Raw genomic sequence first — 144,179 nt, forward strand, 5'->3', positions numbered from 1 at the left:
CGCACATAGCAATGATTTAGCTTTCGGATGACCTCCTCTAATGATATGGGCTCATCCAAATCAATGATGTCTTTGAATGCAATCGAAAATACACTAATGAATCTATGAATTTTGGCCTTCTCCTACTTGAGGTAAAGAACATTCCTCAGTAGCTCGAAGAAGTTGCTAGTGTACTTATCTATCATCGATCCCATATTTAGCTCATAGAATTCTTTTGCTCTGTCATCAAAGTATCTCTCTGATAGATACTTCTTTCAGAATAGCCTCTCGAACTCACTCCAAGTCAAGTCCTCGTCATGAATACATCTAACATTATTCACATCTTCCCACCAAATATATGCTTTACCTTTGATATTGAATGTATCTATTTTGGATTTCATGTTCTCTGAATAATCATGCAACTTGAAAAACTTCCTCATACCAAGCAACCATTCTTCTGCATCCTATGATTTATTCATCTCTCCATCAAATGTAGGTGGCTTTTATTTCTTAAACTTGTCCAAAAAATATCACTTATCACTTCTCCTATAAGGATGATAATGATGTTGATCATCATGTATGTCAGAACCAGAACTAGAATAGTACCTGCATCCATCACCTCTCATATCCAGAGTCTCCATTTACCTTCCATCTATAATATTGTCATATCTATCCCACATGTACTCACCATGGGACCTACTGCTATATGCCCCATTAGTTCTATCCTCTTGCTCATGCTTGATCAGAAGTGGTCCATAGTGTTGTAATTCTGATAATCTCTGAAGTATTACTGGATTTACCTATGCTTGTTTCTCTTGTTCCTATATGATGTTGTCATTGTTTGCCTTACAAATCCTTATTTGTGCCTTTAAGCTTCTCAATGTGTCTGCCAAATCAGAAGAGTTCCCAACACCATGCTTCTCTTTTGATCCATAGGGAGAGTCTTGGAAACTGTAGTCTACCATCTTGCTAGTCATCTTTGATATTCTTCCTGCAAGGTATATCATGTTAGCTAAACCAAATCACAATAAACAACGTACCTTAGCATAAATCGGGCATGATATCTCGTTTGCAAGGTCAACAAATCAATGTAATACATGTATAACATAATCATGACAACATATAGAAAGATAAAACATACGAATATAAGCATATAAACATCATTTTAGATATTGTCCAGTCATCAATGCATGACCATATCAACTACACATACCATGACCTCATGCATGACAACAACCACCACAACACTGTACACTTTACCACATGTGAATACTAACATGCATAAGCAATGCATAATCAACCATACACTCATGATGACACACTCCACAACAACATCATCAAATTCCCATGGTGACCTCATTGCAACCATAACCCATACCATACAATTGCAACAAGCACATGGTATTACAACAAAAGAAACACATATGCAATCGAAATGAATGCATGACCCACACACAACCCATCTAGTCTGAGGGGTGAACCATGCTCTGATTCTGTAACACCCTACTCTGACATCGACCCAAGTAACTAGCCAAATGGGGTAAACATGTGATGAGAAGTTACTATGATATGATTTGAATCCCTATGTATCGGTTAAGGAAGTGAAACCGATGGAAACACACCATACAAACCTTCCAAATCAGCAAGATAATCCCCAGGAGCCATCCCAACCACTTAGGTAACCAACCCCTAAGTCCAACTGAGTTTTTTGACCATTAAGCCCTTGAATGTTCCTTTGATGTGGGAAAGCATGCATCAAGGAGGATCTAGATGCTCCCATAGCATGGGTATGCATGTGTCTAGGGACTTTTCTACCCAGTGCTATGCCTGGGTCTATTGTATTTGAGCCACTTTTTAGGCCCAGAGCCCAGGTCACTACCCATAACTAAATTACACTTTCAAAACTGAAAGATAATAACAAAACAATGATATAAATGCAATTTCTTGAACAAGGACTTGATTGGACCCCTATTAGCCATAACAAGAATTTCATAAAACATGTCACAATTATGTAATCTACGGTTTTAAAAAACAAATATGAGCATAGGGGTCTCATACTCATCTGAGAATCACTAAGAAGAATTGATGCCTCAACACATTAGCTGAAATTTCATCCATTATGCCTTTAATAAATTGTTCATTCATTTACAAGTAAAAACATGATGAGAGCCATACATAGCCACTGTCATAATACATGTGCATAAATAACATAATAACAACAAAAATACCAAGGAAACCAAAGAGATATAATCCACATATATACCATTATAATACTCATGAAATAACAAGGAGAAATAACCTCATATTAATGATGCAAAGGCCAACCAGTTGTGGGACTTCCATGAACCACTCAACCATAGATATGGCTGAGCCAAATCTCTCTTCAGCGAGTCATCCCCATGCCATATTCCAAGCACGAATGTGGGATCTGATAATGCACATCAATCAAAATTATCCAGAACTTCCAGAGCCCAAAGGACCTCAACCCATCAAATAGTGATTCCACCTCATGATCGAACATCACAAAAACATAATCAAATTGGTCTCTACCCAAGCCTTCTAGGGCTCCAGAGTGTTTGTTCCAACGAAGGCTTCTAGGACTAGTAACTTAACCCACAACTGTTGTCGAGCTTCCAAAGTGTTTGTCTAAACAAGGAATCCAGGACTAGTAACTCAACCCACCAAGGGCTTCCACATCGTTTCACCAACCAAGGATTCTGTGATCACTCCTTCGGATCTCCAAGGCTGAGGAAGAGTCTAACTGAGGTAACCACATACCAATATTTTGACTTGGTAGCTAGCCCTACTAGGCCATAGAGGGCTCTCTTCAAAGAATCACAACCAAAAGGGCTAGATGGATTAGGGTTTTAGGCTAGGTATAAATTGCAGAGGTTGTTTTGATTTGATTTGGTGGGGTTATTGTTGGATGAGGGTATTAGGTCAAAGAGGCTAGGTTAGGGAAAATCAGATATGATTGTGGAAATTCAAAGGGGAAAGGTAGGTAGAAGGCTTAGCACTTAAAAGGTGATTTAATGAGATGGTTTAAGACTAAAGAAGAGTTAGGAATAACATAGGAGATGTATTCTTCCTAAACTGAAGAAAAATGGACAAATTATGATAAATTTCCCAAAACAGAGCATGAACAAACATGTATTCTACCTATCAACTTGAAAATTACCATATAATAGACATAAAATTGTTTATGAGCATACAAAACATTCATACAAATGATCACAAAGAGAAAACACTGCTAAACATCCATACCACATGTATCCCAAAGAAATAGTTGCAACTCATCTATTAATACTGGCCAAAATATGATACAATAGCGTCTGTGATCACTCGTACAAAATCCAACTGAGTCCAACCTTTGAAAAGACTGAATAATAAAAGATATAGACCTCAAAAAAACTCCCCATAGCCTCAGGGGTCAAATCCATGAGAGGAGGAGCAGTTCCACCAAAAACTGAACTGATAGCCAGAGTGTAGGGTGGTCAAAGTGACTCGTCCCTAATTACAATGAACTGATTCATTACACCTCATAGAGTCTATTTACCTAATGTGTTTACCCTAGGTAATAGTAAAAAAAATCGTAATTACATTTACATGATCAATTACATCAGTAAAAAGTTGATTTCCCAAGAGGAAAATCAAATATGGAGAAAAACAGTGAAAGATTAGGCAACTGGTCAAACGCGCAGCACCATCTTCAAACCCACTTTTAAATGACTTATTGGTGTCCAACTTTAGCCCATGATAGCTCGTTGGAAAGCATACCCTATCTAGTTTCTAGATCTACAATTAGTTTTCAAAATGGACGTGCTTTGATCCCAAAAAAGTTGATTCTCCCAAGACGGGTCAAACGCGTAGCACCAAGGCGAGAAAGGAGGCAGAACATTGATTTTTTAGGTGTTTTTTCACCTTTTCACCCGCCATTTGGGCAAACCAAGGCTTGCAAAGTTGTTTTCCTGCATGTCTTCCCTACTTTGAATCGAATGGTGGTATTATTTTGGCCAAAAAGTGCCCCAACCAAAATCATAGCGCCAAGGGTGATGTGCCCTTGGCATTCTAACTGTCAAAAAAATGTGTATGATTACTTGAAAAGCATAAAAACTTAAAAAATACCCTAAAACTTCTAAAAAATGGTGAAATTATTGCTGATCAGTGGTTTGTGCATGGAGTGAGTCTTCAGCAAGGATCTCAAGTCTTCCCTCCTCTTCTTGCTTGTTTAGGGCTTAAATTTTTGCATTGGCCTTTCTTATGTTTTGACCTTGCAATCTTGTTTCTCTTGGCATAATGTTTTGCCATCCTCCTTTGTATGTAATTCTCTACAGCCTATCTTTTTCCTCCAATCTATCTTCCTCCTCACTAAAATTTATGTTCTCTTCTTCTGCCATGGTGTCTTAGTGTCTAAAACCATAGGGAGATGAAATAGTAGTGGAATATAGGTATAGGGAGTTAGGAATGTTTAGAGGAAATTCAAAGAGATGAGGGATGGGGTTTATGGTTTAAGGGAAGTGACAAGGAGTGGGAACATGATGGGATTTAAGATAGGGAATTTTATTACAGGTTAGGGTTTGTTACAGATCCATTTGGGCACATCACTCGCATCATCCAGATCAGTGTTTTAGGGCTCATAAAACCATAATTTCAGTTGCTACATGCCCTAAACAAGTCAACCTTTTGAATTCCTCCTTCCCAGACAGTTTCATGGCCTAAAGACATCCTGAAATGACTTCTAGAGGGACCAGCATAAGTAGGCCCATGCAAGGGTGCGCTGCAGAGCAGTTAAGTCCATTCCAGGGTTCTTTGTAGAGCACTTAGGCCCTATTTGACTTGTGCTGGGCGAGATTGAGTGAAATTCACATAGGTTTTGGGGAATATTCTTATATTCAGGAGCCTTTTAGAATATTCCCACACTTATCATCTCCTATGAGCTCAAAAATGGATGAGGAATGAGTTAAGATACCTCCTATCCTCTCATCCCTTCCTCCATGGAACTAATTCTAAGTATGGAAGGCCATTCAATACCCTCATTGATGACAAAATCTCCTCCATCTTCCTATAAATTGAGCGCTCATCTAAGTGATCAAGGGATTGAATTTGATGAATTGTAAGGAGATAATATTAGTTTGAGAATTGATACTAATGTAAGTGTTGTTACATTGTCGGATTGTAATGCTTATGATGTGATGTGTATGGAACCAAAGCTGGAGGAGTGACTTCGAATCAGGCTTCATGGTTGTAATTCTTCCTTCTATTCAATAAAGTATTTGCACCTTTTTCCATATGCTTATCTTGATATGTGATTCTTATATGTGTGAATGTATTTGATTCCATTTACTTGTAATAAATAGATATTTTGCTTTGATTGGTTCTTTGTCTTATGTTGATGTTTACAGGTACTTCTCAAGTGTGTTAAGTACGGGAAGGAGCGACAGGGCTGATACAAAGGAGGCAAGACGAAAGTGAAAGTACAACTAGGTCCTCTCATTTTCTTTGTCTTATCTATTGTTTATAGAAAAAGGTTAAAGTGCTTTAAACTATTGTTCTAGATATGACTACTTATCTAGGGAATTAGTATTTATCTGTAGATACCAAATTCTTCATAACAAATTGACGACTCCACTGGCGAATGATCATCATTCCAAGTAGCTTATCTACATCCTAGGACACTCTAGCAGACCTTACTTCCTTTCGTTGATTGTATTTTGGCCTTGTTGAAGTGAATTTTGGTCAAAAACCTGTGTTTAGTTTCCTCTTGATATGGCTTACTATCACCAGCACAAGCTTGTGAGGGACACAGTGCACTGTAGTGCACCCTTGGCTTAGGGACAGTGCTCTGAAGCACATTGTCTCCCATTCAAGGTTGCGTTGATCCTCTTTGGGTCAGTTTTCCACCTTTGGATTGGGTGTTTTCACCAAATTTCCTTCTGTTTTTGCTTGTTGAATGATCAATGAATGTTATGTCTCTAAAATCAACATTGTATTTCATTTCCTAGCCCTAATTTGGCATTGATTGTTTAGTGTTTCTTAAATGATTTCTTTATTACTATCAATTCATTGTCAAAGTTAGTTTATAATCGATTAATCTTTGTTCAAAAGAAAGTGTTGTAAAAGTCTTCATTTCTTTCGAAACGAAACTGTCGTAAAGTCTTCGTTCTTGCAAAAAGATTGATTAGTTGTATGTGCATTAGTTTCCTTTTGTTCATTTCAACATTAAGCGAATTGAAAAGAAAAACTTGCATTGTGCATGTTGTAGTTTGTGAATTCTTGATAGGAATAGTTAGGGAAATTGCATTAGATCTTTCCTCTTTGTCAAAGATCTGATTACTCTATCCCTTTCTAGCTAAGGTTTTCATTGTTAACTTGAATGAAAAGAATTCTTATCATATTAGTTGCATTTTTAGGAATTTCAGAATATATAACGTGATGAACTTGAAAGGAAAATTCCTAAAGAAGATCAACTTAAAATTCATATGAATTAACCTAATGGAGCATTGTCACCTAACGCAAAACATTTAGAGGTTCTAGGCTAGAGATGTGTTCCAGCATCGTAAAACATAACAATTGTCACTAACTTGTCTGTGATACATTCTGAGTGTGATACCTCATTCCACGTACATGAGTATATCATAGCTTGTCCACATACCTTTGAGTATATAGGGTGGTGTTACAGTACGTAAAGTATATGGGAATACTCTCACTATGCGGTTTCACATTAGAAAACACTAATACAGATTGGGCCTCCACGTACTTTCGGGTATATATGGGAGGACAACACTAGGTTGCTATCCATCCTTAGGTAACCGAGTCGGCTGCCTTGTACACTGTGATACACCAAACACAACATTCAGGGAGATTGCTTGCCTGTACTTCTCGGTTCGTCGAGAGGTATTCTGCAGTTCACAGTTGCTTGGTAATCCTTTTTCCTAGATCATCCCTCTTTTGTTTTGTTATGTTATTTTTATTAAAATAAAATTAATTGACCGCAGATAACATCCTCCACGCTTGCTCCTTAGTTGATCTTAGGTTGAGACATATGGCGACAAATCCAGAGTCCACCGATCAAGGAATTCCTTTTGATGGGAATCCTAGTCCTTTTCCTCCTTTTGGAGATATTGGTGCTCCTTATATGGCTACATTGTCCCTTTCAGGATTTACCATTGGCTTTCCAGTATGGTTGTTTTCAACCTCCTTAGTTCAAAATGTCCTGATTTTTGTGCAATCGAGTACTCCTCCAACTGGACAAAATCAACCTCCAGTTATTCCTATAGTTGACCCTTTGCCTTCTTCTTCAATTTTTTCTTCATCCCCTTCTTCCTCTTCGCTTGGTGAAAGTATTGACACGAGTAACTAGGTGGCTAAGAAGAAGAAGAAAGGGAAGAAGAAGAAGAAAATTCAGCAGGGGGGCAACCAAGCAACCATTGTTTTGAATGCAACTTTTGATGAGAAACCATCCGATAAGCCTCACAAAGTTCGATATCCATGAAAACTTTGTATGGGAGACCATATTCTTTGAAATTGTCCTGGTATTCCTCAAATATTAGAAGAATGGTCTTCTCGTTCACATCATCCCGTGCCATCAACTTCTGGAGATCATGCTGGTGACACACCATCAACTAGTGGTAGTAAAGTTCATGGAAAGAAGGGTAAAGTTAAGTTTCCTTGTAGGTTATGTGAAGGGAGTCACCCCATTCACCTTTGTCCCTATCTGGATGAAGCCAAAAAAGTGTTGGATAACCGCCTTGCTTCACTGCAGCGACTTCCATCTGGTTACAAGAGACTCTCCCTTAATCCTTCACTAGTTGATAAAGAGACTGACCTAAATCAATTGTCGGTCGAACCCACTCTCTCTGAATGTGAATCCCAGGAGTCTATACATGACCCATCACAGGTCGAGGAATCAGTTGACTCGATTTCACCTTCAGTTAATCACCTTTCCCGTAGAGAGTGAGTATGATACCACTCAAGTTATTTTGCTTCTTCATATTCCAATGAACTTGGGTGAAATCCTCCTGTTCCATCAAGACAGGAGGAAAATCCTCTCCTTCTCGTAACTCAAAGGGGTAATTCTCCCATTTCTATGATACCCACTCCAAGTAGCCTAGTCACTTCCTTTGATTAGAATCGACTAGCAGGATGTCGTCTTCCTTCTTATGTGCCTTTCCAGATCATAGTACAGGTTTGTAATATGATTGTACCTAGCACTATTATAGATGAAGGTGCATCTGTGAGTATCCTTTCCTCCACTGCTTGGCAAGCGCTTGGTTCACTGCCACTTGTGCTTGTTACCCAGAATCTGTTGGCTTTTAACAGAGGAACCAATCAACCATTAGGGATCCTTCCTCAGTTGCCTATTACTTTGGGAGGAAAAATTGTTTATCTCAATGTGATGGTAGTCCTAGGCCCTTTAGATTACAATTTACTTCTTATCCATGACCATGTTTATGACATGGGAGCTATTGTTTCAACACTCTTTTGAGTGATGTGTTTCCCGCATGAAGGCATAATTGTCACCATTGACCAGCTTTCATTTCCCAATCAAAATATGGCTTCTAGTCAACCATATTCCCTAAATGGTCCTTTTGTCCCAATGGTATCTTCCCCGCCATGGGTCAATTATGTTACAAACCGTTCCATGCCTACATCAACGGATGATCAATTTTGTGATGTTTTACATTATGTATTGGTGACATTGGAACCAGATCTCTCCTTCCAGAGCATTATTCTCCCATCTGATGAGAACCTCTTGGAAGTCATGACCTTTTATGGGTCATGATCATGGATATGAGGATAGTTCCTAGTCTTGTGTCAACCTCGTTAAAAAATGAAACAATTATGAGGACAATGCCTTGTCTTGTGTCAACCTTGTTAAAAAATGAAACAAGGAATATGATGGCAGTTCCTTGTCTTGTATTAACCTCATTAAAAAGTGAAACCAAGGATATGAGGATAGTTCCTAGTCTTCTATCAACCTTGTTAAAAAATGAAACAAAGGGTATGAGGAGAGTTCCTTGTCTTGTGTCAACCTCGTTAAAAAAATGAAACAAGAAATATGAGGATAGTCCTTTTACTGTGTCAATCTCATTAAAAAATGAAACAAGTCCTAGAGCATAGTTCCTTTTCTTGTGTCAAGCTCATTAAAAAATGAAACAAGGAATATGAGGATAGTTCCTTATCTTGTGTCAAACTCGTTAAAAAATGAAACCAAGGATATGAGGATAGTTCCTTGTCTTATGTCAAGCTCGTTAAAAAATGAATAAGGAAGATGAGGATAGTTCCTTATCTTGTGTCAACCTCATTAAAAATGAAACCAAGGAAATGAGGATAGTTCCTCGTCTTGTGTCAACCTCATTAAAAAATGAAACAAAGGGTATGAGGAGAGTTCCTTGTCTTGTGTCAACCTCGTTAAAAAAATGAAACAAGGAATATGAGGATAGTTCTTTTACTGTGTCAACCTCATTAAAAGATGAAACAAGTACCAGAGCATAGTCCCTTGTCTTGTGTCAAGTTCATTAAAAAATGAAACAAGGAATATGAGGATAGTTCTTTTACTATGTCAACCTCATTAAAAAATGAAACAAGTCATAGAGCATAGTTCCTTGTCTTATGTCAAGCTCGTTAAAAAATGAAACAAGGAATTTGAGAAGAGTTCCTTGTATTGTGCCAAGCTCATTAAAAAATGAAACGAGGTCCCATGGAGAAAAGTTCTAAGTGGAATCTTTGATTAGATCTCATAAAATCCCAGTCGAGTCTTTCACTTGATCTCGTAAATGAACCTTCATTCCATCCACTTGATAGCCATGAGTAGTCTACTTAGGTGAATGCAATGAAGCTTGGGGGGCATGCACCTAGAATTGAGTCATCATGCTGGGGGCATGTAAACTGAATTCAAAGATAGTTTTTCGGTTCAAGCTTGTATAAAAATGAAACTGAATCCAAGCAGAGTTTTTTCATTTCAAGCTTGTGTAAACATGAAATTGAATTCAAGCATAGTTTTTCGTTTCAAGCTTGTGTAAACATGAAATTGAAACCAAGCATAGTTCCCTATGGTTCAAGCTTGTGTAAAAATGAACCCATATCCATTTTAACCCTTGTGATTGCCATTTTATCAGCCTTTTGCATCAGATAAGCCTCGGTTTGTCTCCTTCCATCATCACTATATGCTTGGCCGATCATACACTTTCACTTGGTTGTTTTACCTTTTTGAGGAACAGTTGCAATGAGTGGTCTTATTAGCCAGCCTCTTCACAGAAATCAACATGTTTTGAGAAGTTCCAACATCATTGAAACTAGTTTCTATCCTAGACACCACTTGTTCCTCAAATTGGATTCCTCTTTAAGCTCTTTTCAGACTCTCGAAATATGAAAAGATTGCTGAGTGCTTGTCCTTTTCAGCTCATTAACGGATTGGAAATGACATCTACTCAGTATAATTTTAACCATTTTTTGGGCTTCGATAGATTATTTACGAAAAAGAATACATTGATCGAACATGGTCAATAGGTTCTCACTCGTATTGTTTTATGCTTTTTCGAGCTTGAGAGAAAAATCTATGAAAAAGAGGTTGTGGAGTTTTTTTTTTGTTCCTTTTCAAACTCTCTAAACATGAAAAGGACCAAGTTATCTTTGTCGTTAAACTCATTAAAACATCAAACAGTGACAAACTTGTCAATCATGACAAGATCGAGCTTCTCCTTCACTAGACTTGTTAAAACATTACATAACGATGGATTCACCCGAAGGGTGGAATTATACAACAAGCATATGTTATCCTCCTCAAGATTGATAAAAATAAGGAGGTACTGGTCAGTAATGACTGGCGAAAATGGAAAAAGGGGTAAACTACTTTTGGTAGAAGGTTGCTCTTGAACATGACACTTTCACTTCATCACTGTGACAATTTGGGTTGGGTTATCAGCTTGATGGTTATCATACCATTAGTCTATCATACCATACATCACTTTGTTTTGAGTCAATGCTACCAATTCATTTCAGTGTCGCTGACATGTTTAAGAGAAGTTATTTAGTCAAAATTCATCCTTTGCAATACTCATAAACCTTCATTTTCATGACCGCCATTCACGAACCTTGTGTCATCAGTCAAATTCCATCTCCAAAATCATTACACTTGTTTTGTGTCGTTGATGTGGGATACATCAAGGTCCTCTTGCAATGAGTTGCTTCTTGTCGACATGAACTCATTATCCGAGAAGTTGACTTAGAAATACCCTTCCAGTACTTTGAGGCTTGCATACATCAATGGCAAGTTTCTCGCTTCCAATGATAGGTTGACATCACTAGCCTTTGATCGAAAGACTTTGTATGGTGTTCGAGATCAAAACATCCATTCACACCATGCAAAATGTATTGTAGTACCTTGAGGATCATTATCATTATCGGTGATTTATCTCGTGTCTATTAGCGGCTTACATCATTGATTGGTAATCAGACGGTGTCGTCCCATGTTCAAATTTAGATCACATATTCACATGGTTATACTCGTACTTGAGCGAATAATTGAATGATATAGAAAACCCCAGATCTAGTTTCATCCATCTGGGCTACAATTTCAGGAAATGTACCAAATCATCTGTACAATGGCTTTACATTGATGGTCATTCTGATCATGGGTCTATATCTGTAGACGACTGTCTATGTACTTGTAATGAAAGTTTATATGTTGAGCATGGGTATGCCTTCCCTCAACAATTCATGAGAAAAAATCAAAATATCATGATATTATGTATTGTAATCGATGCAGGTCACCAACCACTTCGGAACCTCCTCATCACATTATAAAGCATATCACTCAACATTATTATTTTTGACTTCATGCTTTAGGGGGCAGCTGTTACAGGTCCATTTGGGAACATCACTCCCATCATCCAAATCAGTGTTTTAGGGCTCATCAAATCCTAATTTTAGTTCCTACATGCCCTAAACAAGTTAACCTTTTGAATGCCTCCTTCCCAGACAGTTTCATGGCTTGAAGACATCCTGAAATGACCTCTAGAGGGACCAACATAGGTAGGCCCATGCAAGGGTGAGCTACAGAGCAGTTAAGTCCATGCCAGGGTGCTCTGCATAGCACTTAGGCCCTCTTTGACCTGCGCTGGACAAGATTGAGTGAAATTCACATAGGGTTTGGGGAATAGCCTTATCTTCTGGAGCCTTCTAGAATATTCCCACACTTATCATCTCCCATGAGCTCAAAAATGGACGAGGAATGAGTTAAGATACCTCCTATCCTCTCATCCCTTTCTCCATGGAACTAATTTTAAGTATTGAAGGCCATTCACTACCCTCATTGATGACAAAACCTCCTCCATCTTCCTATAAATTGGGCACTCATCTAAGTGATTAAGGGTTGGAATTTGATGAGTTATAAGGAGATAATGTTAGTTTGAGAATTGAGACTATTGTAAGTGTCATTATGCTGCTAGATTTTCATGGTTATGATGTGATGTGGATGGAACCAAAGCTGGAGGAGTGACTTCGAATCAGGCTTCATGGTTGTAATTCTTCTTGCTATTCAATAAAGTATTTACACCTTTTTCCATATTCTTATCTTGATATGTGATGCTTATATGTGTGAATGTATCTGATTCCATTTACTTGTAATCAATAAATCTTTTTCTTTGATTGGTTCTTTGTCTTCTGTTGATGTTTACAGGTACTTCTCAAGCGTGTTAAGTATGGGAAGGAGTGACAGGACTGATACAAAGGAGGCAAGAGGAAAGCGAAAGTACAAGTAGGTCCTCTCATTCTCTTTGTCTTATCTATTGTTTATAGAAAAAGGTTAAAGTTGTTAAAATGTTGTTCTAGATATGGCTACTTATCTAGGGAATTAGTATTCATCCGTAGATACCAAATTCTTCATAACAGGGGTTTTGGGAGTGTTAGGTCCCTATAATACTAGTGATTCCCCCATTACTATTGTCGTTGTATCCCTTATTAATATTGTTGTGTTCCTATTGTCCCCATATTATTATTATTGTGCCCCATAGAATCCCTCTATTGTTATTTTTGTGCCCTTATATTATTATTGTTAGGCCGGCTTGGTTATATTGTGACCCCTTAGACTCCTATATAGAAAGGAGGTTTTTTCATTTGAATCATCCATGAATTGTTCATTTGTGTAATGTGAAGGAGGTTTCCCCCTTGAAGAGGCTGAATTCTAAGGCGTTGACCTATTTTTTCTATCTTTTTGTGAGCTGGTTTCATAACATTTGGTATCAGAGCTTTGGATTGTAGGGTTTCACTGCTCCAAACAAGTCATCATGCAATTTGCGCTATAACGTTTTTTCTGCAACATTTTAGACACTAAAAAAAAACCTATTTGATTTAAATTTTTCTAAACCTAGGGTCCGAATTTCAGAGCTTTTAGCGCTATATTTGCAGAGATATGATCTGAGGAAGTTTGCCTTTTTGCAGACTCTCGAATTACATTCCAAACATGGGACTCGGGGAAAATCGTCATAACTTTTGTTTTGAGCATCAGATTGAAATTTCGTAAGAAAGCACAGAAAGAGAATAGACTGTAGTTTCATGTGTATATTTTTCAGGTCCTAAGGTCAAAACAGTGACACGTGGGACTTCATACAAGTTCGCTCTTCGAAAAATGTATATAATCAAGTCAGCTTGGGAGATTGTGCATAACTTTTTCTTGGAGAATCTAAATTAGATCAGATTGGTGGCATTGGAAAGAGGACATAGAGGGCTACTGTAGGTCACAATTTTAGAATTGGAAGATCTGAAATTACAGAGATACATCAGATGCAATATCGAGCTCCTACAAAGTGAAAAAAGGTGTGTAGATTTTTTAAATTTTTTTTGCATAAGCTTGGTTTGAAAAATTAGTTTGAAGGAATTCAAAGGGCATAGTGAAGAATTATTATCGGTAATTGATTCCCTGAAGAAAGAAAATGGAAACACCTAGTAAGCAACTTGAAAGCTCTAGCATGACTCATGAAGAAGAGGAAGAAATGCAACATGATATGTCAAAATTACGAGAGCAAGTGCAACAAATGTCACTCGCACAAAAAGTAACAAAATCTAATATGGATAGTTTAAAGAAAGATGTGGAAGGTAAGATGAATGGTTTACAGAAAGGTGTGGAAGCTAAGATGGATGGTTTGAAGAAAGGCATAGAAGCTAAGATGAATGACGTGGAAGCTAAGATGGACAATTTGAAGATAGATTTGAAGACAGGCATGGAATATTTGAAGATAGATTTGAAGACAGTTTTGACAAAGTTTCTACAAGAAATGCTTACTAATAACGAAAGGGTAGTAAAGGAAACTCGTGATGAAAACAAAATAAATGTTCATCATGATTTCATAGACTCTAACGTTGGATTGAAGAACCACCATGTTCCAAGGATTGATATGAGGAAGTTTGATGGCAAGGATCCCAGAACTTGGATACTACATATGGAGCAATTTTTCGATCTCCATAATGTGCAAAACACACAAAAGGTATGTATTGCAACATTATATTTGGAACCAAATCAGTTTATATGGTATCGATGGCTTTGCTCTTGTAAATAAATTTTCACTTGGGCAATTTTTACGGAAGAAATGATAGCACATTATGAGGATACAAAAAGCAACACTTTTTTTAGCCAATTGATAAATCTCAAACAAAAGGGTTCAATGATGAAGCACATTGAGGACTTCCAAAAATTGAACATAAGGGTAAAAGATATTCCAAAGGAGCATAGTATTGATGTGTTCATAGGGACTTTAAAGGATAATATCCAACATGAGGTTCACCTTTTGGGAACGTGATTCATTGGAAAAGGCATTTAGGTTAGCAAGAAAAATGGAAAGAAAAAATATGGCAACCAGGAATCCTACCACTCACAACTATAAAGATGGAACTGTTGTTTCCCTAGCCTTCCACAACCTATAAGGTTGACACCACCAGAATTGGAAGAAAAAAGAGCAAAATGGCTTTGTTACAGTTGTGATAGCAAACACACTAAAGGTCATAAGTGTGCTGAGAAGAAATTATTCTACATAGATTCTAAAGAGGAGAAAGAAAAGGAACAAGAAATTTCAAAAGAAGAAATGAATCCAACCATATCTTGTAATGCATTGGCTGGAATTACTACTCAAACTGTCAAGATAGAAGGACATATCAAGAAGAAAAGGGTAATAGTGTTGATTGATTCAGGAAGTACCCACAATTTTATTCATTGTAAGATAGCATAAGAAATGAATTGCTTCTTATATCCAGCACTAGAGTGTCAAGTGATGGTTGCAAGTGGAGGAAACATAAATTTCTCTAGAAAGTGCCATAATATCAAGCTATCCATGGGAGAATATGTATTGAATAGTCCAATGCTTTCCATTCCAATGGGTGGTGCTGATGTTGTACTAGGAGTCCAATGGCTACAATCCTAGGGTATAATAGCTTTTAATTTTCAAGAACTTTTCATGAAATTTTCTACGGAAGGAAAGGAAGTTGAATTAAGGGGCATTGCAGGGAAACCGGGAAAGATAATCAGCTATAACGGCATGACAAAGTTTCTAAAGAAGGAACAATGAGGTGTAGTTGCACAATTATGTTCACTAGATGTTTCCACACTGAAATCATCTATTTCTCCAGATCTCCAAGAAGTATTGGACAATCATTACAAGGTATTTGAGACTCCCAAAGGTCTCCCACCTATTCGTGATCATGATCAGACTATTCATTTGATTCCAGGAATTTTTTCCTCCAAACATCAGGCCATACAGATATCCCTATGCCCAAAAGAGTGAAATTGAACGTATGGTTGCAAAAATGCTAGAGGTTGGTATAATTCAACCTAGTCAAAGTTCTTTCTCTGCTCTAGTAGTATTGGTGCACAAGAAGGATGGATCTTGGCGCATGTGTCCAGATTATAGGGGGCTCAACAAGCTCACTATTAAAGATAAATTTACCATTTTGGTCATTGATGAATTATTGGATGAATAGCATGGATCAATTTACTTCACCAAGTTGGATCTTCGTTCGGGATATCATCAAATCAGAATGAAGAATGAAGACATTTTGAAAACATCATTTAGAACTCATGAGGGTCATTATGAATTTTTGGTCATGCCTTTTGGCCTTACCAATGCACCTTCTACATTTCAAGGTTTGATGAATTCCATTTTCAAACCCTTCCTTAGAAAATTTGTGTTAGTATTTTTTGATGATATACTAATCTACCACAAGTCTTGGAAGGGTCATGTTGAACATGTTGACAGGGTGCTCAAACTATTGAAGGAGAAACAATTATATGCAAAAAGCTCCAAATGTTTCTTTGGAGTACTAGAGGTGGAATAATTGGGTGATATTGTATCTCATGAAGGTGTTAAGGTAGACCCTAGCAAAATTAAAGCCATTAAGGAATGACATATCCCCACATCCATAAAGCATCTGTGAGGATTTCTCGGGTTGACAGGGTATTATTGCAAGTTTGTTAAGAATTATGGGAGAATAGCAGCACCTCTAACAACATTATTGAAGAAAGATGCATTTTCATGGACTCCAAAAGCAACAAAGGCCTTCGAACATCTTAAAGAGGCAATGTGCCAAGAACCGGTCTTAGCTACACCAGACTTCACAAAAACTTTTATTGTGGAAGGTGATGCTTCAGGAAATGGAATTGGTGTTATTTTAATGCAAGATGAAAGACCCATTGATTTCAAAAGTCATGCAATCAAGGGAAAGTATTTACTCAAATCTATTTCTGAGAAGGAAATATTGGCAATAATACATGCACTTAAGAAATGGCGACCCTACCTAATGGGAAGACACTTCAAGGTAAAAACGGATCATGATAGTCTTAAATACTTTCTAGAACAAAGATTATCCTCTATAGAGCAACAAAAATGGGTTACAAAGATGTTGGGTTATGACTTGGAAATCATCTACAAAAAAGGGAAGCAAAATGTTGTGGCAGATGCACTCTCAAGAAAGGATGAGGATGTGGAAGCATTATTGTGTGCCATTTCTATTATCCAACCAGATAGGATAAATGAAGCAAGGGAGGAATGGAAGAATGACGAAGAAGTGTGGGCACTTATTTGAAAGTTACAACAAGATTCCAATACATTTGATACATTTAGCTGGAAAAATGATTTTTTATGGTACAAATATTGCTTATACCTTTGTAAGAATTCCCAACTCAAACAAAAGATTCTTATGGAATTGCACACTTCTCCCTTAGGAGGGCACTTAGGATTTTTAAAAACTTACCACATGGTTAAGAAGGATTTTTTTTGGGATGGCCTTAAATCAGATATTCAAAAGTTTGTGGCAAAATGTTTAGTTTTCCAACAAAATAAAGTTGAAACAATTAATACCCCAGGTCTATTACAACCTTTATCCATTCCAAGCGAATGTTGGGAGGAGGTTTCAATGGATTTTATCACAGGTGATGAGCCCCAGAAATGGGTAATTATATGGGCTCATTTTGCCTCTTAATTCAACTTAATCCACCATTCTCATTAGTTTATTGCATGTTTTTGATTATATTTATTCTAAAAGAGTGAATTGGGTTAGTCATTATGCCAAAAAGTCTAATGTGTGATTTATGTAGATTTTCGTCAATTTTGAGACAAAATCAAAGGTTTAATGAGCATTTGGTAGCCAAATTCGAGGAAGAATAAGGGAGAGGATTTGTAGGAGGGTGTCCCCTTCATTTATGAACCCTTACCTTTAATTCTCCATTAGAAACTTAGAGCACAAGCAACCACATTAGTGCATCCAAGGGGCAGCTGAGCAAGTAAAGAAGGACTGCTGTTTATCTATAGTTTTGGGAAGCTGAGCTCCTTGATTTTAGGAGAGCTGTTGGAGGCTCGAGATATATAAATAGCAAGGCTTAGATTCTCAATTTTTTTAGTTGGATGGTAGCCAGTTCTTAGTATATTTTTGCACTTTTGTGCAACACATTGTTCAACTTATTTTCGAGTCCTTTTTGAGAACAGTTTATGTGATGTAACTGCTATTTTTGATAAATGAAGATGAAATAGTTGTTGATTCAGCACTGATCTCTTTCAGAGGGCTAATTCTCTTGGTTTAGGGCCAAACCCAAGTTTCCCAAAACCTCCTTTGTCTACTTATATGTTCTTTGCTTCCATTCATCAGTTAATTTCTGTTGCATAAATTCACTTTGCTTTGTTAGAATAGGTTGCTTTTGATGGTTAGTATAGTTTTTATTGTTTCAGTTGATCAAGTAGGTTACTGCAGTGACAAAATAAGATTCAAAGAGGCCACAACAGACCCTGATCTCCTTTCTCCCTTCTTGGGACTATGATTTGAGGTCAAGGCACTATTGCTGCCACCAAAAACACAGTTTTTGCTCTTCCATGCCATTGCTAGTGTGATAACCTGATTTGGAAAAATTGATATTAGTTCATATTCACTTGCTTAGATAATTTTCTATTATTTTACAATAGTTCTCCACATGCTTTTATGTTCATAAGTGACTGTTTAGCATTTTTCTGTTTGTAGGGCAAAAATTAGGTCAAGATAGAAAAAGCTCTGTTTTCATGGTATAGTAGTTCTTCCTTTGATAAGTCTTTGTGTAGATCCATTGTAGGACCTTCCAGCTCACCATCAATCCATGCAACAACTATCACTATCTCACTCCTCATAGATTTCCCAGCTCATTCGCAACATTTCGCCAATCTGCCCTAATTTTTGTGTTTTTCCATAAAGCTGTTTTCTTACCATTTGAACAAATCCAACCATCACGTTCATCCCTGATCTTCTTTGACAACTTCTGGACACCTTAACACCTTCATCCAGCCTTTAGTTCCATTTTCCCATCCTTTTCCCACTTTCAAAACTCAAAAAATAGCTTTCGACCTCCTCCTGTAGATCCCCTGCAGCCTCTTGTAGAATTTCCTGTGAGTGATTTTTCAAAGTCTGATCACAATGGAAATGTTCAGAAGGGTACTAGGGGATTCTTAGGACCTCTCCACATCTTCCTCACCCTCTACACAAGCCAAATCCATCTTCCTTTTCCACCAAACCTCTGCACAGTCATAACCAGATAAATCACAAGCATAATAATCTCACATAAAAACACTCAAAAATACAAAATGATGTTTTCTTCTCATTTATTTTTAGAAGTAGCTTGAATAAATGAAATTTTCCTTTTTAGTAGTCAATGGCACTCATTTCATCAGTTTTGATCTCTTTTCTTGCAACAACAGGGTTAATGGGTAGATTAGGGTTTGCTAGGGTTTGCGTTACATTTCAGTTTTCCTTCTCTTTCTGCAAGTAGAATAGCCTCTTTAGAGTTAGCTTTCTTTCATCACAGTTAAAAGCTTCTTCAGTGAATTCATAGAAGTTGGCTTAAGCTCCTAGCGAACTTGCGCCAGCTGATCAAGTGACAACCTGCAGTAAGAGCTAGTACTTATACATACAACACCGTCACTTCCAAGTTTGTTACGAACTACCGGGTTGATAAAAGTAAAGTAGGGAGCCCTAGGAGTTGCAGCATTATTGCTACAATACTGGTGCTCACCAACAAGCTTACCCAAGTCTGAAGGAAAGAGTGTCATCATGGTGGTAGTTGACAGACTTACCAATGATGCACACTTTTGTGCATTATCACATCCATTTAAAGCCAGTACAGTTTCTACTACATTTATGGAAACAATTCAAAAGTTACATGGAAACCCAAAGATTATTGTAAGTGACAGAGATCCCATTTTCACTCTAAATTTTTGGACAAAATTATTTTCTTGTCTTGGTAGTCAGTTAGCTCATAGCTCATCTTATCATCCTCAATCTGATGGGCAAATTGAGATAGTAAACAAATGTTTGGAAGGATATCTTCGTTGCTTTGTATCTCATAAACAGACACAATGGGTCAAATGGTTGACTCTGGCTGAATGGTGGTATAACACTTCCTTCCATATTGCAGCAAAAATGACCCCATTTATGGCACTTTATGGATATCAACCACCATCCATCACATCATATTTAAGAGAAAATTCTAAGGTTCAAGCAGTGGAACATCACATCGAGCATCAACAACAAGTTCTTCAACTCTTAAAGGATAACCTCACGTTGGCGCAGAATAGAATGAAACAACAGGTAGATCAACATCGTAGTGAAAGAATTTTTGATGTAGGTGACTGGATATTCCTACGGTTACAACCATATAAAAAAATGTCCCTCAAGCAAGCTAAGAAGGATAATAAATTATCACCAAAGTATTATGGGTCGTACAAGGTGTTGCAAGAGATTGGTACTATGGCATACAAATTGGAGCTTCTTGCAACTTCTCGAGTGCACCCAGTTTTCCATGTTTCATGTTTAAAGAAGGTTATAGGCGACAAGGTCCCAGTTCAAACAATATTGCCAGAACTTGACAAGGAAGGAAAATTATATTGGAATCGGAAGCAGTCACAGAAACAAGAACTCGATAGCTACAAAATTGATCAATTTCAGAGTATCTCATCAAGTGGAAGAACTTATCCACTGAAGATTCCACATGAGAGGATGAGAATTTTATAAAGAAGCATCTAGAACTACTCAAGCATTGAGGACAACACCTTTTTGAAGGAGAGGGGCATGTTAGGTCCCTATAATACTAGTGATTCCCCCATTACTATTGTCGTTGTATCCCTTATTAATATTTTTGTGCCCCTATTGTCCCCATATTATTATTATTGTGCCCCATAGAATCCCTCTATTGTTATTTTTGTGCCCTTATATTATTATTGTTAGGTTGGCTTGGTTATATTGTGACCCCTTAGACTCCTATATATAGAAAGGAGGTTTTGTCACTTGAATCATCCAAGAATTGTTCATTTACGTAATGTAAAGGAGGTTGCCCGCTCGAAGAGGCTGAATTCTAAGGCGTTGATCTATCTTTTCTATCTTTTTGTGAGCTGGTTTCATAACAGGGAGCCTAGGCAAATGGAACACCTAGGTCTTAGGGTTTTGGGAATAAAGGGCTTTGGGAAGTAGTGATATGATATGGAGGTTGTGAAAGGGTTTAATAGTGATATGGGAAGGGAATAGAATTACTACGGAGTTAAAGTGAATGTGTAGTTAGGATTTGATTATGATACTAGGGTTTCTCTCAAGGAAATCATTAAATTTTACAATCACATGTAAAACCACAAAATGACTTAAGGAATGCTAGGAGGGTGTATCTGAGCATTACTTACTTGCTGGAGGATGAGGAAAACCAATATTGAAGTTTTTGGAGCAATGGAAAATTTTTTGGAGGATGATGAGAAATTTTCTCAAACGCATAGCGCACAACACAAATGTGCAGTGTAACACAAAAACGCGCATCGTGACACTGAAACGCACCCTCCACTTGCCAAGCGCACAACGCCATCTTCAAACCAACTTTTGAGTGCCTTCTCGGAGTCAAAATTGAGATGATGATAGCGTGTTGGAAAAATATCTCTCTTGGATACACAATGGATCTATCAAGCACTGCAAATGATCAAGTATAGCCCCTCAAACATCAATTCTCCCAAGACTGGTCAAAAAGTGCAGAATGAGGGTGAAAAAATGAAGTGTCCTCTTGCAGGAAAATTTTGGAGGTTTTCCTCAACTCCAAATTGAGCTCATGATAGCTCATTTTAAATATCTCTTGGTCTCATTATCATTTTACTTATCAAGAAATTCATGTGGACACTCCATCTAGGAGAAAAAATGATTTTCCCAAGGTCGCTCCAGAAGTGTAGAAAACCTCTTGTAGCAATTGTAGTTTTGACATTTCTCCAAACCCATGACACATGTGTAAAAAATGAAGGAGGTGTTTCATTCTTGGACTATTATGGACAAAAACCTCTCTCAAGGTTGTCAAATTCATCTCTGTTGGTTCAGAAACATACTTTGAAGCAAAACTGGCCCTATGTGTGGCAAATGATTTTTCCCTTAGAATGAATTCTTGAAAAAATATGGAGACATGATGTATATGAGTTGGAATGGCCTCATACTTGCTGAAATGACCTCCCTTATGCATCCTTTGCTTAGATGTCTCTGATTGCATATCAAACCCTAGCTCAATGGGAGAGGAAATTAGGGTTTAGTATTGGCAAAATAGGGGATCTAGGAATTTTATAAGAATGAAGGGAAATAAAGGGGATAGGGGGCTTATAAACTCCTAGGAAACTTGTGGGAGGTAGGGAGGGATGTTATAAAGTAGGGGAAACTATAATTTCAAGGATTGAGTGAGGGGAAGGGGTCCAAAAGGGCAAAACGCAGGCATAGTCTAGAAAAGTATCAAAAGCGTGGAAATAGGCTAGGGTTTGTAGAAAAATGATGATTTTGAGGGATATGAGTGATGGGAAGTGTTTAGGAAGGTATATTAAGTATAAAGGAAGGCGTAATAGCATCAAGATACAAGTTCTGTTGATGATTTAACCATGGAGGTCATGAAACCAAGAAAAATGCCCAAAAAACGCTAAGAGAGGGAAATGAGAGGAATGGGCATGGGAAAAGGTGAAGGGAGGCAGATGGAGTGTAGGTGAGTGAGATATAGATGGATAAGAGTGAAAATGAGCCTTCCCTTGGTATTTTATGGCGTTTATACCTTCTTTAAATTTTCAAAACTGGTCTTGGGACCCACTTTTTCTTTCTCGAACTTGACTTGTCTTTTACAATTTACCTTTGAACTTGATCTTCTGATTTGATATTCTTGGTGGATTTGGAAACATAATGAATTTGAAACTCTTCCTTTAGTCTAATGGAACTTTTAACTTAGAACACTTGGAACCATGATAATTATTACATATTAAAAACTTAAAATTACACTTTTGCTTGAATATTAAAATTACAAACTATTTTGCTGACGAAATCTTGTTTATTCTTACTCCTTCACTTGCTGGTATTTTATGAAAGAAATGGTGTTTTAGTGGAACTTGGAAACCTAATACCTAATGGAGACTTTGAGTGGCTGTGACTATGATGAAAATGACTGTCATGATGAAGACAAGTCATGACTAATGGCATACTTCAACAAAAGGTGAAATGAGCCAACAAGGGGTAAATTTCTAAAAGGAGTAATGGAAACCCTAATTCAACCCTTAGTGACCAAATTTTTGTATGATGACCTAGTGGAATCACAAAAATTTCAGAATGGGACCCTAATATGATATGAAAGAGTTAATTTGATCATTGATGGAAGGATGCAAACACTGACACTAACATTGGCTCCAACTGGGGATGGTAGCTCCTTGGAGGTGCCAAGAACACCATAGACCAAGTGCCTATCCATTGGGCATGGAGTCAAAGGCCAAAAACCAAACTGAATACTGAAAACTTGACTCAATAAACTGCATTGACTCAGACTAAAACACAACTGACAAATTGAAAAAGATGCTCAAAATTGAGCTTATTCAACAAAACCTACTCTAACTGATCCATTCATCACCTGATCAAGTGAAATGGAACAACCAATGCAACCATGTAAGCATTCTGGCTGTTGTTTGAATTCTCCGCAAGTGCTTTCTTATGAGAAAGAAGAGAGAACTACTGAAAGGCAACTCCCATGAAAACTTGTAATCAGATTGAATCTTAATGAAATTGCAAAGCATGAGCCCACCAACTGACCTCAAGAATGCTGCAAAAGGATCTTCATAGGAATTCATATTGATTTCCAACCCATCTAATACATTACTGCTATATTCTAGGTAGTCTTCATAACACGAATATGAACTTTCATCTTTAACCTTACTTTCTTGATATGGCTGCAAATGTTCAGATGAGCTTTGTAATGAGACTTCTACTGAACAAGACAATGAAACCAGCTGTTGGATCAATTTTATATCAAAACTCTTTTCAAGCTTATAGTTAGCTAATGGAGAAGGACTTTTACTACAAATATCATCCAACACATCAGCTATAGGGTCATGAAAAACTTGAAAAGACTGTTGCAACCTATTTTCCATTGGTTCTAATGAGACTGCATGAATTCCTACAAGCTGCTCATCCTCTGCATTAGAGATATTATGAAATTTTTCCTTTAAAAACTGAAATGCTTCAAAACATAATGGCACTGAATCATATTTCATCATTTGATCACATGTTTCAGCTTCCAAACCTTCATCTATAATTTTAAATTCAATGGAATTCGGCGGCTGAAAATCTATAGCTAAGGAGGATTCTACGTCGCAAATGATTTCCTCAACCATTTCAGGAGAAGGTTCATAATTTATAGCATTGACCACTTGCTTATCTTCTTGCTTATAGTTTTCTCTTATTTTTGCAAATGAGGAGAAACACAAGGGTAAGGAGCCTTGCAAAGAAAGAGAAAACAACCTAATACGGACATCCCCTTCATCAACTTCCAAAAGGTCAAGTAAAGTCTCAAAAGTATGCATATGTCTCTCAGTAGTGATGTTGTCACATTCACCATCAAACCTTGGCAGATATAGGTAATGAATTTCAGGGAAAGCATGGAGTATAGGAGGTAAGATGAGTGATTTGTATCTATCTGGAATTTTACAAGGTGTAGGAGTATGTACAGAAGTTGTAGGATCAGTCTTGATCTCTTGAGGTTCATCAATTTGAAGATGGTCATCATAAGATTTGGAAAAAGGGTTTGGACCAAGATCAAAGGCATACAAGGAATTTGTATTTACAACCTTCAAAGGAAAGGAATCCAATGGAGTTTCGTGATCTTTTCTCAAACATAATATACCTTGGAAAACTTTCTGGAAATTCTCATGAAAAGAGAAGAGATATTTCATGATAAACAACATGATGTCTTGAATAAAAGTCCAAGTTGAATACCTGATCTTCCCATGTTGTCCTTTCATATTTCTTGGCAAGGTTCATCCTCCAGTGGAGTCTTTGGATTTGATTTAGAAATTGAATTAGAGTCGCAAAGTGAATGATTTCAGCCTTCGTGTTCCTGATCATTGTCCATCATCAGCAATCATATCTAAACTTTGTCGTACACCCAGCGAAAATGAATCCTTCGTTCCCCGGTAATGACGCTAGTATGTTATCAATCCTTTGGATCTCCAAGGTTGAGGAAGAGTCCAACTTAGGTAACCACAGACCAATCTTTTGACTTGGTAGCCAGCGCTACCAGGCCATAGAGGGCTCTCTCTAAAGAATCATAGCCAAGAGGACTAGATGGATTAGGGTTTTAGTTTAGGTATAAAGTGTAGAGGTTGTTTTGATTTGATTTGGTGGGGTTATTACTGGATGAGGGTATTAGGTCAAAGAGGCTAGGTTAGGGAAAATAAGATATGATTGCATACATTCAAAGAGGAAAGGTAGGAAGAAGGTTTATCACTTAAAAGGTGATTTAATGAGATGGTTTAAGATCGATGAGGAGTTAGGAAGAGCATAGGATATGCATTCTTCCTAAATTGAAGAAAAATGGACAAATTATGATAACTTTTCCAAAACAAAGCATGAGCAAACATGTATTATGCCTATCAACTTGAAAATAAAAATATAACATACATGAATGGTTTATGAGCATACAAAACATTCATACAAATGATCCCAAAGAGAAAAAACTGCTAAACATCCATACCACATGTATCCTAAAGAAATAGTTGCAACGGATCTAATAAAATTGGCCAAAATCTGATACAATAGTGTCTCTGATCACTAGTACAACATCCAACTGAGTCCAACCTTCTAAAAGACTAAAAAATACAATATATAGGCCTTAAAAAAACTCCTCTTAGCCTCAAGGGTCAAATCCATAAGAGTAGGAGAAGTTCCACAAAAAACTAAACTGATAGCTAGAGTGTAGGGTGGTCAAAGTGACTCATCCCTAATTACAATGAACTGATTCATTACACCTCATAGAGTCTATTTACCTAATGTATTTACCCTAGGTAATAGTAAAAAAAACCATAATTACATTTACATGATCAATTACATCAGTAAAAAATTTATTTCTCAAGAGGAAACTCAAATCTGGAGAAAAATGGTGAAAAATTAGGCAACTGGTCAAACGCACAACACCATCTTTAGATCCACTTTTTCCTGCCTTTGTGGTGTCCAAATTTAGCCTAGTATAGCTTGTTAGAAAGCGTATCCTACCTAGTTTCAATATATACCTTTATTTTACAAAATGGACTTGATTTAATCCCCCAAAAGTTTATTCTGCCAAGACTGGTCAAACGTGTATTGCCAAGGTGAAAAATGAGGCAGAACATTGATTTTTTAGGTGTTTTTTCACATTTTCACATGCCATTTGGGAAAACCAAGGCTTGAAAAGTTGATTTATTGCATTTATTCACTGCACTGAATCCAATGGTGGTATTATTTTGGCCAAAAAGTGCCCCAAGCAAAAGTGCATTACCAAGGGGGCAATGCCCTTGGCGTTCTAGCTGTCAAAAAATTGTGTATGATTACTTGAAAAGCACAAAAACTTCAAAATTACCCCAAAAATTCTCAAAATTGGTGAAATGATTTCTGATCATGTGGTTTGTGCATGGAGTGAGGCTTCAGCAAGGATGTCAAGTCTTCCCTCCTCTTCTTGCTTATTTAGGGCTTCAATTTTTGCATTGGCCTTTCTTAAGTTTTGACCTTGCAATATTGTTTCTATTTGCATAGTGTTTTGCCATCCTCCTTTGTATTTCATTCTCTTCTATCTATTTTCCTCCTCCAATCTATCTTCCTCCTCATTGTAATTTTTGTTCTCTTCTTTTGCCATGGTGTCTTAGTGTCTAAAACCCTAGGGAGATGAAATAGTTGTGGAATATAGGTATAGGGAGTTAGGAATGATAAGAGGAAATTCAGAGAGATGAGGGAAGGGGTTTATGGTTTAAGGGAAGTGACAGGGAGTGGGAAGGTGATGGGTTTCAGGATAGGGAATTTTATTATAGGTTAGGGGTTTTGGGAGCCTAGGAAAATGGAACACCTAGGTCTTAGGGTTTTAGGAATAAAGGGCTTTGGGAAGTAGTGATATGATATGGAGGTTGTGAAAGGGTTTAATAGTGATATGGGAAAGGAACAGAAGTGCTCTGGAGTGAAAGTGAAGGTGTAGTTAGGATTTGATTATGATACTAGGGTTTTTCTCAAGGAAATCATTAAATTTTACAATCACATGTAAAACCACGAAATGACTTGAGGAATGCTAGGAGGGTGTATCTAAGAATTACTTGTTGGAGGATGAGGACAACCAATCTTGAAGATTTTGGAGCAACGACAATTTGTTTGGAGGCTAATGAGCAATTTGGTCAAACATGCAGCACACAACACAAAAAGGTAGTGTAACGCACAAACGCGCAACGTAACACTGGAACACACACTCCACTTTCTAGGTGCGCAATGCCATCTTCAGACCAACTTTTGAGTGCCTTCCCAAAGTCCAAATTGAGCTCATGATAGCTAGTTGGAAAAATATCTCTGTTGGATACACAATGGACCTATCAAACACCACAAATGATCAAGTATAGCCCCTCAAACATCAATTCTCCCAAGATTGGTAAAAAAAAGTGTAGAATGAGGGTGAAAAAATGAAGTGTTCTCTTGCAGGAAACTTTTGGAGGTCTTCCTCAACACCAAATTGAGCTCATGATAGCTCATTGGAAATATATCTCTATTGAGTTATCATTTGAATTATCAAGCAAGTCATGTGGACACTCCATATAGCAGAAAAATTGATTTTTTGAAGGTCACTCCAGAAGTGCAGAAAGCCTCTTGTAGCAACTCTATTTTGACATTTCTCCAAAACCATGACACGTTTGTAAAAACTGAAGGAGTTTTTTCATCCTTGTGTAAAAGCAAAACTGGCCCTATGTGTGGCAAATGATTTGTCCCTTGGAAAGACTTCTTGGAAAATGATGGAGACATGATCTCTATGAGTTGGAATGGCCTCATACTTGCTGAAATGACCTCCCTTATGCATCCTCTTCTCAGATGTCTCTTATTCCATAACAAACCCTAGCTCAATGGGAGAGGAAATTAGGGTTTAGTGTAGGAAAAATAGGGGATTTGGGAATTTATAGGAATGAATGGAAATAAAGGGGATAGGGAGCTTCTAAATTCTTAGGAAAATTTTGGGAGGTAGGGAGGGATGTTAGGAAGTAGGGGAAACTAGAATTTCAAGGATTGAGTGAGGGGAATGGGTCTAAAAGGGAAAAACACTGGCCTAGTCTAGAAAAGTGTCAAAAGTGTAACAATAGGCTAGGGTTTGTAGAAAAATAATTATTTTGAGGGATAGGAGTGATGGGATGTGTTTAGGAAGGTATATTAAGGATAGGGGAAGGCGTAAGAGCATCATGATACAAGTTCTGTTGATGATTTAACCATGGAGGTCATGAAACCAAGAAAAATTCCCTCAAGACCCTAGGAGAGGGAACTGAGAGGAATGGGCATGGGAAAAGGTCAAGAGAGGTAGATGGAGTTTAGGTGAGTGAGATATAGATGGATAAGAGTGCAAATGAGCCTTCCCTTGGTCTTTGATGACCTCTATACCTTGTTTAAACTTTCAAAATTGGTCTTGGGGCCCACTTTTTCTTTCTCAAACTTGACTTGTCTTTTACAATTTACCTTTGACCTTGATCTTCTGATTTGATCTTCTTGGTGGATTTGGAAACATAATGAATTTGAAACTCTTCCTTTTGGCTGATGGAACTTTGAACTTACAAAACTTGGAACCATGATAATTATTACATATTAAAACCATAAAATTACATGTTTGCTTGAATATTCAAATTACAAACAATTTTGCTAATGAAATCTTGTTTATTCTTACTCCTTCACTTGTTGGTCTTTTATGCAGGAGATGGTGTTTTAGTGGACCTTGGAAACCATAAAACCTAATGGAGACTTTGATTGGCTATGACTATGATGAAAATGACTGTCATGATGAAGACAAGTCATGACTAATGGTATACTTCAACAAAAGGTGAAATGAGCCAACAAGGGGTAAATTTCTAAAAGGAGTAAATGAAATCCTAATTCAACCTTCAGTGACCAATTTTTTGCATGATGACCTAGTGGAATGATAAGAATTTTAGAATGGGACCCTAATATGATATGAAAAAGTTAATTTGATCACTGATGGAAGGACGAAAATACTGACACTAACAGATTCTAGGACTAGTAACTCAATCCAAGCTGTTACAAGGCTTCTAGAGTGTTTTTCCAGCTAGGGCTTCCAGGAGCTAGTAACTCAACCCAAGCTAAAGGAAATATGAGAGCCAACCAGAAAAACAAAGAAATGAACCCACAACACCATGGCTATCCAAGAAATGTCAAGGCCAAGGAAATCCACTTCCACTCCAGGAAATCCTCCATGCCAATTACAGATCATGACCAATAAATCACATGCATATGCCATGGATACCAAAACTAGTGAGGAAAACATACATGAAAGTCAGTACCTCTAAGAAAAACCTATTGTAGCTGCTGATCCCAATGTCCTCTTTCACTTTCCTACTATTTCTTTGTCTTCTTGCTCTAAACCTCCAAGTATTCCACACTCCTCCAAGAGTGCTCGAAGAAAACTCTAAGTGCCCAAAAGTATGAGAGAAAGACTAGAGATAGAGCTCCAAAACTGAACTGAAAAAAGTCTATGAACCGATCCTCATAAGCCTTTTTATTAATGAGGCCTCTATTTTCTTCATTGTCCATTATTTTCCTTCACTTTCCTCCTCACATGAAACCTGTGATCTTTCACCTCCTTTTTATCATAATTTCCATTATTTTCATAAGTAAATATGCCAAAATGCCATTTTTCCTTTGCAAATCCTTTTCCACTGCCTTTTCCAATTTCCTTAGCCATTAATCAATCACCAAGGATCCCCATAAACTGTGGTTATTATTTTTCCTTTATTAACTTTTATTACATAGAATTTTCACCAGGGTTGTTACACATGAATACTGTTCTGAGGGCCCTACTCTTAGCCAATGGAAGGTCCCTCCACTTTTGAGCTGGAGGTCTAGCTAGCCTAGTTCCCTGTCATCCCAATGCCCTTTCCTCATGCATCCTGATGAATGACCAAGAATTAGCTAGATGGGCCAACTTGTTAAGTGGTCTACCTCTTAGCCAATGGTCTAACTGCTTGGCTAGCATGGCTGCCAACACATCCTGGATGAAATTATCCCTTATGAACCCCTAGGTGATACAAGTTAAAATCCTAGGATAATATCAGGGCCATGTGAACTTCCTTTGTACAATTGGGAAGAGGGAAAATATGGGCATGTCAATGACAAGATCCCATGGCTAGGGTTCCTCTTGGTTAATAGATAAGGTTACCAACTTCATTATAAGACTAAGTCTCAGCTCTCCTTTGTAGTAGCACTGCTCTAAGTAGAACCTCCTCATTCAAGCATGACTCCTTTTTCGGCTTAACTGCGGTGGTTCTATGAACATCTGGTCCTGAGCCTGTGTTCTGCCATGACCACCACGACCTGCTAAGACCCCAATGGTGCTATCCACTTGAGCTTCTGATAGAGACATTCTAATTAGTTACTGATCCTTGCATATTCCCCATTTTGGGACAGGGAAGTTGTGAAGAGATATTGTTGAAATTGACTTGGCAACCATCAACTGATTGAAGCATTGATGTTCCAACTCCATTCTGTATATCTCTCTCTCTCTCTCTCTCTCTCTCTCTCTCTCTCTATATATATATATATATATATATATAGATATATATATATAGATATATATATATATTGTGCATAGAACCTGAGTAAATTCATGATTGAGCTACTTCATACGCATTGAGTTTTCGCCGAGCTCCCTTCGAGATATCTGCATGGTACGATCAATTTTTTGATCTGAGATATTCATTCTATGTGATTGCATGGATGTATTGATGATGTTTGGGATCATTATTGACGAGCACATTTGGATGTTGCCTTAGTATGAGATTGTCTATGATATTTTGGATAAGAAGTCTATAGCTTTATGCATGACTAAGGTGGAGTATGATGTTTCTAGCATGACTACCTGTGAAGTAGGATGAAGAAGTTCTTTGACGAGCCATTTGAACAGGTTTTGGATATGACAAGTATACAATGTGATAATAATGAGTGGGATCCAATTGGTAGAGAATCTCGTATATAGCTACGATTGAGATACCTTCATATATTGAGACTATACTTCTGTAGGAGACAAGCTTAGACTTATGGTTAGCACCTCCTTGAGAGGGAGGATGACTATGGTATCCTTTTTGTGATATATGTATTTTTGTTCTAACATGATATTTGATTTGATTTCTTGTATGAACAAGAGATAGCTACTATTAATACATGATGATTACCATATATGAGTATGATGATATGTTGCTGATCTACAGAGAGAATCGTTGATCGAGGACATTGAGCCAACTCTTCCCCCCTTGTTTGAGCTCCTAGGGTGTGGAATTGAGATGGAGGGATCCTAGGGTTGAGGCATCTATGGAAAATAGGGTATCACCCTATCTATTACCCATAGGTTTGGAGATGTTTCTCCCCTATATTGATCTTTATAGAGTATACCATAGTTGGAACCATACCCATAAGCTGGGCTTGTTGGGATTGTCCCTCCCCGTCTGGGCAATAGATTGAGGAGGCTTGATGCATGTGATCCTTACGTTTTGGTAAGTCAGGTATCTAGCCCAAGCTCGGATTATGATGGAGGTGTTCTACCACATGACTCTTGAGGGTCATTTTTGGGAAGATTGGAAAGAAATAGGATGGGTTGAGATGTGCTCCCATATATCACGTATTGCTTGATATGGGGTCGTATATGTTTAGATTCCCCATGACATTCGAGGTTGAGATGTGCTCCCCTATGTGGTTCCAGGTTGAGATGTGCTCCTTAATGATATGCTCTCCAATGATGATGCTGGTCGTAGCATTGGGATCCTAGCTGGCAGTGACATTAGAGAACTTTTGAGGTCTAAAATGGGCCTCCTAAGGAAAATGTACAAGAAAACAAACTTTATCAGGACCAATAGGATTCAAGTTGATGATGTCAACCATGGGGGGTGATTCACCGTTTTTGGGGTTAAAAAGCAAAAATATTAAAAAATAATAAAATAATAAAACTAGTTTTTCAACTTGTATTTTCAACTTATCTCCCTCAGGTTTTACTAAAGTTTCTAGTGGGAGTAATTGTTGGATGCAAAATTTAATTCCTCATCCAAGGAGTACCCATGTTGCATACTTTCAATGGAAACTGCTACATGAAAAATGAGAAATACATGAAAAAAATGATTGCAATAACATTTTTCATGTATTTTTCATTTTTCGTGTAGCGGGGTCCATCAAAAGTATGCAACATGGGTACTCCTTGGATGAGGAATCAAATTCTGCATCCAATGAGTGTTCCTGCTTGAAATTTGAGTAAACCCATAGGGAGATAAGTTGAAAATACAAGTTGGAAAAGTAGTTTTTAGTTTTTTCCCTCTAAAATTTGATGATGTAATCTAATATTATTTTATTATTTCCACTATTATTTTATAATTTCCTTAAGAGGCCCATTTTAGACCTCAAAATTCCTTTAACGTTCCAAGTGGTAGCAATGGCTCCCTGATGAATAGAGGGTGGTAGCTTAGGCTCCCCTCCGATATCAAACTCTTATTCCTTTAGATTTGAGAATGTTTAGCATATGAGCAAAGACAATCAAGAGATAAGCATGCATAATCAAGAGATGAATTGAGATGAGTAGTGAGGATATATGATGATGAGATTCTTGATAGTGGATATGATTTGATGACAGGATACACATGACATGATGCATGAGGAATTCTCCCTAGTTGAGAGGGAGTGTTAAAATTGGAAACTAGGTCCAAATTCCACTTTTGGACAGCTCATTTGATGGAGATGATGATTTCATTGAATTCCTCTTTTGGAGGGGACCAAAATTGACCTAAATATCATCAAATTTGGATAAAGGAAAGTGAATTTTTGAATTATAAGCCCACATGTGCATTTTTTATTAGGTCAGCCCTAAAGCAAATTGGACACCCTTGAAGGCTATAAATAAAAGCGACCTCAAACTCATTTTCACAACATCATGGATCATCCTTATATTATCTTTCTTTTTTTTGGCTTGCATAGGTGTCAGGCAGATCCATGGAAGAATGGGTTCGCACGAAGGTGATTTTTTTTTGTCCTTAATCCATTTAAGTTTTCAAATCTCATGCCAGGGTTTGGATGCAATGCTTAAGCTTCTCAATTCCTCCTTAGGGCCTCATAGCTAGAGCCTCACATCCTCTTATATATATATATATATATATATATATATATATATATATATATATATATATATATATATATATTCCTAGTTCAAGCCCGACGGATCCCATTGTGCTCAACTAATTCCAGTGACCGTGAGCTAACCATGTCACCCTGACACCTTATCTTTACATCTCCTTATACCCTCGGGACAAACCTCTAGGACACATCATCCCATTTCTCTCCATCCTAGTGAACCCAATGTGTGTTATTTTGTTAACATCCACGGCCTCTTTACTGGGATTACCTGTTTAGTGGGTTTGCATGACCTCCTTCCCATTTGTCTACTGCTCTGACTTACCTACCATTGTGGTCTGTTCCACATCACCCCGATCCCTTGGTCCCAACATCCTTTCTTGTTTCATGTGTTAAAAATTATAGGATTTCTTCATTAGGATGACCTGTAAGCTGGGGCCATCCTTCCACTTTTCATCAAAATTACCCTGGTGGGTCCCTTACTTCATGACCAAATTCAACGACCATAAGTCTAGCGGGGATATCTATGGAAGAGGTTGGATTTTTTCTATTTCAACATAATTGGTGATTAATGGGTAGGTACCCCGATGTAATTAGGGTTTTGGCCTCAAGTTCTAAGGCCTCCATCGGACAATCCACGATGGTTCTGCTCATCCGATGGATGACATTATTTGTGCCACCTCTTTTACCTCCCCATTGATGTCATCGAAGAAGGGTATCACAACACCTCCTATGCCATTTGATCACTAGATGGGATCTTGGCTGTCCATTTGAGTTGGGGCCCCAAACCTATAACCCTTTTTCAGGCCTCTCCAGTCTTGGGCCTCCATGTTATCTTGATGATTTTATCGTGGTGCTCTCTCAATTTCTTTTATGCGCACCTTCGGGATGGAGCCTCCATGCTATGTGGATAATGGGGCCATCCTACTACAGAATGCCACTTTTGATTGTCCCACATGGTTGTATCGCCACATCATCCTAGCGCTTTCATTAAGCTCAACTCTATAACGTGCTGAGTGGGACCCTCCAGGACACTTCATTCTGATACCTTCACCGCGATGTTTCCCTTGGGTGCTCCTCTTGCAGCTCCAAGACAAGGCCTCTGGGACAGATGGAGACTATTCTGAGGGCCCCTCTCTCAGCTAATGGGAGGTCTCTCCACTTCTTAACTAGAGGTCTAGTTGGCTTGGTGCCCTGTCATCCCAGTGCCCTTTCCTCATGCATCCATATGAATGACTAGGAATTAGCCTATTGGGCCAACTTGTCAAGTGGAAAACCTCTCATCTAATGGTTTATCTGCTAGGATGGTATGGCTTCCAACACATCCTGGCTGGTGTTATCCCTTATGACCCCTTGGGAGTTGAGAAGCGACAACAAAAGATTCTAGTTTAATTTGTCTTTGAGTTAAATTGAGAATTAAAATCAAATTCTATTCTCATAGAAACTTGTAAATAATTAATTAAGTTTAATTAACTTAATTAGCTTAGGAATTTCGAGTTGGAAGTCTTTTTGTAGTCATGTATATGTTCTCCCTAATTTTTAGCGGTCCAGGATGAGTTTAATTATGAGTTTTAAATTAGATAACCTAGTTTACTGAGTTATGTTCAGTTAAATTAGTTCCAAATAGTTTGTGGAATTAATAGAGATTTAACGGTTAGTTGGTGCACTACTGCAACAAGTGTCACTCTAGTTAACTAAAGATTCCCTTATCAGAAACTCATGCATGTCGATTCTAAGAATGACCCAGTTGAGACTAGAGTGTAGGGACGATGTACTATCAGTTGTATGATTTATTGAGTTGTATAGATCATGCATGCAGTTAGAGAAGGACTTATGTTTGGATTGCGTAATTTTGGAAGCATGAATTCCCTTTAAATATGGGCTATTCATGATTCCTAGGAATTGTGCAAGAGATTAGGAGCTTGGAGAGCTACTGAATAGGCTAAGGATTTGGCTTGAGCTAGCTTGTGAGCTGAGAGAGTTGAGCATACTTGTGCATAATTTTTCTAGTGAGAAAAAGCTTTATATCTGCACTCATATTTATGGTATATGCAATATAGATCGCAAGGTTTTGAACAATGGCTTTCCCTAGATACATCTTGTGTTATGTACCATTTATTTATATTCTTCTTGTTCATATTGTTTTCATCGATCTATTGGATTCTGCTGGTGGAAAGTAGTAGTAGATTCTTGTCCTGTGCTTTAGTAAATTGCATGAAGTTGTGAATCTACAGGATTTTCTACATGGTATAGGAGCCGAGAATAGTATACTAGAGGAGATTTCAAAGTTTTGAGTTCAGGGTTATAGGCAAAATTTAAATTTGCAATGCATACTTCAAGATTGATAGATGGTGCTCTACGGTTTGTGGCTTGAGTATGCCTTGGAAGGTAGTTGAATTTTTATAGCCCAGAGGGACAGAATGGAGGCTGTGCTAGAGGATAATGGCTTGAAGGAATTCATTGATCAAGAAATTCCTAAGCCAACAACATCGAATGCACAAAATTTGGCCGAATGGAAGAAGTGTGTGGTGAAGGCGAGGTAGATAATCCTTGAGGGATTTCGAGACCACATTGTCTCAAGTCTGCAGGAAAAGGAAACTCCGTATGATATGTGGTAAGCATTGATGGACTTGTATCAGAACAACATTGACCAAAGGAAATTGGCACTAAAGGACAAACTTCAAAAAATCAAAATGGAGAAAGGCAAGATGATTCCAAAATAATTTACCAAGTTCACTCAATGTCGTGATGAACTTGGAAGTGTTGGAATAATAGTTTTCGAGGATGATATGGTGAGTCTCGCTCTTCTAGGACCCCCAAAGAGTTGGCATAGTTATTAGGACTTTATCAATGGTTGGGAGAAGCTTCCAGATTAGGAACGACTATGGTTGGATTTGATGCAGGAGGAGATCAAGAAGAACACCAAGGATGGCTCTTCATCAAAGACTGATGATGAAGAGAATTGTGCCTTAACAACTAAGGCTAAGAAGGGGAAAGGTAAAGCTTCCCATTCCAAATAAGATTCTTATCACGGATGTAGGAAGAAAGACAAGACAAAAGTTAAGTGCTTTCATTGTCATGAGCTAGGCCATTTTAATACAAATTGCCCACTCAAGAAGTCCAAGAAGAAGTATTGAGGAGGAGCAATGGGTGAGGCTTTGGCCTCTCAATTCGAATTGAAATTTTCCCTCATTGCATGCATGGTGTCATCAATGATGGGAAGTGTATGGTACTTAGACAGTGGAGCTTCATTCCACATGACTAATGATAAAGAGTTATTAAGTGACCTAGAGTAGAAAGATCTCTAGATGCATATTGAGATGGGTGACGATGGGAAGTATAGTGTTACTGGATTGGTCATGATTACTTTTCAGAGGGAGCATGGGGATCCATTCACCTTGAAGAATTTTATGTATGTGCTCAGGCTGAAGAAGAACTTGGTATCCTTTGCCATGCTTGAGGATAGAGGCTATGATGTGATCTTCTCTAAAGAAAGATGTTCCTTCGACACATAGCCATAGTTCAAGTAAGGAAGATAGGGATTCAGGTGAAGAATCTCTATAAGATGGAGGTAGAGGAGTGTTCTTCTTTGAGAACAAAAGAAGAAAGGGTGTAGAGCCGAGATGTTGGCGAGTTGTGGCACAGGTGATTAAGCCATTTGCATCATGGGGCTTTGAATATATTGCAACAGATCTCTACCAGTCTTCCCAAAGGTGCGCTTGAGCAAGTTGATACATGCAACGACTGTACTTTGGGAAAATACACCAAGTATTCCTTTCACGATAGAGACAATTGAGCAAAGGATATTCTAGAGCGAGTCCATTCAGATGTATGTGGACCATTCTTGATAGGATCCACTACCAAAGAAAGGTATTATGTTATATTTTTTGATGACTTTTCTCGAGAATGCTGGATATTTTTTATGCAAAAAAATGATCAATCTTTCACAAAGTTTTGTGAATTTAAAGCATTGGTGGAGAAATAATTTGGAAATAAGTTCTCAAATGAGTTTAAGAACTTCTGTGTAGCAGAAGGGATTAAATGAGAGTTGACGACACCCCATAACCCTCAGCAGAATGGGGTGGATAAGAGGAAGAATAGAAGCATAGTAGTGGTAGTGAGGGTGATGTTGCATGATCAGAGACTACCACTACAATTGTGGTATAAGGCATGCAACACAACGGTTTAGGTTCAGAAGGACAGCCTAGATCGGATACTTGAGATGAAGAAACCAAAGGAGGCTTATTCCGTAAGAGGCTAGATGTTGGTCACTTTAGGAATTTCGGGTCATAGGTGCATTTTCATGTGACCAAAGATGCATAGAAGAATCTTGAGCTGACAACAGAGTTGGGGATATTTGTGGGGTACACTGATACATCTCACAACTATCGAGTGTACTTTCCAACCAACAAGATGACAGTGGTACACAGGGATGTCATATTCAATGATGAAAAGGCCATGCGAGTTTCCCTTGAGAGGGAGATTGAGCTACATGTGGATGAGGAGTTGTTAGCACCTAAGGTTGAGGAGCTTCAGATTGATGTGGAGAAGCCACAGGCACAGGATCTGGGAGTGGATACATCCACTCAGGTAGAGTCTTCCAGAGAGGGAAGAAAGCACACTAGAGAGGTTGATAGATTGTTGGATGATGCATGGGAGAATGTGGGAGAAACCACTCCTCAGCACAGGTAGAGAAGGTCACTTGAGAGGTACACTAGATACATGGATCTTATGGGCAAATGTGTTGTGACAAAGCCATCTTCATTTAAGGAAGCAGTATAGTAGCTGGTTTGGGCTGATGTCATGGCAGAGGAGTATGACTCCATATTTCATAACAATGTTTGGGATGGGGTCCCAAGACCAGAGAACAAGTCAGTGGTGAGCTCCCGTTGGATTTACAAGGTAAAGCAAGCTGCATATGTTAGTGTGGAGAAGAATAAGTCTAGATTTGTGTCTCGTGACATTTCAAAGGTAAAGGGGATTGACTATGATGAGACCTTTTCTCTTGTTACAAGGTACTCATCGATCAGATCTATATTGGCACTATTAGCACAAATGAGTTGGAAGATACATCAGATGGATGTGAATACAACCTTCCTTAATGGAATGATTGAGGAAGAGGTGTACATAGAGAAACCTAAAGGTTTTGAGACCTTCGACCATGAGTTGCATGTGTGCTAGCTCAAGAGAGCGTTGTATGGGCTAAAGCAAGCACCCCATGCTTGATACACCAGGATAGGTAGCTACTTCACTGAGTTGGGCTCCATGAAGAGTGAATCATATGTGAACTTGTACCACATAGTGGTGGAAGGTATTTTGTTGATCATTGTACTTTATGTTGATGATTTGATACTGACAGGTGATGATCAATTGATCAAATATTGCAAGGAGGACCTTGCAAGAGAGTTTGAGATGAAGGACATGGGGCTCATGTATTACTTTCTTGGCATGGAGGTATGCCAGGGAGATGGGGAGTTTTTTGTGTCTTAGGGAAAGTATGTCAACGAGATACTCGAAGAAAACACAGATTGTGAATATTTTCCCAAAAAAGAGCATAAATATTATGGGTTATGCCTATCAACTTGAAAAAATCCACTTAAAAAGTATGAAATGATGAAATTGAGTCAACAATACATTTTAACACATGAAAACATAAGAAAAAATGAACTGAACATCATACCACATGGATCCCAAAGAAATAGCTACAACTTTTCATTAATCTCATGCATAGGCATCCAGCTGAGTCCAACCCTTTACAATGAGAAAGAATAAGAAGATATAGACATTTATTCAACCTCATCCCATCCTCAAGGGTCGAATCCCTAGGATGAGGAACTAATCCATCAAAAAATGAACAAGAAACTGGAATCTAGGCAACCTAACAACTTGCCTCTAAAAGGGAGGAAACTGATTCATTTGTCCTCAAGATAGCTTTTGATCTAATGAATCTACCTTCTAGTAACTATTATCCATCCTATTTACATGCCTAGTTACCATTTACATCAGTAAAAACATCATCCATGAGAGAAGACTCAAAATCACAGTGATGGCACAATGAAGTGAAAATTCAAGATAAAATTGCCCTATGCGCAACGCCCAAGCTCTATGTGTAGCGCTTGTTGCAAGATCATTTTGGAGGCCTTACCGATGTCCAAATTGGGCCCACAATATCTTTTTGGAAAGATATTCAAGTCTAATTTCCAAAACATCTTGAATTTTTTCATTTGGAATTGGTTTAACCCCTCAAAAACGGATTCTCCCAAGATTGCTTCTGTCGCTCAAAAAGAAGGCAGAAAGGTTATTTTTGAGTGATTTTTGACCTTTTGGTTGAAACATTCTGCTCCAAAAGCTTAGCAAATGCACAGGGTGCATGTACTCATCATCGTGGATCCAAAAATTCTCATCATTTCCTCATTGGATTCACCTAGGAAAAGCGCAGCGCTAGTGGCACTACGCATAGAGACAAAATTTCTGTGTCAAAAATTGCTAAATTCTCCAAAAGGAAAAAATTATTCAAAAATTACTTAAAATTTGTGGAAAACACCACCATCAAGTGTCTTGGTTGGACAAGGGAGCTTCAGCAAGAAACCTAAGCCTATCACCCTCCTTTTTTCCTTTGAGTGCTTGTTTTAGCCTTGTCTTCATTTGCTTGACCCTTATGTTGCAAATCTTGTTCCGGGTCCTGTAATGGCAAGCCATGTGCCTAATGATTTGATTGTCCCTGTTGGCCTTTTGTAGCAGCTTCTCCAAATGAAAATTGACCCTGTCAAGCCAATTTTCTCTATCCTCTTCAATCTCCTTCTCTAGCCTTTGTTTTGTAGCCAAGGTGGCTGGGGTTTCTTCTTCTTGCATCACTGACTTGCCTTTGTCACCTTGCCTCTTTGCTTTGAGAAGTTCCAGCTCCATGAGGACTTGTTTGTCACTTAGCTGCTTGTTCTCTTGCTCAAGGTATGAAATAACATACTTAGCTCTCACCAAGTTGTCCATCAGTGCTTGGATCTGTGCATCTTTTTCCCTTATGGTTATATTTTCATTTGTTGCCTCATCTTGAGCCTCCAAGTCAACTATCTCAATGCCATGATGGATGTGTGGCTGTTCTAGTTCATCATCTTCCATCAAATCAAATTCCCTTTCCTCTTCATCATTGAGGCTTTCCTCTAGCATCTTTTCCTTCCCTTTATGCACCTGCTGCACCTGTTGTACCTATTGTGTTGATGAAGAAGGAAAATCCCCTTCCACATTTTGTGGAGAAAGCATTTGCCTATGAGTTGATGAAGAAGGCAAGGCCCCTTCCACATCAAGTGGAGTAAACACTTGCCTATCCACTACAAACAACTTTCTGGCCCCTCTCTGATATATTTTGTAGGCTTCTGGCTTCTCAAAAACTCTAGTCTCTTTAGCCTTCTCACTTTTCTTTACTTTGGCACTGCTAGAAGGCCTTTCTACTTCTTGGGGCACTGGTGGAGGAATTTGAGGACCATTGAAGATGTCATTGGCAATGAATGTATCCCAAGAGATGTTGAGGAGGTTGAGATGATGTAGCACAATCATCTTAATCAAAGAATAATGATAGATACTACTCATTTTCTCAGGGTATGGATTTTTCTATACAATGTAGGCCATCTTCTCAATGTTCCTAAATAAGAAATACAAGATGTTCAACATTTTCACTCTTGTCAAGTGCATAAGAAGCCTAATACGATAGGTGTACAATCTATAAAATCTACCCTCACATGTAAAATACTTCATAATGATCCTCATCATAGGGGCATACTTGTCTTCAAGGAACCTAAAAGGAAACGTCCTCTTCTTTTCATTCCTGTACTTGGATTTGATGTATGGCTCATAGTAGTTCTCATGGAAATCTTGTGCCTTATACCATTTTCCCCCTACATTTGGAATACTTGTAGCATTAGCAACAATGGAGGATGTAACTGTAAATGTCACCCCAGAAAGAGTTACCTTGTTATCACGGAGATTGGCTACAAAAATCTTGGTCAGCTCAGGATGATGTTGAACTCTTTCCACCTGCTCACAAAACTCATAACACCCTAGATGCCTGAAACAAGAGGCAGTCATATGAGAAGCCTGTAACTCTCTGATGTTTGATGGTTCCTCTCTGATGATTCTGCCTCCCTTATGTGGTTTTCTCTGATGTTGAGGTTCATCTCCCAAAATTTCACTACCACTATTTTCCTCCTCCTCATAATCTCTATCCTCTTTGTCCATGTTTGTTGAATTTTGAAGCTTTGAAACCCTAGAGAAGGTAGTCAAGAAGTGAGTTATGGTGAATAGGGATAGGGGAAGGGGAGAGGAGCTTATGCGATGTAGGATGAGATATATATGATATGAGAGTGAGAAGGAGGGTATTTTTGGTAGGGATTGTTTAGTAAATAGGGTTTTAAGGATTTTGTTTTGGGGATTTAGGGTATAAGGGATTTGAGGGAATTAGGGTATAAGGGATAGGTGGAGGGATTTGTTTGAGGGAATTAGGGTATAAGGGATAGGTGGAGGGATTTGTAGGCAACCTAGGGTTTGAAATTTTAAATAGAAAACCAACTTCAAAATCATGAACTGAATGCCGGGAGGATAGTTCAAAGAGTGCACTTACTTTTTTAGAAGGTCTAAGTGGCAAAAAATAAATTTGGATGATTGATAGGGTGGTTTTGGTGCTTGATGGGCCTATCAGCAGCACCTCGTAAAGGTGCACCATGCTTCGGCTCTATGTGCAACGCCGTGTAAAATTGCACTAGAAAATCAATCCTATGCATAGCGCTCCGTCCTTATGTGCAGTGCTCCATCTGCTATGCGCAATGCCTCCTCAATCTTCTCTGTACATAGTGCCTCCAGCTCTATGCGTAGCGCGTCCTCTTTGTTCAGCCACCAATTGGATTTAATTCCCTTCTCTCCTTCATCTCTCTTCTTTCTCTTTGTCAAATGAAAATGATGAATTTGGAAAAGGAATTTGAAATCCTATATAGAGGGTGATTTTGATTTTTATTTAGAACAAACCCAGTTTCTAATTTTTTTGGAACTTTTTCTTTTTCTTCAAATCTCTGTTTAATACCTTTCTCTCTTTGTCTCTTTTTAGATGGATGATGCTTGCATATAATTTATTTCTTCAATGGTTTCATTTTCTTGCAGCAAGGAGAAATGCTTCGGGTAGATGGGAACACTTATTACATGAAATGAATTGAATTACATCAAAAAAAAATAAATCAACTAAAAATACTTTGTTTTCATCTCAAAAACATGTTTTTGAGATGAAAATTACATTAGTGACATAAGATCTTTGTACAATCACCATGACTTACTAGCAATCACTCTTTTTTTATTGGTCATCCTCATACCTTTGCTGCCTTTTATTTACACTTGAAACCATGCTTTTGACCTTGGAAATGAACCCTAAGACCTAATGGAAAGACAACTCCTTGACACTAAAAATGACATATTTGAAACCACAACTGAATACAACATGGAGATGGGTCAGCAAATGTACCTCATGAGGGAAGATTTGATTTTCTGAGAAGAAGACAACCATTAGTGGACCATTTTGACATGACCTAATGGAATGATCCAAAAATTTCAGTATGAGACACCTAGAATGAAAATGTAAAAAACAGATTTGGTCCCTGATGGAAGTATGCATATACTGACACTAACATTGTCCTTATTGGGGATGGCAGCTCCTCAGAGGTGTCAAGGACACCGTATACCAAGTTCCTAGCTAATTGGGCCAACACGGTCAAACAAATGAAAGACTATTTTTTTTATATTTATTTTTTGAAAAATGACTCGATACAAACTAAAGACTGACTCACAACCAACTCTAAACTGACCCAAAAACCAACTAATCTCAGCACAGGCATTTAAGCTTTATAGCCTTCACTTTGGGCCCCAAGCTCAAATGACATTGTACTTCAAAACTTGAAAGGAAAGCAATCTGGTATATACATTGACAATGAGACAACTTCAGCAAATTGCATCAGAAGTGGTCGTGTTTTAGGAGCCTACCATTCACTGGTGCTCCTGAGCATTCTTGACCATCCATTTCCTTTAATAAAAATGCATTTTGTCCTCGATAGGATGAGATTTTATATGGTCCTTTCCATAGATTGTCAAACTTACCATGTTTCCCTTTTTCTTCATTTTGTGCATCCCATCATAGCACTACATCTTCCGGCTAAAAATTTTCTACCTTGGTTTTGCGGTCATAAATTTTCTTTATCTTCTCTTGCAACCGGAAAGTGTTTTGAGAAACCTCTTCTCTTGTTTGTTGAAGGTGAATCATTTTATTTATCTGACGTTGAATATCATCTTCTTCATTGCTAACTTCTTGCAATAATCTCGTGACTGGGACTGTAAGGGATGTGGGAAACACTGTATCAATACCATAAACCAATTCAAAAGGTGACATACCTATTGATTTCTTACTACTCACTCTATCAGCCCATAAAGAATCAACATGCTTCCGATGTCAATTCTTTTTGTTTGCCTCCAACATCTTCTTAATAATGTTTACCAAGGATTTATTTGAAGACTTAGCTAGTGAATTGCCCTGCGGGTAGTATGCCATGGAATGACCCAATGTGATGTCGTATTTGTTGCAAAACTCAACCATTCTCTTCGATTTAAATGCTGTTGCATTATCTGTAATAATATGGTGAGGGCAACCAAAATGAGACAAGATATTGGACTCTAAAAACTGAATAATTACCGTGTCCGTAGCTTGCCTTGTCAGAATGGCTTCGATCCATTTGGTGAATTAATCGGTAGCTGTCAAAATCCATCTGTGTTGTGCTGATGATGTAGGACAAATTTCTCCTATGAAATCAAGTCCCCACTGCTGGAAAGGTGCATTAACTACAACTAGATTTAGAGGAAGAGGAAGCAGCTTCCCTTTTCCTTGAAAAAATTGACATTCGTGGCAGCTCATGACTATTTTATACAAATATGAAAACAAAGATGGCCAATAATACCCTACTCTCAAGATTTTATTAGTTGTTGTTTTCCAAAACAAGTGAACCCCACAGTATCCTCTATGAAAATCATTCATTACCTGTTGAGCTTCATTTTCAACCAAACAATTAAGAAGAACCCCTCCCAGATATTTCCAATAGAGAGCACTATCTAAAATGCAAAATTCTGTAGACTTTAGTTTTAGCGATCTACCTTTACGTCTTGACATTCCAGGAGGAGGAGAAATATGTGAGTTGAGAAACATCTCTGATACCTGAATGAGGGTGCCACCACCTTCGTCATCTGACACTGCTGCAATGAGATTTATGTCTAGAGCATGAAGATTCAATTCAGCCATGAGTTTTTCCAAGCCTTGACCTTTGATGAGTTTCGTGGGTTTAATCTCAAGATCATACTCTAACATTGATTCTATCCACTTACCTCTTCTGCCTTTCAGATCAATTTGCATGAGGACATCTTTGACGACTGCATTAGGAACATATGCTATGGTATGTGAATGCAGAATGTAAACTTGAAAATCCTTCAATGCCTTTATAAGAGCCAAAGATTTTTTCTGAATGATGTTATAGCGCAAAGAAACATCTCTGATATTCTGACTGAAAAATGAAAGGGGTTGTTCCACTTGATCCTTCTTTTGCATCAACACTGTAGCCAAAGTGTGCTCAAATGCAAATGAAAATATTATAAAATCATGAGTATAATCGGGACTGATCAAAATAGGGGCTATGGTCAAAGCAAGATTTACCAAGTTGAAGGATTTCATGGCATCTTCTGTCCATTTCACAGTGTTGTCTTCAACATATTAGTTAACTCACACAAATGCTCAACGAAATTTGGTGTAAATCTACGTAATAAGTTCATCTTACTGTTGAAGGCTTGAATCTCCTTTTTGTTGCATGTAAAGTCTATTTGCTGAATTACCTCCACCCTAGAAGGATCAATGCGAATATCATCTTTAGAAATTACCGTCCTCAATGGAAAAAAGACTCTTCTTTGGATTTAAAGAAATCCCGAACTCCCTGCATTTTTGAAAAACAATCCTCAAGTGGTGTAAATGCTCATCATCAGAACCAGAAAATACTTTCAAGTCATCTAAATAAAACACCAAGAAAACATCCTTCTCATTAGAGAAAGCTATATCCATGGCCTGCTAAAAAGTGGCCCTGACATTCTTCAGCTCAAATGGCATCTTGGCACACTGAAAAGTTCCCCATGGTGTTGTGAAGGCAATTTTTTCTTGGTATTTTTCATGCACCAAGATCTGATTGTAACCTAAGTAGCCATCTAGTAGTGACATCCATGATGCTCCAACTACTCTTTGTAGAATATGGTCCATCTTAGGAAGAGGATAATTATCTTTCAGGGATACTTTATTTAGGTTCCAGAAATCAATGCACAACCTTATCTCTTCGGTCTTTTTTCGTACTGGGACCAAATTTGAAACCCAATCAGAGAATCTAATTGGAACAATGATACCAACTTTAAACAATCTATTTACCTCTTTCTTGATGGATGGCAATAACTTTGGATTGATTCTCCTCAACTTTTGTCTAAAATGTTTTTGATCCGGCTTGATAGGAATGGTATGTTGAATGATGTTCTTGTCATATACTTTCAAATCTGAGTAATCCCATGCAAAAACATCAGAAAATTCAGAAAGAAATTTAACATACTTAGCCTTTGACTCAGGAGATAATGTTTTTGATAACTTAACAAGCTTGGGTTGGTCCGTTGTTCCAATGTTTACATCTTCAACTCCTTTGTCAGTAGGAACCAAGGTTGGTTTTCTTGCCACATCATCTTGATCAAACAACTCCTCTAAAGGTATAAGACCTCTAGGAATAACATTATCCTTTAGCTGTAAAACATCCATATGATTTACCTCAATGTCTTGTTCATTAGAATCACAAACATCATCAATGAAAGCATTCTTAAACTTCCCTTCATTCTGCAAAAAGGAATTAATTTCATTGTCATCCCAAAAAAATTACCAATATCTCAGATTATTAGGAACAGTAGGCCTATGTTTGACATGAATTTCAAATTTATTGCAAGAATTCATTGGAATTTTTAGACTGCTCGCAGCTGTAGCAAGTGAATTAGAAATGATGTTTTGACTTCTCGGCACTACTTTCAATGTGTATTCTGGAAACATTTTCAAGATATCTAGGACTGCGCTCCTATAAGCTCTCATCTACAGATGCTTCACTTGATATTCTCATTTGACTTGTTTAATAACTAGCTCTGAATCACCATAAACATAGATCCTTTTTGCACCCAGCTTCTTCAAAATATTTAGACCTGTAATCAATGCCTCATACTCTGCTTCATTATTAGAGCAATTGAAAGCTAATTTATAGGAACACACTCTAACATTACTTGGGACTTTGTCTAGTTGAAAAACAGGACTTCGAATCCAAATTCCAATACCTGCACCATATTTACCCAAAGCACCATCGAAGTCCATGCTCCAAAGGCCGTCTTCATCTTCCAGATGTTGGAATTCTGCTTTAGTTTCGATCTTACCTTTGCTAGTTGCTTCATTTTTTTGCTCTTCACTGACTTTCTGCTCTTGTGGAGGCTGCTCAGAAGGAATTTCCATTTTTTCCTTTTCTTGATTAAGAACTTCTCTAAAACTCTCGAAAATTTCTTGTACATCATATACTTCTACAAGCTGAATATTTACATCATTCAATCCACTATCAGTGTAAAAAACAAAAGACTCTAAGTCTATATGTACAACATTTATCGGATGATTTCTGGGCTTCTCTTTACTAGTGATCATATATTTCATTTTCTTTTCTCAGTACAACTTCCTCAATTGACCGAAAATAGGGATTGTAGCATAAGAGAAGTCAAGTTGTAAAGTGCCTTTGAGTTTGGCTCCCCACGATCTAGACAACAATGTACCAAATTGAGGTGGTATATCAGCAACTACCACGTCCATCAAGACGTTCTTGGCTGGGATTTGATCTAAGGAAACCACCAAATCTTTGATGAGACCAATGCAGTGAACTCTACTAGAATCAAATGAGTAAAAATTATGATATTTTTGGGTCATATCCAGGCCCAGATTTTCCATGATGGCCTTGGGCATCAAATTATGGGAAGCTCCGGAATCAAGCATAGCATTATGAAGAATATACTCATGTAGTCTAAGACTCAAATAAAAGCACGAGACTTCGCTATCTTCTAGGTGACCTTCTATAGCTAAACCAAAAATAAGTTCAGGATGATCATCCTAGACATTCACCATGTCAGACAAAGGATCGATTTGTAGTATTCTAGACACATGGTGTTTGTAATGGCTATTCTTGACAAGCCCAGTCAAAGGAATGGACACTTTCAATTTAGCAATTGCACTTTCTAAATTAAAAGATGTGACCCTTTCTACCTATTTGACACTGATGTCCCTCTTATCTATTTGCTCCTTTGTTGCACTATCCTTTTTCTGATTGTCTTTCTCTTTTGCAGCTGTACTTGTTGATGGCTAATTTACCTTGCTAGGATTTTGATCAGCTAGCTCCTTTCCCTTTTTCTGATTGTTTGATGGATCATTCTTCAACTAAACATCCTTCCTTTTCTAAATAGGACTGACCGGTACATCTTTTCTCCTCAAAGGATATTGTCTCTACTGTGCACTCAAAGAATTCATGGAACCACGCTGATAATCATCAGATTCAACCTCCAAAACAACATCATTTGCTAAGATGTAGTCCTCATCCTTTAGAATGTCGAAACTTTCTGCATACTCCTCATCTTCGATCAGAAATATAGGCATACTATCAGCAACAAAAAAGTGATTTGTTTCAATTATCGGATCTTCCTCCTATTCTTCTTCCACTCCTTGAATATAATTCTGTTGTAAGGGAGTTTTGATCTACTGTTGTTGTTGCGCTAGTTGTTCCAGTGCTTTCTTTTCTCTTTGCTTGATTCCAAATTGGGGCTGATGCTGCCCTCTAAAGTTTGGGTTTCGGATCTACGGTTCAAGTCTGTCTATGATGGACAACCGATCAACCATCCTTTCCATTGTTCAAATCAATGTATCCATTTTTACATCTGAAGTAGATGCTTCTTCTTTCACGACCACTCTTTTCTCCGATCTCATTCTTGCTCTTTTGGCCAGCAAGTTCGCTTCTACACTCACAACATTCTTTTACATGTCTTCTAGAGTTGTAGGATCACGTTCACACAACTGATATGCCATATCGGCATCAAATCGATATGGAAACTTAAGAAAATCCAATCCCTCTAGTGGTTTGATATTTGCAGGGATAACATTGTACATTGCATTAAATCTTACACAATAGTCTTGCACACTCTTGCCAACATTTCTTTTGATGTTCTCATATTTGGATAGAATCTGAAGGGGATTCTTCTTCACCTCCCACTGATCTAGGAATTTCCTCTGGAGGATGATAGATGTTGCTGGTAGGGCTTTGAACCATTTCCAAACTTCTCCTCGAAAACTTTGTACAAACAACCTCATCATCACATCTTCAATTACAATTTCATGGTGGTCAAAGAAATCATTCATCTTGTCTACGTGATGTTGAGTTGTGATGGTTTAGGTGCCTTCAAATAAAGGTATTTTGGTTTGATAATTAGGGGGCATGGCACCAATATCTTGAGGAAAAACAAGGGGTGCATATCGAGCAGCCATAACTAGAGGTGGGGGAGATGGTGGATTTAAAACAAGGATTGGGATATTCGGTATACTCAAAGGGAGATTAAAGATAGCTTGAGTGGTGTGAAAAATCTGTGAAGAAAAAGGCAGGGGGTGAGAGATAGTTTGAGTGGCAGTAGATGCAAAGGAGATATTTCGAAAATCAAAAGATGGCCTATGATTCTTATTTTGTACCCAAGTGTTTAAGTTTGAAGAGAGGTTCTCCAAATGATTAAGAATGTGAATAAGTTGTGACCCTGATTTATTGTGTGAAAACAAATCTTCAACGGGGTTATAAAGAGATATAGAAGAATCAAAAAATTTCTGATCAATCCAACTTAAATATTTACTGTGAAATAAAATTTGCTCAAAATTAACATCAAACTCAATGTCTTGCAAAGTGTCTAACCTTCTCGGGAGTGAATTAATATGAGGAATGAAATCCTCACTTGATTGTTCTCCATCTAAACTAGATTTCTCTGTAGCTTTCTTAGATTTTTGTCCAATTTTATGAGGATCACTGACAATGGTTGGAGGATTTAGATCTGGTGTACTTTCAGGAAGTTAGTATGTCTAATCTTGAAATTTTATATATTGCTTTACAACTTTCCTATTTAGCCTATTAAATTCTAAAACTCATCATGCACAAGCATAGGAATTCAAATGAAACATCTTACTGGGGTGATTAACTTCTGATCTTTCGCTTCGCTAGTATAGTCGCCACTATGTTAGCCCCTGGATTGAACCTCAGGCTGAAGGGAGGCAATGCCAGGGTAACCACAAACCATGCTTAGCAAAGTATCTATACCTACTAGGCCAGGAGAGGGCTCTCTCCATAAGGATCTCAGCCAAGATGACTGGATCAAGAAAATTATATTAGGCTAGGTATAGTAGCACAAGGTTTGATTTGATTTTGAAGGGTTTTTTTGGATCGAGAGGAGCCAGACAGTTAGGGCAAGGAAATTAGGTCAAAATTGAAGGGTTTTGATGGGGCACGGTAGGAAAAAGGCTTAGCCCTCTAGGGTATGATGGGTGAAGTGATTCAAAGATAGGTGAGGAGCTAGAAAGAGCATGTAAGCAAAATGGATTCTTCCTAAACCGAAGAAAACATAGACTGTGAATATTTTCACAAAACAGAGCATAAATATTATGGGTTTTGCCTATCAACTTGAAAGCATCCACTTAAAGAGTATGAAATGATTAAATGGAGTCAAAAATACATTTTAACACATGAAAACATAAGAAAAAATGAAATGAACATCATACCACATGGATCCCAAAGAAATAGCTACAACTTTTGATTAATCTCCTACTAAAACTGATACAAAAATGATGTCTACTCAAACCATAAGCATCTAGATGAGTCCAGCCCTTTACAATGAGAAAGAAGAAGAAGATATAGACATTGATTCAAACTCCTCCCATCTTCAGGGGTTGAATCCCTAGGATGAGGAACTAATCCATCAAAAATTGAATAAGAAATTGGAATCTAGGCAACCTAACAACTTGCCTCTAAAAGGGAGGAAAGTTGAAACTGATCCATTTGTCCTCAAGATAGCTTTTGATCTAATGAATCTACCTTCTAGTAACTATTATCCATCCTATTTACATGCCTAGTTACCATTTACATCAATAAAAACATCATCCATGAGAGAAAACTCAAAATTTTAGTGATGGCACGATGAAGTGAATATTCAGGATAAAATTGCCCTATCCACAACGCCCAAGCTCTATGCGCAACACTTTTTGGAGGCCTTCTCAGTGTCCACATTGGGCCCAAAATAGCTTGTTGGAAAGCTCTTCAAGTCTAATTTCTAGAAAATCTTGAAGGTTTTCATTTGGAGGTGATTTGACCCTCAAAAACGGATTCTCCCAAGACTGCTTCTGTTGCTCTAAAAGAAGGCAGAAAGGTCATTTTTTGAGTGTTTTTTGACCTTTTGGTTGACTAATTCTACTCCAAAAGCTTAGAAAATGCATAGGGTGCATGTAATAATCATTTTGAATCCAAAAATACTGACCATTTCCTCATTGGATGCCCCTAGGAAAAGTGCAGTGCCAGTAGCGCTGCACATAGAGCCAAAATTTTTATGTAAAAAATTGCTAAATTCTCCAAAAGGAAAAAATTCTTCAAAACTTACTAAAAATTTGTGGAGAACACCACCATCAAGTTTCTTGGTTAGCCAAGGAAGCTTCAGCAAGAAACCTAAGCCTATCACCCTCCTTTTTTACTTTGAGTGCTTGTTTTAGCCTTGTCTTCATTTGCTTGACCCTTATGTTGCAAATCTTGTTCTGGGTCCTATAACGGCGAGACATGTGCCTGATGACTTGATTGTCCTTGTTGGTCTTTTGTAGTAGCTTATCCAAATGCAAATTGACCTTGTCAAGCCAATTTTCCCTATCGTCCTCAATCTCCTTCTCCAACCTTTGTTTTGTAGTCAAGATGGCTAGGGTTTCTTCTTCTTGCATTACTGACTTGCCTTTGTTACCTTGCCTCTTTGCTTTGAGAAGTTCCAGCTCCATGAGGACTTGTTTGTCACTTAGCTTCTTGTTCTCTTGCTCAAGGTATGAAATAACATACCTATCTATCACCAAGTTTTCCATCAGTGCATGTATCTGTGCATCTTTTTCCCTTATGGTTATGTTTTTTTTGTTGCCTCATCTTGAGCCTCCAAGTCAACTATCTCAATGCCATGATGGATGTGTGGATATTCTGGTTCATCATCTTCCATCAAATAAAATTCCCTTTCCTCTTCATCATTGAGGCTTTCCTTTGGCATCTTTTCCTTCACTTTATGCACCTGTTGCACCTATTGTACCTATTGTGTTGATGAAGAAGGAAAAGTCCCTTCCACATTTTGTGGAGCAAGAATTTTCCTATGAGTTGATGAAGAAGGCAAGGCCCCTTCCACATCAAGTGGAGTAAACACTTGCCTACCTGCTGCAAAAAACTTTCTGGCCCATCTCTGATATATTTTGTAGGCTTCTGGCTTCTCAACAACTCTAGTTTCTTTAGCCTTCTCACTTTTCTTTACTTTGGCACTGCTGGAAGGCCTTTCTATTTCTTGGGGCACCGGTGGAAGAATCTGAGGACAATTGAAGATGTCATTGGTAATGAATGTATCCCAGGAGATGTTGAGGAGGTTGAGGTGACGTAGCACAATCATCTTACTCAAGGAATAGTGATAGATACTACTCATTTGCTGAGAGTATGGATTTCTCTGTACAATGTAGGCCATATTCTCAATGTTCCTGAATAAGAAATATGGGATGTTCAACATTTTCACTCTTGTGAAGTGCATAAGAAGCCTAATATGATAGGTGTACAATCTAGAAAATCTGACCTCACATGTAAAATACTTCATAATGATCCTCATCATAGGCGCATACTTGTCTTCAAAGACCCTGAAAGGAAAGGTCCTCTTGTTTTCATTCTTGTACCTGGACTTGATGTATGGTTCATAGTAGTGCTCATCCAAATCTTGTGCCTTATACCATTTTTCCCCCACATTTGGAATCCTTGTAGCATTAGCAATGATGGAGGATGAAACTGTAAATGTCACCCCGACAAGAGTTACCTTGTTATCACAGAGATTGGCTACAAAAATCCTCGTTAGCTCAGGATGACGTTGAACTCTTTCCATCTGCTTACAAAAATAATGACACCCTAGATGCCTGAAACAAGAGGCAGTCATATGAGAAGCCTGTAACTCTCTGATGTTTGATGGTTCCTCTCTGATGATTCTACCTCCCTTATGTGGTTTTCTCTAATGCTGAGGTTGATCTCCCAAACTTTCACTCCCATTGTTTTCCTCCTCATAATCTCTATCCTCTTTGTCCATGTTTGTTGAATTTTGAAGCTTTGAAACCCTAGAGAAGGTAGTCAAGAAGTGAGTGATGGTGAATAGGGATAGGTGAAGGGGAGAGGATTTTATGCGATGTAGGATGAGATATATATGATATGAGAATGAGAAGGAGGGTATTTTTGGTAGGGATTGTTTAGTAAATAGGGTTTTAAGGATTTTGTTTTGGGGATTTAGGGTATAAGGGATTTGAGGGAATTAGGGTATAAGGGATAGGTGGAGGGATTTGTTTGATAGAATTAGGGTATAATGGAAAGGTGGAGGGATTTGTAGGCAACCTAGGGTTTGAAATTTTAAATAGCAAACCAACTTCAAAATTTTGAAGTGAATGCCGGGAGGATAGTTCAAAGAGTGCACTTACTTGTTTAGAAGGTCTAAGTGGAAAAAAAGCAATTTGGATGATTGATAGGGTGGTTTTGGTGCTTGCTGGGCCTATGCGCAATGCCTCATATAGGTGCTCCGCGCTCCGGCTCTATGCGCAGTGCCATGTAAAATTGCACTGGCAAATCAATCCTATGCACAGTGCTCCATCCCTATGCGCAGCGCTCCATCTCTTATGTGTAGCGCCGCCTCAATCTGCTTTGTGAGCAATGCCTCTTGCTCTATGTGCAGATCCTCCTCTTTGTTCAACCACCAATTGGCTTTAATTCCCTTCTCTCCTTCAACTCTCTTCTTTCTCTTTGTCAACTAAAAATGACGAATTTGGAAAAGGAATTTAAAATCTTATATAGAGGGTGATTTTGATTTTTCTTTAGAAAAAAACCACTTTATATTTTTTTTGGAACTTTTTCTTTGTCTTCAAATCTCTATTTAATACCTTTCTCTCTTTGTCTCTTTTCAGGTGGATGATGCTTGGATAGAACTGATTTCTTCAATGGTTTCATTTTCTTGCAGCAAGGAGAAATGCTTGGGGCAGCTGGGAACACTTATTACATGAAATGAATTGAATTACATCAATATATATATATATATATATATATATATATATATATATATATATATATATATATATATATATATATATATATATATAAATCAACTAAAAATACTTTGTTTTCATCTCAAAAACATGTTTTTGAGATGAAAATTACATTAGTGACATAAGATCTTTGTACAATCACCATGACTTACTAGCAATCACTCTTTGTTTATTGGTCATCCTCATACCTTTGCTGCCCTTTATTTACACTTGAAACCATGCTTTTGACCTTGGAAATGAACCCTAAGACCTAATGGAAAGACAACTGCCTTGACACTAAAAATGACATATTTGAAACCACAACTGAATACAACATGGAGATGGGTCAACAAATGTACCTCATGAGGGAAGATTTGATTTTCTGAGAAGAAGACAACCATCAGTGGACCATTTTGACATGACCTAATGGAATGATCCAAAAATTTCAGTATGAGACACCTAAAATGAAAATGCAAAGAGCAGATTTGATCCCTGATGGAAGTATGCATATATTGACACTAACAGGATCTACCCATGGTCCGCAAACCATGGGATTGTGTGAATAAGCATGTCTTAGAGAGTCTAAAGAAAGAAGAAATAAAAGAAGAAGAAGAATGTAATGGGTCAATAGAAAAAAAAAATTGTAGAAGTCTTAGAGTAGAAGGAAGGCTCTGTAGCTATGTGCATAGAGACCTAGAGTAGCCGAGTGCACAGACCCCTATAGCCGAGTGCACAGGGAAGTCTTGAGTTTGTAAGCTAAATTGAATATTAATAAAGGATATTGTTGCATAAATACCCATTTTTATCTCTTTACTTTTGCTTTATATGAACGCACTTTATGTTATGATGGGTTTGTGAAATAGTATTATATTGATGCACAACTTTGCTTGATTTATATTGTTATATGAACAAAATTAATGTTAACTATTTACATGAAGATTATCTTGTTGTATGTTGAAGTTATCGAACACTTGAGCCATTCTGAGTAACTATCGGGTTAAGCGTAATCTTTGATGCGCGTAAGTAGTTGACTCACCTATTGAGGGTCTGCGAAAGGTAGTCATAGACCTTCGCGGATGTCTAGAGGATGATTAAAGGGAGTTCCATCGATAAGCCATAAGGGATTATTGATCTAAGAGAAGGTAGATTTAGGGCATAAAATGACATCAAACTGATCTTTGGGTGCAGAAACTTGGTTCCAACATCCCCCCATACTGCTTCGGGTGAGACTTCAATCTGCGCACCATGGATTGATCCCGAAAGGGCCAGTAGTGTAGGGATTTGTTTTTCGCATCTAAATCTGAACCTGGGCTAGGACCCACTAAGCCAAAAAATGGTTCCATTGCTGGGATTGGGATCGGCATAAAGAGATGTGTGATGTCCCATCAATGGAATCCAACAAAGCAAGAAATTGAGAAGTGGTTGGGTAGAAATATCCACGAATTCGCAACCCAAGAGAATAAATCTTCGCGCCTGACAAAAAAATAGTGGTTGGACATATATCTATACACAGAAATACAAAAAATTTTCTTTTGCACCTTCCTGATCGAATTGTGCGAGTGGATCGCTGAAGTGGTAGGCGACTAAGGAAGGTGGAGGCTTGACGGTCCAATAGTGTGGACCCTGGAGCTAATGTAGAGGTTGGAAGCTTATGAAGATAAGATCGTAAGCATTGTCAATCACTATCTTGATTGAGTCATAGGAGGATTTATGGCAGAATTCACGGTTGATACCTCAGTTAGCTATAGTGAAGCAGAGCAATGTTTTTTTAAAGGACCGCGAGGTAAGTATTTGAAATCTTTGAATACTTGGATTAAAATGCTCTTGTGTGAAAAGAGGGTTATGCCATTGCCTTGATGTTTGGATCTACATGAAGTGGATGATTCCTTAGAAATCAAGAGATATTAGGTCCTGAATATATCCCATTGATAGAACGTCCTTCGAGTGATGACGAGGGAGCGGTACAGGCTTCATTATGGAGCACTTTATAGTTTATAAATCACGGTTTTCTGCGAATACCTCACCTGCCCACACCACCTCCACCTTCACCTCCACAACATACACCATCACCCACACCACCACCACCTCTCCCACTAGTCAATATGTTGAATACCATGATGTTTCCCATTTTCAAGGGTTTGGGAAGTGAGGACCTGGATCGGTTTTGGTTCGTTGCGAAGGATGTATGGATGGCACAAAATATTACTGATGATCATATAAAGAAGGCAGAGTTGGTTAATTCTCTACAAGATCACGCTTTGACATGGTACATTAAGTACTGCACCAATAACCAATTGGCATCGTTAGTAGACACTCAGACTGCTCTAAATAAGGATTTCAGTAGCCCCAAATCTGAATTGCAATTAGTTGTTAGATTCAAGGAAATAATGACGAGGCCTAGTGAAACACCATGGGAGCTGGATCAGATACTAAAGTTCCAGATCTGCAAAGCTAACATGAATATCATGGATAGCCAAAACTGCGAATGGTTTTTAGCCTCACTCCTGCCCCACCTAAGGGTTGCTTTATCACAACAAAAGATAGGTACCTAGGTGGAAGCCCTAGAAATTGCGATGAGATTGCATGAAATGCATATTAAAGACATTGCTCTGGGAGTTCAACAGATTCATGTGGAGTTGCAGAACCTCTTCTTGGAGTTTCAGAGATTGAAGAAGGAAAAAGTTTCTCGGCTAGAGGTGCGTCAAGAAGTTTGGTGCCTCAAATGTAAAAGCCAAGGGCATGACAAAGGTAAATTCCATACTTTCAAAAAATATATTATAGGGGGAGGACCAATTCCCCTAAGGCAAGAGGTTGCCGTAGGACCAAGTACGGGGCCCACGTTGTGGTGCGCTATCTGTCAGTTAGGTGGAAAACATGTAACAGACAATTGTCACTTGCTGCAAAAAATTATACAAATGATGCAACAATTATTCTACAATTTATGTAAATCAATGGGCCATGGTGAGTGTAACTTAGCTATGAATTGATGATGGAAAGAACATTCGCATATCGAATGGAAATAGAAACTCGGTCTCCAGATCAAGGCACTGGGGGAGCGTGCGGAGGATATCATAGCTGTAAACGAGGCCAAGGGGGAAGAGTACCTGGTAGAGGTCGAGGACAAGTTATTTGCTATAATTTCAGAGTGCCTAGACACTATGCATGGGAGTGTACAATCCAGACACAACCGTCATGCTGTTACTGCACTCAGTTTGACCACACAATAGAAGATGCCCTATAATAATAGCTAATATGCCGGAGAACAAGGTGCAGCCTCAGTAGCCTACCCAGAATTTATAGATGATGAGCGTCGAGCCCTGCGAAGAGGATCCAAATGTGAATATTGTACTATGAAGTGGAATGATGAATGGTGATGATAAAGGAAAGAAACCTGAAGAAAGTGAGTGGGTTCACAAGGCTCTAGAAAAAGAAGTTGGGTTTGACCTAGAGAATGTGAAGGAAAGATTCATGGAAGCAACGAAAAACTTCATTGAGCCCTCTACCTCAGGAAGTCAGGACAAGCTATCTAAATTGGTTGACCCATCCATGCTTACCATGTTCTTGGAGACTTGTATGAAGCTACTACATGACAAGAAGGCTGTGAAAGGGCTACAAGAACTGATAAATAAGTGTGATGGTAAGGAAGGTGCTCTTGAAGGACACCACATAGCCAGAAAGATAGGAAAACACAAGACAAGAACAGGGTGTGAAATGAGGCTTACCATGCAAATAGGAGAGTATGAGATGTACCAAGTTATTTTGGATTTGGGGTTGGATGCAAACATTCTGCCTAAATAGGTGTGGGAAAGAACAGGGAGACCTATGCTGTAGTTTTCTCCGATTCAATTAAGGATGACAAATCAACAGAATATTATCCCTATGGGGTGATTGCATGGAGTTACCATATATATAGAAGGTGCAAGCGCATTGGCCTATTTTGAAGTGATAGAGATTATTGATGACAACAATCCATACCTTGGAACTGGTCTGCGACTATGAGTAAAGTGATGATGATTTGGATCAGATATAAAAGATAATAGTGTGATATCAAGACTGGGTTAATCTGACAGCTGATGGAAGAACTGCATTAGACCATGAAAGCTCCTATACCTCAGATTTAGATGAAGAATTGGAGCATTGGAATAATAGATTACATGAAGTATCTATGCTACACTGTAATATCATGACTAAATCGCTATGTCGTGTGTCATTGGAGGTAAGAAATTTACCTTATTATGATGGTTTAACTGATGTAGATAATTTTTGGACGCATTTGAAAGGGAAGTACCTGAGAAGCATTGCTTTCAAGCACTAGATTGGGTGTTGCAGACTATGTCTACACGATGGTGGGGTACGCATAAAGATAATCTTTGTGAATGACGCGAGTACAGAAGAATGATGAGATTGCGGTTTGGTCGCCCGAAATTTTGACTAACTGAAAAAGATGATGGAAGAAATGATCTGCACGATCATTTAGAAAAATGGACTAAGGTTTATGGAATGGAGCCGCAACCAGAGTGGGTGCATATTTTCTGTCACACTTTGGACATCATTCCTATGAATTGGTACTTGGAAACAAAGCTTCGCCATGGTACCACGAAGTGGGACATGTTAAGAGAAGGATTTTTGATGACCTTCAACTTTGAGGATGGGTTCAAAAGCATCAAAGAAGTGTTGCAGAAGGTTAAGGTAACAATATTCAGAATACTGCATGATCCTTTAGAATTGATTCAACTAGATTGGAGCACCCAGCTGCACCATGCGTTGGAATGCTATAAGGTGATCGTTGAATAAGATGATGAGGATCCAAGGAATATTAACATTCCAGAGGCGGAAGGCCATTGTGAAGTTGAAGGAATACAGATATAGAATCCAGATATCACCGCACCACTAAAAACTAGGCAAGTAAACATTAGCACGGAGGCAGAGCTGAAGTTTGCAAAGATAGGAGATTATTGGGACGACGCTAAAGTAGATAAAGTCACTGAGTTGCTCCGCAAATATCAAGACTTATTTCCTGCCAAATTTTCAAACTTAAAAGGCATCATAGATGATTTGGGAATGATGAAAATAACTTTGAAACTGGACGAAAAGCCCATTAAGAAAAGGCCATATCGCCTTAATCCCAAATACAAGGAAAAGGTCCACTTGGAGTTGAACAAGAAGCTTGCAACATGTATTATTGAACCGTTGGAGGAATTTGATTTGGTGAGTCCAATGGTAGTTCAAGAAAAGAAGTAGAATGATAAAATAAGGATTTGCATAGATCTTAGGAACCTTAATGATGCTTGTGTTCATGATCCTTTTCCAACTCCATTCACAGATGAAGTACTGGATAATGTTGGAGGGTAGGAGGCCTATTCATTCACTGATGGGTTCTCTGGATACCAATAGATTAAGATCGCGCCAAAAGATAGGAGTAAGACCACCTTCGCAATAGAATGAGGATGCTTCCACTATACGATGATGCCTTTTGGACTTAAGAAGGCGCTGACGATCTTCTCGTGTGTAGTCATCATGGGCGTTCAAAGAGTTCATTCATAAATCTTTGGAGGTATATTTTGATGATTGGACAATGTTTGAGTTGGTAAAGCACCATGTAGCAAACTTGCACTTGATGTTGGATACATGCCGAAGGTATCAGATTGTGCTAAACCTGAAGAAATGCTTGTTCTGCATCCCTTTAGGAATCTTGCTGGGTCATGTGGTGTGAAAACAAGGATTAATGGTGGACCCTACTAAAATCGTTGTCATAATTAATTTGGAGGTGCCAAGAAGTGTTAAACAGTTGTTTGCAACACTGGGCCACATTGGGTATTATCAGTAGTTCATCAAAAGTTATGCTTAGATTACCACGTCTATGGAAAAACTACTGAAGAAGGATGCTACATTTTGTTGGGATGAGGAATTTCAGTGCAACCTAGATGTATTGAACGAGAAAATGGTGACCACACCGATCCTAGTCTTCTCGGATTGGAAGAAGGAATTTCATGTGCATGTGGATGCTTCATGTATTGTGCTAGGAGCAATGCTGACACATGCTGGTGAAGGAGTGTTATAGACATATTTGGGCACATCAACCCCAAACTCATATGTCAGTGATATTAGGGCTCATCAACACCTAAAAGAGTTGTTTTATCCCCCAAAGAAGCTTACTCGTCTGAATGCCTCATTCCCCAAAAGTTCCATCTCAGAAATCATCCAGAAAGTGCCTAAACTGAACCATATCTGAAAGCCCTGTGTTAGGGTGAGATGCATCTCACTTGCTACACTGTCTAAGTGAGATGCATTGTAGTTTGACCCTTTAGTAAGTGCGATGGGTGAGGTTGGACAAAATTCCAGGAGTTGGTTGCTCATGGAATCTTCTAGAAACTTCTCCTGTGCCACTTGCCTCTCTGAATTCCCCCAAGGATGACCAAGGGAGCTAGGAAACCATCTCCAATTCCCCTCTTATGGAACTAATTTCAAAAAATGGAATGGCATTCATCATCCCCATTGATGATTCACCCTCTTGCAATCATCTATAAAAGGATCTCCCATCTAAGAGATTGGAGGGCTGAATTATTCTGAGTTGTAAGGAAGTGCTGCTAGTTTCAGTATTGAGGTGAGAGCATTGTGATATTGTTAGTGTGTTCTTGTTGATTCATGAGGTGACGAAGGCTTGAATCTGGGAGGATGGCGTTGGATCAGACTTCTTATGGGTTTTAATTCTCCTTGATATCAATAAAGTGCTTCAATATTTTTCCCAATTGATTGTGTTAACTGTAAATGCATTCATTTGTTTATCATATTTCTGATTCTATGATGTTTATGCCATGATGGATCATTATGCTTTGATATGTCTTTGTTTCTGTAGCTGTGCAGGTACTCTCCAAGTGTGTTAAGTAGGGAGAGGAGTTACAGGATCAACCAAAGGAGAGGGAGATCAAGTGAGGATTCAAGCGAAAGTTACAGGTTGGTCTTTCATAATCTCTTTCTTATTTGTCACTCATAAGAAAGATATTGAATTGCTTTGATTGTTGTTTCTAGTTTAGCTACCAAACCTAGAGGGTTAGTTGTTCGACAAGACACTAATTTTCCCAGAAACAAATTGGCGACTCCACTAGGGAAAGCAGATGATTGTTTGTTGCTATTTGTTGTTCTACGTTGAATTATATAAACTATAGACAGAGTTTGAAGCTAGCCAGGAAGCTTTCGAACTACTCTTGTTATGCAATTGCGTAGTAGATAAATGTTGCTTCAGTCAATCTCTGGTTTAGTTTATGAATTACAAATTTGACTTGAAAACACATCTAGATGCCCTTTTGGTAGCTTAGTAACCTCTTAGGACTTTCCATCATACTTTTCCTATCATTGTTCATCAAAAACAAGCTTGATCCATTGAAAACTATTGCAAATTTGAGCCAAAATCATTTTCAGAAGCGCTCCTTGACCATCAAACTGTCTTCCACTGTGACTTGATATGCATCTCACTTGTCGAGTGAGAAAAGTGCGATGCATCTAACTGTCTATAGAGGCCAGGTGCAATGATTGACTAAACTCAATTTCCCATCTAGGAGTTGAGGGTTTTTGACTAGTTTTCATTCCTACTTGGTTGCTTGCTGAAATTGAACAGTACATCATCACTAGAGCCAACTTACATCACTTAGATCAGCCTCAATTTTGATTAGGAGTGGTGAATTTTTTTTATGTGTTTGTTTTTCATATACAATCCATTATCAAAAAGTATTGATAGTCGATTTGTCGTTTTCGATGGAAAAAGTATCGTTCTTCCATTTTCGTTGAAAAAGTGAAGTGTCGCAAAATCCTCCTTCATAGCTCATTGATTAAACTATTCTTGATGCATTTGATTTGATTTGGGTTCATTCAAAGTGTCGAAAATATATTTCCTCAAGTTTGAAAGTGTCGTTTTGAGTCTTCCTTTCTCTCTTTGAAAAAAAACTGTTGAAATTATCATTTTGGGTGAAACATTTTGAGTCATTGCTGCATTTAGTTTTCCTTCTTGAATCATTCACATTAAGGAGAGCTGAAAAAAATTACATGCATTTGCATTTTAGTATTTTGGTTTGTTCTCTTTGCTCTTTGTCAAAGATATGATTGCTCTATCCTTTAGTAGCTAAGGTTTTCATGGTTCAAACTAAATCAAAAGTTTGTTTATCATGATAGTTACATTTTAGGAATTGCGAACATACATCACATGGTGAACCTTCAAAGGCAAATTTTGAAGCAAGATCAACTTAAAATGAACCTCAATTAACTTAACAATGCTTTGGAATTTACGCAACACCTCTAGAGGTCTAGGCTAGAGACGTGTTCCAGTGTCTTTAAACCTAGTGCTTGTTGGTTTCAATGAAGGTTGGGTGATTCCTCCTCTTTTATACAACAAGTGCCAGCACAGACTTGTATACAACAAGTGCTAGCACGGACTTGTGCTCCCTATACCATCGTGTATATATGGGAGACCCCAATAGGCTTAAATCCTTTATCCATAGGAAACGTAGTCGGCCACCTTATCGATCGCAATGCACTAAACACAACATTTGGAAAGATTGATTGCCATATGTAAGTCCTTGGTAATTTCTCTTTAATTTATCACCAAGGTGTATATTGTAGTTTTGTGATTGGTTTGTTAAACCTTTTTGTCTAGATTCTCCAGAGTAGTCACTTTCGTTCCTTTTCTACTCTCTAAAATAAAAGGTCCATCTGAGCACTTGTCCTTTTAGGCTCATTAAAAATCGAAGGCGACTAGAGTCATCTTTAGCTTTTTCTCGACTCTTTAAAACTAAAAAAGTAAAGTTGTGTCCAAGTGTCGTTAAAATAAATTGACCATGAATAACATCCCTATTCCTCAGTTGATATTAGGTTGAAACATATGGTGGCAAATCCGGAGTCCACTGATCAAGGAATTCCTTGTGATGGAAATCCTAGTCCTTTTCCTTCTTTCGAAAATATTGGTTCTCCATATATGGCTACATTGTCCCTTCCGGGATTTACCATTGGCTTGCTAGTATGGTTGTTTTCAACCTCTTTGGTTCAAAATGTCATGATTTCTCTGCAATCGAGTACACCTCCAACTGGACAAAATCAATCTCCACTTGATCCTAAAGTTGACCCTTTGTCTTCTTCCTCGGTTGTTTCTTCCTTCCCTTCTTCCTCTTTGCCTGGTGAAAGTATTGATACTAGTAACCAGGTGGCTAAGAAGAAGAAGAAAGGGAAGAAGAAGAAGCAAATTCAGCAGAGAGGAAACCAATCAATCATTGCTTTGAATGAAGAATCTGATGAGAAACCATCCATTAAGCCTCACAAAGTTTGATATCCATGCAAACTTTGTGCAGGAGACCATCTTCTTTGAAAATGTCCTGATCTTCCTCAGATCTTAGAAGAATGGTCTTCCCGTTCACATCATCCCATGTCATCAACCTCTAGAGATCATGTTGGTGACATACCACCAACTAGTGATAGTAAAGTTCATGGACAGAAGGGAAAAGTCAAGTTTCCATGTAGGTTATGTGAAGGGAATCACCCCATTCACCTTTGTCCCTATCTGGACGAAGGCAAGAAAGTATTGGATAACCATCCTGCTTCATCGCAGCGACTTCCATCTGGTTATAGGAAACTCTCCCTAAATCCTTCACTAGTTGATGAATTGACTGACCAAAATCAATCGTCGATTGAAACTACTCTCTCTGAAAGTGAATCCTATGAGTCTATACCCGATCCAAATCAACAGGTCGAGGTAACAGTTGATCTGATTTCACCTTCAGTAAATTGTACCTTTTTCGAAGAGAGTGAACACCATACCACTCAAGTTATTTTTGTTTCTTCAGATCCAAATGAACTTGGGGAAATCCACCTGTTCCATCAAGACAGGAGGAAAATATTTCCAGTTCTCGTAACTCAAGGGGTTAATTCTCTTGTTTCTACGGTACCCCCTCCAAGTAGTCTAGTCACTTCCTTTGATTGGAATCAACTGGTAGGATTCCAGGATTCCGCCTTCCTTCTTATGTTCCTTTCCAGATCACAGTACAAGTTTGTAAAATGATTGTATCTGGTACTATTATAGATGAAGGTGCATCAGTGAGTATCCTTTCCTCAATTTCTTGGCAAGCGCTTGGTTCACCACCGCTTGTTCCTATTACATAGAATCTATTAGGCTTTAACAGAGGAACCAATCGACCGTTAGGGATCCTTCCTCAGTTACCTATTACTTTGGGAGGGAAAACCATTTATCTAAACGTGATAGTAGTCCCAGGCCCTTTAGATTACAATTTACTTCTAGGGCATGACTATGTTTATGTCATGGGAGCTATTGTTTCAACACTCTTTCGAGTGATTTGTTTCCTGCATGAAGACATAATTGTCACCATTGACCAGCTTTCATTTCCCGGTCCAAATATGGATTCCAGTAAACCATCTTTGCTAAATGGTCCATTTATACCAATGGTATCATCCCCACCACGGGTTAATTATGTGGCAACCTATTCCATACCTACATCAACTGATGATCAATTCAGTGATGTTGTACATCATGTACTAGGGGCATCAGAACCAGATCTCTCCTTCATGACCTCTTATGAGTTTTGATAGGATTTTCGAGGATAGTTCATTGTCTTATGTCAACCTCGTTAAAAAATGAAACACGAGGAATGAGCATAGTTCCTTGTCTTGTGTCAAGCTAGTTAAAAAATGAAACCAAGGAATATGAGCATAGTTCCTTGTCTTGTTTCAAGCTCATTTAAAAAAAAAATGAAACAAGGAGTATGAGGACAGTTCTTTTGCTGTGTCAACCTCGTTAAAAAATGAAACAGGTCCATGAGCATAGTTCCTTTTCTTGTGTCAAGCTCATAAAAAAAAATGAAACAAGGAGTATGAGGACAGTTCATTCACTGTGTCAACCTCGTTAAAAAATGAAACAGGTCCGTGAGGATAGTTCCTGGTCTTGTGTCAACCTCGTTAAAAAAATGAAACTAAGGATGTGGGGATAGTTCCTTATCTTGTGTCAACCTCGTTAAAAAATGAAACAAAAGGGTATGAGTAGAGTTCCTTGTCTTGTCTCAAGCTCGTTTAAAAATGAAACAAGGTCCCAAGTTCCAAGTCGAGCCTCTGATTAGATATTGTAAAATCCCAGTCAAGTCTTTCACTTGATCTCGTAAAAGAACCTTCATTCCATCCACTTGATAGCCATGAGTAGTCTACTTAGGTGAATGTAATGAAGCTTGGGGCGCATGTACCTAGTGGTAAAGATAAGTTTCCCTGTAGGTTATGTGAAGGGAATCACCCCATTCACCTTTGTCTATCTGGACGAAGCCAAAGAGGTGTTGGATAACCATCTTGCTTCATCACAGTGACTTCCATTTGGTTACAGGAGTCTCTCCCTTTCAACATGCTGGGGGCATGAAAACCATTTTCAAGCATAGTTTTTCATTTCAAGCTTGTGCAAACATGAAATTGAATCCAAGCATAGTTTTTTTCGTTTCAAGCTTGTGTAAACATGAAACTGAATCCAAGCATAATTCCCTATGGTTCAGGCTTGCGTAAAAATGAACCCATTTCCATTTTAACCCTCATGATTTTCATTCTATCAGCCTCTTTCATTAGATGAGAGTTGGTTTTTTTCATCCCATCGCCACCATCCCATTGGCCGATCATACGCTTTCACTTGGTTGTTTACCATTTTTTGAGGAACAGTTGCAATGAGTGGTCTTATTAGCCAGCCTTTTCACATAAATCAACATGTTTTGAAAAGTTCCAACATCACCAGAACCAGTTGCTACCTTAGACACCACTCATTCATGAAAATAGAGTCCTCTTTAAACTCTTTTTAGACTCTTTAAATAAGAAAAGATTGTCAAGCACTTGTCTATTCCAGCTCGTTAAAGTATTGGAAATGACATCCCTCTTGTATTATTTTATCCTTTTTCAGACCTGAGGGATTATTTTTACGAAAAAAGAATTTATGGAGTTTTCTTTTCATCTCTTTTCAAACTCTCAAAAATGAAAAGGATTGAGTTATCTTTGTCATTAAGCTTGTTAAAATAATAGCGAAAAACTTGTCCATCTAGACGAGACTGAGTTTCATTGTCACTAGACTCGTTAAAACATCAAATAGCGATGGGTTTGCCCAAAGGGAGAATTATAGAACAAGCATATGTTATCCTCCTCAAGCTTGAAAAAAATAAAGAGGTACTGGTCAGCAATGATTAGGGAAAAAGGGGAAAAATCTTGAAAAACTAATGGTAGCAAGTCGCTCTTGAACATGACACTTTCACTTCATCTCCATGGTCGAGTTGGGTTGGGTTATTCCGTTCACCGGTCATCATACCATTGGTATTTCATACCATCCATATTTTGGGGTTAACACTACCAATTCAACTCAGTATCTCCAATATGCTTAAGAGAAGTCATCCAATTGAGAAGTCATCTAGTTAAAGTCTTATCCACTGCAATACCTCCAACCTTCATTTTTCATGACCGCAATTCCTGGCCCTTGTGTCGTCATTTCATTTTCACCTCCAGAAATCATTTGCTTCGTTTCCTGTCATAGATGTGGGATACATCAAGGCCCTCCTACGACGAGTTGCTTCTTGTTGAAATTAGCTCATTATCCAAGAAGTTGACTTAGAAACACCCTTCCAGTGCTTTGAAGCTTGTTTACATCAATGGAAAGTTTCTCTCTTCCAGTGATAGGTTGACAGCAATGGCCTTTGATCGAAGGATTTTGCGTGGTGTTTGACATCAGATCATGTATTCACACCACGTGAAATGTACTATATTACCTTGAGGATCATTATCATTATCAGTGATCCCTTTCCCGTCTGTTAACAACTCACATCATTGGCTGGTAATCAGGCGATGTATTTCCATGTTTGATCTCAGAACATCTCTTCAAATGGTTTGACTTGTACATCGAGTGAAGATTGAATGAGTTTGAAGACCCCGGATCTAGTTTCATCCATATAGGCTGCGATATATTCAGGGATACAAAAACATCAAATGTACAAAGGCTCTACACAGATGGTCATCCTAATCATGGATTATGACTCTATATATGTAGAATCACAAGTCTATATCTGCAGATGACTATCTGATCTATGTACATGAAATGAAAATTTATAAAGCTGAGCATGGGAATGCCTCCCTCAGCTAGTTCATGAAAAATCATATTATCATGATGTATTGTATTGTAATTTATGCAGGTCACCTTCCAGTTCGAAACTTCTGATCCTCATGATAAAGAATTTCACCCGACATGAACATTTACGACCTCATGCTTTAGGGGGCAACTGTTATAGACATATTTGGGCACATCAACCCCAAAATCATATGTCAGTGATATTAGGGCTCATCAACACCTAAAAGAGTTGTTTTATACCCTAAAGAAGCTTAGTCATCTGAATGCCTCATTCCCCAAAAGTTCCATCTCATAAATCATCCAGAAAGTGCCTAAACTGAACCATATCTAAAATCCCTGTGTTAGGGTGAGATGCATCTCACCTGCTACACTATCTAAGTGAGATGCAGTTTGACCCTTTAGTAAGTGCGATGGGTGAGGTTGGACAAAATTCTGGGATAGTTTGTGAGTTGGTTGCTCATGGAATCTTCTAGAAACTTCTCCTATGCCACTTGCCTCTCTGAATTCGCCCAACAATGACTAAGGGAACTAGGAAACCATCTCCAATTCCCCTCACTTGTGGAACTAATTTCAACAAATGGAATGGCATTCATCATCCCCATTGATGACTCACCCTCTTGCAATAATCTACAAAAGGATATCCCATCCAAGAGATCAGAGGGCTGAATTATTTTGAGTTGTAAGGAAGTGCTGCTAGTTTCCATATTAAGGTGAGAGCATTGTGATATTATTGGTGTGTTCTTGCTGATTCATGAGGTCAAGAAGGATTGAATCTAGGAGGATGGCACTGGATCAGCTTCTTATGGGTTGTAATTCTCCTTGATATCAATAAAGTTCTTCAAGGTTTTTCCCAATTGATTGTGTTAATTGTAAATGCATTCATTTGTTTATCATATTTCTGATTCTATGATATCTATGATGTGATGGATCATTATGCTTTGATAGGTCTTTGTTTCTATAGCTATGAAGGTACTCTCCAAGTGTGTTAAGTACGGAGAGGAGTTATGGGATTGGCCAAAGGAGAGGGAGATCAAGCGAGGATTCAAGCAAAAGTTATAGGTTGGTCTTTCATAATCTCTTTCTTATCTGTCACTCATAGGAAAGATTTTGAACTGCTTTGATTGTTGTTTCTAGGTTAGCTACCAAACCTAGAGGGTTATTCGTTCGACAAGACACTAATTTTCCCAGAAACAAGGAGAGATGGATCATCCTATAGTGTTTGCTAGCAGGAATTTCTCAAAAGAAAAAAAGAACTATTTGAGGACATAGCACGAAAGGTTGGCTATGGTGTACGTGCTCTAGAAATTTAGACATTACCTGCTAGGCAGGCATTTCAAGATGTACACAGACCATTCTGCATTGAAGTATCTAGTCAATAAACCTGTGTTGGGGGGTAAAATATGTAAATGGATTCTGTTTTTTCAGGAATATGATTTTGAAGTAATTGTGAAGCCAGGAAGATTGAATGTGAGACTAGACCATCTGTTGCATATTGAAACAGGAGAAGAACCTACTAATTAGGAGGAAGGGCTGCCTAATGCATAGCTCTTCGTGGTCCGTGTAGTGGATAATTACTTTTCAGATATTATCCACTTTCTGACTACAGGGACAACTCTAGAAGGATATACTTGTTAGTAGAAGAAAGAATTGGTGGTGTGCACAGAAGATTTCTATGTAATTGCAAGGCATATATATAAAATGGGATCATACGAGATACTTAGATGTTATGTGCCCAATTTTGAATGGAACAGTATCCTTGCTGAAGCTCATGGAGGAACTGTGGGAGGGAATTATGTAGGAAAAGCAATAGCGCAAAAGATTTTACGCACTAGATTATGGTGGTCGACGCTGCATAAGGATTATAAAGCCTATTATAGGGAATGTGACATGTGTCAGAGAATGGGTAGGCCATCGTGGAGGGATGAGATGCCTCCGAATCCATAGGTATCATTGTAGCCTTTTGAAAAGTGGGCAATTGATTTTGTAGGACCGATTCAGCCTTCAAGCAAGAAAACGGGTGCGCGGTATATCATCACCGCGACCGAATATTCGACCAGGTGGGTGGAGGCACAGCTTGTGAAGGATTGTATAGGGGCAAAAATAGAAATTTTTTTATTTGAATATGTGTTGACTAGGTTTGGTTGCCTGAAGGTATTGATGAGCGACCATGATACACATTTTATCAATGAAATGATCAGCGTGCTGACAGAAGAGTTCCAGGTTTATCACCAGAAGAGTATGCCATATCATCCTTAGGCCAATGGAATGGTTGAGGATTTTAATAAGATATTGGAGAATGCACTGAAGAAGGTTTGAAATGCGGAGTGAAATGATTGGGACGTGTGCATACCACCAGTGTTATGGGCTTACAGAACTACTTGTAAAAATCTGACTGATCATACACCTTTTAGGTTGGTCTATGGTGTGGAAGTTGTCATGCCTATGGAATACATCATGCCTAGTCTATGCATAGCAACTTTCATAGGAATGGCAGACCATAGAGCCTTAGAAGAATGACTTGTGCAGCTCATGGAGCTCGAGGAAGATAGGTTTTTCTCTGGATTCCATCAGTAGGCGCAGAAGGAGCACGAAAAATCTTGGCACGATTAGCACATTAAACTGTGCACCTTCAAGGTAAATGATTTGGTTCTAACTGGCTGGGACCATATGTCATCAAAGAAACTATTGACGGTGGAGTAGTTCAGCTCATGAAGTTGAATGGAGATCCATTTCTGGGCAGGGTAAATGGAAGCCAACTAAAGCCATACATAGGGGATCTGGCCCAATGACTACATGATGGTAGAACAATCTTAGCACTCAAGGTAGCTGCAAGGAGGTGCGGGACTATAAACTACACTGCCCAAGTTTTAGAGCTACGCAAAAGGGGGGCTGCGTGAAATAGGATGATGTCACAGTACCAGAAGAAGCGCGAAGGGAGTTGCACTATAGGGGAAGAGACTGTGCAACACAACCAGAAAGTGACCATTACAGTCATTGTTCATGATTTGACAGTGAGGAGACGGTTAATAGGAGTGGAGGGGCAACATTTAAGGCTGAATTTAAGAGTGAAATATTTGGAAATCTACCATCAAATTAGTAGTGAGGGCGACAACGTGCACCATTGCTATAACACAATGCCTTGCCAAGCTACATGAGGCAAAGCAGCTGCTTACACAGGTAGAAGAAACGCAGAAGAAAGAGGTCATTATTAAGTCCAAATCGGGGCCCTGGTTGGATGAGGCCTATATCGTCTTCACTAATATTCAGGAGAAATTGGTGAACTTGCATAGTATGCAGCAAAAAATCAAGCAGGATAGTGTAGGACCAGCCACAGAGCAGCTGGTGGAATAGATCAAGCAAGTAGCCACACAGAGCACGACTAAGGTAGCAGTTGCACAAGTGGAGTTGGAGGATCTTCATAATAAGATCTCCACGCCAGCTGAGTGACTCGAGGGTGAGCCATGATCTTTGTGTTGGGGGCATGTTGGGATGGGGTCGCCTGGGTCAGTTTTGGGGCAAAAGCCCAAGTTATGGGGCACAATTCCCAAGTTTTGATGTACAAAATGTAAAGTCTCTGTGAATTGTGGTCATGGAGTGCGTAGATAGTTAAAGAGTCATAAAGGGTTTTAACCTTCTTTATGAAAGTTGAGTTGGATTTTTGAGGATCTACCCATCGTCTACGGACCATGGGATTGTACAAATAAGTGTGTCTTAAAGAGTCTAAGGCAAGAAGAAATAGAAGAAGAGTCTGCAGCTAAGTGCGCAGACACTTGCAGCTAAGTGTGTAGGGAAGTATTGAGCCTATAAGCTAAACTAAATATTAATAAAGGAGATTGCTGTATAAATACCTGTGTTTATCTATTTACTTTTGTTTTATATAAATGTGCTTTATGTTATGATGGGTTTATGAAATAGTATTGTATTGATGCACGAATTTTCTTGATTTATATTGTTATATGAATGTAATTAATGTTAACTATTTATGTGAAGATTATCTTGTTGTATGTTGAAGTTATTGAATGCTTAAGCGGTTCTAAGTAAGTACCGGGTTAAGAGTAATCTTTGACGCACGTAAGTAGTTGACTCACCTATTCAGGGTCTGTGAAAGACAGTCGTAGACCTTTGCGAAGGTGTAGAGGTTGATTAAAGGGAGTTCCATTGATAAGCCATAAGGGCTTATTGATCTGTGTGAAGCCAAATTTAGGGCATAAAACAACATTACGCTAATCTCTGGGTGCAAAAACTTGGTTCCAGCATCCTCGCATACTATTTCGGGTGAGACTTCAATCTGCACTCCGCGAATTGACGCCTAAAGGGCCAGTAGTGTAGGGATTTTTTTGGCGCAACTAATTTTGAGCCTTGGTCATGACCCACTAAGCCAACAAGGTGCTGCTATTCTCCCATAATTCTTAAAAAAATTGCGATAATACCCTGTCAAGTAGAAATCCTCGAAGATGCTTTATGGTTGTGGGGATTTTCCTTTCCTTAATGGATTTAAATTTGTTAGGGTCTACCTTAACACCTTCATGAGATACAATATGACCCAAATATTCCACCTCATGTACTCCAAAGAAACATTTGGACGTTTTTGCTATAATTGTTTCTCCTTCAATAGTTTGCACACCTTGTGAACATGTTGAACATGATCCTTCTAAGAATTTCTATAGATTAGTATGTTATCAAAAAATACTAACAAAAATTTTCTAAGGGTGGGTTTGAAAATTGAATTCATTAAATCTTTAAATGTGTAAGGTGCATTAGTAAGGCCAAAATGCATGACCAAAAATTCATAATGATCCTCATGAGTTTTGAATGCTATTTTTAGAATGTCTTCAGCCTTCATTCTAAGATGATATCTTGAATGAAGATCGAGTTTGGTGAAGTAAATTTTTCCATGTAATTCATCCAACAATTCATCAATGAAATGAATGGGAAATTTATCTTTATTAATGAGATTGTTGAGCTCCCTATAATCTGGACGCATATGCCATGATCCATCCTTCTTGTGCACTAATACTACTAGAGCAAAGAAAGAACTTTTACTTGGTTGAATTATATTAGCCTCTAGCATTTCTACAACCATACATTCAAATTCACTCTTTTGGGCATAAGGATATCTATAAGGCCTGATGTTTGGAGGAACACTTCTTGGAATCAAGTGAATTGGATGATCACGATCACAAATGGTTGGGAGGCCTTTGGGAGTCTCAAATACCTTGGAATTATTTTCCAATATTTTTTGGAGATTTGGAGAAATAGATGATTTTGATGTTTCAACCCCTAGTGAGCATAATTGTGCCATTACATTCCATTGTTATTTCTTTAAAAGTTTTTTCATTCCATTAGATTTGATTATCTTTCTTGGTTTCCTTGCGATACCCCTTAATTAAACTTCCTTTCCTTCCCAAACAAATTTCAAGAAAATTTCTTGAGAATTGAAAATTATCGTCCCCTGTAATGTTCCTTTTTTTGGTGTTCCTTATGACATGGTTAGGATGGACTTTCAGAGTTGGGGGCGGAAAGGTCATAGGTGCAAGTTGGTGTCATCAGTGGGCCCAGGGGATTTTGGAGGGGTTTTGAGGAGTTTCTATAAGGTCTAAAGGCATTCACTTGGTGCATTCCATCATTCCCATAATTTTCCTTTCATTTCGGAGCATTCTGACAACTTTCAGAAAACAAATTTATTATTGGGCTTAACTCAATTAGTTTCTCTTAAGGTGGCATTCTAGGAGGAATAATTGACAAAACATCTTAGTGTAATAGCTTGTTGGAACCAAAACAAGAATATCTACATGATGGGATGCTTAGATGTGAATTTCAATGACTCGAGGAGACATGGTGGCCGATTTACCCTTTTCCCACATTAAAAAATATTTTAATTAAAATAAAAGAGGGAAATGTGCTCCATGACTAAAATAATAATAAAATAGAAGGTTCTATAGGGGCCCATAAGATCTATTACAGATAAGGATGACACGATTGGAGGACATATTGGATTTTATATTTCTTCTTGTATCAGAGGTTGAGGACCCGATTCTCTACTTCAGCAGCAGCACAAAGACGGAAACCCTTGGGTGATGCAGTGAGTTTGGGAGAGTACCCATCTTCCCTTGGCGAATTCATCCAGAAGTCACAAGAGAGCTTAGCAGTGTAGTTCAGTTCAGATTTGGAGGGCTAATATAGCAGTTCAATAGATTATCTTTGAGGCCAAATTTTCATCTCAACTATTTTGGTTGTATGTGCATGTAACCAGAGTTTATCAATTATAATAAAAACTAAGATTTTTACTGTTCATTGTGCTATTGGATTGTAGTACTCTTTTTGCTTTATTTTACATGACAATATTTTTTTAATAGAATGTTGATTTTATGGTGAAATTTTGGGTTGACTAAATTTTTGCACAATTGGCATAATATCATGTTAAGGACATTACAATGTTATCAGAGCATCGATATTGGCTCATCCTACAATTTTTCAATTTTTAGTTGCAGCCATTATGGTTGATTCGGGATTATTTTCACAATACAAGGAGAAGTCTATCTTGGCCATCCTATGAGGTTTCATTAACACACATTAGAAAAATTGTTTCTAATTTTTCTTCTACGTAATAAGTGTGCAACAATTTGGATCATATGGGGTGCGTCCACCAAAATCAAACTATGAAAAAGCATGTGAGAAAATCTTGATAAAAAGCCAAAGTGTGATTTTTCTTAAAGCCATAGCACGTTGTGTTAAGTTGGATTGTAAATATTAGGGCCAAATGTTGGTGAAGGCACGAGTATTAGCATGGACTAATTTTTTCCAAATCTCTGAGAATTTAAAAAAAAAATTCAATAACCAGAAAGGATGACTTGTGCACGATATCATTTATCTAGTCCAGTTATCGCAAAGAGTTCGATAGAGTTCGATACTACAAGCATAACATTATTTGGATGAAAAATACATGAAGGAGAATCATAAGCCACCATGTTTGGCAGAGGGACTATGGCTCGTGGTTGAGAAATGAGTTGTTTAGAGGCTGAAAAATTTGCAAGATTCTTATTGAGGTAGAGGAAAATGAAACCAACAAATCCTGGTTGCACGCAGAGCGGGATTCGTCTCATAAGAATTCAAGAGCTATTTTTGTTAGTGATTGAATCGATAACATATATCACGATCCCTGCTCATACTTGGAGTCACCATCTCGTAAAAAAGAGTGAAGGCCAGCAAAGGAGAAAGGGAAAACATTCCAGTGGGTGAAATCTGTGAAATCTTGTAACTGACCAAAAGTTGAGGAAGCATTTCATCGCTGAGTTTTAATTCCAAGCCTAAGGATGCACATAGTGAGATCAAGCAACCATTAGGAACTGAAATTATTAAAAGAGAGAGCCAACTTTCGTTGAATTCTAGCTGAGTTCTTGTCTGTGGAAGGGGAACAAATTTGATATCACCGGGAGGGAGAAGTGCGTGGACCTGTATAGGGCAAGTTTCATTTCTGAAACCCTTTATCTCTTTGTAATGCATTTGAGGTTGAGCACTTCACTAGAGGGCCGAGTGGAATGTTTTTCTTGACCAGAGGTCAAAGCTTTGACAACCATGTGTATATCAGTCCCTGAAATACCCATTTATGAGTTTCGTTGAGGACAAAGAGAGTTGACATTATCACTGATAGAGGAAGGTAGATGCTAGAGCTTTCAAATGAAGATGTTGCATCTTATATTGATCAAAAAAAGTCTGGAATTAATTTTTGTCTTTGCATTTGTCCACTGCAATTTGATGTATTCCATTAAGTAAATTATAAAGCCTAGATCCATTTGCTAGAGCGATGCCCAGGTCCATTCATTTATTTTCTCTCTCTATATTCAGATTTAAAAGTGATGTCTGTGTTAATATTGTTAGATATCAACTATTTACTCCCTTCCATGTTTGATGTCAGTGGAATAAACTCATTTTGAAGTATGTTCAGTACATATTGAGTGTTGTATAAGCCATTCTGGAAATAATATTTCCAAAATTTACCTACAGTCATCCCTTAAAAAACCGTACCAATTAATTTCAGAAAATCATTGACATACAATGAGAATTAGTGTGTCATAAGTCACTGGGAGTAAATTCCCTGTGAGGTCATTTTTTTGTCAAAGCTTGATCTTGATGCTCAATGAGTTTATAGTTGTTCTACAACACTACAACTGTTGCCTTGGATATGTTGCTATAGGGTGATAGTAGAGTCTGTTGTGTTTTCTCCTATACATAAATACTGATATAATTGTCTAGCCATTGTTGAGTTGAGAGGTTTTGTAGGTATGATGCCATTGAGTATTGTTGAGATGGTGTCTTGAGAGAATTAATGTTATATATGTATTGTATGCTACTGTCTTGTTTCTAATAAATTATGAAGTATTAGAAGAACCTCTTAAATCAACACAACAATATAGCAATGGACTGCAATCTAGATTAAAGACTAAAACAAAACAGAAAACCTTTTTCAAGGGGGCTATATGCCATTCTTTAGAAAGAACAACCAAGAGATGTGCAAAAGGGGCAAGAAATAGGACACAAAATCTTTTCACTTGGGACAGAATTGAAACACATGAGGATCACAAGGAAAATCCTTTTCAAACTTGATGAAATAGATGTCCTCCTTTCCAAAGTGAGCCATTTAGAAGGAAAGAAACTAATTTGGGCTCTAAAACCAACTATGCTTTCTCTCATACAACACAAGTTCTTGGAGAAACCGTGTGAAGGGGTTAGACTTCTAGTTGCATTTGTCCCAATAACATCATGAGACTAACCACCCCTATAGCTCCTTACAATGATGATATTATGAGTAGAGTTTTAAAACTGATAGTAGATAATTTTTAGGACTTGGACAATAGTACAAGTTCTATCTTTGGGAAGAAGCTTGAGGTTCTAGAAATCATGGCCATGGTTAGAACATATGAAATCATATTTGATCTGGGGTGTGATGACTTGATCCATCAGATGTTCTAATGATTCTTTAGCATTAAGAAACATCATCCTAACATAGTCATAGCACACATGAAATCCATCTTATCATCATTTATGAGAGGCCATGATGCCATTTACCAGGAGTTACAGTCTCGATTATTGACTGTTTGGAGGAGAGAGAATTTGGTCTCACCTACTTCTTATGAACTAGCCAAAAGGTTGGTTGAGCAGAACATTGAGCTGTTAAGAAGACAATTGATGAGGAAGAAGCTTCTCAGGTTTGGTGTATCATGCAACAAGAATGAGCTGAGGAGGATGGGTCTTTGCTTCATCTGCAAATAACCTTGGGGACCTGACCACTCATGCTTGAGAGGTGCAAAGGGGATAGCAAGGGTAGAGAAGGAATATATTCCTTCTATCTTTTAGGATGAGAAATCTTCTTTGGATGAGTCTGTGGGATCATACGAGGATGCCTCTGGGGAGCATGAACAGTCACATGGAGTTGTTGACAGGAGGCTATATCTATATCATAGTTTGTATGGAGAATCGTTAGTGGCTCCTCTGGGAGACATTCAGGATGATGAGTCACCAGTGATGGTTCAACAGGAGAAACATATGGTGGAGCATGAGTTAGCTCAGGAGGATGATATGCATATTATGCATGATAAGCCTTTGTGGGTGAGCCAGTTGGAGGTTCATGTTGAGTCCATGAGGGAGGAGGATGAGAAACCATCCTTGGGCTCGACCATTGATGAGGGGAAGATGTAGAAACAACGAGGGACAAATGTAGAAACAACTAACATGGTGGTAGTATTTGCATACACTTATCCTTAAGAGGTGTTGGATGCTGACATGGGAGTTTTGCGGGAGGATAGTAGATAGTAGGAGTGCGAAGCTCCCGACCAGAGGAGGGAGGAGCTATTGGAGATGGTGGTGCATCCATATTTGGGCCGACCCACTAATGAGGTGCGGGTAGATGCACAGGAAACTGACAGACTTGCAGTACTTTCAGGGAGCAGTCCTCTCTAGGAGTACATAGATAGGGCTTGCAACATAGTTTGGCCACTTGTACCCATTACAAGGAGAGAGGCAGGGTTTTCTCGATGGATATTTTTGACTAACTAGGCGGGGTTGCATGAGTGGGGAACAATGAAACATAGGGGACTTATCACATATACAGGTGTCTATGCATCCGATCCTTCCCATAGGATGGATTGGAAAGAGATCATGAGTGTGTATCCTTTTGATGGAGTATCAACCTTAGTCTGAGGCACAATATAACAAAGGTGCTTAGATGACGGGGTTACTGCATGTTTCAGTGGGAAGTGGGATGTGGACCAACATTTCATTAGTATTTCAATATCACTAGCCCAACATCAACAGAGTGGGGTTGACCTCGGCTTATGCTAGAGGTGGGATTTTAGGGAGTTTATGAGTTGGTATTAGATTTATGGAGTAGGAGCTATAGTTGGAGACAGATAAAATTTTGAGCCATGGGACTTGGGAGATGATTGGCCATGGTGGCATTGGGATCCAGGAGGATTGGTTGATGACAGGTACAATTAGAGATCAATTTGAGATATGGGAATTGAGGGTTTCATTCATGATGGGTTGACACAGGGGAAAATCATCACCCAGTGGTTCGTATGGGATTCGGGCATTGGGTCTTAGTTGCGTTGGACGACCAAAATGGTCCACAGGTTTGTATTTCTTGAGGGAAAGAAATCTTGGGGTAGGAGGATTTGTAATGTTCCTTTTTTTGGTGTTCCTTATGACATGGTTAGGATGGAATTTCAAAGTTGGGGATAGACATGTCACAGGTGGAAGTTAGTGTCATCAACGGGCCCAAGGGATTTTAGAGAGGTTGTGAGGAGTTTCTATGAGGTCCGCTAGAATTTGCTTGGTATATTCCATCATTCACACAATTTGCCTTTTGTTTCGGTGAATTCTAACAACTTTAAGAAACTAAAGTTATTATTGGGCATGACTCAATTAATTATTCTTAAGGTGGCATTCCGAGAGGAATACTTGACAAAACACGTTAGCGTAATAGCTTATTGGAATCAGAAAAAGAATACCGACATGATGGGATGGTTAGATGTGAGTTTCAGTGACCTGAAGAGACATGGTGGCCAATTTACCCTTTTGTCGCATTAAAAAATATATTTTAATTAAAATAAAAGAGAGAAAAGTGCTCCATGACTAAAATAATAATAAAATAGGAGGTTCTAGAGGGGTCCACAAAATTTGTTGAAGAGGAGGAGGAGGCCATTGGAGGACATCTTGGATTTTATATTTCTTCTTGTATGAGAGGTTGAGGACCCCATTCTCTACTTCAGCAGTATCCACAGGACAAAAACCCTCGGGTGATTCAGTTAGGTTGGGAGAGTACCCACCTTCCCTCGGTGAATTCATCCAGAAGTCACAGGAGAGCTTAACAATGTAGTTCAGTTAAGATTTGGAGGGCTAACATAACAATGCAACAGATTGTCTTGGAGGGGAACTTTTCATCTTAGCTATTTTGGTTGTATGTGCATGTAACCTTAGTTTATCCATTATAATAAAAGTTGATAATTTTTCTGTTCATTGTGATATTGGATTGAAATAATCTAGTTTCTTTATTTTGCATGGAAATCTTATGTTAATAAAATGTTTATTTTATGGTGAAATTTTGGGTTGAGTAAAGTTTTGCATAATTAGTATAATATCCTGTTCGGGACATCACATCCCAAAATATTGTAACCATTGGACTCCTAGTACAACATCAACATCACCCATTGGAATGGAAAACATTGGACTATTAAATACATATTCGCATATGCTTAGCTTGATATTATGGCACTTTCCAGAGAAATTTATAATTCCTCCATTCGTAACTATCACTTGACACTCTGGTGCTAGATAGCAGAAGAAATTTAATTCCTTGGATATCTTACAATGAATAAAATTATGGGTACTTCCTGAATCAATCAACACCCTTACCCTTTTCTTCTTGATATATCCTTCTATCTTGAGAGTCTGAGGAGTGGTAATTCCTACCAATGCATTACAAGATATGGTCATATTCATTTCTTCTTTCTTTGGGATAGGTATCTAGAGTATATCCTCCTATTTTGATGTTTCTTGTTCCTTTTCTTCCTCCTCTTCACAATATATGTAGAATAATTTCTTGTCAGCAAACTTATGACCTTTAGTGTATTTTCTATCACAACTGTGATAAATCCATTATCCTCTTTTTTCCTCCAATTGTTGTGGTGTCAACCTTGTAGGTTGTGGAATACTAACACTTCCATCTTTATAGTTGTGAGTGGTAGACTTCCTTGTTGCCATAATTTTTCTTTCAACTTTTCTTGCCACTCTGAATGCCTTCTCTAATGAATGAAGTTCTTAGAGGTGAACCTCGTGTTGGATGTTATCTTTTAAAGTTCCTATGAATACATAAATCCTATGCTCCTTTGGAATATTAGTTACCCTAATATTAAACTTTTGGAAGTCTTCAATGTGCTCTACCATTGAATCCTTTTGTTTGAGATTTATTGATTGGCTAAAGAAGGTGTTTCTCTTTGTATATTCATAATGTGCTATCATTTCCTCCATAAAAATTGACTAGGTGACAAGTGGTTTATGAGAATAAATCCATCTATACCATACAAACTGATTGGGTTCTAAATATAAAGATGTAATACATAGCTTTTGTGAGTGTTGCACATCTTGTAGATCAAAATATTGCTCCATTTGTAATAGCCATGTTATCAGATCTATAGAGTCTCCAAAATGTATTTAAAATATCATCCACTTTCACCTTTATCACCACCATTTCACTCACATGTCACAACTCCATGACCATATAACCTTTCATTAGCCTCCATTTTCATAATTATATGGGTTACCTTTGTGTTTTCCAAAAGTTAATAATTTCTGGCAATATAAGTGAATTAAATGGTTAAAATTTAGAAACATGGCATATACTTGCTAATACTTAAAAGTGGCTTGAGTTTCATGACATGTGTAAGTCATTTGGAAGCTTCCAAGGCACCCTTATGTGGCCTCCAATACTCAAATTCGAATTATCTTCAAGATATGGAAGAATATTTGGATAAAGGTCAAAGAGGATATGTGTCTGATCGTTACCTATTTGAGTTGTAATTCTATGAGATTTTCTATGGATTTAGGGAGAGAATAATGTACCTCCATTAATGAGGGAGCTTCTTATGTTTTTGTATAAATAGGAGAGCCTTCTCCTTTGAAAGGCATGTGTAAAGTTGGAGATACTCAAGTGGAAAGTTAAGATTACTTATGAATGGAATTTTGATTTAGCACCATGCTCATGAGTGATGTTCAACTTGATTGGTAATGCTTGCATTGGGAGCCTCTCAACTTGCCATCTATCATGCTTTTGGAATGGCCACCTACAATGTGTGAGATTTATTGTTTTACAAAGATTAAGATTTATTACTTTCATAGATTAAGATTTATTTCTTTCATATATTTTCCTGTGTGAGAGGTTAAGAGTGATTGTCTTTATTTGCTTTCTACCTAGAAGTTAAGAGCATTTGTTTTATTTCCTTTCATATATTTTCCTATGTGAGAGGTTAAGAATGATTGTTTTTGCTTTCATTTCTGAAAGAGTGGTGTGCTTTTCAATTCTTGCAAGATTGAAAGATTAAGATTTCAATTCTGCACGCTGTACTATAATTGTACTATAATTTCTTTTGAATTGAGTGCTGAATTAGAATAAGTGAAGTTGGTTTTTAATTATTTTGTTTCGTAGTTAGATTGATCTAAATTGGAAGTTAATTTCTAGCATATACAATGCACGCATACTTCGCAAGTTTTACAAACTCTCAGGTTGACAATTAAATGATAGGTAATTAATTTGCCTCAACATTTTGGCATTGTTGCCGGGGAAGTGTGCATAGGAACTAGATTTCAGTCTAGAGTTAATATTTTTTCAGTTTTTTCCTAGATGCATGATTAAATCATGTAGATGCATAAATCATTTAGCTGCATATCATTTTTATGGAAATACAAAAAAAATCTATATTAACCATTTATGGACAAAGGATCTAGAATGCAGATTAAACATTCTTTGGAGCACAAGGACTAAATTGAGGAATGGTATCGAAACCCAATTGTGCCACGACATTCATCTGTTCTTAAAGAGATCTTTGTAGCAAATCTAAAGGTTAAAACGATTTTTCATGTCCTCATGCACAATCAGGTACATTTTGCAAATTTGGATATGAACATTCTAGAAAGTCTAATCTGTAAATGGCTTCATTGGAAACATTCATATACTTAAAGAAAAAAAAAATAATAATCTTTCAATTAGATAAATTAGGAAATAATATCAAGCTTAATTGCATTTTTTTTAAAGTTCTTGATTGCATTTTAAAAAAAAAATTAGACTTTAAAATCTTTATATTTTTATTTATTTTCTTACATTTTCACTAACCTCACAAAAATATTTTCAATAAAAAAAATCATGTTTTGATTTTAAATAATAATAAAAAAATTCATGTTTTTGAATAAGGGAAATGTAAATTTTTAATAAAAATTATCAATTCTTTTTTCAAGAGAATTGAGAAATTGACAATTTAGGCTCTCATGTGACTTGTAAAGAAAAAAATTGCATTAGCTTAAAAATCAAAATCCAAAATTCATCATTAAAAAAAATGATCTTGCTTTAAATTGCTCCATATCTATTCCATTTTTGAAGAGCTGCAGAAACGACTCATTTCTGTAGCCGAACCTAATTTAATTCTAGAGCATCCATCATGATCCAATAATCTTGGATCTTTCCCAATGTGAACTCCTTGCCTTAAGGATCTCTTCTTCCCATGGCTTTAGAATAAAAAGAATTGGATCTCGTAAGCAATAAACGAGAGACATGCCTGCAAAAAAATCGACTCTACCATAATCAAGAATTGAAAAATTGATAATGCAAATATCAGATTGCACAAATGACTGAAGGGTTTCTTCTTCGTTTTGAATAAAAATGGGATCTGATGGACATGTTGTAGATGAATCTAATTAATCATTAAAATGATGTAGGAATGCTCCATTCACAACCTGTTTAGTGTTGGCAATAAATTGTTGAACACTGAGTTTAATGGTCTTACAGTTGAGATTTTGCGCATTGAAAACATGATGCAGTTTTGCTAGTTTTCCATCATGGTAATGTTGTTGATGAAAGTTGATTCTCCTAAATTAAAAATATTCCCACTCATCCTCATCGTTCTACACAAAATCCAAGAGATCATGTAAGTTGTTAATTTTCAATTCATTATATTGCATCACTAAAAAAACGCATACTGTGTCATCAACTGCTCTCGTAGAAAGAATCAAGAATAATAGTGGAGTTGCAGATCAAATCGTGCCCAGAAGAAATCCAGAGCAGCTTGAGATTGGCAATTTTCTCGCAGGAGAAGCAACATCCATTATTTAATTCCAGTATGAAAGATCCAGCAAGTAGTTTTTTTACCTGAGCAGAGGAAATGCTTAAGAACTTAAAAACGTTAGCTTTAAAATAGATTTTCTAGCCAAATGAAAATGAATTTCAAAATTAATGTAACCATGTTGGACATTTTGAGAGAGGCGGATTGCGGGGGAAACACGCAGAACTAGGGTTTGCAACAGGGTATTAGCATTGGGCACTATGGAGGGGCGAGGGGGGGGGGGGGGGGAGTTCCACTCCCTCCTACAGTCATGCAGTGTCGAATCACTTTAAGAAGCCAGTGGAAGCAGAAATTGAGAGTGTCGACAGAGAAAAACAGGAAAACAGTAGATCACAGGGGCAGGCAGAAAATCAGGAGGAAGTCAGAAGAGAGAAGAGAATAGGAGGAGGTAGTCAGAAAGCTGACCACAGGAATCTGACAGGACTATGTAAACCTAGGTCAACCATCACACCCCGAGTGGTGTTAAGTGATCCAGCACTACAGGTGCATAGGGATCACATGGCGGCTTATGCAGTAATATGAAAATTTATGGGGATATGGCCAACGGAGAAGGCTTTGCATGCATGGATAAAGAACCATTGGAAACCTAAGGGAGAAATACATCTGCACCATGGAACCAAGGGTTTTTTCACAGTAGTGTTCACAAACTTAGAGGATAAAGACATAGTGTTCGAAGGAGGACCATACTTTTATGCTTCTGCAGGCCTCTATATGCGGCCATGGGTGATGAATTTTGTCCCAAAACGAGAGACATTCACATCAGTGCCGGTATGGATAATAATCTACTCCCTACCTTTAGATTATTGGCTGCCGGAATCCTTAAAATCCATAGGCAATAAACTAGGCCATTTTTAAAAAATATCAGGTGCCACACTGCGCAGAAAATACACCTCCTTTGCTTGAATATGCATATAAATGTACCTTTCTGGAGATATACCAGATGAAATCATTCTAGAAGTATATGATGAAGAATGGGTGTAGGCGGTGGACTATGAGCATGTCCCTTTTAGATGTCTTAAATGCCATGAAAATGGGCACCTCTTTAGAGACTACCCTTTAAACAAAATGGAGAGCAGTATTAAAGCCACCTCAGGCAAAGATACTGAAGGCTTTACCAAAGTGGGAGGCAGAGGGAAATGAGGGAGAAATAACTAGAAGAAAATCAACGAGGAAAAGAAGCCGAGTCATAATAAATTCAAGATAATAGAAGAAGAATATGGGAACAATGGAGCAAACCAGGTATTGGCGGACAATCCTGTAGAGAAGAAAAAGGATGACAACATGGAGGATAGACCTGAAACCAACCAACAAAAGGAGGATCTGCCAAGCACTATGGAACTTGAGAGGGACCATGAGATGACCCCAAGTGAAGTGGGAATGGAGGATCATGAGCTACAGGAAATTCTTGAAAGGGAGAATCTCGATCTAGAAAAGTTCTTGAAGAAAGGAATTGCCAAAGGGGTGGATTCGCTACCTCAAGAGGAGTTTAACAGAGTACAACAGCTCTTCCTCTGGAGATCTCAAGCAAAGGGTTCTGGGGTCAAAAGAAACCATGATAGTCAGGACAACAGAGGGGTAAAAATGATGGAGGCAACATTGGGACAAGCTCCCAAGAACCCAGGTAGGAAAAGAGGAAGAAAAAGATAGAATGAGTTGCTGATAGAGTGTGGAAAACTCATGATCAACTCAGGTAAGATGAAAGACCTTACTAGTTACTCATTTACAAATCTTTCTTAATGAATGCTACGACATGGAACATTAGGGGTCTAGGAAGTAAAAGGAAACAAAGAAGTCTCAGTAATAGAATGAAAGAAGAAAAACCAGATATGGTGTTTATCCAGGAAACAAAATGTTCAATAGATAAAATAAGAGAGATACATAGCAAATGGCTTATTAAGTATGAATATCTAGAAGTTAAAGTAGACAACAAAGCAAGAGGAATTCTCACACTTTGTAACCCCCAGAAACATGGAATCCTAGATGTTGAAGCATCCAGGAACTACCTATTAGTGGTTATCCAACCTTTGGGTGATAAGAAAGTTTATTTGATCACAAATTTCTATCGTCCACAAAAACTTGAAGAGAAACTAAGGCTTCTGACCTCACTAGAGGAGCTAAGAGAAAGATATCCAGTTATCCCCTGGATTCTGGGAGGGGAATTTAATATGATCAGATCTCTCTCAGAAAAAAAAGGTGGGACCAGATCACTAGGCAGAGATTCCATAGCATTTCAGAACTTCATAAACAACATGAGGCTAGTGGATACAGAGACAAGAAATGGTACCTTCACTTGGAATAATAAGAGGGGAGGGGCTTATCAAGTTTCCTCTAAACTAAATAGATTCATTATCTCTGAGGACCTCATCCTCATAGGCCTTTACTTGTCGGCTTTAATCCTCCCTTTTGGAGGCTTGGATCACTGGCCTATTCAACTTGAAGCTTCCTTTATAGGCACTCCAAGAAATAGACCTTTCAGGTTTGAAAACATTTGGCTTACCCATCCTGACTTCATTAGTAATATTGAAAAATGGTGGATAGAAGATATGCACGTTTAGGGAACTAAAATGTTCCTTCTGCATCAAAGACTGAGACACATCAAACTTAGGCTTAAAGATTGGAATAAGAATGAGTTTGGCAATATCTTCAAAGCAAAAAAAAGTAGTGAACAGAAACTATAGGCAATTAACCAGGTCTTCATCACAGATGGCTTCATCGAGGAAAGTAAAATACAAGCTGATTCTCTTCAACAGCACTGGGAAGGCTTATGCAAGCAAGAGGAGATCTTCTGGAGAAAGAAATACAAGGTTTTTTCACAAGTCTACCATGGATCATAGGTCTTATAACAAGATTTCAAAACTCAAATATACTCAAGGAAAACAGCTCAACACCCACAAAGAAATAGAATCTACTCTGGTACAACATTTCCAAAGCATAGTGGAGGAGCCTTTCATAGATAGATCATTCATCGATGACTTCGCAAAGCACATTCGTAAGCTTGTGACAAGAGAATACCATTACAATCTTAACAAGCTAGTGAATGAAGAGGAGGTCAACGAAGTCATAAAAGAGATGCAAAATGGGAAAGCTCCAGGCTCGGATGGTTTCAATGTTGACTTCTTCAAAGCATGTTGGGAAATAGTCAAGCAAGATATCCTCAATGTGCTGGAGGACTCGAGGAAAAACAAAACTATTTTTAAGGCGCTAAATGCCTCTTTCATGTCTTTTATTCCAAAGCAGGAAAATGCTATGACACTAGATAGATTTAGACCCATAGCATTATGCAATGTGGTGTACAAAATTATTTCCAAAATAATTGCAAACAAGCTTAAGCCCCTTCTTCCAACTCTTGTGTCTGAGGAGCAAACTGGATATGTGGAAGGAAGGAAAATTCTAAATAACATCATTCAAGCTCACGAGGTGGTACACTCTCTCAAGAGAAATAAGCAGGCAGGTATGATCATACAACTTGACCTAGCGAAGGCTTATGATAAGCTAAGCTGGGCATACATCAGGGAAGTACTAATAGCATATGACTTTGACCATAACTGGATAAGATGGGTAATGGTCCTTGTTACCACCTCTAGCTTTTCAATCCTACTTGATGGCTCACCATCTAAAACCTTTAAGCCTTCTAGAGGACTTAGACAAGGAGATCCGCTCTCCCCCTTCCTCTTTATTCTCATGATGGAAGGTTTAGGTAATGCGATCAAATCTGCCAAAGCAGAAGGCAAAATCCAGGGTCTTAAACTCACCCTGAATGGGGATGCCTTGACTCATCAACAATTTGTGGATGACACCATGCTACAGGGTACACCCACGGTCAAGGAAGCTCTAACATTAAAGCAAATCCTAAATGACTTTGCTATGGCTGCGGGTACAGAGGTAAGCCTTACCAAATCAAAGATTTTCTTTTTAATACTGACATTGCTATTTAGAAAAACCTCACCATAATTCTAGGTTTTCAAAGAGATCATCTACCCTCCAAATATTTGGGAATACCTCTAATAGAAAAACCCCTAAGCAAGGTAGTTTTGGATCCAGTTACTAATAAAATCTAGGAAAAAATCTGGAAATGGACAAATAGGTCTTTTAATTTAGCAGGACGGCTAGTGCTTACAAAATTTGTCCTACAAACTGTCCCCATCTTCATGTTTTCAGCCCTCCAGCTCCTAAAGGAGTTGTGCAACACATTAGAAATATCCAAAGAGATTTTCTTTGGGGCAAAGGGGAAGAGAAAAAGAAATGGGCTTTGCTAGCTTGGGAAAAGATCTGTAAACCTAAGACACATGGAGGTTTAGGACTTGATGACCCTGAAATCCTAAGCAAAGTTTTGGGGGCAAAACTATGGTAGAGATGGATAAAGGTATCGAGATCCCCTTTGGCCAAGGTATGGAAATAGAAATACACAAATAATTGGCAAGAAAGGGTACACATTCGAATGTCTGGGCTCATCAAAGGCTCCCACATTTGGAACAAATCTTGGGAGAATAGAGCCATTGTTCAGAAACACAGTTTCTAGGAGATTAGAGATGGAAACCTAGCTTGGTTTTGGGAGGACAATTGGCAACAGGAACCTAACCTGTTAAGAGAAGAATTTGCCAATCTCAAGAATGATATTGATGACAAAGGTTTACTCAGGGTAAATGACTTCTGGGATTAGGATAGAAGCGATGGAAAATGGAGAATATGGAAGAAACTGGTATATAGTGATGACTCCCCTTTAAAGGCCCAAGCTCTTGCAGTTATCTTGAAATAGAGAAATATTCTGACATCAACATCTTCAGACCAACGGAGATGGGGAAAAAACAAAAAAGGAAACTTCAACCTCAAATAAGCCAAGCGAATGGCCCTAGGGCTTGAATTTCCAAACCTTGATAAGGTATGGAAGGACCTATGGCAGAACCAAAACTAGATGAAAATCAAACTATTCATGTGGTTGGTGCAACATAAAAAAATTCTGACTTGGGAAAACCTTCGGAAAAGAGGTGTAGCTAGTCCATCTAGATGCTAGCTATGTGAATTACAAGAAGAAACAATGGAACACCTACTCAACCTCTTCCCATTCACCTACACCTTGTGGAATTGGGTGGCTTCAATCTTCAGACAAATGGATAGGGACATTTACAGCATCACTAGCACTTTGAGGAATTGGAGGAGAAACTTCTCTGAAAATGAAATAATCAACGAAGCTTGGGCTATGGTTCCAAGCTTTCTAATCTGGGATTTCTAGAAAGAATGCAACAATAGGATCTTCAAGAACAGAATTAGTTCATCCCAAAGCATCATGGCTCAGATCATAAGATAACTCAAAGAGAATGTAGGAACTCTTCTAAGGAAATCCCCTGAGAACCAACCTCAAGACCAGGATGTGAAAATACTTCTTCATTTGGGCCTACAGGGGCTTTCCCCCAGGGCATAAACAAGACTATAAGTCATATAACAACTGATAAGGACTTCTGGCAACCTCCCCCTCATGGTTTTATGAAATGCAATATAGATGGAGCCTCTAAAGGAAACCTTGGTATGGCTGGTTATGGCGGAGTAATAAGAGATGAAAAGGGTTTCATAAAAGCCATCTTTCATAGTCATTTGGGGAAGGCCACTAATAATATGGCAGAGCTCATGGCCCTTGAGCAATGCCTAGAAATCTTGATGGAGTCAAATTTACATAATACCATCATTGAAGCTAATTCTGAATTGATAATTAATTCGGTCAAGAAAATATGCAATGGCTTAGCACCAGAAAAAGTGTCGAAACATTGGCAGTTACTGCAGGTCTATCAACGTATTCAATCCCACCTGTGAACCATGAGAACCCTTAGTTTTGTTCATGTGCGCCAAACAACCAACATGTTAGCGGATATTTTGGAAAATGAATAAGTACTATGTTCCAAAAGCAATAAAATATATGACTGGATGGTGACTCCCGAAGGACGATTGCGGGAAGACTGTCACAGACAAGTGAACTTAGATAGGGAGTACTTTCAGAGCATAAGAAATGGGAGGAGTGAAGACTTATAAAAATAGAAGAGTTTTGGTCAACACGGGGAAGTAGCATATGGTAAAGTGCGAGCAGGATGACAAGCACCTGACTAAAGTTTTCCTTTGGTTTTCGGCGGGAAACTGCACCCTGAACTCTATAATCCTATGGTTTTTGAGAGGGAAAATACATACAGGTTAAGTCTATGAATGGACCTGAAATACATTGAATGTGGCCTATTAACTCTTTGGGCCCATTTGCTTAGTTAATGTGTGGGCAAGTTGACGAGATCGCAGTCATCCTATGGATTTCGGGTAGTAAACTGCAAGACCGATAATTTTCCAAACGGACCCGAAATTCATTAAGGCAGTGACTTATTTATGCTTTGGATCTATAAGGGAAATTATAATACAGGCTAGTTGCAAAGACCTTTTTAGATCTCTTGCATCTAGTGGATTTCTGGCGGTTAAACTGCTCGTTGGATATCTCTTCATTCAGACATGAAATAGTTTAGAGAGATGACACATATTTTTTTTTGGGTCTGTTTGAACAGATAAAGGGCAAGCATGGTGGCAACCCAATATCACCTCTTGACCGTTGGATCTTTGAAGGTTGATCGCAGGGTCTTCGGGATAACAAGTTCTACGGAGGTTATGAGTGGTTACTTGGCATTGTTTTGTGGGCCTTCGACATGGTGGGCCCCATCAACAAAGGTTTTTTTGTGGCTCGGCAGTGAGGATAGAAGGTTTCTATTTCACCAGTTGTCCTGAATGACGCCTTAAGGGCAGATTGTTCTATGGTGCCCCTTAGTTTCTTTGCATGCATGGATTAGCGTTTGTGTGGGATACAACTCCTTTGTATCTAGTGTTTCTTTTTATATATTATGTACTTTTTTACAGATTAATAGAAGGTTCTATTCTCACTTGATCAAAAAAAGAAAATGAATCTCAAAAAAATAAAATGGGGTTTTTTCTCAAAATGAGGTCAATTATAAAACCCAAGAACAATTTTAGAAAATTCGTAACCGATTGGGAGATATTTGGGGTTCTATGGAGCCTTATTTGGCAAATTGCGTGAGAAAAACGATTTTTAATGAATGCATAGAGAAAGTTAAGGCCATTCAGTTTTCTCCTGCAAACAATCTGCCAAGTATCTAGTCTCCCTGATCTATAAGAGGTAGATCCACCACTGGGAGAGTTGAAGCTCCACGTCTTTATGCACCATTCAAAATCTGTATACATCTACATCTAAAAGAGACATTTGTTTGACGCGACCATCCAAGAAGATTTTTTGAAGACAAAGAAGTTCAGAAGGATATGAAACTGATACCATACAAGATTGTGAACAAAGATGGGAAACCTTATATTCAAGTTCAGGTACGAGATGGAGACACAAAGGTATTTATCCCTGAGGAAATCAGTGCTATGATTTTGACTAAGATGAAGGAGACTGCAAAAGCATTCCTTGGCAAGACTATAAAGGATGTTGTGGTGACTGTCCCTGCTTATTTTAATGATGCACAATGCCAAGCAACGAAGGACACTGGTGTTATTGCTGGCTTGAATGTAACTCGTATTATCAATGAACCCACAACTGCAGCAATAGTGTATGGCTTGGACAAGAAGGGTGGAGAGAAAAATATTGTTGTTTTTTATCTTGGCAGTGGCACGTTTGATGTGAGCATTCTGACTATTGACAACAGAGTTTTTGAGGTTTTGGCTACAAACAGTGATACCCATCTTGGAGGTGAGGACTTTGACCAAAGGATAATGGATTTTGCCATTTTTTTTTCATGTAGGCAGTCTGTTTGACAAAGCTTTTTGTTTGTTTGAGGTTTAAGTTCAGTTAGATATGGTCTTTTTTTCTTTCTTTTATAGGATTATGCACTTAATATAATTAAAATTGATAATGTATGATAAATAATATATATATATATATAGATAGATATATATATATATATATATATATATATATATATATAAAGTTTTATTTGCTAATTTTTTCTGGAAGAGGTATTGATCAATTTGAAGATTGGACTAGCTATTTGTTCGTAACAAAAAAAAAATGCATAGTTGTGTGTACTTAACTGTCTGTTTAGGATTTTAGCTATAGAAACTGCACAATTTTGCAGCTGAACCACAATTTTGCAGCTGAAAAACAATTCTGCAGCTATGTATTTAACTCAATGATCTACTTGTCAACAATGCATTCTAATCATAAAATCATGATCAAAATTTATTGGTTTTGTCTAATGATTATGTTTTCAAGCATGATGCAGGAAAGAAGAATAACTATGAAGGCACTTTATCTGCAAGATTGATTGATGAATTTTTTATTGAGGTTTCTTTTGCAGAATCATTAAGCATTCACAAAAAATATTTCTTTATCTTTATGAAATTCCATGATTCAAACATTAATTGAGGAAATTGTTTTCTTTTAGAAATTGGATTTATTATCACAATTTTGAAATTGGACTAACTATTTGAAATAAAAACACGTCATGAACCTATCAATTATGCAAATTTTTCGTATGCACCTCAAGAAATTGATCACTTCTCTTTGAACACACTCATGTTTGTTGCAATGTTAGTGCCATGTTTGTCTTCAGGTTCTAGGGAAATTGGAGAATTGAAGGAAGCCAATTTATGCATGGTTGGTTTTCTACGAAAAATTTCAAGAAACATGAACCAATTGAATCCATTTCTATCATCCATAAATGCCATCATTTTTCCTCTCAAACTCACAAGATATCTAAACATTTTTCACTAAACATTGTCATCACCTTTTTCCTTGAAAAGAGTTGTATGTTTCTTTCACATTTTCCATTTACATTTTCCATTCACATTTTCCATAATTTCCATTCATAGAGACATTCAGCTCATTTACATGCTAATTTGTCATTTTGCTTTCCATTCACTTGTTTACCCTCTTGACATTTTCCTTTCCATTAAATAAACCTTGATCCATTGCAAAAAGTTTCATTCATAATCCTTCCAAAATCATCATTTCATACTCGTGTTAGATGATGGAGGATTAATTAAGGCCTTCCTTCTAACAAGTCTTGGCCTATCGACATCAACACATTATCTAGGTTCGAGGCTAGAGTCCTTATTAGTACCTTGAGGCTTCTATGCACCAATCACAAGTTCTCTCGTTGACAATCATGGGAATACATCAATGTACCTTGATCGTTGGATCTTGCAAATGGCTTGACATCAACTCTTTTATTTGCACTTTGCTAGATGTACTTAGGTACCTTGGCACTCATTGACATTAATGACGAGTTTGCCTCGCATTGGTTAACGACATTCATCAATGGCCGGTAATCCAATGACTTGTCTTCATGCTCAATATCAACACATTTATTCGCATGACTAGAATTGTACCATTGGGTTTTGTAGAAGGTGAAGACTATATCATTTCAGCGTTTTGTAGAAGATACAACAAATCTAGCAGCGGAAATAAAGAATCCACTTTCACCACTTCATCCACTATTTATGCAACCAAGAAGTAGATGAAATTCTACATTCTATTCCATGATCCAGTAGCAGTTACAACTGATCTACATATGCACAGTTTGTCCACTTCCTAGGTAAGTAAAGGTATGTTCTTTTCTAGCTTTTAATCATAGAATTCCTTGAATACTAAATTTATAATTTTTGGAAAATACTTCACCATATTTCCCTTCTCATTTGAAGAAAAAAACCGTAAACACCTTTAGTTGGGGGGAAGGGACATCAATTTATTATCACATCCATATCAATTCATTCCATTTCACTTCATTTCATCCTAACATACTTGTCCTAATCAATTATGATTACATTATGGTTCAAAAGTTATGTGATTTGCAAATAAATGCTTAAATGATAAGCATATTATATGGCTGATTTAAAGATGCATTCTTAAATATGTTCAATGAATCTTGTTGCAACATAAAGAAACAAGATATTTATACACAAGAACCAATACCAATTAAATTTGGTTGTCACACAAGAACCAACCAAACATGTTGCCGTTCATTGTATGACAAGGAATACTTTGTGAAAAGAAATTAAATTGTCAAATGCAAAGTTTAAGGACAATTGATATAAGCAAAGCTCATTCAAAGCAAATCATGATTAAGAAATGCAATACATTGCATGAGGACATGAAATAATGTTAGTTGGGGGAAATCTGGAGTCTCCAAAATTTATTCAAAATATCATCCACTTTCACCATTATTACCACCATTTCACTCACATGTCACAACTCCATGACCATATAACCTTTCATTAGCCTCCATTTTAATAATTATATGGGTTACCTTTGTGTTTTCCAAAAGTTAATGATTTCTAGTAATATAAGTGAATTAAATGGTTAAAATTTAGAAAAATGGCATATACTTGCTAATACTTAAAAGTGGCTTGAGTTTCATGACATGTGTAGGTCATTTGGAAGCTTCAAAGGCACCCTTATGTGGCCTCCAATACTCAAATTCGAATTATCTTCAAGATATGGAAGAAGATTTGGATAAAGGTGAAAGAGGATATGTGTCTCATCATTACCTATTTAAGTTGTAACTCTATGAGCTTTTCTAAGGATCTAGGGAGAGAATAATGGACCTCCATTAATGTGGTAGCTTCTTATGTTTTTGTATAAATAGGAGAGACTTCTCCTTTGAAAGGCATGTGTAAAGTTGGAGATACTCAGGTGGAAAGTTAAGATTACTTATGAATGGAATTTAGATTTAGCACCATGCTCATGAGGGATGTTCACCTTTATTGGTAATGCTTGAACTGGGAGCCTCTTAACTTGCCAACTCTCATGCTTTTGGATTGACAACCTACATTGTGTGAGATTTATTGTTTTTCATAGATTAAGATTTATTACGTTCATAGATTAAGTTTTATTTCTTTCAAATATTTTCTTGTGTGAAAGGTTAAGAGTGATTGTCTTTATTTGCTTTCTACCTAGAAGTTAAGAACATTTGTTTTTATTTTCTTTCATATCTTTTCCTATGTGAGAGGTTAAGAATCATTGTTTTTTCATTCATTTATGAAAGAGTGGTGTGCTTTTAAGTTCCTGCAAGATTGAAAGATTAAGATTTCAATTCTGTGCGCTGTACTATAATTGTACTATAATTTCTTTTGAATTGAGTGGTGAATTAGAATAGGTGAATTTGGTTTTTCATTATTTGGTTTTGTAGTTAGATTTATCTAAATTGAAAGTTAATTTCTATTATATATAGTGCACGTATGCTTCGCAAGTTTTACGAAACCCTGGGTTGACAATTAAATGATAGGTAATTAATTTTCCTCAACAGGATCCTTGCCATTAAACTTCCTCATATATATATTTGGAATGTGGTGGTTCTTAAACCCCACATTGAAGTCTATAAAACCATAATTCATAGTCTTTTTTTCTTCATCATGATTTTCATGGATTACCTTGTCACCACCTAGAAACCTTTCTTGTAAAAACTTTGTTAAACCTTCTTTCAAACCTTCCAGGTTGTTGCGGCTTCAGGATTTTTCTACTGAAACATGGGGGATAACCACCAGGTCTGAACCTTAAGAAAACTCCTTTTCCATTTAAAGTGGTGGCTTCGACTAGGGATAATGGGACTAGTTTCCCAATGTGGGTTTTAAGATGAGAGTGGGTGATTCATGAATGCTTTTGCAATAGAATAATGATAGTCTAAGTGACTTATTCTATGATGCAATTTTTCTAACTTAACTTATTCTAATATAAACCCAAGTGTTCTTGCATGGTATGCGATCTACAAAGATATCCTTTTAACATGTGATAATAAAGATTGAACATAATTAAATGGAGATGATAGCATAAAAGATAATTCCTTTGACTAAATATTTAGTCAAAGGAATTTATAAAATATATCGCATGTCTAATGAGTTATATATGAAAATCAGAACCTCAGTTATGGCATCAATACAAAAGTGCAATTAATGCTTCATAGAAACAATAAATCTCACATATAATTCATGAAAAGAAAGTTTTTCCACTAATTAAATGTAAACAGAATTATGCATACACGATAATAGTACCAGATGTATGAACTCCTACTCATTTGACAAATGACATAGACCAAATTATTCCTTTAAATCAAATTGTCTCCCAAGAATACATAAGTGCATCAACAAAGGAAAGTAGTCTGATATCTAAAAGAAAAGATCATGATCCATCATTTCACCAAAGAATTCAAAAACATACAATAGAGCATTCTTTGCAAATGTTTTTGATAAAATTCTGGACCCTTCTATAAATGCATGAGAAAGGTATAAATACTATTCTAACTAAGTATGGAAAAATAGATTATACAAAATTTGAGGAGGTTTCAAACAACCTTCCTCTTGCATAGGTAACTAACTCCAAAAATTAACAGAGATCAACTAAACAAAACTAAGAGGATGACTTGTTGTCTTCCAACTTGTTCTTTAAATTGAAAATTTCGATCATCGATTGAATTTGAGGAGGTGGCCCGAAATGATATTTGAGCTGTCCTGTAAAGATTGCATCGATAAGAGGTGGAAACATCCTTTGAGTCGCATGGAGGGAACAGTTGAGGGTCATGATCTGTCTATGTGGCTTGACCAAATACTACCAATACGACTCCCAGTCGGTCATAGTCAATTTCGTAATTGCATCTCTTTGTTTCCTCACTTTTTCTTGCCAGCCTTTACTCAAAGCAGTTAAGTCAGACATTTCTTTCGAATTACCCTCCTTCATGAGATTGGTAGTGAACAGGTTATGATTTACTACCTTAATGATGTTCTTTGATACTCCAGCTACCCTCACGACTACGAGCTTGGCCTGTTTTATCCTAGCATCCCAATTAGTGAAGAGGATGTCTTTGTGAGTTTCCTCAATCTTAGGTAGATTGGCCTTCTTTCCCTATTCTGATTCCTTCCATTCAATGAATTTAGAGATTTTGGTGCTTAAATCATTAAACTCCGTTCTTCGGTCAATGGTTCCATCTATGAGATGGTCACTGGTAATCAGGTAGGGAGTGATGTGTGACAACTTCTGGCATAAATAATTTTGCTGCTTGACTAGAAGAGAATTTAGTTCTAGAGCCTCTTTGATGAATTCCTCAGTAGTAGGAACATCCTTGTACCTGTCCAAGGATTGTTTTAGTTCCTAGAGCTGCATGTTTTTTGGTTGATAAGTCAGCTTCATGGCTTATTTTCAAGACTTCCATGTCTTGCTGCAATTGTGTGAGCTGCTTGGTTGTCTGCTTGTTTGCACTTGCTTTTTCTGTCTCGAGCTCTTGTTTGAGCTGTGCAATTCTTTCCTCCTGTTCCTTTAGCAGAGTAGAAAACTTAGTAGCCGTATCCATAGTGTCCAATGCATATGCTCCTATGAAATATGACAGTCTAGTAAAGTTCTTGGCCGAATTAAAGGCATGTCCTTCCAAAAAACGTGCATTAGCTCATCTCCAGGTGAGAATTCGAGTTCATCTACCCTTCTCATTTTCCTTTGCCTTTGGACTATAGCCTTGTGGAGAGGGCTATAGAATACATCAAGTGGAGGTATCTCCGCCACTTTCAGAATAATTTCTGATGTGGGTAGAGTAGCGATGATTTCAACATATTGGGATGTTGTTGCTTCTTGATCCATAGGTGTAGACTGTTTTCTGACAAGCTTGGGCTCTGTATCTTGATGAATTTTCAGAGGAGTCTTGAATTCCTTTGCTTCTTGAGTATTTGGAGCTTTGGGGGTGTCTTGAAATTCCTGATTGAATTGATCTCTTTCCTGCTCCAAACTAGTGCCTTGGGCTTGTGAACTTGTTTCTGTGGCCAAAGTGTTCATTACCTATTTTTCGGAAGGCTTCTTGCTAGACTTAGCTATATTTTTTGCATCCTAGACTTTCCCTATGTCTATTGTATTCTCAATGTTTACCTGAGAGTCCTTTTGAGAGCTAGGGGTTGCGCTATCGACGATGTTACCTGAGGTAGGCTTATCATCGAGCTTTAATAGATGCATTGGAATTACTTGGAGCTTCTCATTCCTGAATTCCTGAAATCTTTGAAAATCTCTAGGTTTCAGGTTAGCCTTTGCCCATTCAAGTGCTTGCTCAAAAGAAACTGTTGGCTGTAAAAAATCCTCAAAGTAATTATCTCCATGACTGTATGCCTTGAGCTTTAGTACTATCGTGAAATTGTATGCCACTTTGTTTGGATCGAATTGCCTTGTAGGAAATGTATGAAGCCCAAGGGCTTCCATTTGTGTTGATTCCTTAGAAGCATGAACAAAATTAGCTAAAGTAAAAGAGCCACATTTGATAGGGAAACTAGGCCATAGTGACTTCTTGCCATCTTTAAGAACTTTAGTCAGGCCCTTTCACACAGTCTGGTAGGCAATCTCCCTTGCTAATAGATTATCAAAAACATATAAGGGAAGGACATGTGGGTCAGCAGTGCTACCAAAAAACCTAATGTAGGTGAACCATTCCTCAATGAAATACTTTCCTACAGCAAGCAGGTCTGTTGCAGCTTCTTGGGAAAATCTAGGGGCTTTCTTATTAAAAATCATTTGGTGTAGGGGAAACATGATAGAATGAAATATCTTGTAGAAGTGAGGTATGTAATGCAATTCCCATATTTTTTTATGACTAAGATGGATTTGGTAAGGATATTGTATGGTCCATTTCCAACCCATGGTTGGAAATGTCGTGCAAAAACAGATAACATCCATAATATAAGCACAGAAATAGAAGGGAGGGAGGTTATCTGAAGAGGAGGCATTCTTTTGTCGATATTGAGTAATGGAGGTGTCTAAATTGTCATATAGGATAGAAGGAAAATTCATGATATAGGAATTAACACAGGAATCGATCAAGGGAATCCATTCTATTGAAAACTTAGTGTTATTTTGCAGTGCATACAGTCTACATAACATTGCTACTGCATAATTGTAGGGGTTTTCTCGAGAGGTTATTGCATACATACCTAAATTGTAATACTTGAATTTGTTGTCTAACATTCTCCAAGTTTGAATTAACTTGAAGGGGTTTGGATTATTCTTTGTGAAGTTGGCCACAAATGTGATGTCGTAGATTTCTTGTGGGTCAGGTATGTGAAACATAGCCTTCAAGCCTTCTACCCTAAATGATGATACGAGCCCCATCCTTGAATTCTTGAATTGCCTATATTCAATGATTAGGTTTTCGATCACCCATCTGATCATGTCTATGTAGGGAAAGATTTTAGCTCTTGATCCTATCCTATGAAGGAAAGAACATGAGGCATCCCTGCATTAAGGTCCTGAAGGCTTTGTCGACCTAGCTGTTGCTCTCGTAATAGTAATTTTAGGATGCTCGTCCTCCAGTTTGTTGTAAATTACTTCCCAAGTTGTTGCGCCTCTAGCTGAATCATAGACTGTATCAACAAGGATAGGAGCCATCTCTATATCCTCTATCTCAACAATGGTCTTCTTAGTTTGCTTCTGCATCACCTTTCTTAAGGACATGTCTTTTGTAGCTTTCCTGAAACAGACAAGATATATCAACATAGATGATATCAAGTAATTAAGAATGAAATCCTCTGTGAAATGACCTTGGATCATGAGAAAGGTTTTTATGAGATATTCGATTATAATTACCCATAACTTGGAGAATGATTATCCTCCCTCGGGCCGCTAAAAATTTAATAACCTTTCAACTCATTTGTTCTTATTATTTAAAACATAATTTTCCACACACTTTACCTCCTTAATCGCAGATCGTGGTATTTAAAGGGGTACTGTGTAACTCTTATCATATATATCGGACGAAATGTGATTGCGAAATTCGCAATATCGCATTTCGCAAATCGTTAATGTTTGTCCTAAAGCATGTTCATTTTTTTTGCGAATTGCAAAATGCGATTGCACAGTGACAAGATGAGGTTATTGTAGCAGGAGACCTTTTCGCATATCATAATTTCGTAAAGGATTTATAAAATAGTGATGTGAAAAAGCACGATATGCGATTTGTGATATAAGTTTCCTCCTTAGCTCATTTTGCAAGGTTTTGCTAAGTTTTTCTTTAGAGTTAGGCATTATTGTCCTAGGCTTAAAAATTTAAAAAGGGTCCCCATTTATAACTTAAATGCTAGCTATTGTTAGATAAAAATGGGGGGGGGGGTTGTTTCATAGTACAACAATTGGTGATTCACTTGGGAGAACCAGTTATCTCTAAGTAGTTTTCTAAAATTTCTAAAAAATTTCAAAGTAATTGGAGTTATAAGAATAATGATTTCATGAGTTATAAAGTAAACAAAATTTCTCTTGAACCACCATTACTTGCTCAGGCCCATATGCTTAATTACTTCACCCCTTTAATGATAGAAATATAAATGTTAGCATCAGTCAATAATAAGGCTTAAAATAATATAGTAGGTTCCTCCCGCAGATTAGTTTTTTGTTTTTTTTACTCATTTATCACAGATAGAGCCTCTACTTCCAGCAGGCGTTCACAGCCTTGACATGGTTACCTTTTAACCAATAATGATCCATTATCCCATCTGTATGAATTTTCAGATTTCAAAACAATATTCATTTGAATTGAATCTCTCTTGGAATTTGTCCCTTATTTTTTACCTTTTGAGTGTAATCTTTTTCCTTAAAATCCATTGTGTAGGTGTGGTAACCTAGTGATGACAATGCCATTCACTGGTTGTAAATAAACTGAACAAGCCAGCTCTTGATGAGGCCCCTTGTCTTCTGATCAAGAAGATCATTAGCTATTACCTTGTTTAGATATACAATATTCGTAATATTTGTTTTAATTACATCCCTATGAACATGGTAAACGATCTCATAATGAGACTCTTTATCTTTTAAGTTTTTTATATTTTAGAATTACACTATGAAAAAGGAAAATTTTAACAGATGGGGTGGGCCATTGGACTTTTTAAGGGGTTTGGGTGATAATGATAGAGTTTTTAAGACACTGCTCTGCAGGGATTCCTTGCTAGGTTAAAGGTTATTTTCTTGATAGATTAAAAAACCTTCATATCCTATAAAGATAAGAGTTTTTCGTAAAATAAATGTTTTTAAGCAAGATTAAGTTTTTCCAAAGGGATGAAGTTTATTTTAGTACTCAAGTGTCCCGATTGTTCCATTTAACTCCTATTTTCTTATAAAAGTGAAAAATAAAAAATGTTATCAAAGACTATTGAGGGAAATGTTCCCCTAGGGCTTTTTGGGTTGAAACCCTAGTAGAATAAAAGTTGTCTATACAGGGAAACACACATTCACACAACCATTATGCTATTATAAGCAAATTCTAGGATAAGGGAATGTACCTTAGGTCCTATGTTTGAGAAGGTCCTCAAGGGTCCAAACCCTTCTTCAAGTTCCTCTTGCTCCTTTGTCCTGCAAAACAACCAATTCCAAATAACACAACAGTATATGGACAAAAACTTATAAAGAAACCATCTTCATGTTATAAAGAAAGGTAGTTAGTTATGAAATATAAACAACCATTCACATATGAATTCTAGCATGAATATAATAAACATAAAGAATATTCATATCAGGAACAAAGACATGTGTTTCTTTTATTATAGACAAATAAAGTACAGAAAAGGAATAATTTCACCTGAGTCACCTTTAGCAGGCTCCAGGCAAAGCTTCCTTCCAGATCCATTCCAGCCTCAAGCCTTTAACAAACTCCTTCCATGACTTACTCCATGATGGCATAAGTAGTGGATGAACATCAACACATAAGGAAACAAGGGTTTCCTGTACAAATGGGGGAAGTGTAGAAGGCACAAGGGACTTCAAACCTGGTCAGGGGAAAAATCTCAGCATAATAACCTTTCTCTCTCTTCTCTCCTCCCTTAGGCCTTCCCATTGAGGTCTTTTTATACCTCTCCCAAAGCAGTTTTTTAGTTGGGAGTTGGTTGGGAATAGTTGGGCCACGGGCACTAACAGGTGATCAACAGGTAAAACCCGCGATCTCCACCCGAAATTAAGGAGTTTTATATTTTTTAAAGTGTTTTAATACATACACGCGGGTTGGGTATATACCTACCCGTGTATACACGTGTTTAACTCAGGGAAATGTCGCGTATAAGGGATAAAACACTATTTTTTAAATTTTAGGACCAGGTCTGGAAGGAGGGGTTGCCCTAGGCCATGAGTGCAACATCACAAACCATAAGAGTGAGATTTGGAGCTATAACAGATGCCCCCTAATATATGAGGTCAGAAGGGGTACATGATGGCCGAAATGTATTATGCAAGTACATGGAAAGGAAATCTGTCAAAAACTGAGGAGGACTTCACCAAAATTCAGCCTACCAAACCACAAAAGGAGATCAGAAAGAAACACTATCTCAGGCAGGCATACCCATTCTCAGAAAAAGTAAAGCATGTCCACATATCAAATACAAGCGGATCCACTAAGTATACAAGTATAAATGAGTGGAAAATACATAATGGATCATCTGATCATGATCGAACAAGTACATGTCTTAATATCACATATAAGATTGTCAATGATGCTGAAAGATGCAACGGATTACTGATATCAAAGACAAGGTACCAACAGAACATGATGGAATAGGATGGTACTACACTGCAAACTCAGGTGCCAGCATATAGAATTTCGCCATGACTGACTGCAACATATAAGGTGGAGTGGTATCAACTAGCAGCAACAAGAGCAACTGTCAAGTGAAACAATGAATGCTGATACAACCTAAGGTCTTCACCGACCGCCGTGGTACATTTCTACACCATGGGAATAAATGATCTGAAGTCGACCATGTGATAAATCGTTTGATTACCGGTCATTTATGTATGCCGTTAACAAACGCGAGACCACTCACCGATAATGATAATGAGCGTCAAGGTACCCAGTACAATCTAACAAGTGTGAATATATGCGTTGGAGTCGAACACCTGTAAGAATCTATCAATCAGGAGACAATGATGGTTTCCTACTGTCGATAGCGAAGGATCTGCCACTAATGACTACAAACCCCAAGGTACTACCAAATGGACTCTAGATCTTTGCCCCAGAGCAATGATTCAGAGTTGATACAGAAAGATCCGCTAGAAGGAAGGCATTAAGGCATCCTTCATCAATCTAGAGCGAGTCTAACCCGTAGGCCAATAATGTGGAAGGAATCAGATGAAAGAGATGTAGTAACCCAACTGAAGTACGTTTCCAGCATACACAAGATGTGGCTAGCACACGACAGAAACCCTCTGAACCAACCAATAATGGAAGTTGACACAGAGGCGAGGTATCCACCAATAGGGTCAAATGGAAACCAAGGTACTACACGAATCCCAATGTGTGATAATGTAAGTTGATTTCGAACACGAGGAAAACCACTCAGTCAAAGACCCATGATACTGATCGATGCTGAGCACAAGGTGACCTATCAATAATGAAAATAGGGCTAGGGTGTAGCTCTAGGTCTGTCCGTCGATAAGGACAAGACTCGCCAGCAAGAAGTCAATGGGGACCTTCTCAAACCGGCACGAGTAAAGGACCAATATAACTGATGTGATGATAGACATGATACTGACAACCAGGGATGGCCGACTGAAAAATGAGTCAAGAGACACCGCAGAGAGGCCGTCTCGGGCTAACTTCCCTTGAACAAAAGCACGACTTAATGTGACTATGTGGCAGCATATGATGACTCTGTATAAGTTCGTCATGCAGGAGGCACGAACGAACCCTCCATATGATTGGAAGAGATAACCAATCGGGGGAGAATTGACTCAATAACAAGGTTAAGGCTTACCTAAGTCAAACTAAATCCCGCCAAATGGAGGATACTTTGTTTTGAGTGCTTTGTTCAAGGGCAACACAACTGACTCTAGCTGCCAACAATAAATGGAAATACTATCCCGTTCCCGCTCTTTTTGGAATATTTAATTTTTTTGTCTTTTTCTATTAAGCTTGAAAAAGAATAAAGAATGCTACGGTATAGTGGAAAGAATGAGTGTCGGTGAAATAGATGATCTAGTTCCTGGGAACGGAACGTTCCTATGCTCAATGCAGGGAGGTGAAAACTGGTCAGTGACACTCAAAGGTGTGTTCCTTCCATGGGTCAAGGTGTGTCAAGTTGCAAAAGTCAAAGGTATGCAAGGTTGATTTTGCAGTCGTCCTGGTCAAAAGTTGGCTTAAACACGAGTCCAAGTGAAGCCGGCTCTAGGACAAAAGGTGCAAATGGTCAACATGCAATGCAGTAGTACAACTCAAGACAAAGGAGCCTCTAGGGTATAAGGCCAGAACAAAGCGAAGAAGCTAAGAGGAATGAGTCTTCAATGCATAAGACATGGTGGGACTACAAAGGACTCTCGAGCCTACTCAAATCAAAGCAGCATGAGCAACAAATTTCAGTGAGGTGCTAACTACGATGCCCATGTAAAGGATGGCTCTACCATCGTGTCATGATTTAAAGAATCGGCGAGTGAAAATGGCTTGCGAACCATAACATGATGGGGTCGACCCTATGGCAGATGTATCAGCAAATGGAGGCTAGAATGCATAATGCAACGGAAAAATGGTGTCCCTAACCTATATGCCAGTGAGAAAATGATACCTGCCATGATGGGTTAGCAGTCATGGAACCGTCTCGAAACTGTCGAAAAACATCCAAAATGCCCTGAAAAACAAACCATTCTTGACATTCTAAGCTCCCAAGTTAAAAGTCACATGAGGCCAAACAAAATAAAATTTTGAAAAAATTTTGCATTTTCAAAACTTATAAAAAGGATTTTGGACTCACCATTTTCACCATTTGAGTTTGAGAGCAAAGAGTTGGAGCAAAAGGAGAAAACTTCCCATATGCCAAATTCAACCGTTCAAATTCTTCAAAAACCTCCAGGTAACTCTTATACTTAGCTTGCAATTGATTATGACTGGTTTTAAGATTTTTGATTAATGTTTCACCATTGAATTTTTTCCCAAAATTTCACTGTGGCGTATACGCGGGTTGGTAATATGAAACCCACGTACACGCAGGCCCTATACGCGACTGTGTGCACAGGGACCCGCGTATACGCCATGAAATTTTTTTAAACAAAAACTAATGGTTGAAAATCATTTTTTTCTCAAAATGCCAATCACCTGGCGAGAAAGAGAGCACGCAGTGGTAGATAATGAAGTCATGAATGATCCTGAAGCTTTGGATGCCCTACGGGGATGCAGTTTGCTTAAATTCTTCAAGCTGCCGAATATGAAAGAAAACACACGTTTGCTTGAGATGCTCATTGATTATTGGGACATCAAGGAGGAAGCCTTTATGATTGATCAGATGCCACTCAGGGTAGAAGTGGAGGATATCTATTTTATCACGGGCCTTTCCTGAAGGGGAGAGGTAGTACATTCCCAGGGCAAGACACGGAGCAGTCTCACAATAGAGGACTACGTACAGATATATTTCCTGAGACATCCCAAGAAGGTTGGGAGCCAGATTTCTATCACACATGTGGCAAGTTTATCACTGAGGATAATCCTATTCACCATAGCTCGAGTGAACAGATCGTCCTCTCTGCATCAGGCATCACGGCTAACCATGAGCATGGTAGTTGACTGTCTCACTACTGTGTTCGACTAGTGTACTCCTCTTCTGGCCAACATGAAGAGCCCACTCACTTCTATCAAGAGGGGACAGACCACAAACTTTGGATATGGGACTATCCTTTGTACTTTTTTTTTTGAGAAGGTTCCCGCACTCCGCCCCAGGGTAGCAATTTCCATCAGCACCCCACGCGATCCACGCATGGGCCGGTGGGCTGATTTGATGAAACGTCTGGGGGGTGGGGAGGTCCCAAGGACTGCCTTCGACGACGACTTCTTCACCTGGTGGGATCAGCAGATCATCGTCGTAGATGACTACCCCTATGCTGGGCTAGATTTCTGAGGAGATCCTGATCTAGCATTACCGCCGAACGCAGCATGGGGCGAGATTGGCAAGAATTTTTGATTTTATGATTTTTTTGGATTTTTCAAATATAATAATGAATTTTGAAAAATATTTTTGATGAGATTCAAATGACTGATATGATGATCATGTTCCAGACATTAGGCCGGTACGACCAGATGGGTTCCCTCGGCATGGACGGCGTGGCCGAGGAGCCGAAGAGGTAGCTGCTGATACAGAGCGGACTCTACATAACGTCCAACGACACCTGGTGAGACTGAGCTGCCGAGTACCGCTGGCTGCCATAGAGGACCTTCCTGAGAATATGCAGCGTCATGTGGTTGGCATGCCACGTGATTGGGTTCGCACTTTTCGGTGTGTGGCCAATGCGATAGTTACCTATTTAGCTGCACATCCTGAGCTGAGGCATTAGATATGCTGGACATGATTATGGGCATTTGAGTCCCAATTTTGTATATTTTTGGACAAGTATATGTACACTCGAGACGCTTTATGATATATATATATATATACAGTTCGACTTTTTGATGCTTGATTTTATTGTGATGAATGATTGATGTGCCAGTCTAATGCTTGATTAGCAATAGAATTAGCTAACTAATTATGAGATCTTGGAATATGAAAATAATTAATATAAGTAAATGATCTTTGCAACAACCTCACCCTTAAATACTGGCGATATAAACATGGATCCCTTACCCGATAAATGTTGTTTAATTGTGACACTATCAATTGAGAATCAAGATACACTACCAATGAGTCGATCCCGTGAGAGATTGCCTCAGATAATAAATTAATAACGGCAGTATACTCAGCGATATTGTTTGAAGCAGGACCGATGCATATGCCTCTTGATACCATCAATTGACCAGTTGGATAATAGAGTACCCAAGTTGTGGAAGCGAGATTCCGAGTGTGCCGACTAGCACCATCGGCGAACCCAAAATAGACCAAATCATCCATCAACACCTGCCACAACAGACCAAAAAGTGTTGATATCAAAAAATCTTGATGATATATGTACAAATATACATAATGTACAAAGAAGCCATTGCCTGGCCAAAACTAAGCAAAGTACTTCTTTAGGTAGAGCCCGTTTTGGGGCTCCGCCAGCTTGTTTCCCTCAAAATCGATTAACTCATACGACCCTTTTTCTAAAACTTGTTTAATAATGAAAGGACCGTACCACATCGGCTTAAACTTGCCTGCCCCCAAGGTGTCTTTATCTTGGTCATAGACCAAGACAAGGTCACCTTCAGAAAAGACTCGAGGACGGACAGATTTATCATACTGCGTTTTAACCCTTTTCTTATGAGCCTCATTCATCGTGGTGGCATCTCAACGCTGCTCATCAAGATGCTCCAAGTGAAGTAGGTGCTCTTCGAGACTTGAAGTCTCTGGAAGGAGCTCAATAGCTAATTTAAGAGATGGAATTTCACATTCAACTGGAAAGATAGATTCCATCCCATAAACCAACTGAAAAGGTGTAAAACCAGTAGCAGTATTCACGGAGGTCCGGTATGCCCAAAGAGCCGAATACAAAATAACGTGCCAATTGGACCGATTTTTATCGATTGTCCATTGGAGGAGCGTCTTAAGAGTTTTATTGACTGCCTCGACCTGTCCATTGGCCTGAGGATAATAAGGAGATGAATGCTCCTATTGGAAACCCAATTTGAGAGCCAATTTAGACATTAGTTGATTCTAGAAATGACTGCCATGATCAGTGACAATCTCTCTCAGGATACCAAATCTTGAGATAACCTGATTAAAAAGGAACAACGCTGCCGTGTCACTATCGTTCTTATAAGTAGGCATGGCCTCGGCCCACTTCGTAAAGTAGTCTACAACCATGATAATGTACCTGTGATTCACCGCTGAAGGCGGATTACAAGTCATAAAATCAATACCCCACTTAGTAAAGGGACCGATGGTAACAACGGGGAGAAGAGGAGCTGGATGCGCGCGCATCTTCCGAGTAAAAATTTGACAGGGGTGGTAGCGTTTGACTGCTTCCACACAGTCTTTAAAGAGTGAAGGCCAAAAATAGCTGGCACGTAAGATGCGCTGGGCTGTAGCAAGCCTTGATAGATGACCACCACAAGCTCCACTGTGGCAGTCATTGAGCACTGACTCTGCTTCCTCTAAGGTTAAACAATGTTGAAGGATTGAATCAACCCCTCGACGGTATAATGTGTCACCAATGATAACATAATTTTTAGCCAGGTGACGTAATTTTCGACGTTCATCCTTGGAGAAAGTAGAGGGGAACTTCGAAGTCTGGAGATAGACAATGATGTCTCCATACCAAGGGTCAAGTGAATAGATGAGGAATAAATGTTCGTCGGGAAAACTTTCCTCATAAATGGTATCCTCTCCACAAGGCAGCTCAGAAATTAGCTCAGCGAAAACCATGGATTTCTTAGACTTGGCAGACAAGAACTTGAGATCAAATTCTTGCAAAATGACTATCCATCGATTATCTTTTCCCCCAATCACTCGCCTACTGAGGACAAACTGAAATGGATTGACCACCGCTAAGACAAAAGTTTTGCGTAGCAGGATATAATGACGGAGCCGTTGGACAGCATGGACAACTGCCAATGCCAATTTCTTAACCGGAGAATAGTGAAGTTCAGGACCTATTAAGCCTCGGCTCAAATAATAAATCACATGCTCGGTGAGAGCATCGTCCTCCTGAACGAGAACCATACCAATGGTTGATTCTGTTGCAGCGAGATATAAAAGGAAGTCTCTACCATAATCCGGTGGACTCAAAAGCAGGGTAGAGACTAATGCTTTTTTCAAAGCATCAAACGATCGTTGCGCAAATTCGTCCCATACAAATGGAACTCCTTTCTGTAGCAAACGCATGAACCCTTTAGTGATCTCGGCATAGTTTGCTATAAATCATCTTAAGAAATTAGCCTTCCCTTGAAGACTTTGAAGTTGTCGAATTGAGGACGAGGGAGGCAACTGAACTATTGCCTCAACATTGAAGGGATCAACGCGAATCCCTTCATTTGACACAATGAACCCTAACAACCGACCAGACGTAACCGCGAAAATGCACTTGTTTGGATTCAACCGGATTTTATAAAAACGACATCTCTCAAAAACCATTCGAAGATGACTAGGGTGATCAGTTCTCTTTCGAGAACGAGCAATGAGATCATCCAAGTATGCTTCGATGACATGTTTGATGTCGTGGAAGGCATATGACATGGCCCACTGAAACGTGGCTCCAACATTTTTAAGACCAAAAGGCATCTTTCTATATGCAAAGGTACCCCAGGGACATATAAAGGTTGTCTTATGTTGATCTTCAGGATGGATAGAAATTTGATTATAACCCGAAAAACCATCCATGAAGGAAAAAATCTCATTACCCGCACACTCGTCGATAGTCTGATCAATGAATGGCGTGGGGTAATTATCTTTCGGACAAGCCTTGTTTAGGTCCCTAAAATCGATGCACACTCATATTTTTCCTTGCTTTTTATCCACAGGGACTGGATTAGAAACCCAATCAGTAAGAGGAACAGGGTATATGAAACCTGCCTTTAGCAGCTTCTCAACTTCAGCTTTGATAGGTGCTGCGTTCCTAGGGTTAACGAGCCGAAGCCTTTGATGAACCAGTTTGGAATTCTCATACGTCTTGATCTCATGTTGAACTATAGAAGGATCAATGCTAGGAATTTCCTCATAAGACCAAGCAAATACATCTCGAAATTCCTTAAACAGGTCGGTGTAAACTTGAATTTCTTCAGGGGAACACTCAATTCCGATGAAGAGATTCTCGATTATGTTAGGGTCGCTAGAGATGTTTATAGGTATCGTTTTTGAAATCACAACATATTACCTTCGGCACGAATGTGTGCTAGAGCCAAAGGGTTTGACACTGTACAAACATCACTAGTAAAGAGCTCGAAGAATCTGGATTCTACTTCCTGCAATGGAGGAAGAAAGCATGAACGATGGTGTAAGTCTTCCCAAGGTCGATCTATACCCATCATTGCTTTGAGGATTGCTTCTTCAAAAGGTAAAATTGAATCTAAGCAGTCCAAGGCAGAGGTAGAATCAAGGCTCCAGGCCGGGGCCACATCACCATCTAACTCCTCTTCAGAAAAAGGAGTAGAGTGGTCGTCTACAGAGTTTACTATAGACTGATATCTAAGCTCAGCTGCAGATATAGGAAATGCCATTCCATTTACTTGTCCTTCAACTAATGTGGTCGTAGGTGAAGGCAAGGTCCAAGGGTCTGAAAAATAACGAGTTCGGAAGAACTCTTCTCGAGGGGACTCCTTAGATGATGAAACGACATTGATTTTAGCGAAAGGAGAGGGAAGATCAAAGGTACCCATCAATGAGGAATACATCCCTCCTCCTAAATTCTCAGTAGGTGAACGAGGGTTATCCACTAAAGGAACAGTAGAGTCAGAGCTTGCTTGAGGATCGACCGGACAATAATCCAATTGATCAACCTTAACGATTTTCCCCTCATGAGGAAAGCAAATGACATGAAACAGAGTCAAAACAATGGCGTCCATTTCGTATACCAAGTTCCTTCCTAAGAGGAGATTATAGTCTAGGTTAGCATCTATGACTTCTACTTCAAAATTGACGACCTTCCCCCCAACACATATAGGAAAGGCCGGGATAATCTCATGCAGCTTATGAGAATTACCATCAAATGCAGTCAAGACGGTAGGTGAAGGAACGGCCGAAGGCGATCCAATAGCCTTCCAACATGACATCGACGCATGTGGAAGCTCCTTCATCGATAACGGTACAAAAAATGTTGATTTTCTGGTATGTAGAATTTATTTGGAAAGCCATATGATGAGGGAGTTGCTTTTTGACATTTAACATGTCAAAGTGAGCACTAAAGAGTTAGTTGGATTGAATGCCCCAATCGTGGAAAGTAAAGCACTTCGCTGAGCCAGACACGACTGGAGAACCTCTAAAGCGGACATGGCGCACGGACTCTGAGCCAGATCCTCAACAATGGAGTAATTCTGGGCGGCCCTAGCATTAGGATTAATAGTCGTGCATTTAGCAGAACCTTTTGGTATCCGTGGTGTAGTCTCGACCGGGGGTCGCTCAATATGAAGGTCAGTATTTCCGGGAATAGTCTTGTCCTTGGAAGTTTCGGCTTCACCATAATCACGTGACCGAGTAGCCACATGGACATTAGAACCCATCATGAAAACATTTGATCATTTTTCCCCTTCCTCGTTGCCCCCTCCGGAGGTACCAGGATTTGAACTTGCGCCAGCAAGAAGTTGCTGCCCTTGGGGGAAAGGGTTGGTTAACACAGCCTGAGAACTAGAAGTCCCTTGCTGTCCTAACAAGCACTGAGAATCCTCAATATTAGGGCAGAGATGAGTTAAATGGTCTCCACTGCACAACTTGCATGGAAACTTGACTTTCTTTCTAGACTCATTTCTACCACCACCAGCATTATTGCCGGATTTATTTGCGTCAGCCTTCCCATCCTGATTCTTTTTCTTACCTCGTCCTTTCTTTTTCCCATTGGAATTTTGATTTCCTTTGGGGTTATCAGATTGGACGACGTTAATCGAAGAAGTTTGGGAAGCCGGAGGGTTAGACGATGTGACTTGGTTGTTAGAAGCAGTTTGTAAAGACAACTGTTGCAATTGGTTCAACAAGTTCACGGTAGTTGTGTCCATCGACCCAACGATACCATCCACATGGGGACCTGGCTTTGACTTAGCTATGTCAACCTTAGACCCAGGAGCATCTGGCAAGTATTTTTGTAGGATCCCAGACTAAGAGTAGATCAATTCTAATTGCTGGGCCCTAAAAATGGCTTGCTCCTCAGAATAGACTCTAGAAATGGAGACATCCTTGGAAATCTCGGGTTGTAAAGATTTCAAAAACCACTCGAGAAAGTACTCCGGAGGGATTTCGGCTTTAATGAGCCTCTTTCTTCGTCTCCATTCCTGAATATGGTCAGAAATGTGAGTTGCCTTATCCTGACGAAAAGTGGCCAAAAGTTCAGTTCTGGCATCATAACGGACAGGCAACTGGAAATGATTTAAGAAAATATTGGCTAAGTCAGCGAAATATGTAAAGCTGCACCCTAGCAACTCTATATACCATTTGGCCGCATTACCAGTCAAGGTGAGTTGAAAAAGTCTCAACCTAATTGAGTCATTGATCAGGGAGTTAGAGGAGCACCATAAATGGAATGTGGTTACATGGTTGCCTGGGTCCTCACCGCTCTTCCCTTCAAATTTTGGAATGTCCGAAGGGAGTTTGGTTGGGACCTGAGGCCAGGTCGGATTGTATTTGATTGGATCGTTTGTTAACTTAGTGAGATCTAGCAAGTTCAACGTTGCTAGAAACGGAAGCCTAGGAGGACCTTGGGGATTCCACCCAGACTGGGCAGAACTCCCAAAGCTCTGAAAAGATTGGCCTGGATTTTGGAAGGCACCAGGCTGCCCGAAGTAACCAGTAGAACCAGCTAAACCAAAAGGCAAGCCTTGTGATCCAACAAAATTCGGAGTTTGACCAACTCCGGCCACAAAACCTCCATAACCAACAAAGTTTCCTCCTAAAGGATTATAAGGACTTGATAACCTCTTCTAAGGATTCCAAGCCGAAGCTAAGGGAGAAATACTTTGAAACGAACTAACTGTGGAGTACGGCCTATTCCCTTGTTGGCCGAAAGATGGATTCCTAGTTCCCGTGCCACTAACCCCAGGGTTAGTCCAACCTTGGAAAGGATTGCTGCTTTGTCCTATAGAAGAAAAAGGCATGGATCCTATCGTCGGGTTGGAATGTGGTATATGACCACTTCCAAAAGGAAAACCCTGGAATGAAGCCGATCCGCCCATCATGGATGTAGCGGCACTAAATGGAACTGATGGAATACCCTGTGAGTGGGTGCCAAATGGGAAGAATCCAGAACCAAAAGCATTGGTTTGGGAATTTCCACTCATGGACGGAATGGAGGTAGACCCAACTAAAGATGTGCTAGCAAAAGATCCAAACAAAGAAGCAGAGGAGATGGAAATCGTTCCTCCCCCCTGTACCGATGTTGGAGTGTGCATAGTTGTAGCACTTGTAGTAGAAGCCATGCTTCCAGTAGTGGTCATCGATGGTAAGCGCGTAACATAACCTGGACTTGACAGTCTATGCGTCGGAGTCCCAACGTATTGTAATACGTCTGGATGACTAGATGGTAGGGGAGAATTTGGAGCCGCTAACAACTCTGAGAGTTCTTCTACCTCTATTTTATTCTCCGCTTGAAAGAGAACTCGAGAAAGAACTAGAGTGTTCCTCTCTTGTTTCGCAGAAGTGCCAGGCCTTGCTTGAGTACTAATGCCCCCGAGAGGAGGATCAATCCCCGATGCGTCAACTGCCGTGGGACGAAACCCACCAGCAGTATTTCCTCTGCGCCTTCTAGGAGAAGGCTCTAAACTTGGTGGTGAAAGACCACGAAGCCTTCGAGATCGTCTAGGAGATCGGTCAGCCACTTTGAATTTTTTGTTATGATCTAACTAAAGACTCAAAAAATTGAAAGCTAGGCCAACTAAGAGCACAGAGCACAAACTATAAAGTCCCTAAAGATAAAAGCCAGTCAAACAACTTCCAAGTATTTCCGCTCTGGGTGATTAGGGCCGGATGCCAAAATACAAGAAAGTGAATTAAGGGGCCTTCCGAAGATAGTCTGGGATGATGAGGGCCCAGTCCTATCAGCGAAGGTATCAGAGGAAGTTACGTTGACCTCCTATCAACAGCCTGTGCCGATGTAAGGCCCCAAGCTTCGCAAGGGTGCCCTCCAGTAGTACTGTTGAGAGTGATGCAACGTCGACCTCAGGTGCCACGGGATTCCCCTCCGCAGCCACCTGTGTAGATCCCTAGGAGTAACAACTATGGATACCAACTCGTCGCAGAAGCCAGGCGAAATAGTCGTGAGGTAAGTTCGGACAAGTAGGAGAGGGGATATCTCTCTTCCTTGTCTTCACAGACCCTCGTGCTTAACTCCCAGATCTGGAGCTTTCCTGGTCTTCCTAACGCTATTGGATTTTCACTCGCTATTCAGACTCCTACGTTTGACGTTTAAATGGCCTTGGAGAGTTAACTCTCCACTCGCCTAATCCATGGCCCTAAAATCCTAAAACTTGTTGGTGTATCTATCTTAAAAAAAAGTTTTAGTGAATTTTAATTAGCGCTTGATTTTAAAATAGGTTGTTCTTTAAGTCACAGGATAATGGAAGTGAAACTAGTGGTGTTTTTTGAAGCAAAAGAAATTAATAAAAACCTAACTACATGCACATGCACTTGTCTTCGTTTTTCGATGAAAAGAAATTTCTATAGGGTTCAGAGGAACTTCAAATAAAACAAAATTTTCTTTTCTTTTCATTAATTCACGCTTCACACTCACAAAAGTTAACAAAGCTATGTATGCCTAAAAAGATATGCAAATCTATCCTAATGCAACAAATATATGCTGATGCAAGATTCAAAACTACTCTAAAGACAAGAAATGAAAGTTGCTTGCTTATCAATTTCTATTTTTCCACTTAAAATGTCTAGATGGAATATGAGATGTTACCATTCATTTTGTCTAAACACTAAAAACAAGTTTCAAGACAAACATAAAGCACTTTCATTCACTAAAAGGAAACCAAATGAAAACCAAGTTCAAGAAAGCAAAACGAAGTTTTTCAAAAAGTTTTCTTCAAAGCAACAACAAAAAAGTCTTTTCAAAAATGCTCTCAACAAAACTGAAACTTTGTGATTGAAGAATAGGAAACGAACACTTTTGCAAGTTGACACCATACAATGGATGAAAACTCAACAAAAAGAAACATGTTTAAGGATGCTCTTAACAATCAAAAGTAGCAATGAAAGCTTTGGCAACAAAAACCAAAAAGATCAAAAAGACCAATTTCAAGAAAGTATCAATCAACAACTTTCATGAAACAAAGAAGTGGATGGTCACAAAAAGCGGTTTTGTCAAGCAAACAAAAAGTCACCAAAAGCAAGATTAACACAAAGATTGAGATCAATCTTCTTGCCCTGATGAATCAGAGCAGCCAAGATTCCTAGCAAGAAATCTTGCGTGCTTTAGCAAAAAACGATGACGCTTGCAACAACAAAAACAAGACCAATACCCCTTACAATCAGAGAGAATTTGGAACAAGATGCTCACTGTAAAATTAACAACTGATACTGGAAAGTGACTGTTTCAGACTGACTCAAACCATCAGACAGACCTTCAGCAGTAGAAAGATTTACAAATCTTGAAAATTGCAAGATATACGCGACTGTACTGGTGTACAGATTGCGTGTATATGCGACTGTAACTAAGGAAACCTGCGTATACGCGGGTTCACTTAAAGAAACATGCATATATACGCCTCTATAACTAAGAAAAACAGCGTATATAAAAGGTTTCAAGAAAAATAAAAAACAAACTGAAGAAACTGGAAAAATTTAAAGTTCAAAAATAGACCAGACAACAACAACAAGCAAACAGGTAGCTGAGCCCTGATTGGCTTGAAAACACCCAAACTAGGAACAACAAGAGTGTTGTCCCCAGCAGAGTCACCAATTCTGTTGAGGGAAATGTTCCCCTAGGGATTTTTGGGTTGAAACCCTAGCAGACTGAAAGTTGTCTATACAGAGAAACATACATTCACACAACCATTATGCTATTATAAGAAAATTATAGGATAAGGGAACGTACCTTAGGTCCTACGTTTGAGAAGGTCCTCAAGGGTCCAAACCCTTCTTCAAGTTCCTCTTTCTCCTTTGTCCTGCAAAACAACCAATTCCAAAGAACACAACAGTATATGGACAAAAACTTATAAAGAAACCATCTTCATGTTATAAAGAAAGCTAGTTAGTTATGAAATATAAACAACCATTCACATATGAATTCTAGCATGAATATCATAAACATAAAGAAGATTCATATCAGGAACCAAGACATGTGTTTCTTTTATTATAGACAAATAAAGTACAGAAGAGGAATAATTTCACCTGAGTCACCTTTAGCAGGCTCCAAGAAAAGCTTCCTTCCGGATCTGTTCCAGCCTCAAGCCTTTAACAAACTCCTTCCATGACTTACTCCATGATGGAATAAGTAGTGGATGAACATCAACACACAAGGAAACAAGGGTTTCCTGTACAAATGGGGGAAGTGCAGAAGGCGCAAGGGACTTCAGACCTGGTTAGGGGAAAAATCTCAGCATAATAACCTTTCTCTCTCTTCTCTCCTCCCTTAGGCCTTCCCATTGAGGTCTTTTTATACCTCTCCCAAAGTAGTTTTTTAGTTGGGAGTTGGTTGGGAACAGTTGGGCCACGGGCACTAACAGGTGATCAACAGGTAAAACCTGCTATCTCCGCCCGAAATTAAGGAGTTTTATATTTTTTTAATTGTTTTTATACATACACGCGGGTTGGGTATATACCTACCTGCGTATACACACGTTTAACTCAGGGAAATGTCACGTATAAGGGATAAAACACTATTTTTTAAATTATAGGACCAGGTCTGGAAGGAGGGGTTGCCCTAGGCCATGAGTGCAGCATCACAAACCATAAGAGTGAGATTTGGAGCTATAACAAAGACTTATTTTGAAAAGCAAGGAGTAAATACTAGTTAACCGTTATTTTCCTAAAAAGCAATATATTACAAAATTGGAAGAGGTTATCTCCTAAGAAAAGTACCTTTTCAACATTTTCCCATTAACGGGAAAAGAATCTTTCCTACTAGACAAGTCTTGTAAAAGAAACATTGATGGTCCAATTTTTTCAATAATTTGAAAAGGGCCAAGCCATAGTCTTTGGAATTTGGTATGTCTACGTTTTTCCTCATGTTCCTTGTCCCATTTTAGAACTAAGTCACCTACTTCAAAGGATTTTTTACTGGCATAAGTTGTATCAAAATAAGCTTTGACTAATTGTTGATGATGGAAGTGGGTTGCTTTAGCCTTTTCTCTTTCTTCTTCGAGTTTGAGAATTTGAAATTGTCTAGCCTGGAGAGAAGATGAAGGGATTTCATTGATAAATTGTAGTAGGGCAAGAGATAAGATTGCTATGTTTGTGGGAAGAACAACTTCTTTTCCATAAACTAAAGCAAAAGGAGAAGAACCAATAGAGGCTTTTTGAGTAATCTTGTCTGCCCATAGAGCAAATGTTAATGCTTTATGCCAATTCCTATGATTTTGATCAATAGTTATTTTGATAATTCTAATGAGGTTTTTCTTTCTAATTCTGCTAATCCATTACTTTGAGGATAATATTTAGCTGAAAGTTTTAACTTGAAACCTCACTTAAGAGCTAATTCTACCATTGAATTCCCAGAAAAGTAAGATGCATTGTGAAACATTAAAGCTGAGGGTAAGCCAAACTGGGTAATTATGTACTAATCAATGAAATCTGTGATGTTTTCCATATTAGCTATCTTTAATGGGACAACTTCTACCCACTTAGTAAAGTAATCAGTAGCTGTAAGGATGTACCTATGCTGCTTGGAAGAGTTAGGAATAATCTCACCAATTATATCTAATCCCCATTGTTCGAATGGTTGTTGGATGTTAATTGGTTGTAAAGGGAATGCTGGCTTTCTTTCTCTTCCGGCCGTAGTTTGAAAAGTTTTACACTTCCTTGCATATTCATATGCATCTTTAAATATCGTTGGCCAGTAATATCCTGCATGTAGGATTTTGTGAGTAGTGGTATTTCCTCCAAAATGTCCTCCAGCTGGTCCATCATGTAATTCTTGCATGACCTTCTCAGCTTCAGGTTTCTCTAAGCATCTTAGCAATATTGAATCATAATTCTTCCTAAACAATACATCATTGATTAGCTGATACTGATTTGACTTTAATCTTAAAGCTCTCTTTGTTTTATAATTAAGGTTCATAGGAGCATATCCATTTTTAAGATAAAATTTCAAATCAGCATATTCTGATTGCATATATTGAGGCTTACCTCTAATATTTGCAATTCATTACCTTGATCTTCTTCTAATGGAAACTGTGAATCTCTTGTTAACATCTTGCAAAAACCTTGGCCCCTCAAAATGTTAGCTGGCCGAATTTCTACATCATATTCTTGGAGTGTAATTACCCAATTAGCTCTTTTCTCCCCTACTCTTTGAATCAGTAGTTGTCTTACTGCAGGGCAGGGCACAACTATCTTTGTATGGGTTTTAAGAAGAAAAGGTCTGAAATGCTTCAAAGTTTTAAAGACCGAAAATTCTTTCTTTTCTAAAGCTGAATAATTTAATTTGGCGCCTTGCAAGTTAGAACTGAAAAAGGAGATGGGTGCCTCGACATTTTCATCATTCAGCTGTGTCAAAACTGTAGCATACAAAGTATCAGATGAAAAAGTATATAATAAAAATGGTTTGAGATAGTCAGGAGCTGTTAATGAAGGGGCATTAATAATGGCTTTATTTATCAACTCAAATGAATCTCTTTCATCCTTGTTCCTTCTCAAAACTGCATTTTTTCTTATCATCGCTTGAAGGGGTAAGAATATTTGTGAAAAATCTAGGATGAATCATTTAACAAAATTTATTTGGCCTAGGAATGATTGCATGGTTTTCTTATTGTGTGGGAGGGGAATTTTTCTTATTTCTTGGACTCTATTAGGATCGATGTAAATTTCTTTCATGGATACTATAAACCCGATGAGTTTGCCTTCTGGTAAAGCAAAATAAGATTTCTTGGGGTTTAAGGAAATGCCATATTTCATGCATCTTTCAAAGATGTGCTTGAGGTCACTTAAATGATTGTTCCTATCCTTTGAATAGACTGTGATATCATCCAAGTAAATAACAGCTGATTTATTAATCAGACCCCTAAAGGCAATGACAATAGCTTGTTGAAATGTGGAACCAACATTTATGAGTCCAAAAGGCATCTTCTGATAGGCATATGTTCCCCACTTGGTCTTGAATTTTGTCTTTAATATGTCATCTGGATGCATAAGGATTTGATTATATCCTGAGAATCCATCTAGAAACGACATTAATTCGGAACCTGCAACTGATTGCAGTACCTTTTCCTTAGTAGGTAGAGGAAAATTATCCTTTTGGCAAGCTTTCTTTAGGTTTCTAAAACCAATGTAGATCCTAATATCACCATTATTTTTCCTCACAGGTACCATATTCGATACCCAATGCCTGACAGGGAAGATTATCTTGACCTTCAGAAGTTTGTTCAATTTTGATTTAATTTGACTTTCAAGGTTCGAGTGAATTTTTCGAAGCTTCTGCTGAACTAGTTTTTCATTTGAAGTCATGGGTATGATATGTTGAATGATAGAGGTATCATAGGTTTTGAGATCTTCATAATCCCAAATGAAGACACCTTTATATGTTTTCAATAACCTGATGAATGATACTTTTTCTTGAGATGTTAGGTCAAGACCTAGGTTGATATTTTGAGGTTTCTCATTTGTTCCTAGGTTTACTACTTCAAATCTCAGAGTAGAACTTTGAATTTTGGAGTTAGTAATTTTCTTGAATCTATCTTTCAAATCATAAAGATATTCCATCTTAACCACAGACTTAGGAATTAGGTTTAGATCAATATTATTTTTGATTTCTATATCATGCTCATGTTCATCTATGATCTGTTCTTCATATGATCCTTTTGATGTAAGGAAATTTACTATATCTGCATCATTATTGAATACTCTCCAATTTGTTATATTGTCAGGAATAGATGGCCTAAATATTAATTCTATTGAAAATCTGTCTAGAATAAAGTCTTCTGATGATATAAGTCTAGATACCACATTGGCAAGTAAGTCAGCACTTGCGTTTTGGAGTCTAGGGACTGAAGAAATGTTGAAAGCAGAAAAATCAGAAGTCAAATTTTGAGCTAAAGATTGATAGTGTTTAAGATGCCCATAAACACAGTGATTTGTATTTCTCATATGTTTCACAATTATTTCAGAGTCGCCATAGACTCAAAGGTATTTAACATTAAGACCGATGGATTTATACAGTCCTTGGATCAATGCTTCATATTCGACGATATTATTTGTACACTGAAATTCAAGTCTGCAGGCCATCATAATTTTCTCTCCTTGCGAATTGATAAAAATGCAACCTGCACCTGCACTGTCTGTTGATTTAGAACCATCAAAATAGAGAGTCTAGAATAGAGAGTCATTATAAACTTTATCAACTAAATTTAAACACTTGGAAGCATATGTTTGTGAGAAATTCTCAATTTGAGAAACTACAACATTATCTAAAAAGGGAGAATTTTGAGCATTAAAAGATCCTAAAGAGGACTCCACTAAATAGTTTCCAATGATGTTATTAGTGAAGGTAACAGGTTTATTGCTTCCCTCAAGGTCTATGATTGTATACTTCATGAATTTTTCTCGGTCTACCCTGATTTGGTTTGGTTTACCGTTGTGTGGCAACCACATGTGAGACTAGTCAGTTGCAAAATAACCATGCAACCTTTTAGACCAATCCCTACTGAGAATTAAACTATAAAATTTAGAGATATCAGCCACCAATATATCAATTATTTGTGAAACTTTTGGATTAGAGGAAAGCCTAGTTGACACTGATGCTATTTCTCCAAGTACCTCTACTTTCATCTTGTCTAATTGAACTATGTGTACTACAGAGTTTTGAGGTGTAATGTTCAATTTAGTACACACAGTGCTTGGCATTATGTTTGATGAGGCTCCTGAGTCAACAAGGTAGTTATGAACATTCCTGTTGAAAATTTCATAAGTAAGTAGAAAGGGAGGGACATGAGAAATAGATCGATCACCAATTAGAACTATATCTGAAGGATCTATTTTATTTGAGTATGAAGGAGGTTTTCCCATATTGTAGGTGGCTTGAGTAACTACAACAGATGGCAAGGGAGATACTGGAATTGCTTTCAATTCTCTTAACATGATTTTCTATTGCTGTTTAAGTTTAGTGAGCTCATGCAACGTGATGTTAGCTTTGGTCTTTTTCATGTCTTCCACTATATTGTATTCCATAGTATCTAAGATTACCAACGTTTTTGAATCATTCAGGGAGTCTAGAGGAATAGGGTAGGTTTGGTTGGCTTTAGATTTCTTAGTGATGGGCCCCAGTATTGCAGCAATAATGCTGCAACTCCTGGGACTCCCTTCTTTACTTTTATCAACCTGGTAGTTCGTAACAAACTTGGAAGCGACGATGCTGTATGCACAAGTACTAGCTCTTGCCGCAGCTGTAACTTGGTCAGCTGGCACAAGTCCGCTAGGAGCTTAAGCCAACTTCTATGAGCTCTTAGAAGAAGATTTTTAACTGATGGACGAAAGCTAACTCAAAGAAGGCTAATCTACTTGCAGAAAGAACTGGAAAGCGGAAAGGAAATGCAAACCCTAGCAAACCCTAGTTTTATCGACTAACCCTACTGGTGCACGAAAAATGATGAAAGCTATAGAAAGGAATGCCATTGAATCTTAGAAAGGTAAAATACATGTGACTAAGCTACTTCTGAAGTGAAATCTGAAAAGAAACATGTTTTTGTATTTTTGAGTAAGTTGGAAGAATTATTGTGCATGAGTTTTAACTGTTTTTTACTGTGCAAATGTGGATTGGCGAAAAGAAATTCTTGCATAAGGTTGGGAAGGTTAGAAGAGGGCCTAAGGAGTCCCTAGAACCCCTCCAGAGAGTTTCACAGTGATTGGATCTCAAGAAACCACTTTCGTGAGCTCATACAAGAAGTCTACAGGGGTTCTACAGGATGTTCTGTAATTTTCTACAGGATGTTCCGAAAATGGGATTTTGGAGGGTGGGTGGAGAGAGAAAGGTGGAGAAGTGAGTATGGGAGTAGGATAAGGGTGTGAGGAGGTCCAGGACTTGGTGGATGGAGCTGAGGAGCGATGAGGATGGTTGGATTTGTTCAAGGAGGAGTAGAGCAATGTTGCACAAAAATTAGGGCTACGTGAACGAATGTGGCAAACGTGAGGCAAGAATCTGAGTTAGGGGATGGAGTAGATGGGATTGATGGAGTACGCGTATATGGAGAGGTATTACAGGTGATCTGCAAGTTATTTCTCAAACTTAACAGACAATGACTTGGAAAACAAATGACCTAGATACTTTACTCTAATCTGACCTAGGTAACAGCAAAGGAAATGAACAGAAGTTTATTTGCAATGAAATCACGTGAAATAGCTATGCAAACTAAGAATTCATGAACCTAAACACATAACCACAACTGGTATAAATATCTGCAAATGAGAATCTAACACTAATGATTGCATGTTGAGGCAAAGACAATGTTTTTGTTGGCAGCAAGGTCACCTTTGTCCTAGCTCACGATCCCATTGAGGGAGAGGTGAGATCAGAGGTGCTTGATGGCCTTTTTATGAAGATCTTCCCTATTATGAACCTATCAACTCAATATAAACATAAAAAGCCTTTCTAATCATCAACAATGACCTAGGTAACCAGCAAGATTTTAATCTACTTAACAGAAATTATTTTGCAAAGACATAAAAAAACAAATAACAGTACACAAAGGAAGCCTTGGCACTTGGGTTGGGCCCAACCCCAAGAGCTATAGGCTCCTAAGAAAAACTCAGAACTGATGCCAAATAAAGCTGCTTTTCATTACTCAAAAATAACCATGTCACAAGAAAGTTATATAGTAGTAGCTACGAAGATGAGCTGAGAAAATGACGGCACTATAGTGCAAAACACAATAGTTCAAAAAGTAACCTATGAAGGCTAAAAGCCTTTATATTTATGCACTATGAGGGTCTTGATCAGCCCTCCTTAACTCAAGGGGCTCGGCTGTTCAAACTACCAGTAAACAGTCACTGTTCACAAAGCTGCTCAGTTGCCTTTAGGATTTGTTTTGGTGGCCTGCTGAGCTCTGAGTTGAGGGTGGAGATTTCGAGGAAGGGCCATTTAATGCAAGAGACACCATTCCTACAAATCCTCACCCTTGTTCCTTCATGCTTGGCTGTCATCTGGCTCATAATTGCTTGGGTTTGTTCCAAAATTTATCCAAAAACCTGAAATGACCACGTATTAGCCTTCTTGGTAAAGTGACCATCCTCATTCGTTCAACTAACATAAATATACTCAAAAAACATGTATAAACTATGAAAAATGGTGGATTGATCAATATCAGTAGGCAAAATGAGCCCAATAAGTTACCCATTTTTTGGGCTCATCATCACCCCCCTGCTAAATGGGTTGCTCATCCTCTGAGCAACTAATCTAGCTCATTATCCTTGATAGCTTTAACTGCCTCCCTCATGTCCTAGGCTTCTGCGATGATGTCTTCTTCCCAGTCGTGAAATCCTGCTTTTCTTTCCACTTCCTCCCACTGTCTGTTTTCCTCCTCTTCCTTAACTCCTTCTAGCAATCCCAAAAGCAAAGGAGGACTGAATTTCAAACCGATCCAATTGGCCTGCAGATTTTGTATTGACTGTTTGTAGAGGGGTACCCTTGCCAAGGCCTCCCTCATCCTAGTGGGAGAATGGTATTCTCTTATCTTCAAGCTGTGGGGCAGTGTGTTCCACCGCCTTGTGCAGGCATGAAGGTAGTTATCCCCCAATAGTCTCTTCATGTCCTCAAAGTGGGTAATAGCTTGAGCCTGTTGCTCAATGTAATCTGGTAAATCCTGAGGGCTGTCAGCCAAGTGCTGGTGGGCGCTTATCAATTCTAAGGGATCCTCCGGCTCTACTTTGATCATTAGTGGCTCATTGAGTTCCATGCTCATAATATTTCGGACCTCTGTTGCTCTTTTTTCCTCATGATTCATCCAAGAGGCCATGGCCATAAGTTGGATGTCTCCTACCACAGTGTTGGGATCCCACGCATTCATATTTGGAAGGGCTAAGTTGTGGAAATTAAACTCTGATAATTTAGCCTTGTCCTCTGATGAGCTGCTGGCACATAAAGCCATAAATTGATGATCGTTTTGAAATGGAGTAGCGCCCCTTTGGGCCAAGGTGTTAATCTCGAACTGCAACCATTGATCTTTAAGGTACAGAGAGTATGACTTGGCAAGTTGCCTACACTTTATGGCCTCTATTGCCCAGCTAGCCATGCAGGCCAGTTGGGCCTCCTTTTCTTGCACCTGTTATTTTAAAGACTGTATCTCCTGTGCTGCTTGCAAGTCCTTCTCTTGTAGCTGTCTAGTTAGTGTCTCAATTTCAGCCTGCAACCCATCTCTTCTCTATTGTTCATAAGGGGTTTCTTTGTTTGTTGTGGGCTCCTTCTGTTGCTGCTTTTCTCCCAAGATGTGGGGACTGTCTTCCTTATATTGTCCTTGTAGCTGTAGTTGCTGTTTAAGCAGCTCGTTTTCTTCCTCTAGCTTGGCTCGCTGGCTGCTTTCCACATGTCGTACCATAGCCAATTCCTTTCTCTCCTCTTTGAGTTGCTACTCTAGGGGACCTATATCTGTCACACCCTTGGACTTGGCGATATTCATCCAAGTGTGGGCCCTCACTCTCTCTTCTTCTAGTGCAAGGAAAAGTGGCACTGTGAATTTTTGGGGAATGATCTTTTTGGCCTCTGACAAGTTATAGTAGGAGCCCAAGCTGGGTTGGGGGCTTGGTTCCACAATGTTCTTAGCCTGTTCTTCCTCTTGTGATGATTTAGCTGCCTCTCCTTCCAATTCTTCGATCTCCTTTAGCCTAGCCCGCGTTTCCTATAGAACAGTCTCAACATCCCATAGAGAGGTCTTTGTGTCCAACATTTTAATCCTTTCTCTCCAGGTGGATGTTTTCGGGCTTCCCCATTCATAGGTGATGGATTCCTTTGAAGGAGACCTTTCCTTTTTCTTAGTTGGGGTGTCCACAATCGTAATTGGCTCCTTTGACTGTGGCTGGGGTCTGCCAGTTTTTATCCGCATGCTCCTTCTTGCCTTAAAATACATGGAAGGCTCCCTTTTTCACTTCCCTTTTTGCTTTGGAGATGTGCTTAAGGTAGCCAGCACAACTGTTGCCTCCCTGGCCAAAATCTCAGGTGATTTCTCCTTTTGCTACTCTGTTTCCATGCTTCCTGTAGAAAGTCTTGTGTCAACTGTTTTCATGCTTCCTGTAGAAACTGTTCCAACTGTTTTGGTCTGTTTGGCTGGATGTGTCTTTCCTTTTAATTTCTGTTTGGTTGCCTTGGTTGTCCCCTCCTTTGTATGGACTTTTTCAGTCCTCTCTGCTCTACTCTACAATTGTTTCTCCCTGGGTGTTTGTGCCATTGTTCCTCCCATATTTTTAGGCTTAGCAACTTGGCCTTTCCCTCGTTTCTCTTCTTGTTCTTTCTATGGTGGTCCGTCCTATGTTTCTTTACCAATGGCTTTCTCTCCTACCTCAGTGTGTTCCCTTTCTTCACTACTGGATGAGGTGAGTTCCTTGGCCAGAATTCGAATATCATCATCTCTGGACATGTTGCGGAAAATCTCCCAGGAGAGGGGGACAGTGTAGGTATGAAGGCCATCTTCCACTAAAAGCTTGATGAGCCCACGATGGGCTAGCTGATCCGGTGTCCCTTCCTTCAATTTTGTGCCACACTTAATTAATTATTGCAGGAGAGAATAGGGGATGCTTAAATTCTGTTTTGGAGGTAAATCCATCCCATGTTTGAGTTCACTCAGCAACCGGAAATGATAGCCATAGACAATACTGAACTGCCCCTCACAGGTAATGTATTTCATGATTTGGAAACTAACTTCGCTCCAAAAAGGATGTAAGTTGGCTCTCCGGACCCCGTTCTTATCTTCTGCAAACTGCTCCTCAGGTAGGAAGAATTCCTTCTTGGCTTTTTGGCCCAATTCCCTATCCTCCTTGCTCCAGGGTATCCCCAATGTTAGATCAGTGACTCGACTAATGAGTCCAGGGGTAAGCTTTAGGGTCAACCCTTTGAAATTCACAGTGGCTAGTGTCTTTGATTTAGGTTGTAGGGACATTAAGAATTCCTCCATTATCTCATCGTCATGTCCCTGAATTTTGTCACAAAAGGTCATCCAATTGGGACGGGTGAAGAGGTTCACCACCTCGGGATGTTCACACAATTTTCTGGAATCTGAGGGTTCCTTCCTAATAAATCCCCCTGGCATAGTGAGAGTGCTCTATTTTATGCTCTGAGTAGAGAGGGACTATTGTTTTATGGTTTCCTCCTTTGAACCTCAGGACAGGATCTCTCAGGTGTTTATTTTTTAACTTGCACCAATTCCCTAGTTCTAATGCTTTTTCTGCCCAAAACTCGGTTGTCCGTGTATAAAAGGAAGAATTAGGTTCCCACAGATAGAGTGCAGAGCTCAATTTTCATCCCCAACATACATACAACCATGTAAAATTCACATTCTTCATACACAGGTTAGCCCTCACAGTGCTTTATCTTTTCTACAAGAGGAATTTTCTTAACACGAACGTTGGAGGAGAATTTTGATGCATAACCAACTGAGAAATTCCGTGCAACACATAGGTAAACTGCTATTTTCGACTCACAGGCAGACTTGTCTCTAACCCTCCAATTCAAGACAGCTCAATTCACCACTTTTTTCGAAATATACCATGCATGGAAGAGTGTTTTTGAGCCTACCTCTCTAAGAACTCCAAATTTGACAAACAAAAGTCCAGGATTCTTTGCTCCGAAAGGCTATGCCATACTTCCTATAGAACTCTTGCCGGCTTCTGTAGGATGTCACTACACTTTTGAACGAGCTTGTTACGCAGGAGAATTTTGAAACAGGCTGAAAAGCTCGGTGGAGGACGACGGGTTAACAGATTGTGGAAGCAGAGGATGCGTACTTCGGTCGAGGACGATTGCAAGTGAAAATGAACAGCGGGTAACCTGAGTCTTCAGTTGAGCATTTTTGAACTACGATGCAATTTGTGGCGAGGGGGTGAGGTGGCTGGCCCGAACAATTAGCCAACATCACGACCATCATTTCTCTCCGTGTCCTTGACCGCCATTACCTCTCCTCTGCCATTCATCGCTGCCACCACTGCCAGTCCCGCCGATTTTCCCTGACTGGACACTCCACACATGTCGGCTACACGCCTCGTTGGCAAATTTGAGTGTAAATGAACTTGTTCCGATCCCACAAAGCTATGTGACTGGCTGTGGGTGGCCAGTTGACTGGCCATCGAATTCGTTCAATCCGAACCATTTTCACAGACATGCAGTTTTCGAAATATAGTTTATGCAATTGACGAATGAGGTTAGACACTTACCTGTGTGGCCATGGATGCGTTATGCAGACTTCAAGACTTGGAACCACTGCTTCGCTTGCTGCTGCCTCATGCACAGGTGCTAGAACCCATTCTTTCATTTGTTGATGTTGTATGCATGGCTTTGGAACCCGATCCTTTGGTTGGAAACGCTGCATGCACAGGTTCTGTTTGGTTTTAGCTGTCGAGGATGTTTTCACATCCAAGAGGAGCCTTTTTACATGTTCCCTTTGTTGGTTTTGGCTGCCCCTGCCTCTAGAGTATGTCTTCTAGAGGGATCAGCCGCTACAGGATTCCTGTAGGATGTCCTGTAGCTGCTTCTCCTCCTGGGATGCAGGCTAAACGAGCAGGGCTATATTCGCTGATGAAGAGTCTAGATGGAGCTTGAACAGGTAGAGTGTGCGAGCCTTTGCTGCTTGACTTGTCACTTGAAATTTTTTTCTGTCCATCTGAAGAAAACAGGGTTTCTTGTATGACTGTGCAGGAACACATAACCAGGTGGGTGCAATGGAGGTGGAAAGAGATGAAACAGGGGTGACATACAGTGATGGATGGAATAGAGGGGTGGCTGTAGGCCTAACCAACAGATTCCAAGCTTCAGATTCCCTTCCAAAATTGAATTTGGCCCACCCGAAGGTTCTACAGGATGTTCCCTGTAGAAAGCCCAGAACTTCCTGTAGAAAGCCTAGAACTTCTTATAAGAGGTGGAATCTCGACCCGAATGTGATCAAATCCTAGGAAAGGTGAGTGGCCTTGGGTGGATTGTTTGTAAGGATGTCTTGTAGCCTGGTACGAACACCTGTACTCATTTTGCGCGACCCTCTTTACCTGCAATGTATTCCCTGCAACCTGCAATTATTTTACACAGATTAGGCCCGTTTCTTTCTTTTTTTTCTCTCTCTCTTTTTTTTTTTTTTTTTGAGAGACAGCTAGGGGCCTCGAAGATATTTTCACCCAAAGATCTTTTTTTTATTCCATTTCTTTATTTTTTTGAGAGACAGCTGGGGCGCCTCCATGAGGTTTTCACCCTCACTGTCTGCCCTGGGCGCCTCAGAGAGGTTTTCACCGAAGGATATTTTTATTCCTGTTTTTTTTTTTTTTTGATGATCAAGGTGTGGGTGGAATAGAGGCAGAGCCCTACTCCACTACCAGCACTGATTTGTCCAAAGTTTCAATGAACTCTTGCCTTGAAAGGTGTTTCCTGTAGATTTTTAGTCGATGCCCATTGACAAGCATGGGGATGGCTTCTTCATCAATGGTGCTGATAAGGACTGAACCATTGTCGTTGCATTTCTCCACTGTATATGGTCCTAACCATCATGTCCTCAGCTTCCCTTTGAAATCTTTGTATCTTGAGTCATACAATAGCGCCCAATCTCCTGGCTGGAATTGCTTTTCATTAAGGTGTTGGTCATGCCATATCTTCCTCTAGAGTTGAACTACTTCTGAGTGGAGGAAGGCCTGCATTCTCTGTTCATCTAATCTATTCAGTTGTAGTAATCTTTCATGTTGATCATGGCTGAGATCTAAGTCCAGCTGAGCTGCCACCCTCAATGTGTTGTACTCGAACTCTATGCACAACAAAGTTTTCATCCCGTAGACCAGCTCATAAGGTGTGAAACCTGTTGTAGTCTTCCAAGTGGTGTTGTAGGCCCAGGTGGCCTCAACCAGGTGATCTGCCCAATCCTTTCTGTTGCTGCTCACCACCATAGTCAAAATCCCTTCCAATGCTCTATTAGTGACTTCCACCTGCCCATTTTCTTGTGGATGATATGGGGTGGAAATCCTGTGCTTGATCTTGTGATGAGCGAGCAAGTCCTAAATCAAGTTAGAGGTGAATTGGCTTCCTTGATCGGTGACTAACTCTCTTGGGTAGCCAAACTTGTAGAAGATGTTTTCCCTTAAGAACTCAACCACCTTTTCTTCTATCGCTGCTTTGATTGCCTTTGTTTCTACCCACTTTGTCAGGTAGTCGGTGCACACAATGATGTAAGACCTTTGCTTCGAAGGAGGGTTGATAGGACCCGCAAAATCCATGCCCCACTTCTCAAATGGTTTGAAGGTCACTTGAGGCTGGAGAGGCATTTCATCCCTTGGAGTCGATTTCCCCATCCTCTGACATCAGTCACATTGGTTGATGTATCTTCTAACATCTTGATGAAGAGTAGGCCAATAGTAGCCTTCCTGTAGAATTTTGAAGGTATTCCTTTTTGCTGCAAAGTGGCCTCCACAGGGCCCATCGTGACAGGTTAGGAGGATGTCAAAGACTTCCTCCTCCCTAACACAACACCTCAAGATCTAATCTGGGCCAAGTTTAAATAGCTTTACCCCGATCCAAGTGAAGGTGGCACTCTTCCTCACAATTTTGCTCTTCTCCTTTGAGGATAGATGCGGAGGGAACTATGCTGAGACAAAGTAATTTGCTATATCAGCAAACCATGGAGAGAGTACTGATATAGCAAACAGGTGTTCATTTGGCATCTGGTCCTCCACTGTCCCCTCTTCACCTGCAGACAAATCCAATCTAGATAGGAAGTCAGCAACAACATTTTCCTTACCTGGCTTGTTGACAATAGTCAAATCAAATTGCTGCAACAAAAGTAATCATCTAATGATACGAGCATTTACATCAGGCTTATTCATTAAATATCTAATCGCAGCATGATTAGTGTGTACGAATGTTTGATAACCAGTGATGTAGTGTCTGAACTTGTTTACGAAATGGACTATAGCTAGGAACTCTTTCTCGGTTACAGTATAGTTCATCTCTGCCTTGGACAGGTTTTTTCTGACAAAGTATATGGCATAGGGTAGTTTCTCCTCAACTTGTCCTAAGGTTGCCCCTATGTATTTGTTCGAGGCATCGGTGTAGATGTGAAAAGGTAGGGCCCAGTTTGGACCTCTCAAGATCGGGGCGAACACCAGCTTATCTTTCAACTCATCCAGAGCCCCTTTACAATCATCAGTCCATTTAAACTCAACATATTTCCCTAAGAGTCCAAACAATGGCGAGGCTAGCTTCCTGAAATCTTTAATGAATCTTCTATAATATCATGCTAAGCCTAGGAAACTCTGAACATCTCTTACCTTTTGAGGAGGTGGGACCTTTTGGATGATAGCAATCTTGTTAGGATCCACCTGTAATCCTTGCTAAGAAATTGTATGACCTAGCATAGTCCCTTCAATCATTAGGAATTCACATTTTTCGGGACTGAGGGACAAGTTCATCTCAATGCACTTAAAACTTTTCCCAGGTTAGTCAATGCTTCTTGGAAGTTGGACCCATAAGGAGTAAAGTCATCCATATAGATTTCTACCGAATTGTGGAACAACTCAGAAAATATGCTCAATACTGCTCTCTAGAAAGTGGCAGGAGCATTGCATAGCCCAAAGGGAAGGACTTAGTAGGCAAAGGTACCCCATGGACAAGTGAAGGTGGTCTTATCTTGGTCCTCCGGGCTGATTTGGATCTGATTATACCCGCTGAACCCATCTAGGAAAGAGAAGAACTTCTTCCCTGCCAGTCCATCCAACACTTGATCTATGAAAGGCAAAGGGAAATGGTCTTTCTTGGTGGCTTTGTTAAGTTCTCGGTAATCTACACAGATTCTCCACTTCCCGTTTTTCTTGGGCACAAGCACTAGAGGTGAGACCCACTCACTGTCGGAGATGGGGTAGATGAATCCTGCATCCAACAATTTTTTCAATTCTTCTTTGACGATGTCTTTAAGGGCTGGATTCATTCTCCTCTAAGGCTGCCTAACTGGTTTACAATCTTCTTTAATGTAAATGTGATGGGTACAGACCGAAGGGTGGACTCCTTTCATCTCCTTATAGCTCCAAGTGAAAGCATCTAGATGTTTGTTCAGTAAGCTACAGTGCTCCTTCTCCTGGGAGGGAGATAGGGAGGAGCTGATCTTTAAGGTTCTTTTGGGCCAAATTCCACATTATTAACTCTGGGAGAGGTCGGATCAGTCACACAGAGGTCCACTAAAGTGCTGGCTTGGGTACCTTCCACCAACTCCTCTAAGGACAGTGCACTGGGAGGTGGATTTTGAATCAAATTCTCAATCAATTCATCCTCGGTTTGAGGGCCTCCCATGGTGGTTTCTACTGTGCACAATGGTGCAGAGTAGACCTCATCCTCATCTCCCTCTTCTAACCAGAGTGGTAAGTCATGTTCTAGCAGAGGTTGGGTAGGAGGGTATAGGACTATTTGTTTGGACATAGGCCCATTCTTGATGGTCATGCTTCCAGCTCAACAACTGATGTAAGCATCCGTAGTAGCTAACCAAGGCCTTCCCAAAATGAGGGGGTACTCCTTTGGTTGAAGGACCAAGAAGTCCGCAGGGTACTCCCAAGAGTCGACAGAGATAAGGACATCTTCCACAATCCCTTCGGGAGTCACGGTGGAGCGGTCTGCTAACTGCAGTACTGTCGGGGTCTTCCTTAAGGAACTCTGAAGGTTGAGTTTAAGCATAGTGTCCCTGGTCATCACATTAATGGCAGCCCCTAGATCAATCAAGGTATGGGGGATTATGGTGCCATTGATGTGGACATCAACTACAGAACTCCCAGGGTCCAAATACTTTGGACAGATTACTTACACCAATATTAGATCAGATAGTTTTCCTATGACATTGATAGTTGAGGCATCTCTCTTTCGCCTGCCTGGGTGCCTGAAACACTTCTCCTTGATCAATTTGTTGTATATTGGTACATCTTTTATGGCCTGGAGAAGTGGCATTTTCACACAGAACTATTTAAGTTCTCCCAGAAGTTCAGCCTCCTCTGGGTTTGGTTGCGTGGTTACTGTTAGTTGCTCAAGAAAGGGTGGAATGGCTTTAGGGTTCACTTTCCTGTTTCTCTTCCTCATCCTCCAGGGGAGGAGGTTGGCGATCTGGAAGGACCTTCCCAGATCACAAGTTTATCTCCTGGATCTCCACATCATAGGTAGGGCATGTTGTCTCCCTAGTGTATACTTGCTGGGCCTGTCTATTGTTGGGGTTCGGGTTTGGTTGAGCAGGCATCTGGGGTTGTCTTGGAGGAGTAGGAGGTAATGGTCGTGGTTGAGCCAGTGGTGGAGGCAGAATGGTGGGAGGAGAGTTGTATTGCGGCCTCCACCCCAGTTGAGGTGCATTCCACTGAGGTTGTGGCTGGACATGTGAGTGAAACGAATGAGCAGTGGGTTGAGTATCGTATTGAGATGGATAAGACCATCGAGGAGGTGCAGACCAGGAAGGATGAGAAGGGGGGCCCCAAGAAGGTATGTGAGCAGATTGGTTGGGGTTATAATAAGCTTGGGATGTCCCTTGCATCCCCTGTTGGTAAGTTCTGGGTCCATGCGGCCTCCTTTGGTTGAGGAAGTAGAGAGGTTCAGTGGTTGCCTCAGTCCCTTGGTACATGGCTTTAAATCCGGGTAAGGTTGGGCATTGGTTTGTTGGGTGGTCTTCCTCACAAACAAAACATACCTCTACTGAGTGCAATGGACACTCGTTCTTAGGGTGCTTCCTCGTACATCTGGGATAGAAAATGGCCAAAGCCCTCTCAGCTTCCTCTTTCTTTTGTTGGATCCAGAAAATATCAAGTTGCATGGCAATGGCTTGTCTCATCTCACTTTTGAGGTCTTCCATCTGATTAGAAAACTCATGCTTGGAGAAGGCGGCACTAGCTGAATGTGGATTCCCCCTACCCCTTTTCCGGGCTGCCCTAGAATGTTTTTTAAACACAGTCTTTATGTCCTCATAAGGTAGTTGGTAGATGTCCCCTCCAGCTAGCAAATGAAAGGTATCTAGAAGGTCTTCAGAGACTCCTCAGAGCGAAACTGGCTTCAGAGATTCAGGGTGAAGTGTGCACTTGGCCCATTTATAACTAAGTTGGAACCTTTCCTCGGAGTCTTCTAAAGACTCATCATCTCCCTTTGTTTCCTTGGACCTACAGTAGTCCTGATATTTGTTGTTAAAGGCTTGCTGCATTTGAGCCCAAGTGGTGATACTATTTCTGGGTAACCCCATGAACCAGCATAGTGTTGCATGCTTGAGGGTAGAAGGAAAGAGTTTCAACTTTTGCTCGTACTCAACATAGTCATAAGTTCGACAAAGGACAGCAAACACAAACAGGAAGGTATCAGGGTCTTCAGTGGTTAATCCATGGAAGTGAGGTAAGGCTGAGGGACTTATGATTTTCATTTTCATGTCCCCATTGGTCTCTCGGATGGGGAAGGCACCTTCTATTCTCTCATCATCTCCTATACCATCTTTGTGCTCAGCCATGGTCTCAAGAGGAATGTTATCTCTCTCTTCTTCTGTTATAGGATCTTCGTATATCTCAGGAGTTTCACCTATAGGTTCGCTTGGATCACTGCCACAAAATAAGAGAGAAGGGTGAATCAGTGATGTGGTGGGGGTGTTGGGAAAGAATTTTATGGTATTGTCTCTGTTCCTATGAGGCATGAAATGAAATATTTTTGGTTGCTTTTGCTTTTTTCTTCTTGTACCTACAAAACTGAAACAGATGGAATTGAAACTAACTAGAATCTATCTTGCAGAAATGAAAATGCGGAATTGAAATGAAAGCAGGAAAGGACTGATCTATTTTGCTGAAATGAAACTGTGGAATTGAAATGCTAATCTACGCTTACAGAATTGAAATTGCGAAATTTAAATTCTAATCTATGCTTGCAAAATTGAAATTGAAGAATTGAAATGCTAATCTCCGCTTGCAGAATTGAAATTACAGAATTAAAAGGCTAATCTATGAAAACAGGAAATGTCTAATCTACTTTTGCAGAAATGAAATTGCAGAATGGAAATGAAATAAACTACTTAGCAGAAGGTTGTAGTAGAAAAATAGAAGAAAAGTAGCAATCAAAAATACTCTTACGCTTCCCTGGAAATGGCGCCAAAAAGATGGTGGGTCCCAATATTGCAGTAATAATGTTACAACTCCTAGGACTCCCTTCTTTACTTTTATCAACCAGGTAGTTCGTAACAAACTTGGAAGCGACGGTGCTGTATGTACAAGTACTAGCTCTTGTCGCGGCTGTCACTTGGTCAGCTGGCACAAGTCCGCTAGGAGCTTAAGCCAACTTCTATGAGCTCTTAGAAGAAGATTTTTAACTGATGGATGAAAGCTAACTCAAAGAAGGCTAATCTACTTGTAGAAAGAACTGGAAAGCGGAAAGGAAATGAAAATCCTAGCAAACCCTAGTTTTACCGCCTAACCTTACTGGTGCACGAAAAATGATGAAAGCTACAGAAAGGAATGCCATTGAATCTTAGAAAGATAAAATGCATGTGACTAAGCTACTTCTGAAGTGAAATCTGAAAAGAAACATCTTTTTGTATTTTTGAGTAAGTTGGCAGAATTACTGTGTATGAGTTTTAACTGTTTCTGACTGTGTAGAGGTGGATTGGCGAAAGGAAATGATTGCAGGAGGTTGGGAAGGTTAGAAGAGGGCCTAAGGTGTCCCTAGAACCCTTCCAAAGAGTTTCACAGTGATCGGATCTCAAGAAACCTCTTTCCTGAGCTCCTACAGGAAGTCTGCAGGGGTTCTATAGGATGTTCTGTAATTTTCTATAGGATGTTCTGAAAATGGGATTTTGGAGGGTGGATGGAGAGAGAAAGGTAGAGAAGTGAGTATGGGGGTAGGATAAGGGTGTGAGGAGGTCCAGAACTTGGTGGATGGAGCTGAGGAGCGATGAGGGTGGTTGGATTTGTCCAAGGAGGAGTAGAGTAATGTTGCATAAAAATTAGGGCTACGCGAGCGAATGTGGCAAACGTGAGGCAAGAATCCGAGTTGGGGAAGGGAGTAGATGGGATTGATGGATTACGGGTAGATGGAGAGGTATTACAGGCGATTTGAAAGTCATTTCTCAAACTGAACAGACAATGACTTGGAAAACAAATGACCTAGCTACTTTACTCTAATCTGACCTAGGTAACAGCAAAGGAAATGAACAAAAGTTTATTTGCAATGAAATCACATGAAATAGCTATGCAAATTAAGCAGTCATGAACTTGAACATGTAACCACAACTGGTATCAATATCTGCAAATGAGAATCTAACACTAATGATTGCATTGTGAGGCAAAGACAGTGTTTTTGTTGGTAGCAAGGTCACCTTTGTCCCAGCTCACGATCCCACTGAGGGAGAGGTGAGATCAGAGACGCTTGATGGCCTTTTTCTGAAGATCTTCCCTGTTATTAACCTATCAACTCAATTTGAACATAAAAGGCCTTTCTAATCATCAACAATGACCTAGGTAACCCGCAAGATTTTAATCTACTTAATAGAAATTATTTTGCAAAGACATAAAAAAACAAATAATAGTACACAAAGGAAGCCTTGGCACTTGGGTTGGGCCCAACCCCAAGAGCTATAGGCTCCTAAGAAAAACTCAGAACTGATGCCAAATAAAGCTGCTTTTCATTACTAAAAAATAACCATGTCACAAGAAAGTTATATAGTAGTAGCTACGAAGATGAGATGAGAAAATGACAACACTATAGTGCAAAACACAACAGTTCAAAAAGTAACCTACGAAGGCTAAAATCCTTCCTATTTATACACTACGAGGGTCTTCAATAGCTCTCCTTAACTCAAGGGACTCGGCTGTTCAAACTACTAGTAAACAATCACTTTTCACAACACTGCTTGGCTGCCTTTAGGATTCGTTTTGGTGGCTTGCTGAGCTCTGAGTTGAGGGTGGAGATTTCGAGGAAGGGCCATTTAATGCAAGAGACACCCTTCCTATGAATTCTCACCCTTGTTCCTTCGTGATTGGCTGTCATCTGGCTCATAATTGCTTGGCTTTGTTCCAAAATTTGTCCAAAGACCTGAAATAACCACGTATTAGCCTTCTTGGTAAAGTGACCATCCTCATTCGTTCAACTAACATAAATATACTCAAAAAACATGCATAAACTATGAAAAATGGTGGATTGATCAAGATCAGTAGGCAAAATGAGCCCAATAAGTTACCCATTTTTGGGGCTCATCACTTAGTTATTGTTTTCTTTTTTGTAGGAGTAGCAACTTTTTTCTTTTGATTAGTGGTAGAAATGTGAGGAGAATTTTTTCTTCTGGTAGTTACTGGCATTTCTTGTGCCTCTTCTTCAGTTAGGAGAATAAAATACCACATCCCATTTAGCTCAATTTCTTCTTCTGTTTCAACTTCTTCATCATTTGGTGAATCTTCTATTGATTCTTTGTTAGATTCGGCATTTGAAATGGTGTTTGGAGGTTGTGATGCAGAAGAGGAGTTCTTTTTAAATGATCAGAAAGGTTTTTTAGGAGCAGAAGATTCTGCAACCTGTTTTTTAATTTCTATCATTTCATTTGACATTTTTTTTAACACTTTCTGAAGGCCTTCCAGATCGAAAGGGTCCTTTGAAGTTTTCTTTTTAGAGTCATCTTTAAACATTACTTTCTTGGTATTCCTCTCATCTGTTTGTGATCTTTCTTCTAAAGCTAAGATTCTTCTTTCTACAGACAGGGCTTCTTTCATGTTTTCTACAAGGGTAGCCTTACTGGCCCTATCTAAAAATATTGCAATATTAGAAGGAAGAAATGATATATACCATTCTATTTGTACATCTACAATAGGTTTAGAGTCAGCTGGGATTTTTTTTAGCAATTTGTTAAATCTAGAGTTGAAATATTTTATCTTTTCATTTGTATTAGATTTTAAACTGGAAATATCATTGATCAAGGATGGTACAATTCTGTCATCACCAAATTTTGCAAGAAATACTTCTTGAAAAGTATCTTAGTCTCTAATTGAACCCACTGGAAGGGAAAATTACCAAGATCTAGTGGATACTTGGAAGGTATAAGGAAACAATCTGATTACAACATCTTCATGTGCAACCCCATTGAGATTCATGGCTAACATAAAATTGCTTATATGTTCTTTGATCGGGAGAGCATCATCAGGATTATACTTAGGCATGCAATTTTTTGGATTTGCTGGGAGCATTTGGATTTGCAACGAGGATAGCACCAGGATTCATCCAAGGTTGAGTAGGTTGATTGGCCATAACTTGAGTTGAGGACTAAGAAAATGGGAAGGTCGGTCCAGAAGTAGGTATAGATGGCGAAGAACTTACTACTGGGTTAGTACCAATAATTGTAGTACTAACAAGGGAAGTGGATATTTGAGAAGTAATGGATTGAGTAGAGGTGGATGAAGGAATATATAGGTGGAAAGGTGAAGTGATATCACTAGTATCTGATTTAGATATTGATGAAGTGACTTTCCTATGTCGTGGAGGGATAGGGAACTCAAAAGGAGTGACCCCAAGTTTCTCATTTTACAGTCTATCCAATACACTAGTTTTCTATAATAAGGAGGTAACACTTTCTTAAGATAATTTAGGTCTCTCTGGTTTCTCTACAGAAATGGATATATGTTCCAATTTCTGTATCAAAGAATGAACTTCGGGAGATTCAGGAGTATAATCTGGAGATGGTGGTTGCCTTACTACTTCAAGAGATGAGGGAGATGTTTCTACAACTTCATATTCCTAGTCAGGGGATTCTGAACGAGATCTATAAGGTATAGAAGTGGTGGAGGGGTTTTGACTCTTGTGAATGATTTCCAACATATCTTTAGGTTTATATGCCATTCACAGCTCAAGGCCTTCCTTCTAGCACAAAAATATTGTGGCTTTAGGTTTGTGCTACCAAAACATGGGGGATAACCACCCGGTCCAGACCTTAAGACAACTCCTTTTCCGTTTAAAGTGGTGGCTTCAATTGGGGATAATGGGACCAGTTTCCCAATGTGGGTTTTAAGATGAGAGTGGGTGGTTCATGATTATTTTTTCAATATAATAATGATAATCTAAGTGACTTATTCTATGGTGCAATTTCTCTAACTCAACTTATTTTAATATAAACCCGGGTGTTCTTGCATGGTATGTGATCTACAAAGATATCCTTTTAACATGTGATAATAAAAATTGAACACAATTAAATGGAGATGATAACATAAAAGATAATTCTTTTGACTAAATAGTCAGTCAAAGGAATTTATAAAATATATCACATGTCTAATGAGTTATATATGAAAATCAAAACCTCAGTTGTGACATCAATACAGAAGTGCAATTAATGCTTCATAGAAACAATAAATCTCACATATAATTCATGAAAAGAATGTTTTGCCACTAATTAAATGTAAACATAATTATGCATACAAGATAATAGTACCATATGTATAAGTCCTACTCATTTGACAAATGACATAGACCAAATTCTTCCTTCAAATCAAATTGCCTCCCAAGAATGCAGAAGTGCATCAACAAAGGAAAGTAGTCTGATATCTAAAAGAAAAGATCATGTTCCATCATTTCACCAAAGCATTCAAAAACTTACAATAGTGCATTTTAAAAAAATGTTTTTGATAAAATTCTGGACCCTTCTCTAAATGCATGAGAAGGGTATAAATAATATTCTAACTAAGTATGCAAAAATAGATTATACAAAATTTGAGGAGGTTTCAAACAACCTTCCTCTTACATAGGTAACTAACTCCAAAAATAAATAGAGATCAACTAAACAGAACTAAGAGGATGACTTGCTGTCTGCCATCTTGTCCTTTAAATCACAAATATCGATCATCGGTTGAATTTGAGGAGGTGGCCTGAAATGAGATTTGAGCTGTCCTGTAAAGATTGCATTGGAAAGAGGTGGCAACATCCTTTGAGTTGCATGGAGGGAACAATTGAGGGTCATGATCTAGCTATGTGGCTTGACTAGATACTACCAATACGACTCCTAGTCAGTGGTAGTTAGTTTCATAATTGCATCTCTTTGTTTCCCAACTTTTTCTTGCTAGCCTTTACTCAGAGTAGTTAAGTCAGGAATTTCTTTCGAATTACCCTCCTTCATGAGATTAGTAGTGAACAGGGTATGATTTACTACATTAATGATTTTCTTTGATACTCCAGCTACCCTCGTGATTTCCAGCTCAACCTTTTTTATCCTAGCATCCCAATTAGTGAAGAGGATGTCCTTGCGAGTTTCCTCAATATTGGGTAGATTGGCCTTCTTTCCCTCTTTTGATTCCTTACATTTAATGAATTCAGAGATTTTGGTGTTTAAATCATTAAACTCTGTTCTTCGGTCAATGGCTCTATCTGTGATCTGGTCGCTAGTAATCAAGTAGGGAGTGATGTGTGACAACTTCTGGCAGAAATACTCTTGCTGCTTGACTAGAAGAGAATTTAGTTCTAGAGCCTCTTTGATGAATTCCTCAGCAGTAGGAACATCCTTGTACCTATCCAAGGATTGTTTTAATTCCCGGAGCTGCATGTTTTTAGCCGATAAGTTGGCGTCATGGATTATTTTCAAGACTTCCATGTCCTGCTGCAATTGTGTGAGCTGCTCAACTGCCTTCTTGTTTCCACTTGCTTTTTCTGTCTCGAGCTCTTGTTCGAGCTGCACAATTCTTTCCTCCCTTTCCTTTAGCAGAGTAGACACCTCAGTAGCCTTATCCATAGTGGCCAACATGAATGCTCCTATGAACTGTGACAATCTAGTCAAGTTCTCAGCCAGATTAAAAGGCATGTCCTTCCAAATGTTAGTTCCAGTCTTCATAGCCTGTCACCACGGATCAACATGAGCTCTTACTAGGTTTGGTTTGGTTATATGTTTTGCACATGATATTCAACACAAAACATGTCATAAGTGTTTCCATCAGGAGTAGCTTGGAAAGATCTTTCCAATTGTATATCACATTCCAAAAACTGGCTCCTGGATCAAAAGATATGACCGAATGAATGGTTGACTCAAAGATCTCCCCGCGCAACAGTTTATGTATTTAATGATCCAGAGGAAGCTAGGAGATGTTAGTGGCTGGATTATGATACAGAAGGAGAGAACATAGTCTTTGAGGTCTATTTTCGTGTTGCTAATCCTCATCTCAACATAAGGTAAGCTCGTTCTGCATTGATTGAAAGAGATATCCATGAATCTATGTAGAGGACACTGTACATTGCTGACAGTGATATTGTGGGTGAAAGGTTGGTTTACAGTTGCTGGTCTCATGGTTCAAGAGAGGAATTACTTGAAGATTTATAGATGTTCATTCAGTGTTTATTGGGAGTTAAAGAAGATTTCTTTCATTGTTAATGTGGTTTCAGTATTGACAATGGCACGAAAAGAGAGATATATTAATACCTCTGATGATCAATGGGAGCAGCTGCATTGGGAATTTTTCAATGTTTGTGCCTTCATTTGGAAGCATCCAGTTTACATAGCTGCTTTCCTCATTTGGGCTCCGAGGTTGATCAAACTTCTCTCATTTTTTCTATCCTCTTTTGTTCTATCCTCTTGTTGCTCATCATATTCACCATTGGCCTGTAGTTGGAAAGAATGAAAGCTGAAAGATGGCAGTTGGAAAATCCTCATCAGTTCTCTCCACCACCTCCATTGAGGTCATTTCACCATCAACCACAAATGAGGATGCACCCACATCAGATTCTGGGAATCAATGAAAATCTCAGAGATCTTCCCACGATTGCCTCCACAAACACACCTAGATTGGATTTTTGATTCATCTTCCTCCTCAAACACTCTCTCGACAAAATTTCCACCATAACTAGATACATTCCATTAGGGTTTCAGAATACCTGTTGGATTCCCATTTAAGAAAAAGGTCTTGGAAAAACTTTGAGAATACAATTTATCATTCAAACGACCATTACTACAAAAGCCCAAGTCCTTACTCACCCAACCATTGCCTGCTTTCTCCTCAGACTCTATTTCCTCTATGTTGGAGTCATCCATGTGGCCATTCATCAGCAATCTCTTAGCATCCCCTCTCTTTGACAAATTTTCCTCCATTGATATGCATGTGAACCAGTTGGATTGGCTGATATTGCCTTTTGTAGAACATGAGACATTAGGCGTTGAAAATGCACATTCCTCACACATTCCATGAGCATCTACCAACTTCCTGTGTGTCAGGAAATAATCCATCGAAGATATTTCTCTGGCATGGCGTTCACATATGAGTTTTCTGTAAAAGTCAGGCTCCTTGGGCTCCAGGATATGATCCACCCGAGAACACCATAGGCAAGGTGGGTGTAAACCAAAAAATGTGGCAAACTTAGTGATGATATACTGAAATAAGGCATTAATAAGCAACAGAAATATAAGAATCCATTCCAGGACTGCATATACCAACATTCTTGTGAGTATCCATGAATTTCTCTGTAAGACCTTGGCAAAACCATTGGAAGCCATGTGTCGTGTATCCTATACCAAGAAGAGATGGATTTGACAGGTTTTGGACACTATGTATCAGGAGCTGTAAGTCTACTCCCAAGCCTAATTTTTGAGCAATTCTACATCAAAGTAGGACTAATGAGTAGTAGTACCAAGCTAAGAGACAAACAAACTCAACAACAATTCAAGTTAGGGATACTAGCCATATAAAAATAATGGGCAATGTAGAAACAACAAAAAAATGCAAAAATCCGATCGTTCACCAACAAAGCTTGGAAAAGTTCAGCGGAAACACAAGCAATCAAGCCTTTATGTATCTACAAGATGCAGTTGCAGAGGTGATCTTGGGATGTGAAACTGCGGGAAAATTGATGGGAAGACAGGATACGGAGAATTTGAAAAAAGTAAGCCTGGATGATCACAAGAATGAATAAAGAGAGTTTGATGGAACAAGAGCATCAGTTGTTGTTCCTCCACCTACTGTTCTTGATCGATTATTTAAAGATATTTTCCATGAAGGCCCACCTCAGCGTCCCTGCATCAACAACACACATAAGTAAAAATTTGAAGTCAAGTAAAAGAAAAATTGAAAGTCAAGCTGATCTAGAGTTTGGTGCTGCGCTTCTAGCTGTGGCACTGCGCTCCTGGGTTTGGCGCTGCGCTTCTAGCTATGGCGCTGTGCTTCTGGAAGTGTGGCCCTACACACAATGATTACACTTGGGAAATAAAAAGAAATAATAATCGCACAGTTAGTTTCTAAGAAAATTTATTATCATGACATTCAACACATTAAGTGTTAAGGGGATTAGTTATCATAGCATGCAGATGAATACTGAGTTATTTGGGAATGATGACCAAGACCTTGAGTCATCTCTTTGGGAATTCAAAGATGCCTTTTCGCAACATCATGGTAAAAAGGTCAGTAGGATTTCCTGCAGGCAAGAGTGTTCAGTTGATGATAGCAATAACATAGGTGACATGTTAAGTGCAACGGAGATGACTTATGATAGTGTTCCATTAAATACCAATCTATTTGGCAATAATGATGGCGACTTCAGTTCTTCTGTTTGGGAGTTCAAGGATGCGTTTTCTGAACCTAATTCTAAGCCCTTTGGTCATTATTTTGGCATCAACAGCAGGCATGTATTGGATCAATAAGATCATTTCACTGTTTCTTTAGAATCAAGTGATGAAAAACTAAAGGAGTTGGCTATGTTTTATACTAAACTAAGAGTAGATTGACATTTATTTGCACTCACGCATCTTTCTTCACTAGAGAAATCCCTACTAGCTGCATCAAAATCTAACAATGTTGAGGAGGTAGCAACGATCACATATGAAATTCAGTCAGCCAAGAAAATCTAGGGGAGGCAAATGATTTATTAAAACAATGAGGAGCATCAGATTCATATGTTTCTGCATATCAGAGGCAGGCTCTGCCTCTTGTTGATCCATTGCCTGTGAGGAATGGGTTGTTATCTGATATTGATTATCGTGGGGTATATCTAGGGCTTGAATATTTACATTGTGAGAAATCAGGAGAGCATGTTTTAGAGCAGAATTATCTCGATTATGTGCTAAGAGAAGCTGACCACACTGATGCTGCCCTTCGTAGAGCTGACTTCACATCTCCTCCTGGACGTTCATGTTTTCTAGGAATCGATGACAAGTATTTTAGCTATGAGATCAACAGCATTGAGTTTTTGAAGGAGAGGTGGCAGTATTCAAAATATTCAATGAACAAATGGCAAATATTTCAGGAACCCAAGGCATCTACAGAGCGCAGGTGGAGGGTGATTTGATCAGCATCCCAGATTATCCCTGATTTCCAGCAATGTTCCAAAACAGACTTTGGCAATTCGACTTGTGGCAACAAATTAATTGTTCCTTTTTATTTTTGAGATTTAATTAGGTTATTTTGTTATAATTTAATTTATGTAATTTGACCGCATAAAAACATATTTAGGTTTTTGTTTGTTTTTCTATTTTAATTATTTTGATTCCTATGTTTAGGAATCAATAATTAATATGTAATATTATAAATAGGATTAGTTTGAAGATGTAAAGGTTCGATTTTCGCAGCAGAGAGGCTGCTTGGCACTATGTAAAATTTCTTGAATATCATTTTAATAAAGCAGTTTTCTACCCTTTGGACCTGGGATTCATCATGGTGTTGATGTTTAGTATGCTTTTCCTATAATTCACTTACATATTTTGTTTTTCTGCCTTGTTTCAGCATTATCTAAGTGATATGTTATGAATTCCTCTGTAATGATGCTCCTTTCATGATGATTTTGTTGTTAGATGTAGGGGTTGTCTTTGCAGAATTCATCCTTGGTTAGATCCTCTATTGAGCAACCCTTGTGTTTCTCGTTCATCTAAAACTGCTACTGTAGATCCATACCCTGTTTGATGCCTACAGGGTAGTGGGCTTTCTCCCCTTTATTCTTCTCACATTTGTAATCTTCTATCTGGCTAAACATGGCACTTAATTTACCCCAAGTTTGCCTGTAGAAATTGGCATCGACTCCATACTCTAATCATCCTTTCTCTTGCTATTTCAACCCAAAACCTTTCAAACAAATCCCCACACTCCTTAGCTAGCCTAAAATTTCATTTATTGCAGTCAAATCTTGTTGGCAAAGAGAGAGCCCTCTCTAGTCTGGCAAGGCTAGATGGCAGACCTAAAGCTTGGTCTGTGGTTACCTTAGAGTTTCCTTTTCTCAGCCTTGAGGTTAATTCTGAGTGCTAACATATTGGCACCATTGCTAGGGACGAGGTAACAAATCTTCTCCAGGAAAGATCGTTCAAGTTGCAGATCTGATAGCTGATGGTGGACAGTAGTCAAACACGTATGAAGGCTAAAATAATTCACCTGGTGAATCCATTGTTCAAGATCCTGAGCTTCAAAGTTCAGAGTGACTTCACTACCAATGAATCCAGAATCCATATTTCAGAACGTTGATAGTAATCACCGATGACAGGGTATGTGAAAAACCCTGTGTATTGTGAAGCTTTCAAAGAAGTTAGAGATTAGTTAGTAGATATTGAAATAGATGAAGTATTTTTCATTACTGTACTTCAATGTTTGAGATCTCCAAAGTATTCTCCTAAAGCTAAAACTGGTTTCCTTGAGTTAGTTTTTGAAAAATTGGAGAAAGAGATTCAGTATTTAAATGATCAGATCCAATCATATGAATTCTGAGATCCCAAAAAGTTCTTAGAAACTCTCCCTCCTTCAAAAAAGAAACAATAGGGCTGCCCGTGGATGTTTGCATTGATAGTTTGCAGTTGGAGGTTTGTGTTGAGGAGTTAGGGCAGCAAACAGAGTCTGGTTTCTTTGATCCTATTGTTGCATATATGGAGTATTTTTTCAGTTTGAATGATAAGTCAGATTGTCTATCATACAACCAAATTCAGTTTGTGCATGGAGGTTGTCATCATTTACATTTTTGTCCTGGTTGAAGCACTTCCAAGTAGAATCCTTGTCACAGTTACTTTATTGGTTGATCTGGCATTACAACATCACTTGATCTAATGATTTTGCATTAGAGTAGGGTAGATTTGTAAATAAATAAGCTGCCCAAGGCAGCATTTCAGTTTGCAGTATGTATAAGCTTTTCGATTGGTATGAATTGTTTTGGGTTTGAAGTTGTTTGATCGTATTGCCTAATGGATGAGGCACTTGGTCTACAGTGTTCTTGACACCTCCAAGGAGCTGCCATCCCCAATAAGGCCAATGTTAGTTCTAGTCTTTGCAGCCTGTCACCAGGGATCAACATGAGCTCTTACTAGGTTTGGTTTGGTTAGATGTTTTGCACATGATATTCAACACAAAACATGTCATAAGTGTTCCCATTAGGAGCAGCTCAGAAAGAGATTTCCAACGGTATATCACACTCCAAAAACTGGCTCCCGGATCAAAAGATATGACCGAATGAATGGTTGACTCAAAGATCTCCCTATGCAACAATTTATGTATTTAATGATCTAGAGGAAGCTAGGAGATGTCAGTGGCTGGTTTTGTGGCTAGATTTTGATACAGATTGATAGAACATATTCTTTGAGGTCTATTTCCATGTTGCTAATCCTCATCTCAACATATGGTTAGCTCACTCTGCTTTGATTGAAAGAGATATCCATGAATCTGTGTAGAGGACACTATACATTGCTGATAGTGATATTGCGGGTGAAAGGTTGGTTTATAGCTGCTGGTCTCATGGTTCAAGAGAGGAATTACTTGAAGATTTATAGATGTTCATTCAATTTTTATTGGGAGCTGAAGAAGATTTATTTCATTGTTAATTTGGTTTCGGTATTGACAATGGCACAGAAACAAATATATATTAATATCTTTGATGATCAATGGGAGCTGCTGCATTGGGAATTTTTCAATGGTTGTGCCTTTGTTTGGAAGCATCCAGTTCACATAGCTGCTTTCCTCATTTGGGCTCCGAGGTTGACCAAACTTCTATCATTTTTTCTATCCTCTTTTGATGTCCACTATCCTCTTGTTGCTCATCATATTCACCATTGGCCCATAGTTGGAAAGAATGAAAGCTGAAAGCTAGCAGTTGGAAAATCCTCATTAGTTCTCTCCACCACCTCCATTGAGGTCATTTCACCATCAACCACAGATGAGGATGCACCCACATCAGATTCTAGGAATCAATGAAAACCTCAAAGATCTTCCCCTAATTGCCTCCACAAACACACCCAGATTGGCTTTTCGACTCATCTTCCTCCTCCAACACTCTCTCCACAACATT

Source organism: Pinus tabuliformis, chromosome 2_2 (assembly GCF_031772625.1).
Source record: "Pinus tabuliformis cultivar Carrire ecotype Pingquan chromosome 2_2, CPIR1, whole genome shotgun sequence".
NCBI lineage: Eukaryota > Viridiplantae > Streptophyta > Pinopsida > Pinales > Pinaceae > Pinus > Pinus tabuliformis.